The sequence below is a fragment of the Mizuhopecten yessoensis genome, unplaced genomic scaffold, assembly GCF_002113885.1.
Source record: "Mizuhopecten yessoensis strain PY_sf001 unplaced genomic scaffold, ASM211388v2 scaffold9987, whole genome shotgun sequence".
Classification (NCBI taxonomy): Eukaryota; Metazoa; Mollusca; class Bivalvia; order Pectinida; family Pectinidae; genus Mizuhopecten; species Mizuhopecten yessoensis.
This window is the reverse complement of record NW_018408322.1, coordinates 994,226-1,138,404: the sequence shown is the minus strand read 5'-3', so window position 1 is coordinate 1,138,404 and position 144,179 is coordinate 994,226. Positions and strand designations below refer to the sequence as shown.

The 144,179-nt window shown below is 35.5% G+C and overlaps 9 protein-coding genes across 10 annotated transcripts in view; 3 read left to right on the top strand and 6 right to left on the bottom strand.

Annotated features, from left to right (window-relative positions):
- Nucleotides 1–9,074, bottom strand: part of LOC110459226 (disrupted in renal carcinoma protein 2-like) — a 12,781-nt gene extending 3,707 nt beyond the window's left edge. Inside the window, exons 1-6 of one of the 2 annotated variants that reach the window (XM_021511383.1) lie at nt 8,990–9,074; nt 6,313–6,757; nt 5,775–6,029; nt 3,588–3,615; nt 3,107–3,171; nt 763–825 (exon numbers count right to left, since the gene is read on the bottom strand). In XM_021511383.1, the coding sequence (XP_021367058.1) occupies nt 763–825; nt 3,107–3,171; nt 3,588–3,615; nt 5,775–6,029; nt 6,313–6,739 (838 nt within the window). In that variant the 5' untranslated portion in view covers nt 6,740–6,757; nt 8,990–9,074. The remainder of the gene's footprint in view (nt 1–762; nt 826–3,106; nt 3,172–3,587; nt 3,616–5,774; nt 6,030–6,312; nt 6,758–8,989) is intronic. The other variant, XM_021511384.1, reaches the window with a different exon arrangement.
- Nucleotides 9,075–11,201: 2,127 nt separating this feature from the next.
- On the bottom strand, nt 11,202–19,984 carry LOC110459262 (disrupted in renal carcinoma protein 2 homolog). The gene is made up of 12 exons (XM_021511437.1): nt 19,420–19,984; nt 19,012–19,102; nt 17,794–17,957; nt 17,348–17,402; nt 17,062–17,114; nt 16,545–16,598; nt 15,618–15,747; nt 15,033–15,141; nt 14,152–14,219; nt 13,491–13,609; nt 12,267–12,449; nt 11,202–11,566 (listed from the first exon to the last, which is right to left on the bottom strand). The coding sequence occupies exons 1-12, from the start codon at nt 19,838–19,840 to the stop codon at nt 11,367–11,369; spliced, it is 1,647 nt and encodes a 548-aa protein (XP_021367112.1). The 5' UTR covers nt 19,841–19,984; the 3' UTR covers nt 11,202–11,366.
- Nucleotides 19,985–21,293: 1,309 nt separating this feature from the next.
- Nucleotides 21,294–34,268, bottom strand: LOC110459271 (disrupted in renal carcinoma protein 2 homolog). The gene is made up of 13 exons (XM_021511452.1): nt 34,151–34,268; nt 31,457–31,938; nt 31,031–31,121; nt 29,657–29,820; nt 29,001–29,043; nt 28,308–28,372; nt 26,916–26,972; nt 26,331–26,460; nt 25,231–25,339; nt 23,661–23,728; nt 23,116–23,234; nt 22,415–22,597; nt 21,294–21,583 (listed from the first exon to the last, which is right to left on the bottom strand). Exons 2-13 carry the CDS (start codon nt 31,926–31,928, stop codon nt 21,441–21,443), a joined length of 1,644 nt encoding a protein of 547 aa, XP_021367127.1. The 5' UTR covers nt 31,929–31,938; nt 34,151–34,268; the 3' UTR covers nt 21,294–21,440.
- A 7,730-nt stretch (nt 34,269–41,998) lies between these two features.
- On the bottom strand, nt 41,999–62,642 carry LOC110459263 (protein SDA1 homolog). Its single transcript, XM_021511438.1, has 21 exons — nt 62,513–62,642; nt 60,324–60,428; nt 59,609–59,707; nt 58,232–58,414; nt 56,707–56,772; nt 55,794–55,886; nt 55,179–55,262; nt 53,919–54,029; nt 53,622–53,691; nt 53,189–53,292; nt 52,536–52,593; nt 52,056–52,114; nt 50,978–51,054; nt 50,384–50,481; nt 49,867–49,943; nt 49,280–49,433; nt 48,279–48,364; nt 47,488–47,678; nt 44,648–44,729; nt 43,179–43,337; nt 41,999–42,174 (listed from the first exon to the last, which is right to left on the bottom strand). The coding sequence occupies exons 1-21, from the start codon at nt 62,600–62,602 to the stop codon at nt 42,130–42,132; spliced, it is 2,091 nt and encodes a 696-aa protein (XP_021367113.1). The 5' UTR covers nt 62,603–62,642; the 3' UTR covers nt 41,999–42,129.
- Nucleotides 62,643–62,865: 223 nt separating this feature from the next.
- On the top strand, nt 62,866–69,427 carry LOC110459254 (anaphase-promoting complex subunit 15B-like). Its single transcript, XM_021511423.1, has 4 exons — nt 62,866–63,056; nt 65,550–65,609; nt 66,569–66,692; nt 68,036–69,427. The coding sequence occupies exons 1-4, from the start codon at nt 62,937–62,939 to the stop codon at nt 68,038–68,040; spliced, it is 309 nt and encodes a 102-aa protein (XP_021367098.1). The 5' UTR covers nt 62,866–62,936; the 3' UTR covers nt 68,041–69,427.
- Nucleotides 69,428–69,445: 18 nt separating this feature from the next.
- Nucleotides 69,446–76,650, bottom strand: LOC110459253 (dehydrogenase/reductase SDR family member on chromosome X-like). Its single transcript, XM_021511422.1, has 7 exons — nt 76,498–76,650; nt 74,473–74,580; nt 74,154–74,222; nt 73,270–73,371; nt 72,053–72,260; nt 70,987–71,206; nt 69,446–69,679 (listed from the first exon to the last, which is right to left on the bottom strand). The coding sequence occupies exons 1-7, from the start codon at nt 76,622–76,624 to the stop codon at nt 69,473–69,475; spliced, it is 1,041 nt and encodes a 346-aa protein (XP_021367097.1). The 5' UTR covers nt 76,625–76,650; the 3' UTR covers nt 69,446–69,472.
- Nucleotides 76,651–85,307: 8,657 nt separating this feature from the next.
- On the bottom strand, nt 85,308–86,635 carry LOC110459274. The gene has a single exon (XM_021511455.1). It carries the CDS (start codon nt 86,622–86,624, stop codon nt 85,368–85,370), a length of 1,257 nt encoding a protein of 418 aa, XP_021367130.1. The 5' UTR covers nt 86,625–86,635; the 3' UTR covers nt 85,308–85,367.
- Nucleotides 86,636–111,664: 25,029 nt separating this feature from the next.
- On the top strand, nt 111,665–119,209 carry LOC110459223 (fucose-1-phosphate guanylyltransferase-like). The gene is made up of 3 exons (XM_021511379.1): nt 111,665–111,835; nt 114,528–114,701; nt 116,706–119,209. The coding sequence occupies exons 1-3, from the start codon at nt 111,760–111,762 to the stop codon at nt 118,346–118,348; spliced, it is 1,893 nt and encodes a 630-aa protein (XP_021367054.1). The 5' UTR covers nt 111,665–111,759; the 3' UTR covers nt 118,349–119,209.
- A 21,981-nt stretch (nt 119,210–141,190) lies between these two features.
- Nucleotides 141,191–144,179, top strand: part of LOC110459224 (growth hormone secretagogue receptor type 1-like) — a 6,738-nt gene continuing 3,749 nt past the window's right edge. The window contains exon 1 of the mRNA XM_021511380.1: nt 141,191–141,530. The gene's annotated coding sequence lies outside the window, so the exon portion shown is untranslated. The remainder of the gene's footprint in view (nt 141,531–144,179) is intronic.

Sequence of the window (144,179 nt, the reverse complement as noted above, 5' to 3'; positions counted from 1 at the left end):
AAAATTGTTGCATATTTTATGTATTATACATGTATTTACATATAAAAAAATGAAAGAATAAAGATGACAATCACTAAAAAAATATATATATTGCGCTAGTTTGTCCACCAATCTTGTGTAAATTGTGGCGTCACGTTACTTTTGTAGTGTGATAGCATGGCATGTAATTGTGACGTCACGTTACTTTTGTAGTGTGATAGCATGGCATGTAATTGTGACGTCACGTTACTTTTGTAGTGTGATAGCATGGCATGTAATTGTGACGTCACGTTACTTTTGTAGTGTGATAGCATGGCATGTAATTGTGACGTCACGTTACTTTTGTAGTGTGATAGCATGGCATGTAATTGTGACGTCACGTTACTTTTGTAGTGTGATAGCATGGCATGTAATTGTGACGTCACGTTACTTTTGTAGTGTGATAGCATGGCATGTAATTGTGACGTCACGTTACTTTTGTAGTGTGATAGCATGGCATGTAATTGTGACGTCACGTTACTTTTGTAGTGTGATAGCATGGCATGTAATTGTGACGTCACGATGAGGCCTGAGAATGGTGGAAACAGCTTGTGTTTCTAGTCGGTTATTAGATCTTATTTTGTACATAAATAAATATGTATAAATTAAACAGAGAGTAAAGAATGTGTATACTGTAAAATATAGGTGTAATTATACAGTATAAATGTATCAAATTGTTTGTAAATAAATATCAAATTGCATTTTACATAAAAATAGTACTTTTATTAAGAAGGATCAACGTACCTATATATAAAAGGTTCATTATTTGATTTCGCTTTTTCAGAACTGTTTCATCAGGAAAACTAGCTGAAATGAAACAAAAACGCTTATTAGGTCACTCCGTTTTATATCCATTCATCATTCAAACCAGTTCTGTTGTAAAGCAGGTTTTGCCCCTTGATTGGAATTCCCACTTATCTCTTGTTCCATGAAAACGTAACTATCCATATTGTTCATTATTATTTGAAGAAGAAGAAAACCATTTTATCCGCATATGTGTTAAGGATCTCTGTACCTCTGCCAAAAACTGTAACTATGTGTTTAGGATCTCCGTACCTCTGGCAAAAACTGTAACTATGTGTTAAGGATCTCCGTCCCTCTGGCAAAGACTGTAACTATGTGTTAAGGATCTCTGTACCTCTGCCAAAAACTGTAACTATGTGTTAAGGATCTCCGTACCTCTGGCACAAACGGTAAGTATGTGTTAAGGATCTCAGTACCTCTGGCAAAAACGGTAAGTATGTGTTAAGAATCTCCGTACCTCTGCCAAAATCGGTACCTATGTGTTAAGGATCTCCGTCCCTCTGGCAAAGACTGTAACTATGTGTTAAGGATCTCTGTACCTCTACCAAAAACTGTAACTATGTGTTTAGGATCTCCGTACCTCTGGCAAAAACGGTAACTATGTGTTAAGGATCTCCGTACCTCTGCCAAAAACTATAACTATGTGTTAAGGATCTCCGTACCTCTGGCAAAAACGGTAAGTATGTGTTAAGGATCTCCGTACCTCTGCCAAAAACGGTAACTATGCGTTCAGGATCTCCGTACCTCTGCCAAAAACGGTAACTATGTGTTAAGGAACTCCGTACCTCTGCCAAAAACGGAAACTATGCGTTCAGGATCTCCGTACCTCTGCCAAAAACGGTAACCATGTGTTAAGGATCTCCGTACCTCTGCCAAAAAGTATAACTATGTGTTAAGGATCTCCGTACCTCTGCAAAAAACGGTAACTATGTGTTAAGGATCTCCGTACCTTTGCCAAAAACGGTAACTATGTGTTAAGGATCACCGTACCTCTGCCAAAAACGGTAACTATGTGTTAAGGATCTCCGTACCTCTGCCAAAAACGGTAACTATGTGTTGAGGATCTCCGTACCTCTGCCAAAAACGGTAACTATGCAATGGGAAATTTCCCGATATCACTTTTACGTTGATAAATCATTTCTGAAAAGAAAGCCATATCTTGCAGGACTTTTATGAAAAACAAGTATATGAAATAAACAAAATATTATCAACAACAGTGTTCTAAGTGTAAAACTTGAACGGGGCTGGACCCGGATCCAGATTGTTACACTGTTGCTCTAACCACCTGGACTACCAGATATCGAAAACGAAATAAAGGAGAGGTCACTGTATACTTGTTTATAAACAAGAGGCGCAATTGGCCTGAATCGCTCAACTGGTATTAATCTCACATTTAAAAGTGGACTGAAATACAGCTACAGGGAAAATATCAGTGTTTGATTCAAAAGAATCTATTAAAAGATTGAAACATATATGACTCCTGTGAATTTGAAAGTCCAACAAGGACATTACGTTGAACATACTTTATAACCTTTCATTCCAGCATGCTTCTGGCCAGATACCATTACCCTGGACCTTTTGGTTATTCAAAGGGTTACTGAAAGATTTTAACACTTCTGACCCATGTGACTTTCAAAATGAGTGAAATTCATTCATTTGAACAAACTTGGTAGCCTTTCATCCCAGCATATTACAGGCCAAATAGCATCACCCCAGGCTTGTTTACTATTCAGAAGAAGTCATTTAAATATTTTAACATATTTGATCTCTGAGACCTTGAATATATGCAAAGGTAAATCATTTTAACAAACTTGGCAGCCCTTCCTCCCAGCATGCTACTGACCAAATATCATCCACCTATGCCTTGTGATTAATGAGAAGAAGTTGTTTTAAGTAAAAAGTTGACGACGGACGGACGGACGATGGACCACGGCATAAAAATAACAGAGACATTTTCTAGTGTTTTGCTTGCTGTGCTACAGGGATCATAAAAAAACCTTTAGATACACTGTGTACGGTCTTTATCCTATATTGTTATTGCATAGCATTTCTATTACTATCAACATTTAATTACTATTAGTGTAACCCAACATGTCGCCTGTGCGTTCTTAAATGACCTGAGCTGTTAACAGGACGCTTGGTTCGTTAATCGACGACAGACCGATATGAAAAAAGTTGATAAAACGTCAGAATAATTCGGACTAGGTACTAACGAACAATCCTAACGTTGCTTTCCAACTCATTGTAACATTTAAGATAATGAAGGTGATGTTGGAATACTCACATGCGTTTCCTAAGTTGGCTTCTGTTGTCGTGTTGAAGGTGTAATGTCCTGTATAACCTGTTGAACTATTTGAAATTGAAAAAAGAAATAATAAAGACCAAAAAGAATCTTTTGTCATAAAATATCTGCGTGAACAAATGCTTATAGGATCATCTGATTTGAATTGATAACTTACTATACCCTGCGATAAAGTTCTTTTTAAAATGTATTGAAATGATTATTTGCGACAATTGTCGATTGATTACAAAAACTTATATGATTAAAATGTAAATAACAAAATAGCGTGATTATATTGCTCTCCGTCTTTATAAATATACAAAGAACAAGGTCGTTTTCACAATTTGATTAAGATATGAAAGTAAAACTTCATTTTGTTATCGACACGGATATAAAACGATCTATTCCATTAAGCAAATCATATCATTAAAATCTGTTCTTATTTTGAAGTGTGAGGTTACACCATAGACTAGAGGAAACTTACTTTTTTTCGTCTGGTACCATGAATGGACCTAGGAATTAACAACATGATTATTGTAACAGTACATACTTTTGAAGGAAATACTTGAATAGTGGCCACCTATGGAACAATATGGACAAATCTCAACCCAAATGTACGAATGATAAATTCTTTAATTGCACAATTCGAGATGTGCCAATGGCTGACAACCCTCACAAGAGTGATCCTTAACCCGGGGGGTCGCTATTTTCCCATCCTGTGCCAAGGAGTGAAGGGTTCTTCTCTATAAAATCTCATATAAACTTTCCGTAAAACAATACTGCATACTAAGCGCACAACATGTGACATCATCTAATTATGAATGTTGATGTCATTGAACTGTTTTTAATGTGACGTCACAGAACAAAAGCTATGGTGTCTCATCTTAGACTGGAACATTCATTCCTCACTGCAAACAATGATAAATACAACTGTCCAGCGTAAAAGTAAATCTATTGATTATTGGAAATGTTTTCGGCGAAATGCTTGACAATACAAAATAGGGTCAAATATATGCACCACTTTACATCAATCAGACATTTTCTACACATTTCGGACGTAGTATCATCGATATTTACACTTTTCTTCTGTATTGCAAATATTCATTTAATAATGATTTATTTCTAGATTTATTTATTTATTTATTTATTTTGCCTTCTTGATCATCCTACGCTATAGGATCTTTTCATGGAATGTTCATATCGGGCTGTTATAGTTCAGTGTATCGAGTGTATTAAACACAAATGTTTAACATGTAACTTGGGAAGTCACTTTCACAGAACGATACATTTCCCTACTCTGCCTATATAGATATTGCCTTGTCTGTAATCACTATAGTATCAGTGGTCAACACGACAGGTCATTTGTGGTCCGACTATGTTCATGGTTGATTAAGAGAATGACATTCATTTAACTACTGTACTTCATTTTCTTTCAAATGATTCTTTACAAAATTGTTTGTATTAACGTATGGACGAACCATCCTACTTTTTTGCTATCTATTAACAACAGTTTTAACATAGACCTAGTATGATAAAACAACAAATTACTTTGTTATTTTTATCATCCCTGTTAACAAATTGTCAATAAAATGCACGATAATAGTTTGCTTTATCAAAATGTTTGTTTTTGTTTTCTGTGTCATTCATACACCAGAAGGTCAAGATAATATAAGCGACAGTTCAATAATTTGTATATGATAAAGCAATACTTTTAAGATATACTTGGATCGATATAAAGTATGAAATATTAATGTCAATTTCATTAATAATAATTTGGATCGATATTAAAATAAGAAATGTTTATGTTAATTTCACTTAAGCTCGTAAGTCTTGTGTTTAGATACGACACGCAGCAACAATGCATTGCATGTAAATCTACTTTACATATACAATGTGAAGCAAGAATAGAAAACAAATTAAATCATTAAACGATCAACAAAAGATGAACTTAAGATAGATGTGAACACATGTTTTATTCAGACTTCTGAAAATGTAAAAGATAAGTGGGTTTTACGTTCTCTCAAATGAAAATGCTATTTGAAAAATATGTTTACAGCTGATAAAGCCGCTCGCAAGCCACTTCAAAGTGTCATATCACTGGCATATCGTTACCTAGATACAGTGTTATAACACTCAACCAGTCACAACAAATAATGGGTTAACCAGAGGTGTCTCTATGTTTATTATCAAAATAAAGTAGTAGCAAAAGTGTAAAATATAACAATAAGGTCGCAAGTCTTGCAATGGGTGCAGCATATAAAAACTGCGGTAGCTCACATTCATGAATTGCTCAGAACACCCATCACAAACTGCCTCCCCCATCCCCTCCAACCCCATCACAAACTGCCTCCCCCATTCCTTCCAACCCCATCACAAATTGCCTCCCCCATCCCCTCCAACCCCATTGAAAAATTTAGGCCTCTTACACACTTGTGGATTGAGAATAAAAAAATGGGTTAAGATTGGTAGATACAATTTAGAGATAATAATAAGGATATCAGTGGAGAAATTGAATTTAAACGAAATAATACAAATAACATTGACATAAGCAGGTGGACGACCTGTTCAATTGATTTAGAAATACACACTATTCATTCGATTGCTTATTACATACCTGATATACAGAATTCTTTAATGTACCTGTCCTCAGTAATAACATAATGTTTCTCACCTATTACAAAAGATAAACCAACTCCCGCTAGGTTGGCAACCGTTGCTATGGCTGTTGAAATCGTCCTCTGATTTGCTGGAAACCACGCGGCAGACAAAACAGGCGGCACTCCCATGCTGACTGGTGTACCGATGCCGTTCAGAAACTGGCCTATACCTGCCGTTACCTTCACATACGGTGGCTGGTCCGTTATACATCTTAACCCAGCTCCAAGCATCATGACGAATGCGGTCAGCACACATGCCCATCGCAACCCTGTATTCATATTAACCATTAATGGTAACGTTTATGTTTTTTCTTTGGAAAATAATTCCACACCAATTATCCGAATCAGATATCACATAAGAAACATACACAAAATGAATGTACATCATTCTGGTAAATCTTTACCTGAACGTTTAGATTATGCTATTGTCAATTGACACAGACAATGTCATGATGCTTATTTTGTCAGACATTCTACAGTGGGGAAAATCAGACTATCCTATATAATCCATATTATTTTTATTTATTCTTCAGATTAGTGAAAGCAATTTACCTTTTTCATCGACGATCCACGAGAATAAAAACACAACCAATAGAAATGCTATAGGTCCGAAGTCCGTAAGGAGTGCAGTATCTCCATCATCCCATCCGAACGCCTCATGACTGGAATCAGCTATTGGTCCCCACGTATTCCAGAGCATTGCCTGGGTCAAGGTCAGCAGGCAATATACAAACAAGATGTACCATCTTCTCTTATACACATGAGTTTCCTCACATTTCTTGTCATGCAGGCTTTTCTCGTTTGTGATTTGTCCATTTTCTTTTTTAGATATTTTAAGAGAATCTTTGTCGGTACAGAAACCATTGTTGAAGTATCCGTTGTAATTTACGTGAGACTTCAGGCTTATTTGAGGGGATTCGTTGTTCTTTAAAGTAGAAACTGTAACTACGTAGGACCTGTGTGCTGATTCCATCGTCATTTTAAAGAAACTCTTCAACTGGTATTAACGATGAGTAATAATGAAATAAACAGAAAAATAATAATAACCCATGAAATATGCAGACATACACAAGATAAATTGACTTGGGAGGACACCAATAAATTATCAAAGGAAGCGGAACCTAGTTATATAGAAAAACATACGTAGATACACTCGTTCTTGACTATACACAGTTGATAATATTCACGACATTGCAAATGTCAAGTATCTAATCTATCATGATATCAAACAGCTTAAGGATAGATTAAAGAATAGGTTTGACCTCGTCCTGGTTTGTAGTGTGGGGTCATGATCACATTTCAGGATGCTGTTTATTGTAATCTTTATTACGGTTAAGTCTGGACTTGTTTGTCAACAATGAGGAAGGTGTATATGACTACTTTGTCGTTCGTACTCTGTGTCCCTTCCCTGACAGAATACAACATATCATATAATATCTTTTACATGTACACTAAACATCGTCGACGAAGTTGACAAAATAAAGTCAGTCTTTCGGAGCAGCCCGCTCCTTTTTCAAGGCATGAGAACAACAAAGAAGGGCTGACTACATTACGTAGCGATAGGATTAAACTCCAAACAGCGAAGCAACTATATAGCCATTAATATATATAATACGCATCGGGAAATTTTGTCTACAGTTTAATTTTTGACTTTTAAGGTAGACAAATTTCATTACAGCGAATATTTTAACGACATTATAAACACATAATTATTTAATGTGAAGGGCGAATTTAACGTACCGGTGAATGTCGAAAGTTTGACTGCGGCATATTCACCATGCAGTGTTTATATATATAAATACCCCATTGTCTACGGTTCTACTATATTTGTCAGCTGATAACACCGCCTTTGTTCTACATATCCTATCGGATAACTTGAGGTTAATGTAAAGTGTATCTGACATCTTCCAATTGTTTTATCATTATTTTGTTTACATTTATTGATTAAAGAGCTTTTAGACGTCTTGCTGCAAATCTGCTGATGTTGAACTACAAAATCCTGGTTTATAGCTAGAGGCAGACAAGGTGACTCTATTCCCCGATCTTCGTTGTGATTTCCTCGAACTTTTACATATGTTCATTTAAGTAAATTTTACACAGTAAATTGTATGTAATTACCATGCAATGTATATAAACTATAATAAGATGTGATTATATACAATGTAGCAAGGATATGTCTACAATTAACCCGATTACATTTCGCAAATAAGCAACCTTTTTAAAGGGACTGTACATGTCATACCAACGCTGTTCAATGATCATGGTTACCAGTTCTGGGAGCATTTTCACGTCAAACACATTAATTATTCAGCATATACAACGTAGTTCAAAGTTCAAGTGTTTGTATCGTACATGCTTGTTTAATTATGAGACCAGCAACTGTACATGAAGAGTCAGTGGTATCTAACGGTTCAATTATGACGTCATAATAATGATGACATCAATGCGTGGAATTTCCAGTCTTTATCAAATCCGAACTTGGCAGGGTTATAAAGGGTGCATGACCATAGAGTGATACAATGTTGGTACTGTTTATGTACATAATTATGCACTTGTTTTCAAAAACTCGATAACGCAAATATTCTAAAACATATTTTTACTTCAGTTTGAAAAATACTACAGTAGTTATTTTTCAGTTTGGCAATTGCATTGAGCACATTCATATTATATAGAACGTTTTGGTCATCACGATCCAATTTCCAACTTCGTAAGTTAAGTGTTTAATATGACAAATAACATGTTTACTATATAATTCATACATAGTTTTGACAGGATACATCTTCACGGAGCAAAATTGGTGCGTGCAAGTTTTGTTCTTTTCGATTATCTGTTTTCGACACAGGATTTTCCTGTCAATCTCATAATGTTTTGGCATCTTATCAAAACATGTTATTGTGTTATTAAGACTTTGAATTCTTATTTTGTCCTTGTATGTATAAACTATGTATGGTATTTGTTCATACTCTATCTTTGATATTTTTCTTTTCTACTTTGGCAATGAATGTGTTCAATGACAAGTTTTGTCTGTCCTGGTAATCAGGGTTAACCATAGAGTTCTTGTTTAAATAGAATACTATTTTCTTGCTTACATCACCGTACAATTGGAAACAAAATATCTTTAATACAAAGCAAGATATCACGTTTTGATATTTTCATATTGTTTTACGATGTAATCAATATATATATATATATAATAATAAATGGCATACACTATTAACTATATACGTACCTGTTTGATTATCAAACGTGTTGTCCAACCATCCGAAATAGAATTTAGCAACGCATATCTCTTTTAGTTTCACTGAACCTTGTTGAATGTAATTTGTGGAAGTCATACATTTGATTGAATGGCGTGATCCGTGTCACAAATACAGGTGAAAAGAGGCCAGGAACCGAAATAGAAAAAGGTAAATGCTTTAGTGTCCTAGGTGTAAGAAGACAATGTGCTAGAATCGCCAACAGCTCTCTGTGTATCCTGCCTTAGATTATAAAACTATCCGGATAAGGCCAGCGTCACCTGGTCTTGAACCTCCAATCTGACTTTGTTTGACATGCTATCTAAATCCACTTAATGTTATGATAGGACATTACTACTTTGTGATCAAAGTCTGTGGCCTTGAGCAAGTATGCATATGCTTACGCTGTAAAATACTTATATAAGGGAGAAACATGTCTGGTTTGGTTTGATTTGTTTGCTCTTTACGTCATATAAACAGATATGGTCATTTCAGGACGAGCTAGAGTCTGGTGATGGAGGAAACAAGGACTACCCAGAGAAAAGCAACCCACCTGCAACTAGTTCCTGCCCAACGTACATAGGTTTTGAACCCGCGATCCAGTGGTGAAGGGCTAGTGATTGTAGACGGTCAGATGCATTGACCACTCCGCCATCACGGCCTACACAGCATTTCTTTTAAGAATATATTTGAGGAACATATCAGAACTAGGATATTTTCTTATGTAACGCACTTAACACGATTGGAAACACTTTATTCCCTTTAATTCGGACTTGCTTATAATTCATAGTTCTGAAATTGTTTTATGTGGATGCTAGCATGCTACGCCATCAATATGAACGATATATGAACATATAAGAGTATTCAATTTCCATGGCACATATAAACGGGATACTCAATATGTATTGATTATAAGCGGGAAACTCGGTTATAACGACATATCAGCGTGGTACTTGATATTTAGGACATTTGCAGAATACTCGCTAAAACACTGTATTTTATTAAAGAAGTTCGATTGTATTTGACAGAGCAACAATAAAACATTCGGTATTATTTCAAAGAATAACAGAAAACTATCCGTCAATTATTATTGATTTAATACAATACGCTGAAGCAGACGTTGCATTTCATATATCACGCAGCTGTTTGTCGCTTTGTTATCTGTGTGTCGCCTTCTTATGGTATTATCTGTGTGTCGCCTTGTTAATGTGTTATCTGTTCGTCGCCTTGTTATGGTAGTATCTGTTTTCGCCTCGTAATTGTGTTATCTGTTTGACCTTGGTAATTGTATCATCTGTTTGTCGCCATGTTATTGTATTATCTGTTTGTCGCCTTGTTGTGGTATTGTCTGTGTGTCGCCATGTTATGCTATTATCTGTGTGTCGCCTTGTTATGCTATTTTCTGTGTGTCGCCTTGCTATGGTATTATCTGTGTGTCGCCTTGTTAATGTGTTATTTGTTCGTCGCCTTGTTATGGTAGTATCTGTTTTTGCCTCGTAATTGTGTTATCTGTTTGACCTTGATAATTGAATTATCTGTTTGACGCCTTGTTATGGTATTATCTGTCTGTCCCCTTGTAATGGTGTTATCTGTCTGTCCCCTTGTTATGGTATTATCTGTCTGTCCCCTTGTTATGGTATTATCTGTCTGTCCCCTTGTTATGGTATTATTTGTCTGTCCCCTTGTTATGGTGATATCTGTTGTTCGCCTTGTTATTGTATTATCTGTTCGTCGCCTTGTTATGGTATTATCTGTCTGTTCTCTTGTTATGGTGTTATCTGTTAGTCGCCTTGTTATTGTATTATCTGTTCGTCTCCATGTTATGGTGTTATCTGTCTGTCCCCTTGTTATGGTGTTATCTGTTTGTCGCCTTGTTATGGTGTTATCTGTTCGTCTCCTTGTTATGGTGTTATCTGTTCGTCGCCTTGTTATTGTATTATCTGTTTGTCGCCTTGTTATGGTGTTATCTGTCTGTCCCCTTGTTATGGTGTTATCTGTTCGTCGCCTTGTTATGGTGTTATCTGTTTGTCCCCTTGTTATTGTGTTATCTGTTTGTCGCCTTAATATGGTGTTATCTGTTTTTCGCCTTGTTCTTTTGTTATCTGTTCGTCGTTTTGTTATCTGTTTGTTCTCTTGTTACGGTGTTATCTGTGTGTCCTTGATAATTGAATTATCTGTTTGACGCCTTGTTATGGTATTATCTGTTTGTCCCCTTGTTATTGTGTTATCTGTTTGTCGCCTTAATATGGTGTTATCTGTTTTTCGCCTTGTTCTTTTGTTATCTGTTCGTCGTTTTGTTATCTGTTTGTTCTCTTGTTACGGTGTTATCTGTGTGTCCTCTTTTTATGGTGTTTTCCGTTTGTCGTCTTGTTATGGTGTTATCTGTTCGTCGTCTTGTGATGTTGTTATCTTTTTGTCCTCTTGCTCTTGTTGTATCTGTTTACCGCCATGGTCATCATTTCGACTTCCTTCGTCCATGTTGAGACGATTGTAGGTGTCGTGCATGGACAGTAATACAGGAATTGACACTACAATTGAGCCGAGAAGAACCCAGTTTTCCCATATCGTACCTGTAATATAACATGTAATTATTTTTTTTCAACAATCATTACTTAACTTTTCCTGGACTGTCCTTTGATTTAAGGTGTTCAAGAAGGCTTGTAATCTATTGCGCTATTCTAAATGCCGTTCGACTCCTGCTGAACAGAGGCGAAACTAAGTATACTGTACTCATGAATGAGTTCCCAGACCACATCTAACTGACTCTTGTCAAATCTGCTATTTCAGTCACCATTTAATTTAATAAATACTTGTTAAAAATGACGTTAGTGACTTCTAACATAAGATAACTAACAAAAATGCTATACTCAATGCAAGGCTCTGCCTGATGAGGTCTCTTTTCTACCGCATTAAATACTTTTCATATTGTCATTTCAAAAATCAGGAATAGTTTTAACGAAAAATATTGTTTCATTAATTTATGCTGAAAATAAGTATATAGACTAAGACTTATATAAATGCAAGGAGGATATCAGCCTGTTCATGTCACACATAACAAAACGGAACCCCCACCCCACCCACCCACCCTCATGGTATAAGATTACACCTGCAAGTTAATTACTGATATGTTAAATACAAGTATTATTACAATATTTGCATGTCTGTGTATATATGAAATATACTTTAAAGTTACTAAAATGCAACATTCAAACTGTAATATAAATTCGAATGTTTCCTTATTTCAGGTATTCGTTCACATCAATATCTTACCTATGTTAGGTACCATCTGAATGGCGAGAAATATCAGGCCCGCGATGTTGAAGAGTAAGGTGAGTGCAAAGTTGGTGATGCCCTCGGCGACTGGATAGGCATTTTCACATGCCATCTCAAAGAACAATGGCGGAGAGGCGTTCACACACAGAGTGCCAATGATGATGGAAGCGTAAATCTGGACTGAAGAAATGAAATCGAGGTTAGAGTGCATAAAGGCTATGACACGTTTTAGCCACCCAAGGTCCTGCCCCTTTTCTATTGTATAAATGACTTGAAACGTTATTTTCCAGTTTATTTATTTTGGTTATTTTCTAGATATACAGGTTAACAAAGGCAACTAAAGTTTGACTGACTTTTTCAAGGATCAGTACATTTGAAAATTACTTCCAGCAATGTTGCAAAAATACATTAACAGAACAATATAATCTTTTTGCTGGAGACACAAAAACCAACAACAGAATACCGAAGTGTTAACAAATCACAGCTCGAACTCACAATCGATAAAACGAGGGCAAGGCATAAACAGATTTACAATTACATTAACTTTAAAAAGTACATAGAGAAAACGATCAGGTGTTCCGAAGGGTAAGCGTTTGCTGTTTCATCGATGGCACTCGTCATTTTAATCTAAGTCGAATCTAAGTAATGTCACGTCCTCACATTCGGCCAGTGACAACAAAACCGCAAGGCACTCTAATGAGCATAATAAAAACAATGACCTTTACATCACACAGATAAATAGCATATTCTCTTCGAGATCCTGAAGGCGACTATAAAACCATACAAAACAGAGCATTTGGACGCCCTACATTCATAGTGCAATATCAGGTCTTTGAAATCAGATAAATAATTAATTATTATAGAATGATAGATATTCATTTGTGTCAGCAAGGTAACATGTTAAGAGACTGCAGCTTGTTTTGTTGTTCATGTTAACTACTACACACAAAAGAAAACAGAAAATAGAATTGTTGTTAAATGGTCATTTATTAATTACAGTACGTACAACATTGTGACACTACAAGTTCACAATGTGCATTATTAAATACTTGTTATGATAATACATAGATCAGAAGTACATTTACTTCTGGGTATATGTAACAACAAAGGTGGGGTACAAAAGATAGACACCTATGAGGAGCGCAAGATACATACATGGATAAATTCATGATATGTAGAAAGATGCACCTCATCTTAATTTTGTAATGTAAATTTACTTACCTAGAGAATTATCTATAATCCCATTCAGTATGAGATTCAACCAAAGGAAGGCCGCTGTTGCTACGATATACAGTCCTATAAGAAACAGCCTCATATGTTTGGAAAAGACGTCAGCAAATCTGTCAAGTATATAAGAAACAGTTCTTTCTGTTTTAGATTTAGAAAGTTAACACCAAACTGCCAGTAACTGAAACTGCTTTGATTTATCATGTCAACGTCTAAAGGAAAACTGATATATTCTTGTTCATATGAAATAAAACTGACATATCCTAGTTAATAACTTGGTCAAGATATTTGTTAAAGTTCTGTATATATGGCTTTTTACGACATTCTTTTATTTTCGTGGTAATAAATATCCGCAACGTAAAGACGACAGAATGCATTTTTATTCACGTGACACTGCAGACTTAACAATATCAAATCAGAAAATCACTACTATGCAAGTTTTTTTTTTTCTCATAAACAAGAAAAAAAATACCGCCATTGATTAGAGTTGTATCCAGCACTTCTGAACTGATTTTACTACTGTCTTTCTCCTATCTCAACCATACTAGGAAATCAAAAAAAAAAATCATACTAATTCAATATTATTATTAGCCAAGATATCCTATATCGATCATACTTATCAAACAAACACAACTACTTAAGCAACAATACCTACTTGCCAAATGCTATTGCTCCAATATTACCGGCGATTATGGAATAGAATCCTATCCAGCCTGCTTCAGTCTAGGAACATATCAAATGAATTTTTGTTTAATTATCATAAGCAAATTCATGTTGCTATGTTTTATTGATATCAATAATGTTGAATTTATTATGTACAAAAAGGTATAATATCAGTTTATGATTACAAAGCAGGCTTTCATTGAGTGTATCTTTTTGACTCCCATAAATTAGCTTTAACTCTTCGGTTTGTAAGAAAATGTCTATTTGACATATGTTTGATTTTCCAAATTCAAGAAAAAAGTTTTTCACTTCTGAAATTGCTGAATGCCAGGAATAAGCTAAAAGCCCTGCAAAGAATACCTTCACGATATTCAGATAGAATTACCAGTTACAGTACATTGCATTGAAACGACAAGTAACGAATAAATTAAAAGCAATTTCATGTATTGTTAATAATGAAGCAAATTTACACACAAACATACATGTAAACTCCTTCATTTTGATAGCTATGCTTTGGTAATGGTAATCTATAATGTCTTGCAAATTGATTAACCCATAACTAGCGATTGAGGGTTATTCATCAGCGATGAATAACTTTCAACCTCGACAATATTTATACGGGGTTTGCTCTCAAATGTCGAGTTATAACATATTTTTTAAAACCTTAACTAGCTCAAGTACACGTAGGTAATCGCAAATATTTAATTGGCTTTTTTTAGATGACATTTGCATTATATATAAAGAGCATAACAACATTGTCTAGATATAAGAAATTAAAACGTGAAATTATATAGTTTTATATCAACATTGTGTTTAAAAAAGTGTTAAGTATGATAATTAGACTTAAAAAACTAAGTCGTTATGAAGTCTTACCTGTGATACTCCATGGGGTTTTAGGTTGACGTCCAGCACTCCTTCCCACATACCAAGCACACCTGTGGATACTCCGTACGTCAATCCTACCATCCAGAACATCTTGTTCCTAAAATAAACATTATGAGATATGCACAGAACACACAGAACAAGTACCCGAACGAGGAAATGAATATGCTGATTACCGGAAAATTTTCGCCCAATCAAATTTACACTCCTCGATGATAAAGTTTCATTTTCGCCCGAAATGAAATTCGACCTTCATATTTAATTACGATGTATATTAAATTGTTTACAAGTGTTGGCTGTTTTAATAAATTCGCCCTCATTACGGAGTCCGATAAAAAAGCGAAAAGGGCGAAAATTAAACTAAAGTGAACATTTCCCCGTATACAGCAATTACGTACAGTTAGAACCATTTTAAATATGAACGATAAATTCTGCAAAAGCATTTCTTGTCTTTATATCGTCAAACCGGATAAGAATGACATTAACGTTGCATTTGTGAGAGGTTCCTTATAATCAAACAGTAATCCATAATTTTGATAAAAGCGAGTTATTTTATATCGTTACAAAAATATTTACCTTATTAACTTTCGAAATCCTGACTTGAAGTCAAGGCGCTCTACCGATGCCGATATGCTAGGTGGTAATTTGGGTTTTGCAGGAAAATACAAAAGTACCAACAGGAAAACGAAAACACACCAGCTGCACTCTAAGGATGTAAAATGTCCATCACATTATGTAATATACGCACCTGGCACACATTTAAGTCTAGGGACGGTACAAGAATATATATACTGTATGTTATATATAAAAATCAAGCTCAGTCTGCATTACATGAGTGAATATGTTACAAAACAACTGGCGTACTGTAGGAACGAACATGAATAAACGTTATTTAAAGGTACATGATTTCAAAATATATAGAAAGTTTGAACTGCATATATCAAATAAACTTAATGGTGTAAACATCAAAGCGATTATAATCAGGAAAAGATCAATTTCATTCTTTTTTATTGATATTTCATTTATTATATCAAGTTTTCTCCTATTCCCGTTCATATACTACAAAACTGTTCAAGGCAAGGAAGAAGTGTAAGGCATTTCTATCTTGCACCTAATTTTACTCAGTTTTACTCGCAACGGACAGCAATGAAGTGACTCACAAACTCAGAAACATTCCAATTCCTCGTTGTAGAAATTGCGACAAAATTTTAGCAGTATCTGAGTTAATTGTGGTAATTTGAATGAGAGAAAATACTCCATAATGCCCAGGTAAGTACGAAAGGGAAGTTTCATACTCATGATTTTCATACTGGATTGAAGTCTCTACCCTACGCCTCTGGGAATGAAATAGAATCATTTTTAAGATGACAATTCTTTTTAACTGTTAACAGAAATAGTCACGATTTTAGCGTGGATATTTAAGCTTGAAAAGAAAGACGTCTCTGTCAGTATAATATGTATATACATCACCGACATGTCTTGTAATGGAGAACTAGAACTCACCGATATACATCAATATCATTATGTCGTGTCTGATTCTGTGGAGTTCAGCATCATCTAAAGAACAGGTTTAATAAACAGTGTTTTTTTTATTAGATTTAGAGTCCACTACACAATACTATATGCCGGGAAATTTTCCCCAGTTTAACTTTCGCCTTTTTCGCCCTACCAGCGTAAATAAGAAATATTGGTCTATCATTACAAATTTCACGTAAAGCACCATCATAAAACATCAAACATATGTTATATGGATTGTATATTGGATTGCGCTGTAGCATTTTCAACATCACCCTTAAGAAAGTTCTTCTTTTTTTAAAAACAACAAAAATTATCAATCAGATATAAGTAATTCTTATTCTACAATTACTCTACATTCATTAATACAAATGCGACTTGTAATTCCATAATAATTTTCTATGATTAACAAATTCTTAATATTCATGTAATTGCTTTTCGTATATGTATACATATATACCTAAATTATTATTATTGACCCTTTTAAGCCCAAGTATTTATTTACCATTGCCATCAATGCTTGTGAGGTTTTCTAGCATTCCTGTCACATTGTTTTCCCTGTTGAAACAACAGTTGAACAAAAACATTTGAAAATCTTGCGAAATATATGCCGTTGTATCGAAGTGGAAATAATATCATCAACAAGCAATATCCAAGTCTAGAATTGTTATTTTGTTCTGACATTTTTTCTTTTCATTTTTGAGATATTGGTTTCATTATTCCCAATGGTTAATAAGGCTTCTTATTAATAAACTGTTTGATTCCATACTGAACATTGCTCGGTCATATACCGTGTTTGGTTGTGAAGCGTGGAACCCTCCTGTGATTCTGGTACCATATAAGGCCCTACAAATAAGACCGCAATAATCAAACATGATGGCAGACTATTTTATGTTCAATAAGTGCAAAGAGAAGCCCAAGTACTCTCACTCTATTTTTTACGGCCCGCGTCGTCTGTCAAAGTATCACTGTATTGACAGAGACAACAATGGGAGACAACTGATACACCACCGTCAAATAGTGAATGTATTTTCACTTGAAAAGAATCTAGTTATAATTGTTTGGTTCATATTACGGCCTTTCTGCCTTTCAGCAGACAAGAATTGTTTTGTCCTTCATTTGGTTTCATGTCTTGTATAAATTTGAGTTCTTCTTTCGCCCTATAGTGATCAAGCTATATATAAATAATCATTATTTGGATATTACTCGGTATTTCCACCTGTCATGTTTTACTTACCTAAAAGGTAGGATACTGCCACACCTAGGTAATTAAAGGCGGTTGCTGTGGCTGTTGCTGTTGTCCTTTGATGCGGTGGAAACCAAGCCACTGATAACACAGGCGCTATCCCCATGGCAACTGGTCCGCCCAATCCGTTAAAGAATTGACCAATATTGACTGTCCTATAAGCATCAATATAACTTTATTTAATTTTTCTCTGAAACTTGAAACATAGTTTTTTTGTCGTAATTTAATATATTCTTGAGTGTTTGTCAGATTTTGAACCTTTGTGTGCACTTGTTAACATTAAAAGCAATTTGTGTTAGACACTCAAGCGGAAACGTGAAATAATATATCATTATTGCTTACCTTGAGTCAGTAAAATCATCCTTGTATCAGTATCATGTTATATAGGAAATATACATTTGGAAGTCATCTCTGGCATATGGAAAGTTCTTTCTTGGCATCAAAAAGGTAAATTTTCTTTGATAAAATGATGAACAAGTATTATAAGACAGACAATTTGTTCTTTACGAGAAATGAAGTGATCGGTTTACAAGCTGTATCATCTGCAAAATGAAAAATCTAATACCGTTCAAACTAGGTTACAACAACATTACTGACAGGTCAGCGAGGTGGGCACCGTCGCGTGCCTCAATGTTCATCCCCCATTATCATTTAGCAGAGGCTACAGTGATTATCTAGGATTTTGAAGCTTAGATAAAATATTGAAGCAAGAACCATTAACTACGAAACATGAACAAAATCGTACCGATAGAACATACAGTAATTTATGCCACAGCCATTCAGAAGTGACGGACTGTGACCGTATTAGGTTTCGCGGGTCTGGGTACTATGTCGTCATAATGTATCATAACATATATAAGACATCCATATAATGCAACCAAACCAAAATGAGCACTGGTTGTCAGAAGCAATATAATGTATTTTGATAGCTTATCCCTTTCGTCATATTGATAGTAATTAAGTGCCCTTAACTTTCGCAGCCTCTTAGACCCATCTTATGTAGCTATTATAATAGTGTTTCACTATGTGATAATCCCCGATAATTAGGACAAACAGACAGACGGGAGGATAAAATTACTAACATGTAGCCGCATTTCAGATGCTGGTCTTAAATAATGAATGTCCTCATTTTTATTGGTGATATATAACGATATTTGAAGACTTGATAATGATATACTATTGTCTTCCAAACGAATGTAAAAAACTTACCAAGTGACATATGGCGGCTCTGATGTGATGCACCTGACCCCTGACCCAACAGCTATCAAAGCAGCTGCTATTAAACACGCCCATCTGATACCTATAAACAGAATGCATTCATTTACAATCGGGATCTGAACGAAAACCTTACAAAATCGGTAAAATGTGTTTGATTTCGCGAGATAAATGTTGCAGCGTTGATAGGCATAGATTATTGATCACGAATTAACATATTTCATAGACAATGTTGTCATAAACATCCAAACTAAAGATAAGATCATCTTAATGATATATTTGCAAATTCAAATTCTGGCGAATGAGTTGTTAAAAAAAATCACCAGACAATTATTCGCATAAAAATAATGATATACATTAACTTTACATAAAATGGTAACGGGTCATAAAAATGTCATTTACCTTTCACATCAACAATCCAGGAGAAGACAAACGACGACAGGACGAAAGAGATCGGTAGCCAGTTCGGCAGGAGTGCCATAATGGAGACATCCCAGCCAAAGGCTTTCTCGCATGAGGATGCTATTGGTCCCCAAGTGTTCCATATTGTAGTCTCCGTGCATGTCAGCACACAGAACAACGCGAGCACATACCAACGCCGTTTATATACTTTACTTTCACCTTTTGGTTCGTTTTTATCTGTTTCGTTAAAATCTATGTCCGAATTCCGTTCGTATATTTTTTCTTTTTTTCCATCAATGTTCTCATCATCAGACACTATGTATGCCAAATTTCTTTCTCCAGAATCTTTATCGGTCATTTCCATTTTATCCAGCTTATGAAGAATCCTTACAGTATTAAAACATAATTGTTTCGCTGACATTCGTATACAATATTAATAATCCCAGACGTCATGTTAGAAAATAATTCAATATGGCTCTTAAGAATTTACTGTATTGACATATAGCAATATAACCGTTTAGAAGATAAAACTGTATCTGAATATTTTATCTGTCCACGACAAGGATGTCGTTAGTCGTCAGTTCAAATATATATGTACCTCCCAACAGGGATACGACACCCTGTCTTACGTACCAGTTATCCGGTTGTACTTGGAGCCATAAACACGCGCCAGACAAACCGAACAATCTACACGCAACACGAGGTCACATGGATAAATAAACATAATCTTGTTTCCAAAACCTATTTCAACAATTATGTATTGCTTTATATTATAATGTTAATGCAAAAGAAAAAAATGCAACATGTAAAACTGAAATATCAAATGTTTTCAGATATCATGTAATCCGCTCCCAGCTATAGCTGTGCTATGATTAATAATAGTTTTTTTATCAGTAATATGATAAAATCATACATATTTATAACACAATAATTCCACGGAAGTGGATGTGTCGTCTGCGCAGGAAGCTGGGAGATTACGAAGAAATAGATACACTTTTCAAGAAATAATGTTAAAAGTAAGCGATAATCATAGATTATGTTTTTGGATGGCATCATTTTGTTACATAATCTGTTATTCTGACTCTCAATTCTCATTGTCTCAATTCCAAGTTTAATTTGTATTTTGTCGGATGATTTCCCATAAATAAATGAATAAACTTTTGGATTATGATGTTAAACAGCTAATGTTGTCAATAACATTTGGAGTAAGACAGCATTTCAGAGGTATACACGGTGGGTCAAGTGGTAGATCGAAGCCGTCCAGTACACAGTTTTAGTGAAGTTTCTATTCATAGTAACAGTGACCTTGACCTTTGACCTTCGGACCTGAAAAGCAATCCAAAGCAAGTACTTTTGCTAAGGAAGCACTGCATGAAGTTTGAGTTTGACCGGCCAAAGGAAACTCAAGTTATCGCACGAAAACAGATTTTCTATTTATAGTAACAGTGACCGTGACCTTTGACCTTCGGACCTGAAAAGCAATCCCAAGCAAGCACTTTTAGTAAGGAAGCACTGCATGAAGTTTGAGTTTGATCGGCTCTAGGAAACTCAAGTTATCGCACGAAAACCTCTGTTCGGACGCCGCCGCCGCCGACATAACAATATCTATGTGTCACCAGCTTTTCGCAGTCGACACAAAAAAAGAGAGAAAAAACAACAAGCTGTGTACATTTTTAATTATGTTTTATTTAACCAATTTATTAAGTAATCGCAATTTCTTTTTCTCCTATGACATAAACAAATATATATATACATACAATGTACATGGACGTCTAGAATCGCCTTTAAATAATGTACATACTGTTCAAAATATTCGAACACGTATCAGTATTCGTCATACATATATATTACCAAATACTTCTTTGACCCATATATTAACAAATATATATAATTTCATATTTTTGATATAAAAAAAAACTTCCGGATATTCTTGTCCGTACTATATTCTAATTATCATTACAATCTGATTTCCGGTTTGAGTCACGGTTTGAATACATAAATATTTAATTATTAAAGATATTTTAATTCTTCAAAGTTAACTCAATTGTTTTGTCTGATACAGTTTCATCAATATTTAGTCTATTATAGCTGTCATTCATTAAAATCAACACTGGTATACACACAACAATTGAAGTCAGAACACCCCAGTTCTCCCACGCTGTCCCTGAAACATACATATAAGATACAATAAACATTTTCATTTGGAAAAAAATGCATTTTAATTGTTCAGGATTAACGGTTTTGCGGAAATCCCTGCCTGTGCGATATATATATTTGGCAAAGCGTGTCTTTATATTCACGCGTTCGAATTTACATTAGGGTCTTACACTACCTTCAGTTTAAATGTGTTGTATTTTTATTTTGACCATTAATTGCATATCAATGTGATTATTATGTAATTGCAATAAATAGCCAAAACAACTTATTCTACTAAAATACACACTTAAGCACATTATACATTGCAAACTATGCCATATATATGCTTATCTATAATTAGTAAACGCAAAATTTGGAACTTTCCCAAAAACCTAAATTTGTTACAGCATTTAACAAATTCAGATAGTAAAAAGGAACGCATAACTATGACTTCCAACACTACATGTCGACTGCTAAAAGACAAAGATGCAGATTGATGGAAACTATGTAAACGTTTTTAAGCCGCTATCATGATCTTATTGGGAAATATACCATTTATAAATATGAAAGTCGATGGTTTTGATTTTGTTCATAAGTGTGCTTTGTGATTTGTTTGTCACTATCTGAGTTCTTGATGTTGAAACGTGGCTTACTTTAATTTGACCTAGATTTACATGGTGGGTGTTGTCGTTAAAGCAGAAGACTATCACCCACTCGGTCTGATTCTCCTTGTCTCTTTTCCCTGGGTCCCCATGTAAATCTTTCCTTTGTTTATAATATTTTATTTCCCCCAACTTTATCATTTTGATATTTTCAAAACGCTTTTGATATTGAATATGATAACTTCAATATAACTAACCTATGTTTGGTATCATCTGTACACCAAGAAACAGTAGCCCCGAGACGTTTAGAGATGTCAGCATCATGATAGTGGTTATTCCTTCTGCTACAGGGTAGGTATTCTCACAGGCCATTTCAATCAACAAAGGCACACAGGCATTCACAAAGAAGGTCCCAGCTACGATAGAGATGTATATCTGGGCTGGCAAATATAGAGCTTTTCAAGTAAGTCAATAATATCTTTTTAAGATACAATCTCAAATAATGAATGAAGTATCTTCCAAATATTTATTCAGACGCCTTTGATAAAGAAATCTGCGAATGTCTTATTCTTTGTTTCAAATCCTTCCAAAACGCGAAAAAACAGCATGTACGTTTCATGAATTTTCTAAAATTTAGGATAACTTTCTTTTTGAACTATAGTAAACAAATATAATCCACAATGTATATACTTAGAATATTTACACAAGGTTGTCAGTATATGAATTCCAGGGAAGAAATTTATCATCTCAATCATATATTATATCAGTTACATTCCACATACACGCCTAGTCAACGGACTGATTTATACAATTATTCGGATTAACTGAAAGTTCGTTTTACACAGGTCATACTTTACTAACTACAAGCAATTCTAAACATATCATTATCTGCAGATAGTTTGCTTAAAAAAAAGACTTGTCTACTTGTTATGGTTCAGACAAAAATGTTTATATTTACCTATTGAACTAGGAATGACTCCAACCAAAGTTAGATTAAGCCACAGAAAACTCGCGAACGCCAAAGAATATAGAAATATTATCATCTGTCTGATGTGTTTGGAAAACCTATCCGAGATCCTGAAAAAACAAAAATACAAAATCTGCTGTTTCAGTATGTCCAGACAAATCGCTTGATGGACAAAGAAGCTACCTTTGATGAAATGTTTTAAAAGAGATGCATCTCCAACCCGTTTAAAAATGAAAACCACGTGAACGAAATATTTATACAACACAACGTTTTACAAATTGGAATGCGGACACTCAGATAATAGTTTACTGAAGAGGAAAATGTACAACTAATAGAAAACATTAATCACATATGAAACGAAAACATCATCAATGGTAAATCCTTGGTATCTTTTAAAAGTGTATCATTATACTTAATAATGCATTTTTGTATGTTGATAAATACTGTCAATATATTAAAAAGATAAATAGAAGTTAAAAAATATTAACGGAACTGTTGATCTTTTACAATAGAGTCACTATAACAGGTTTATCCACCTCGCTATAAGAAGAGAGCCTAAACATCCGGCAACGATGGAGTTAAAACCGATCCAACCAGCCTGTGCCTGTGAGAACAACATACAGGAAATAATGTATAAGTATTGAGCGATATAACGGGTGTCAAATTTGATATTCTGTATACCACTTTATTTTTGCAAGAGATGAGTTTGCCGTCATTTACGAGAAGGCTTAAATATTTATTTATCGTTCAACAGATAATTAAAGTAAATGTAGCAATTAATGACGATGAAGGATCTTCTTAATCATCATTCAAAGCTACGCAAATAAAACCTAAATTAAAATAGTAACGAAATGTTTTACTTTATAATTTAATAAGGAAATATGAACGTAGCACACACATGTGATGCATCTTTTACATTATGTAATACATACAGTGAATTAAAAAATAACTAAACTGCTTCATACAGCTGTAAGATAGATCGGTGTAACAGGCATTTTGATTTGACAAATGAAATAGTTGACAGCAAAATGACTCGCCTGTTGCATCTGGCGGTATAATTGTGAAAGGCGACTATTTTATCATTGTTACGCTAGGACTGATCTGTCATCCAGAATTATGCGATAAATAAAAAATCAAGGCAAAGTATTGCAAGGCAATTCATAGTTCACAATCGGTAATGACTTCTATATTTATCTACTGTTAGGAAAGTATCCTGATATATTCTTCTTGCACTCCTCCCTCCACAGATCTGTACACCACATCTGGTTACTCCAGGTGAAATAGTGTAGAAGATATACTCTGGACAAACTTTTTCAAAAGTAAAGGTCAAAGGTCAGGTCATAAGTCACAGTGACATTATTCTTGTACTTAGCACTCAGCCACTTAAACATGTCCTTGTACAGCAAATCTGGATACTCCAGGTGAAATAGTACAGAAGATTTGCCCCAGAACACTTTTTCAAAAGTTAAGGTCAAAGGTCAAGTCATAGGTCACAGTGACTTTATTCTTACATTCTGTCATCCCAAAATGTCCTTGTACACCAAATCTGGTTACTACTGGTGAAATAGTATAGAACATATAACCCCAGACAAACTTTTTCAAAAGTAAAGGTAAAATGTCTCAGTGACCTAATTCTTGTACTCTGTACTCCGCCATTAATAGTTGTCTTTCTACACCAAATTACGTTACTCCAGGTGAAACAATACAGAATATATGCCCCAGACAAACTTTTTCGAAAGTTAAGGTTAAAGGTTATAGTAACCGAATTCTTGTACTCTGCACTTTGACATCCCAAGATGTGCTTCTACACCAAATCTGGGTACTCCAGTTGAATCAGTACAAAAGATATGCCCCGTACAGTGTTTTTTAAAAGTTAAAGTCAGAGGTTAAGTCATAGGTCACAGTGACCTAATTCTTGTACTCTGCACTCCGTCATCAAAAGATGTCCTTCTACACCAAATCTGGTTACTGAAAAAGTACAGAAGATATGCCCCAGACAAACTTTTTTCAAAAACCGGAAACCGATGAGGGACTAATTAAGTTTGTAAACGCACACAATTTACATTCATAAGATGTACTGGAATAAAACAATCTTAACAGCATTACCTCTGACACGTCATATGACTTGAGATTTACGGTCAAGACACCGCCCCATAGTCCTACTATACCAACGGGTATTCCATACGCAAAACAAAGTTGTAGAAACATCTTGTTCCTGTAATATTTGAAAATATTCATATAAACAGTATTCATATATATTTATAAACGTTTGAAATATTTATTTTTAAAGCAATTTAATGTTTATTCATGGCAAAGATATCCCCTAAAAGCTATTTTTCCATATTCACCGGGACACTCGTATACACTATCTGACATGTATAGAATCTGGCCAATCGGGTTGTTCAAAATTATATAGCATATATGAAATCATAAATATAATTTACATCATTAAAACATATAACATATTCGAAATAAGCGAAATATAGGTATGTTTAAAACGCTGGTACAGAAAAAGTATATACAATGTAACATGTACAAGAAAAAAACAATAGAATAATAGAACAAAATATATAAAACATCACAACACACAAGACTCCAGCATCTGGCCATGGGAAGACACAAACAATACCATCACGATGCACTCAATCCTAGCCTGTACGCTACAGTTATTGAGACAACTCCATGAGAAAAATGTTCATATTTAATTTACTTAATACTGTAAATCGTGCAATTTTGCAACAGTTTCGTTTTTGCCTATTTAGCCCTCTGTAGTGAGGGTGAATTAATCATTACAATAAACATTGGTAAACAATATAATAACATAGAAAGTAAATGTGAAGGGCGAAACTTAAATGGGTCGATGAAGATTTTACCAGTGAAGGACGAAAGCTTGACTGGGCGAACATTATCTGGTATACAGTACTTACAGTTGCTTACAGTATGGAATAAACAATTATGTAAGAGTATTTGGAATGCTTCATTGTGGGTGATTGTGTGGTAAAATCATATAAGATTATGTGTAATGTTTTAATGTTTAGCTAAGTGCGATTTTATGGAATGTAAAATTATTTAAAATTGTGTGTAATATTAAATTAAAAAAGAATACGTAAAATAAAAACCTTTAGCGCAAAACAAAAACAACAAACAAAACAGTACGGTATACTGTATAACAAACAAATCAAATGTGTTGTCAATTCTAAACCTACCTCATCAGTTTCTTGAATCCAGATTTCATGTCCAAACGTTCCTGTGATGCCGTTTTACTTGGAGGCATCGGGGGTTTTGAGGGAAAGTACGCTAATATCAGTATTAATACCATTATACACCAACCGCATTCTGTTAATATAAGTGTCAAATACGTCTATTGTTCATGTTCAGTGTGAATTATCTCAATTAAACATGTTCAGACAATGCGCCTGTTCTGTTTCGTAATTCGAATCACTTTTTACACGTAGCATAATGATTTTGTGTATTTTAAAAGATCTTTGATAAAAATGCTCAAGAAAACAATTTTGAACAACGGTCATTCCATTTAACTGCTATTACATGATACAATCTTTAAACGGCTGTAATTTCTTTTAGTTGCCTTTAACGATGATAGATAAAAAAAAATCATCACTGTACACAATTACCTTAAACTGTTTCAGCATGAAGTGAAAATAGAATAAAACTATCCAACAGTGTCTATACACAGACAAAAGCCGAACTAAAAATCGACACGAAAAGACAATAAAAATAATAACGAGAAAGGTCACCTTAAATAAAGTATAGGCAACATGAGAAAAACTTACCGGCGTACATAACTACCATAATCTTATTTCGTATCCGGTCGATGTCTGCTGCTTCTTCTGTAAAACAAGAGCACTGTGATTCAAAACACAATAGCTGAATTGTTTTAAGCAAAAGGATCAAGCATGGTTTATATTTATTTATTTATTTTATTCATAATTAATTAAGATAAGTTGTAACATCTTATTGAGACATCATATGAAATAGATCAAGTACATATACGTTTAAAATACCAACAAAACAAGCATGACTTGAAATATAAACACTGAAATTGCTCGGTTAAATTGATATATAATACCTTTCCAAAAATTGACTGGAAAGAGATCGTTTCGTTTCAAATATATAAATATATGTAAGGGAATTAGAACGTTGATTTTGTTTCCAGTCTGATACACACAATCAAATACCAATGCAAAATTTGTATTTGTCACAGATTTAACAAAAATATAATGTACTTAGAAGCCTACACAAGCGATTTCAGATTTACGGTTTCTATAAAGAACGAGTGCGGGAGGATAATTGATTTGTCGCAATCTTCATGGTTCGGAAGTTAACTGTTAAAAGAAAACTGTATACCGGAAAATTTTCGTTGCAGTTGATTTTTTATTTTGTGATTGCAGCAAATAATAGTTAATAACATAATATGCATGATATTTAAATGTGATGTGAAAGGGCGACATCAACGCTGATCGAATATGAATCATTCAGGCGAAGGGCAAAAGTTTGACTGGGCAACCCGGTAGGCAATGATTAAACTATATAAAAAGACAGCTTTATATCTGAAGTTTCGACTAACATAATGGACGGTAGGTTCTTTGTTTACTGTTCTGTCCGATCTTTAACCAAGTTGATATTTACTTATCTATGTATCTTCATTTATCTAAATGTAGTCGTTGACATGCAGAATTCAGTATGAAGTGTTTTACCGTCAGAATATCATATTAATCCCATGTGTGCTGTTTGTATCTTTACAGACTGTCCGGTGTTTGTTGTTTGTATATATCTGTACTGCAGAAAATCATATAAATCCGGTGTATGTAGTTTGTATCTAAATAGACAGGATATCATATAAATCCGGTGTATGTAATTTGTATCTCTACAGTCAGAATATCATATTAATTCGATGTATGTTTTTATTTTATCTATACAGACAGGTTATATAAATCTGGTGTATGTTGTTTGTATCTATACAGACAGGATATCATAAAAATCCGGTGTGTGTTGCTTGTATCTACACAGTCAGAATATCATATTTAGTCCGGTGTGTGTTGCTGGTACCTTTACAGTCAGATATCAAATTTATCTGGTGTATATGTTTGTATCTTGCTCCAAACAATAGTAATCACCCGTCAGTGAAACATACTAGACTTGCATAGCAATGTGTCCCTACTAACCTTGATTGTACATCAAACTGGAATTGGTTGTCATCGAAACGCTCTCATTTTGCAATAAGGATCCGCTAGAATGACATATTCAGACGATACTACACACTTGATTTAAGAATGACAATTACACGCACAATAACGGAACGAGTATCAAGTGGATAAGACCAAACACTGTCATATAGGTTAGGTAAAACCTCGATATAAGGTCCCTCGTTACATTTTTCATTCCACTTATCAATAATATAAATTTGAAGGTGTCCTGAAGCTTTTTCACTACATTCTTATAAGCTTTCCTAAAATTGCCACAAAACCCTTATAAAAGGCCAAACTTTACGTCATTATCATATTTACTACAAACTTACTTATTATGAAATAAACTAAGAATAAATATAAGTACGATTCCGATTATTAGGCATAACAAAGAACTTCTGACATCGCCTAGACGAGGTGAGGACAAATTGATCATATATTTACTAGTTTGTTTTATATTCATTTTTATTTGTTTTAATTTTTCATAATATTTCTGTTTCTACTATTATATATTGTTTCTTTTGTATGTCTTCTTTGGTTCGAATAATCGACTCTACTATAGAAGATAATGGGACAAATATAAACAAAACTATTGTCTATTTGTTAAAATGTTATTTTAATTTTACAATTTAAACATTTAAGTAAAATCATTGTTGCATGTTAAATACTCACGTATACGTCGTGTTCGCTTTGTCATTGTTTTCAAATAAGGGTCCTAAAACATAAAAGATATATGTAGTTTATATTGATAGTTCGATGTCGTTGATTTAAAAAAGAGTATTGGATTTAAACACAGAGGAACAGTTTACGGAATAATTGAAATTGATGTCGAAAATCAAATATTCTACCAAACGCTTGTCGTTGATTTAAAAAAAAAACCTCGATTTTGTTTCTAATATTCAGCTTCAATTCATACCTACAGAGAATGGATATTTTGTGTGTGCATCATCTGGGAATTCTAACACGGCATACGTTCTTTATTGGTTATATTTACATTAAAGGAACTCCTTTAAAACATAAATAGTCATATACAAGTTACATTTTGATACTCATTTCAAACGATATCTATAAACCGGCCGGCTTATTCAATCTATTTGGCATCGGCGAGTGTCATTATCAGCTTGTTGAAGCAATCGACGTCTGTTTATATCTACACGAAAAGCCTTGAAAAGTACATGGAAACTGAGACCCGATTACATAAAACAAAATACAAATATGTATACGATAGTAACACGATGGCTAATTTTGGAGTGTTCCTTCTTAATTACCCTGTACGTTATTCAATACAAACAAGGGATGTTGCCGAAGATAGCAAGTGTGACACGTACCAATGAGGAATGCAGCAGCCACCCCAGCGTAGTTAAAGAGCGTTGCTATGGCAGTAGATGTGGTCCGTTGATTTGGCGGGAACCACGCGGCGGACAAAACAGGTGGCACTCCCATTGCCACAGGGCCACCCAATCCGTTCAAGAAGGCCGATATGTTTGCCGTCCTGTAGAAAATATGACAACGTCTCCGGTTTCAAACTCACCATCATGTCAGTGTTAGAATATTACACGTTTGATATTTTAAAAAAGCTTGAAAAAACTGCCAATGTAGAATTGCTTTGAATAACCAGTATAAATACTAAGTAAGAAAACACTTCGTTGAAAAGTTATTCTGACAATGCAGAAAGGCAAAAAAAGGAAACATGTATTGCAACATATCGCCATTTGGTCCATTGAGGATTATCAGTGGTATTAAAAGTGAGAAGATAACAATTCCATGTAGAGGTTTTTGAAACATATGTAGAAAAATAAAAAACAAAAGCAAAAGTTCTTATCAAACCCTATATAATATTTACATTGACTTTAAAAAAGTATATTGATTATGTTTACCAATCTGAAAAAGCGTTGCGTTAGAATTTAAGTTTCATGCTCCATTTTTAAATGAAAGTTCCCAAAATGGATCACACAACTGTTTACTTACCCATTGCAAATTCAGAGGATGAATTATACTCATTTATGTTTATTGCAAATGAGGAATATCACTCGGTGTTCTAACAAACGACATTAGTAACAGCAAAATGTTAACAGCGTTCACAAATATTAAATTTATCAGTCTTCTGAAGCTAGTTGAACTCCTAAATGTATAAAATGGGGACAGAAGAAAAGTTTTATAGCTATAAACTCTAAGGCTGTATCAATAGAAAATATGTAATGTTGGCCCATTTAAACATAAAATTATTTTTGTGACGAGTGATCCGTTTGGTGCATTGATTCGGGCTATAGCTACTTACATCTATCGGATTTATCTTCGAAAATAATACTTCACATTTTTTTTGTGATACAATCAAGAGGGCATTGTTAGCAGATTTGCCATTAGTTACGGAAAAAAGAAAATACGGAAATATCCACAAAACGATAACTCGAACTAAAAATCAATAAATAAGGGCAAAATATAAACAAAGGAAACAATTGCATGAAAACCCTTGAAAAAGTACAAGCATGTTATGCCTAGGTGTTCCGGAAGGGTAAGCGTCTTCTGCTTGATCGACAAAACCCGCCATAGAAATCTAGGTCAAACCGAAGTAATGTCACGTCATCACACCGAGAACTCTGGGAGTAACAACAAAACAACAAGACACACTGATGAGCAAAAGCAAAATCATCGACCTTCGTATCACATAAAGAACTACTGGCCAACTTCATGGGTAAACGTACCACGTGATGTATGGAGGTTCTGACGTAATGCATCTTATAGCTGATGCAACAGCTGTCATCGCCGCAGTAACGACACAACACAAACGTATTCCTGGAAAGAGATTATAATCAAGCATTACCGTGAAGGTGAAAAGAAACATTTTTGTTTTTAATTACATGTACTAGACATTATTGAAACAACTGTCTTTCTCAATAAATGATTAAAAGTTTTGCTGTTGGTACATTATAATTAAAGATTTTGCTTTTATTACACTATGATTAAAAGTTTTGCTTTTGTTGCACTATGACTTGGTAAAATTCAATATACTTGCAACGTCATTAAATTCAAATTAATCAGTAAGCTATGATATTTTGTTGTTCATTTTTTTCTCAATTCTTGTATAATTTTCAGGAGACATCTGTATGATATTGTATGTGACGTCATACCATGTACGTCCATACTCCAGGAAAACATCCATTCGGACAACAGGAATCCTATTGGGCCCCAGTTAGGTAGGAGCGCCAGGATGGTGTCATTCCAGCCGAAGACCTTTTGACAGGACACCGCTATTGGGCCCCAAGTGTTCCACAGTGCGGCCTGGGTGAATGTGACGAGTGAATACACCGCCAAAATATACCAGCGTCGTCGGTATACTGCAATATCTGGCTCGGCTTCTTTCAGATCCACAGCGCTGTCTGCGTCTGTCTTATTATGAATGACTGATTTGGCATCGTTCAGATCTGCTTCGTCCTTTTTATGTGAACGTTTCTTGACATCTGTTTGTAGTTTGCCCTCACCAGACGCTACAGTGTCTCCAAAGAATGCTTTATTCGACTGTTGATTGAACTCACTCGCTGTTTGTCCGAGTTCCTCTGCCGATTTTGTATGAGGAGTTACTTTGTAACTTCGTTTCAACATATTTACCTGTCTGTAATTTATAAAAGAAACAAGATAATTTTGTTACTTAGCCTATCAAACAGTTTTGCAACCTAAGTCATGTTTCTACATTGTACATCGATTGGCTGAATGTCCTATATACACAGTTAATCTGCTATCTCTGAAATTCCTAAAAGATACCAAATATAAATGAGTACAAACAGCATTAAGAATACATACTAAATTATTAGGTCTACAAATGCATGTTACAGAAAGGGAATCCTTTTTACACGTTCTTAGATGTTTTCACAGACACAGAACACTGTCAACCCTACTGGAAGTTAAAGACCACCTCTATTAAGAAACCCTTTAAAGCCACAAGAGACCACATTTCCTGTTAACTGAACCTGTATGAAGGGACCACCTCTGTTAAGAGATAGCATTTCCTGTTAACTGAACCTGTATTAAGGGACCACCTCTGTTAAGAGATAGAAATTTCCTGTTAACTGAACCTGTATGAAGGGACCACCTCTGTTAAGAGATAGCATTTCCTATTAACTGAACCTGTATTATGGGACCACCTCCGTTAAGAAATAACATTTCCTGTTAACTGAACCTGTTTTAAGGGACCACTTCTGTTAAGAGATAGCATTTCCTAGGTACTTAACCTGTATTAAGGGACCACCTGTGCTAAGAGATCGCATTTCCTAGGTACTTAATCTGTATTAAGGGACCACCTGTGTAAAGAGACCACATTCCTATCAACTGAACCTGTACTAAGGGATCACCTTCAATAAAAGACCACGTTATAGACTTCCCAAAGATGATATCTGAATAAAGTCTGATTGTACATTTAATGAGAGATTATCTCGTTTGAGGAACGTTTGTGCCAATGCTTTGATACAAAATAATTTAAAAAAAATGTATTAGAATGAATATACATGTAATAAGATGAAAGATAGTGTTTATTCGTCAAAGAAAACTCTGAATTTTTTGTTTTTTCCATATACAAATTAATGTTCCATTTTTCGGTGAACAATATTTACCAGATTACACCCAGTCTTGTACAATGAGATGTTGATCAGACTGAAGACCTTTAAGAAAGTAATAGCTTAGCACTCAACTTCATCATTTGGCAAAACATGTCACATGTTATCAAACACAAAATTCATCATTTCTTTGACTTTGACATGCTATATTTTCCATATTAAAAATGTTGTTCATGCAATTTATGTATCTTATTGTTTTCTTAGTTGACATTATTTCTGTTAAATATTTCACGTTTGTATGCTATTTTAACATCAATGCTAAACAAACTGGCAACAGGTACACAACAAAGTAAGAAATATGTTTTATTAACAAAACCAAAATCAACTCAAAATTAGACGAACTTACACTAATCAAAGACAAGAAGTAATTGATTGTGTGCACTGGATCATAGTTGATTGAATCGATATGCACCTTGCTCTGAAACCATATCAGTCTTAAGCAAATAGAAGTCTACAAGAACTACAAAAATATAGACTCAAGCAGCAGTCACATTTGTTTCGATTAATAAAACCTTGTCAACGAGCCAACAGGGGAAGGTTGAAGCGCGTGAGATAAATCACTTTATACATGCTTATAAATTAATAGAAGGTACTAAGTACAGGGTGTTGACGGTTAATAGGGTACTCGCTGAATACAGAGTACTGACTATAGGTGCTGTTTATTACAGGGTACTGACCGATCCAGAACACAGGGTACTAACTGAATACATGGTACAGTCGTAATACAGGGTAATGAGTACAGAGTGCTGACGGAATACCTGTAGGTACTGACTTTTCATGAATAAAGGGTATTGACTGTATAGTATACATAACATGACCGTGTGGTATACTTTAGCATAACTTTAGTTGAATAGATATATATGTTGATAACAGGTCGTTACCGAGCAGATACTAGAACGAATGGGTGATAATATTCCTTAATATCAGGGGAATGTATCGGTAAAGAACTTTGATGTTTATATTTTATTATTATCTATATTTTTAGAAATTTGTCACGGGTAGTTCCTCATCTGCGACACTTAATTGAAATATATAAACGAATAATTTTCAGCTAAAAATTTATATAATAGAAGAAATGTATTTCGGGCTTCATTAGTAGCTAGTAATTAATTAATGCAGTAAGAAGATGGATTAATAGGTGATTATACTATTGAATTATTGAACTACTGTTTTAAATAAAGATTTTATTGTTTCGGAAAAAATTGAGACACTTACCTTTAAATGTTCCTCTGAAATCTTTTTCCCGAAAGCACCGGTAAAAAGTAGCCAGATGACTTGTGATTATTGTTTTCTCATTTGTAAAATATATGAACTATCCTGAAAAGGGGGATGTTTCAAAATCAAAAGATGCCGAGATAACATCCAGACCTTGTTCATATGGACACAAACCACGGCTAAGTAGATAACGAGTCATGTTAGCAACAAGAAGCGACAGCACACGTTGACCTATGTGACGGAGATATGTAGAGAGGATAAACATACAGTAAAACCTCAGTATAACGCCCCTCGTTTCATTTGCCACCTCGTTTACCGCCAACATATTTCAATGTCCCTTATTCTTTTTTCTTCGGAATTCCTTTATACATTTCCATCAACTAATCGCCAAACCCCTTAATAACGCTAAATATTCTCTAGACAAACAGAGGCAGTATAACGAGGTTTTACTGTAGATGCAAGTACATACAAATACATTAATATGCTGTGTGACGGGGCTATGTCAAACAGGGAAAGGGTGACAATACATATAAACTGTTTGGTATATATACAGATAAAGGGTGACAATACACATATATACTGTTTGGTATATATACAGGTAAAGGTGACAATACATATATACTGTTTGGTATATATACAGGTAAAGGGTGACAATACACATATATACTGTTTGGTATATATACAGGTAAAGGGTGACAATACACATATATACTGTTTGGTATATATACAGGTAAAGGGTGACAATACACATATATACTGTTTGGTATATATACAGGTAAAGGGTGACAATACACATATATACTGTTTGGTATATATACAGGTAAAGGGTGACAATACACATATATACTGTTTGGTATATATACAGGTAAAGGGTGACAATACACATATATACTGTTTGGTATATATACAGGTAAAGGGTGACAATACACATATATACTGTTTGGTATATATACAGGTAAAGGGTGACAATACACATATATACTGTTTGGTATATATACAGGTAAAGGGTGACAATACACATATATACTGTTTGGTATATATACAGGTAAAGGGTGACAATACACATATATACTGTTTGGTATATATACAGGTAAAGGGTGACAATACACATATATACTGTTTGGTATATATACAGGTAAAGGGTGACAATACACATATATACTGTTTGGTATATATACAGGTAAAGGGTGACAATACACATATATACTGTTTGGTATATATACAGGTAAAGGGTGACAATACACATATATACTGTTTGGTATATATACAGGTAAAGGGTGACAATACACATATATACTGTTTGGTATATATACAGGTAAAGGGTGACAATACACATATATACTGTTTGGTATATATACAGGTAAAGGGTGACAATACACATATATACTGTTTGGTATATATACAGGTAAAGGGTGACAATACACATATATACTGTTTGGTATATATACAGGTAAAGGGTGACAATACACATATATACTGTTTGGTATATATACAGGTAAAGGGTGACAATACACATATATACTGTTTGGTATATATACAGGTAAAGGGTGACAATACACATATATACTGTTTGGTATATATACAGGTAAAGGGTGACAATACACATATATACTGTTTGGTATATATACAGGTAAAGGGTGACAATACACATATATACTGTTTGGTATATATACAGGTAAAGGGTGACAATACACATATATACTGTTTGGTATATATACAGGTAAAGGGTGACAATACACATATATACTGTTTGGTATATATACAGGTAAAGGGTGACAATACACATATATACTGTTTGGTATATATACAGGTAAAGGGTGACAATACACATATATACTGTTTGGTATATATACAGGTAAAGGGTGACAATACACATATATACTGTTTGGTATATATACAGGTAAAGGGTGACAATACACATATATACTGTTTGGTATATATACAGGTAAAGGGTGACAATACACATATATACTGTTTGGTATATATACAGGTAAAGGGTGACAATACACATATATACTGTTTGGTATATATACAGGTAAAGGGTGACAATACACATATATACTGTTTGGTATATATACAGGTAAAGGGTGACAATACACATATATACTGTTTGGTATATATACAGGTAAAGGGTGACAATACACATATATACTGTTTGGTATATATACAGGTAAAGGGTGACAATACACATATATACTGTTTGGTATATATACAGGTAAAGGGTGACAATACACATATATACTGTTTGGTATATATACAGGTAAAGGGTGACAATACACATATATACTGTTTGGTATATATACAGGTAAAGGGTGACAATACACATATATACTGTTTGGTATATATACAGGTAAAGGGTGACAATACACATATATACTGTTTGGTATATATACAGGTAAAGGGTGACAATACACATATATACTGTTTGGTATATATACAGGTAAAGGGTGACAATACACATATATACTGTTTGGTATATATACAGGTAAAGGGTGACAATACACATATATACTGTTTGGTATATATACAGGTAAAGGGTGACAATACACATATATACTGTTTGGTATATATACAGGTAAAGGGTGACAATACACATATATACTGTTTGGTATATATACAGGTAAAGGGTGACAATACACATATATACTGTTTGGTATATATACAGGTAAAGGGTGACAATACACATATATACTGTTTGGTATATATACAGGTAAAGGGTGACAATACACATATATACTGTTTGGTATATATACAGGTAAAGGGTGACAATACACATATATACTGTTTGGTATATATACAGGTAAAGGGTGACAATACACATATATACTGTTTGGTATATATACAGGTAAAGGGTGACAATACACATATATACTGTTTGGTATATATACAGGTAAAGGGTGACAATACACATATATACTGTTTGGTATATATACAGGTAAAGGGTGACAATACACATATATACTGTTTGGTATATATACAGGTAAAGGGTGACAATACACATATATACTGTTTGGTATATATACAGGTAAAGGGTGACAATACACATATATACTGTTTGGTATATATACAGGTAAAGGGTGACAATACACATATATACTGTTTGGTATATATACAGGTAAAGGGTGACAATACACATATATACTGTTTGGTATATATACAGGTAAAGGGTGACAATACACATATATACTGTTTGGTATATATACAGGTAAAGGGTGACAATACACATATATACTGTTTGGTATATATACAGGTAAAGGGTGACAATACACATATATACTGTTTGGTATATATACAGGTAAAGGGTGACAATACACATATATACTGTTTGGTATATATACAGGTAAAGGGTGACAATACACATATATACTGTTTGGTATATATACAGGTAAAGGGTGACAATACACATATATACTGTTTGGTATATATACAGGTAAAGGGTGACAATACACATATATACTGTTTGGTATATATACAGGTAAAGGGTGACAATACACATATATACTGTTTGGTATATATACAGGTAAAGGGTGACAATACACATATATACTGTTTGGTATATATACAGGTAAAGGGTGACAATACACATATATACTGTTTGGTATATATACAGGTAAAGGGTGACAATACACATATATACTGTTTGGTATATATACAGGTAAAGGGTGACAATACACATATATACTGTTTGGTATATATACAGGTAAAGGGTGACAATACACATATATACTGTTTGGTATATATACAGGTAAAGGGTGACAATACACATATATACTGTTTGGTATATATACAGGTAAAGGGTGACAATACACATATATACTGTTTGGTATATATACAGGTAAAGGGTGACAATACACATATATACTGTTTGGTATATATACAGATAAAGGGTGACAATACACATATATACTGTTTGGTATATATACAGGTAAAGGGTGACAATACACATATATACTGTTTGCTATATATACAGTTAAAGGGTGACAATACACATATATTGTTTGGTACCTATAGTTTAAGAGTGACAATACCCATATATACTGTTTGAGTTAAAGTGACAATACGCATACATACTACTTGAGGTACATGTATATATAGAGAAAATATAAGTCTATATAAACGGTGATACGGAGAGATATATGTAAATATATGGAAAGGGTGACATGACCCATATATACTGTGTGAGGGAGATACGTAAAGGTATAGATATATGGGCAAAGAAGTAATTCCAACAGTGTGGACAAGTTGACCCAAGGTATATATAGATATAGGGAGAAAATGTCAGTACATACCTTTCTAAATACAGGCCAAGAATTAATTGGTGGATGTCGCGTGACAGAGGTCTGCACATCGACATTCAATATGAAGAGACAGGCAACATTGTTTTCTAGATTTGGCTGATAACATCATGAGGTGCACACATATGGTGCAGGAAATAATTATAGTTGCAGAATACATGGCTTCCCTTCAGCTTGTTTTGAGGTTCAAAATGTCTGACCTTTTGTTTTCCTATCGGTTCCTGATGTTGTCTTTTCGCTAGTCTGCTAGTTGCTCAGCCAAGCCATTATCCAAACTTCTGACTTCCTCTCTAAGAACCATTAAATCTGGGTTACAGTCGTATTTTGACACAGTATGTCCCAGGAGTGAAATTCATAGAAAGTGGGTTTTAATAATCTTCAACATTCTCTCCCAAAGTGTATCACAAATTTAGACCTTTTTTGCTCTCTTCACTACAATGCCTTACTCCAAACTGAATGATCGCATTCGTTCTCTTATTTTAAGACTTGTCGTTTTAAAGAAAGGCCAATGACAATAAAATTTCACATCTGTAACGATTGCGGAGCTTATTTTGTGGAAGGCCAAAATGAAATATACTTCGGATACAACAGTGAGAATGGCTGAGTTTCTGGTTGACAACATCTTTTGCAGATTTTTCCAGCATATCGTAGGCATTCTTATGGGCAACAAATGTGTTCTTCTTCTGACCGTCTTGTTTTGTTTTCAAACGAGACTGAATTTATTGAAGAGGTAACAACTACTGGTTACAAGGCATCGTAAATTTCTCCAATTTCACCATCAGATATATATCGACAATGTGCTTCTTTATAAAACAAGAAATCATTAACCACGTCGATCTTATAAATCCTCCTGAGCTCGAAATCAAAGATTCTCTTCAGACGTTTTCTTCCATCTTTAATTACATGACCAGCAATGACGGCTTACTAAAAAACTGTAGGGTAAACGAGACGATATCAACTTTCCTATCGTGAACTTTCTCTTTCTCTGGATAACGTCCCTGCTACCCTGACCTACGGGGTTTACATGTCACAGTTGATTCAGTATGCAAGAGCTTGCTCCGAATATGATTGCTGTGATAGATGTCGCCGGATTGTTGACGTACAAATTTATAACAAATGGTTTGCGAATTGGAGATGCAAGGTTGATGGAGATATATACTTGTTTTATGCTCGCCGTCATATCATTAAGAAAAAAACTATTTACTTCTTAATGTGATATGAAGGTCGAAGTTTTTATTATGCTAATCAGTGTGCCTTGTTTTTCGTTGTCACTGTCCCAATTCTCGCAAAGATGATATGACATTACTTGGACTTGACCTATATTTAGTTATAAGAAAAAGACTCTCGCCCTTACGAAACATCTGGTATTATTCTCCGTTTTAGTATTTTTTCCATATTTATAGTTTGCCCTCGTTTTATCAAATTTGAATTCGAACTACGGTTTTGTTAACACTTTGGTATTTCCTTCTTTCATCGACAAAGTTATGTAGGTCAACTTTCAGACTTCGACGACATTTGTTCACTTCTTGTTTATACCATTATCGAATTCGTGTTTCCCCAGTGTTGATTTTATATTACTAATATTACCTCACGCATCACAGAATATGTCTTAAATGCACAATCTGTAATTTGTTCTCGGGTCCTACATTATGGTTATTTCTCACGTACTGAACTATGGTAGAGGTTTTCAAGACCCGTTTAATATTTCCAAATCCGTCACGGTTCATCCTTCAAAAAAGTTGTATTTATTCTACTGAGACGAAGTGTTCCTTCAGCAAAAACAAAAATCAATTGCCATAACTGGTACGGTCCTTTTTTCTGAATGATGATGTTGAATTCCTTAGTAATATTTATGACCTTATAAGCTTCGGACTCCTCATAATCTGTTCTTGTTCTTCAAAGCTGAACCTGTGACAATTTTGATATTTGCTTTTGACAAATTAGCAGCAATTTACTTGCATAAGTGTGTTTTTTTCCCAGATTTCCATTTTAATCTGAAAATCTGACTGGAAACGTTCCCATCTCTTTTTTCTGCCTGATCTTCATGTTTCTTATAAGCTCCTCTTATGACCCGACATTATCGTTCTATAATGAGGGTATTCGGTAATGTTAATTAAACAGTCGGGTAGTTTGGTTTGGTTGTGATATTCTGTTCCCTATACGACATCATAAATAGCTGCCTCAGAATGCATGAAACTAGGCCCGAGTTTCCTCTGGCCCTAACACCAGACTTAGCTATTTTGACATATATATGTCTGGTTTCCTCTGGCCCTAACACCAGACTTAGACAGTTGGACAGAAAGATGTCTGGTCTCCTCTGGCCCTAACACCAGACTTAGACATTTTGACAGAAAGATGTCTGATCTCCTCTGGCCCTAACACCAGACTTAGACATTTTGACATACCAGACATCTATGTGTCAAAATGTCTAAGTCTGGTGTTAGGGCCAGAGGAAACTCAGACTAGCATAAAACCACAAGTGGGGTTTGGTTCACAAGGTTCATGGAATCTGGCATTCGAACGTGACAGTGTAGCAGTCACCAAGGAGAGTAGACGTTCTTTTATTTTCTCCGTTATAACAAAATATTGTGTTAGGATCTAAAAAAAAATGTTAAAGTGATCTAACAATCGTCTGTGATTTCCAAACAGATTTTGCAAAAACTTGTAGCGACTATACTAGTTTTGGTACTCAGGTTCACGTTAAGCAGGATATGATTGCTATATCTTAGATTCAGGTAAAGAATGGATTTTAGAATTACGAAGTTTATGTATTATATGTATGTACGGTCGTTTGTTCAAACATTTTGAAAAGAATCTATTTCTTCTTAACTGCATCCTTCTTCTATATGCCTCTTACCGGTACTTGACCTCTGCAGTCAATATAAGAAGAACAAGTATGCTGTAATCTTGCCCGATTAAAGTAAGTTATCGAGTTCTTAACAGTCCATCAACAAAGAAGAGGTTTTAAGGGCCAATAAAAGGAAGATCTGCAGTGGAAGAGGGGCTGGAGTGTGGAGGAGGTTCTTCAATGTTAATTTCTGGATAGTTCGGTGTTAAATGATTGCTATGAAATATAGTACAAACAGAGAGGGGACAGAAATGGTTGTTCTCTCCGAACAACCAACACCAAATTCTGTATACCAGGAAGTTTTCACCCTTATTTTAACTTTCGCCTTTTTCACCCTTCCCATTGAAAGCAAATTTATCACAACAGCGAATATTGGTACAGGACAAACGTTTTATATTGTATTTACATACGAAGGGCGAAATTAACACTAGGCTAAAATTGATTTACTTTAGCAATGGGCAAATATTTAACTGGGTCAAAAATTCTGATGTAACTTTTTCATTTTATATCTTAATGAGCCCCTTATCATGGGCAGACAATGAAACTTATTTTCAATACAAAATTGTCTGGATGACTTTGTGTTAGTTATAATGGCTATTATAAATGTATAGCTGATGTCAAAAAATCTATTATCAGGTGTTTAGATCTTATTTTGGAAATCAATAATCTATGCATACCTTTTAATTTAACGTAACAAGAAACATATTGTACATTTCCTTTTTTTTTATTCATATAATAATTTCTTGTTGTATGCCAGAATCTTTCTTTCACGATAAAGACAGCCTGTTGTGAAGATCATTCCGAGAATCAAAAATGTCCACAAGATATATAACTTCTCAGTTCTTTTTCTGCCTCCGTAACAATGCTTTGGTCAGGGCAACCTGGAAACACAAGCAAAAACGAACTTATATAAAAAAAAATATTATATTAATATTTATAGGAGTGAAGTTCCATCATGGAACACTTGCGCTGCGTAAAATTTCATTTTGTTACTACAAATTTAAAATAATTCCGGTCAATATTTCAATTATTAAAGATTAATATACTTTGATTATTTCAAAGACTCACACAACTAAATCAGCCAATCAGCAAGCATTTCAAACAATTGTAGTCCCTACCAAACATTTGCTCCAGTAAAAAAACAGTACCTCTGACTTATTGAAATGTGTAATTGTTGACAGATTTTTCATTGAATGAAATCTACAGATATTGAACTTTGGAACATTGTAGTTTTAGTTGATTTTAATAGGTGATGGTGGATTTATATGGGGTCAAATGTCAGGGGTGTTCCAGTCCAGCTTCATCTGTTGGGCTGGTAAACTTTCGGTTGTCAAAAGCAGATGCCTGTAGCACTCAAGCTCCTACATGCCGTTAATCATGCTTTTTGAAGCCTTTGTCAGATGTATCCTTGAATCTAGACAGTTGTCAGTAGTGTTGAACTTCAAATATTTAAGCTAATAGCACAGAAGCTATGTAATAACATATAGTCGTAAACGATTTAGTTATGCGAATCCTTCTAATGAAATAGATATTTGTTAATGGTCAAAGATGATTAATTTAGTATGTTCAATAAAAAAACATTCAATTTACAAGAATCTGTCAAATGTATGTGAATAATGAGAAAAGAGAATGTTGCAGGACCATTGAAGTCTTCAGGCTTCAGTCAATATTTTAAATATCAATAAAATAAATCTTTCTTGTGGAAATAACTCTTTTAATTAGGTGAAATACTCATGACATGCACATACATGTAAAATTAATTTCTGATACGGAACAATAATTAAATTCTGACTTAGTCATTCATTATATGCGCAACAAATATGGTCTCACAAAATGATTAAAAATCCGGACCAGACAAGGACACAGAAATCGGACCGACTCTCACCTGTTTGTCTCTGAAGGAGCGCCCGCCCTTCCTTTTTCCCAGCTTGTGTTTGACCATCATAAAGTTTTTCCCTCTGGCCTTCTCTTTATTGGTAGTACTTGCATTAGGATTCATTTTCTGTGGTCCATGTGCAAACTTCTCTCTTCCCACTCTCCCCGCCTGAACACAAAGTTTTTTCTTAGTTATCTAGAGTTGACTTCTTACATGGGGTTGAAATGATATCAGGTTCACACTTATTACTTAAAATCCCTACTGACTTGACCAATTTGAACACTGTTCTTTTATATACAAATGTGTCCAACCTGACAAATCAAATATCTCAAGTGTTTTTTATCAAAGTGAAGAAAACATCACAATTGATACTCAGCGTCACGAGAAGACAGTTATCTCCCTTCCACAGGTTACAATTTCAGATTATAATTTCCACTGTAGATATTAAGCTTCAAATGTTGATGGTGATATTGAAAAAGTCTTTATGATGACCCCTATTAGGCAAAATCTGTGTAAAATGCCAGGAGTGAAGCTGCTCTATTATTATTTTAATTATTCTCTTTATTTCCTCCTTTAAGAAGATTTTACAAACAGAATAATGTATAGTTACAATGATAAATAAGATAATAAATGCAAAATCAAATAGACGGTAAGGCAAAATTAGTGCACAAAATAATTAGTTCACACAATAGGAATAGGTTAATCATTTTGAGTACAGTTTACAAAAGAATACATAACTGATAATGTTAAGAATGGAAGTAGTATGCTTTCTTTTGGACATGACTGTGTTCCTCATTAAATGGTATACACACATAAGTATTGAATAATCATTTGAAGTATGCCTTAAGCATTTTTTGAATATGATTGACTGATGCCAGACGAAATTCTGTTAACTCTGATGTATTAAGTTCATACGTTATTTGCCACCAATCAGAAGGTGAAATAATTCAAAGTCTGAATGAGAGTGTAAATATACACTAAACATAAATTTACATGTATTAATGACTTGACACCATAACTGATCTCGTAAGTCTTCTGTACAATCACACTGTAAACTATTTGGGAATATATATCGTTTTGTCAATTTCATCATACTATGTATGGCTTCTTTGTTTTGTGGAAATTATAAAAAATATTAACAATTTCCACAACATGTGAGGAGCCAAATTATCATGAACCAATATAAATCTACAGAAAAGGAGAGTTCATATAAAGAGAGCTCACATCTATGTAAAAACAAAATGAGGTTGATAAATAACTGAATTTTAATCTTCAGCCAGAATAAGGAGATATTGCATGCATGAACAGCACATGGTATTTTAAATCTGTGCCAATTCTGTAACTTTTGAGTCATGAAAAATGCCATTTAACACAGGAGATTATTATGAAAAAAAAGACTATTTGAAAGAAAAAAACATGCGAAACAAAACCGCCGGATTTCTAACAATTGACAGCATAGAACGTGTGGGATATCTTACCATCACAGTGGCCAGACGGGATTCCTTGTCGTGGGCTCGCTTCTTGTGGACGTTTTCTATTGTGGACAGTGTCAATCGGTCACTGCAACATTTCATAAATTTTAGTTTAATAACACTTTTGACAAAAATAAAAGATATAACCATCTTTTTAATAAATAACCTGTTTTGCATCCAGCTGCTTTTTTTACGTATTTAGGGCTTCAGCTTCAGAGGTGTGTGTCCCTATTCTGTCATGAGTTGAAGCAAACAGTGCTTGTCCAAGCTTCAAGAGTTTTTGGGCCCTGTTATGTTATTAGTCCTAGTAAACAAGAATTGTTTAGGCCTCAAGAGTTATGTGATCCTGTTCTTTCATCAGTTGTAGTAAAAAAGGATTGTTTACACCTCAGAGAATTTTGTGGCCTTTTTATGTTATCTATCCTATCATTTAGGGATTGTTCTGGCTTCAAACCAGTTTGACAATGTTTGGTCCTCTGTAGTAGTAACAAGAGTCCTATGATACTCCAAGAGTTACCTTCACTTTCGCTCTCATAAGCCATAGCAAAATCGAAGGCTCAGTGTGCGCCACCTTGTGGATGAGACAAGAAGATTACTTTGATCCTTCAAAAGAACTCGTGGTCACATAGCAGCAAAATTGGCTGGCTTCGAAGTAGAGCGTCGCTACTCTGTAATCTTCAAGGACAGGTATAAGCCGCGATTGGTCCAGGTTTTTTTTACCCGAGACCAATCAAATAGCTAGCTGCGTGCCTTCAATTTTGCTATGACATTGTCTGGGGGTGCAGAGAGCAAAAGTGAACATAACCCCTCAAGTATCGAGGATGACAGGAGTCATGTGGCCCTGTTTTGACATGAGTTGTACTACCAGGTAAATACAAATTGTTATGATATAACGATTCATGTGTATTTGTGTTACAACTTACGGTAACATATTCTTACATAATAATTACCTTAGGTGTTAAGCAATTTAGAAACAAGAGGCCCAGAAGGCCTGTATCGCTCACCTAGATATGAAAGCAATCATGACAAACTATTCTCCAAATGAGATCCAAGGAAATATGCCAGACCCCAATGCTAATTCTTGTAGTATGTCTGTATTAGATTTTTCATGCCCAGCAATTTAATGTTTGGTTATGGGGTGGGGATCTTAACTGTTTCCAAGCTGTGACTCTGACTCAGAAACTAGATCCCTAGGGTTGTGGCCAGACCCCAGGATCAATTCTAATATCATGAATGCATTCGTCTATTTAAGGGTCTATTCTAATACCATGACTACTTTTGTCTCTTTATGCCAAGCATTTGTATATATAGTTCTGGGGTGGGGGATCTAAACCGTTTCAAGGTTATGACCCAGGGACTATATCTAAAAGGCTGGGGCCAGACCATAGGCCATCCTGGAAAAGCAAATGTGCATGCTTCTCTTTATACTCAACAATTGGTTATACCGTGGGGATCTCAACCATTTCCAAGTAATAAACTTTTTTTTGCCCCACCCCTTAGCACGGGGNAATATAGCAATATAGCCAAATTGCTCCCTTTTGGCCCCGCCCCTCAACCCCCTGGGGGGTCAGCCCAACCATTTGTACAATTTTGAATCCCCACCACCTAGGGATGCTTCCAGTCAAATATGGTTGATATCCAGTGCATAGTTCTACAGAAGAAGTTGTTTGTAGCATTATAGCCATATTGCCCCCTTTTGGCCCCGCCACTCAGCCCCCTGGGGGGTCAGCCCAACCTTTAGTACAATTTTGAATCTCCACTACTGAGGGATGCTTCCAGTCAAATATGGTTGGTATCCAGTGCATAGTTCTACAGAAGAAGTTGTTTTTACCATTATAGCCATATTGCCCCCTTTGGGCCCCGCCCCTCAGGTCCCTCGGGGGCCAGACCCACGGCTTATACCAAATTGGTTCCCCTTCCCCCAAGTATGCTTCAGACCAAATATGGAACAAATCCTTTCATTGCTACAGAAGAAGAAGGATTTTAAAGAATTTACTATGTGTTCCCTATTGGGCCCGGCCCCTCGGGGGCCAGACCCACGGTTTATACCAAATTGGTTCCCCTTCCCCCAAGGATGCTTCAGACCAAATATGGAACATATCCTTTCATTGCTACAGAAGAAGAAGGATTTTAAAGAATTTACTATGTGTTCCCTATTGGGCCCGGCCGCTCGGGGGCCAGACCCACGGTTTATACCAAATTGGTTCCCCTTCCCCCAAGGATGCTTCAGACCAAATATGGAACATATCCTTTCATTGCTACAGAAGAAGAAGGATTTTAAAGAATTTACTATGTGTTCCCTATTGGGCCCCGCCCCTCAGGCCTCTCGGGGGCCAGACCCACGGTTTATACAAAATTGGTTCCCCTTCCCCAGAGGATGCTTCAGACCAAATATGGAACAAATCCTTTCATTGCTACAGAAGAAGAAAGATTTTAAAGAATTTGCTATATTTCCCCTATTGGGTCCCGCCCCTCAGCCCACAGGGGGGCCAGACCCACCCAAAATTTGTTCCCATTCCCCTAAGGATGCTTCTGCCAAAATTTGGTCAATATCTGCTCAGTTGTTTATGACAAATAGCGATTTTTAGGAAAGTTGAAGGACGACGGATGCTGCGCCATAAGCTCACTTGCCCTTCGGGCAGGTGAGCTAAACATTGTAGGTACTGCAACACCACAATCCTCCAAAAATGGCCATAATAGACACTTTTTCATTTAAGTTGGTAATTTATGGTGAAGGGAACGGACTCTTGGGTCAGAAAACAGGACATGGAACACTTATAAAGGATGGGGCATTTATTAAGTCAAATACAACATTAATAATATGACCATCAAGTGTCTTTGTGTACCTGTTTTCGCTGTCTTCCACTTCCATTAACTTTCTTTTGCCTTTTCTCGTAGTGGTGCTCTCTGTAGTTTTACGGGCCTGATAGTGCTGAATCTGACGGAAATCTTCCTGTGTGAGGATGCGATTTGTGGAGACATCCTTTGCCTTTTTTCGTTTCTCATCGAGAGAAAGACCGGCCACAGGATCTTCTGTCTGTCAGAACAATATAAAATCCGAAAATTAAAAATAATATAACAGTTATCAAAAAATAATTCCATAATTATTCTTTAGAATCTAAAGAAACAACAGAAAGTTCTTTTGTTAAATTGATTTTAGAAATTTAATCGCAGGAGTGATATTAAGACGATTTTGTAAACATTTCTGCATAACTTTACAGTTATACTATGGATGTTAGGTCAAGATAAATTTGTAGCTTTTAAAAAGTTGTTAAAAGACATGCAAATATTGTACATACCGTGGTATGTATTTTTGATGAGTTAGGAAAACTGGAGATACTTGCTTATTACTGCTGGCATACAAACCTATGGAATGACTTAGCATATACAGGTAACAATCTGATCTGATCACTTTGTGATTCAAAATGTACTTTTGAATAATCTTTAAATCTTACACTGACACCTTAGCAAATGGTTGAATCTGTCAACAAATCTTTGCTCCATGCTAGAATCAATATAGAATAAAGAAACACATCACTAAACATCTCCCCAAAAGTGTTTGTTTTCTAGCACATCAGAAAGCAGGAGGTACGGAAATTGTATCCATGGTGATATATGATGTGAAAGAGGAACAAACCTGCTCTTCATCAGAGGAATGCTGCACATCTACCCATGCATCTTCATCATCATCATCTTCATCCTCACTGCAAGAGTCCCATCCTCCTTAAAAACATTAATTTCATAATAACATAACCACCAATAATCAAATATGCATTAGATTTCTTTGTCCATTTTTTATCATTTTTAAATTAAAATTTGAATATTTTGTTTTTCAATGTTTGCTTTTTCTTTAAACAAATTCAACTAAATAAAGGTTCTAAGCATTTTGATTTTTAACACCAATATTGTTTAAAAATTCTATAAAACAGTAAAACCTTGTTATACCGCCACCATTTTTCCAGAGAAATGTTGGTGTGATAAAGAGTTCTGGCAATTAGTCAAGGGAGATGAGGTAAGAGAGGTGACAATAAAAGGAGGGGCATTATACGCCATACTGTAAATCAGGATAGTTTTATTGCAGTTATATAAAAAATAAACGATGCTAGAAATAATCCTCAAATTATCTTAAATGTTGTACATGTGTCAGCATACCGGATGACCTGCAATGTGTTTACAAAAGCTGGCAAAGTCATAGGCTGCGGCTATAATCTAGGAAGTTCTGTTGTAGTGTAGGGTGTGGGTAGGCTAGTGTTGACCTGTAAGAATTGGCGAGTCCTGTTCACTAAAGAAGACTCTATTAGAATGGGGGAATATGAAAACCGCTGAGTCACACTAATATCTACAAATAGTCGTCACTGCACCCTTCTACTCTTTCTGAATTGCATACAATAGTTTAGTCCAATACTGGCGGAAAATGCAGTTTTGATGACCAGTACATTTTAAAACATTTATGTCAATATGTCAATTTTATTTTTACGATAGTCATATTTTTGTGCATTGGCCATGGTCTCAAATGCAAAAAAAAAGACCAGTAAAAATAAAACAATGGCTGTTCTCGAGAAATTCGCAAAAATTAACCTACATCAAAATATCTCGATTTAACATATTAAAACCTAAGATATGCGAGTAGTGCTGTACCTTTGGACTCTTTGTCTGCATCCCCAGCCTGCGCTTGATCTTCATCATCATCGAGCTCATCCATGAGAACCTCAGCTCCGGGGACGGCCTGCTGCGTGTTGAGATTGCCGTATTGTGGGTTTCTCTGTTCCACTGTAGCATCTGTTGGCTTCCCCTAACACAAGCACATAATAGAAAATTAACTCAGTGTTTACCTTAAATATTTAATTCTCATTGAAACAGAACCACTATGATCAGCTGAGATCGCCAAGAAGTTAAAGCCATATATCATTTATCATTCTATACAATTTTTCATTGTAAAGACAACTGTACATTAATGGCTTCTATTTGACAAAACAGAAGTGTAAAATGGTGCAGTTTAAGTTGTTAAAACCATGAAATCATTTACTTTGAGCAAAAGGCAAGTGGTAAAAGTCAAGTCAAAGTCAATAAGAATGATCTAGTTCCAAATATTAAAGAATAACCTTGAATTCAGTGTTAGGTCTTATGATTCAATTAATCTTTTCAAACTCGCTATAACATAGAAAATATCTACATGACAGTATTCAAATCAGACAGCTAGATGTATTTTGGTAAGAGTTACATACCCTGTCCCGCTTGTGCAGTAGTTCAGGGTTAACTCTCCGGTAAAGAGCTATTACAGCCCGCGACGCCATCATCACAGCTGCCACAAAGTCAGAAAAAATATCAAATTAAGGCACCACTCGCCAGTTATAATTGTGAAGAAGAGGCTCCACCGAGATTGTTTCGAAAGAATTCAGCAAACAAACCGAATTTTTCCAGTTAATATTTACTTCTAAATGTGATCATCTCCCATTTTTGATGCTGTGCATTGTAATTCCTTGGTAGCAACATTGGTAAAGTGTAAGATTATCATTGAACCCGAGTATGACCTCAGAAGTTTTTGTGTATGTCATGAGGTCACAACTACCTGTATTCAATTGTGCATTTTAAACATTATCGAATTAAAATAGTTAACAATTATTCATAAGTTAAAGATGTTTTTCAGCACTTATAGATAGGTAATCTTTTGGAAGAAAGAAGCTTGTTACAGCAAGGTAGCATATACCCTTAATGTGATTTCTTTTCACTGTGGTGTATTACCTTTGTCTCTATGAGTTTTATACTCCACGAAGTCTCGGAGGAGGTCTTCTGAGAGAGCTAGGGGACACCTGGCACATATCTCCCTTACAGCATTTAACCTGGACAATATCATTTAAACATGTATGAAACACCACAATATTAACAAGCTTCAATATTTAACCTTCATGTACAATATGAAAGTTTTTCATGTATCAAGCTTTTAAATAATTGCCTAGTTACAAACTTTCTGCAGAAGTCAGTAATCTACCTTGTCAAATAAGTAATTGGTAGAAATATTCATTTAAAAATATTGACACACATTTAAAATCTCTGTACAGTACACTATGCTGTTATGTGTGTATTCGATCCATTTTGTCAAATTCTAACAACTTCGTTAACTCATTCACCCCTTAAGACACATTTGAACCCTTCCGATTCAAAATTTGAACAATTCATTATGAAAATTCAGGGGTGAATGAGTTAATGATTTTTTCAGCCTATATAACGGTTTTGCCATGTCTATATAATTATTTCTGACCTAATCAGAACTTGTGAATAAGCTGTGGAAGTAAGTCTTCAGGACAGCGAGCCGCGATAAACTACTAACAAACTCACCCGACCGCCATCACTTCTCCTGAATTTCTGTCTGTGATGAAGTTATTGGCTATACACTTCACAGTACTCTCCAGCACCTAAAATGAGAAATATCTTAATGATGGAAGTTTCTGATGCATAGGAAGACCTACAATAGTACTTAGTACTGTGAAATCAGATGTTTTCGTGGAACCAAAATTTTGTGGTTTCCGGACAACACACCATATTGTGGGTACATGAATTTGTGAATAACAAGTACTCACTCAAATGGAGAATTGCTTTAAATCAAACATGTAATTACTTTGTTGACCTATGAATTTGTCAATACAGATTACCCACAAAATCAACGAAATTAAAAACCAAACAATAAGTAGTGATTTCAACGAAATTAAAAACCAAACAATAAGTAGTGATTTCACAGTAGATACAGACATAATTTCCTATGATGAGTTCTAAAAGAACTGGACATCTTTTATGTACCTGAAAAACTGTCCTCTCATACTGCAAACCAATGTGAGACATGAGTGTATTCTAAATAGGCATACAGTAAAAATAGTGAAAATTGGACTACAGTGTATTTCACCATCTTGTCCAATACGACGAAAACATGTATTAAATACTCCCATTTTTGATGCAAACTACCAAGTAAAACCTTATTTTTCAACATCCTGTCTAATCCGGCCAGTATGTTGAGCCAAAAGGTTGTCAGATTAAACAGGTTAATCTGACCAAAGTGTTGTGTCCTACAAGGTTGGGATTATACAGGTAAATCTGTTGGATTATACAGGTTAATCTGACCAATAAATTGAGTCCCACATTGTGTCAGATTATACAGGTTAAACTGACCAATAAATTGAGTCCCACAGGGTGTCGGATTATGCAGGCTAATCTGACCAATAAATTGTGTCTCACAGGGTGTCAGATTATACAGGTTAATCTGACCAATATGTTGTGTCCCATAAGGGGTTGGATTAGACAGGTTAATCTGACCAATATGTTATGTCCCAAAGGATGTCAGATTGGACAGGTTTCAATAATCTTGCAGCTATATTTTACAAGACAACTTGTCACATCATTGTTGATAAATAAACATACTTACATCAGGAGGAACCAAATCATGACTAGCCTGGGCAACATACAGCAGTAAACGAGTCACCTCTGTAAACCAAACCACAGTAAAACATGTATACCGTAGCAATCGTGTCACCTGGGTAACCAAAACACAGTAAAACATGTATACCATAGCAATCGTGTCACCTTGGTAACCAAAACACAGTAAAACATGTATACCGTAGCAATCGTGTCACCTTGGTAACCAAAACGCAATACATTTACTTAATGTTATGTACAGGAGGGGTCACCTCTATGATAGAATCAAAACACAATGTCTAAAGCGTAGGAATTTAGTTTTACCCTTCACATAATGTGATAATAACCACAAGAACAATACAACTGGCCCATTTATCTAAATATGCATTTGTGATTGGTCAAATGATATATATATACCTTGTAGATAGGGATTAGCTACATGTATAATATATATACAGAGACAGTGAGGCAAAGGAATGTTCATACTCACCTCTCTGATGTGGTTGGAGGAATCTTTGTACAAACGGATAAAAGTTGAGAAGGAAAAGCTGAAATCAGTAAAAGAAAGTGTGCAAACATTTTGTCCTTCAAGATCCCCTGATTAACTAAACCATCTAGAATATTGATAAAATAGGAAAAAAGGAATATTTGACCTCGAACACTTACATGTTGTAATGTGATTTTTGACCCCAAGTTATGTTTATAGAGAAAAGGTTTAGCCAAATGCAGTGACATTCTATATTGATATGCAAGCTTTCCAAAGATGAGAATTTTGAAATCTTACTAAGACCTTGATCATGTAGTTGCAGAACCAAAACCAATCTTTATACACCAATCAATAATATCGTAATATACATGTATTTATAATGTCTATTGTAAGTACTATTGCTGTGGTAAACTTACCCCACCGATACCAATGACCCATGATAAATATGTATTTATAATGTCTACAGTACCAAAGGTACTGTTGCCATGGTAATTACCCCACGGGTACCAATGAGTTTACCTATGTATAATGTCTATAGTAGGTACTGGTTGTTATGGTAACATATATATAATTACCCCATGGATACCAATGAGCCATGATGTGCATACATGTATATATAATCTACATAGAAGGTACTGGTTGTCATGGTAACTTACCCCATGGATACCAATGAGTCGTGATATAAGGTCTATCATCATGAGTTTCACCTCAAACCTCTCATTTGTCGCTTCTAACTGCTTCAATAACCTTTCGCTAAAATCTGAAATCAATGAAAATGATATTGCTGTTCTTCGACAAAAAAATAAACTGAAAGTCTTGAGGTTGTGATATAAACATCTATAAATGAACAATGTTTGGAACAGCCAGGAGAATTGTAGTACCCCTATTGGTTATCAACATTTAGTCAATAAGAGGTAAAAATGTGAAAATTGAGAGAGAGAAAAAACGAAGAATGAACAACAGAAAATAATGTTCAGGTAGATTTTTACTTTGAGAATCAAGTGTAATTCTACATAGGAAAGCCAGTAGATTTCTACCATGAGTATAGTATTTTGGCTTTTACCTCGAGATTTTATTTTCTATTCTTACCTTGAGGATCATGTAGAAGATGGAGAGCTGTTACATTAAACGATTCACTTTTATGCTTCTTCTTAAATTTCTGCAATGGAAAGTGATTCATTGTATAAACTACCCACCAAATTAGACAAACAACAGATGCATTTTCTACTTTTCTTCATAGAAACTTCTGCACTTTAATTGTAGTTAAGTATGGTAAAACCTGTCTAATCTGATGAGTATTGTCAAAATCCTGCCATATTTGGTAAAGCATTAAATTTTAATTCAAAAGTAAATTATATAGTACTTGAATTATAAATAAGTGCAAACCTTCATGGCTTGAAGTGCCCTCTCTAGTTTTTTCTGTCGTTTTTTAGTCTTTTTTGCCACTCTGTTCCCAAGTATCAGTTCCTTCGATGTCTTTCTTGCCTTCTCTTTTTTCTGAAACATTAAGAAGATATCTTTTTCAATTCTTATCTTTTGTATTATATAAAATTCATATAGCAGCAAATCTGACCTCAGAAAATTACTCCAGGGCACTTAACATGCAAAGGTATGCAAACATATTATCAATAACATATATACAACACAATGAAAAGGGTGGGAGTAGTTCTACTCAATATCAATGCATCAGTCGACATGATCTTCCTGGTTTATACATTTTTATATGTGTGAGGCTGTGTGTGGTGTGTGTGTGTTGGAAGTTGTATAAGTGTTCTGCTTGTTTTGGATCCATATGTCCAACAACTCATTTTCAGTGTCATACAACTCAAATACAGAAACTATATCCCTCATCACCGATACATGCTGGAAAAGCCTCTATTTGGTTTTTCATTTTTTCAAATCCAGACTGTGACTTAAACAGGTGAAGATGGCCTTTATATATTTGAAAGTACATTTGTAAAAAATAAAATCTATTTTGATCACAGATGTTTTTGTATCTTTTATGAAATTAAAGTGAGAGATTATCTCTATACAATTTAATATAGGTTGACACTACTTCTACGATGCATGAATCTGGGGCCAGAGTTGATGTACCTTTTTGTTATACAATCTCACATCTCTTAATCCTCCAAACAACAAGGGTATCCCACCCTGTTTCCTGGTGGATTTGGATTGGTTTATAGGGTTAAACATCCATCCTTTGAACACCTTAGGTCATTTAAGGAAGCTTCTATGTGTGCAATGTAATGGTGTATATTGGAGACAAAACCTTGGAGTGGAACAATACCATAATAAGTGTTTTGAGCCTATTCAAAATACTGTTAAGATAAACCATTTGAAATATAAGTAAAAGACAACATATATTTTTAAATACCACTCATCAAGATTAGCTATGAATTATACATTATAATCCTGTATATAATATCTGTTAGAACATGATAAACAATTAATGAATCCATCAGTGCTAATTTTTTTAGTAGATGAAAATAGCAGATTTACAAAACTAAGTGTTTATGTAAAAGCATTACACTGACCATGACATTTATACCATGACTAGCAATTTAACAGCCATTCCGTATTTTGTATAACCCAGCCATTCTGTATTTTGTATGACCCCAGCCATTCCTGTTTCAGTGTCAGATTTACCTTATCATACTCATCTTCACTGTCACTTTCAGCCTTCTCCCCCTCCTCGTTGCCAATGAAGAATTTCAGGGCTGTTACCAGTATCTGAAGTATTAAATGGTTGAAACATAAAACATAGTTATCTAAAGCTATAAACTCACCCATTATTTTGTTTCTTTTCCTACTACATGTATATGAGCAAAGCTTTAACGATGGTGATTAAAATTTTGCATTCTGCTTAAACATGCACATTACAATTTGAATCACTTAAATATTTGCATACACTTGTACATAGCAAGTTTTATATCCTGATTATAAAATGCCATCAGTATGTTGTACTACTAACATTGGTATGTAGATTTTGGAGAAACAGACTCACTGTATCCATTGAATTACAAATAACTTACACTTGTAGGTAACTAAGGAGAAACAGGCTGTAATTAATGAATTACAAACCTTGGTAGCTTTGGAGAAACAAGCTGTAACTAATGAATAACAAACCTTGGTAACTTTGGAGAAACAGGCTGTAACTAATAAATAACAAACCTTGGTAACTTTGGAAAAACAGGCTGTAACTAATAAATAACAAACCTAGGTAACTTTGGAGAAACAGGCTGTAACTAATAAATAACAAACCTTGGTAACTTTGGAGAAACAGGCTGTAGCTATAACATTGACTGTTTTGGTGTCATTCCAAATATTCCTTCTGTATAACTCTATCATAACACTCTGAAATGGAAAAGTAAACAACAAAGTAAATCAAATTGTGCCTTCTTCTGTAAATAGTCAATTCAGAGAGACTGAATAGGGTAAACAGCCGATAACAAGGTAGCCCAATGGATTAGAGTCTTTCTAAATTTTGGAGGTGTCTGGAGGTCCAAAGTCTAAATCCTGGTCTTGCGATACATTAATTCCTCTCCTGTTTTATCTATAATACCCAATATTTTTCATAACAAACATACGTGCCATCCCTCCCTATTTAGAAGGGAGACTCCCAATTTTGGACCCTTAAATGGAGTGTTTTCAACCAGTGAATTTGCTTAACTGTTTCTATATTCTTAGATATAATGACTTCTTCTGAAATAACAACTCAAAGTATGTCATTTTAAAGGGTTATTTTGTCTCTTTATTTAGGTTTTAAATTTGAGAGTGCAGGATATCACCCATGAACATCTCAAAAAGTATCTCAAGTATGAACAAAACACATTATTTTTTGTATTTCACACATGATCATGAATGCATATATCCAAATGGCTAAACCTAAAACAAACTTGAAATTATCACTTTCTTCAAGACGTGAAGACTTTTTATTGACACAAAAGAATGTGATACCAATTCAGTGTCAAGCACTAGTACAGGAGAAACAAAACTAATGCCCTTAATTATACAATTTTTTAGCGACTTATCTTATTTTTGGGCAGGAATAAATATAACTTGCCTGTGGTTAAATTGAACAGTCTCATCACTTACCAGTGACATCTTAGCGGCTAAATTAAATATCTTATTTTTGGGCAGCAATGTGGTTAAATTGGACAGTCTCAACACTTACCAGTGACATCTTAGCGGCTATAGCATTGTTATCTTTCAGCATTGTGTACATAAAGTTCTGCAATGTCTGGGATAGAAACAAAAACAATAAGGAGTTATATCTTTATACATCCTGAGAATGAATAAAAAGACTTTTGAACAGCTTGTGTGTAGGTTTTTTATAGCCATATTTCACTACGCATTGTTACTTAAAAATCTGTCAAACTCTAGTTTACTAACAGTCAACATTACTACTTTCTTAGCATGTCAAAAGGATATTCATAATGTTCAAAATATACAAGATTAAAAATATTCCTCATACAGCTGTAAAAGTACTTTTTCTTGTGTACTCAAATTTTAGCGTACAATCAAATTTTAACTGATTAACGCATTGATGAATTGGCACAATTAAAATACTAGAAACTATTAGCCAATAGACAAACTTCCTTATAAAAAATTATTAAGGGGCCATATCTCTTTATAAAATGGGGCACGAGACCCGAATTTAGAATGTGACACTCCTACTTTCTAAGATACATTAAAACTATAGCAAGTTTGGTCTATGAAGGTGAAATAACATGGAAGTTATATGCCGTGGACAAACTTCAGTTTTAAAAATAAACAAAGGGCCATAACTCTGTATATAATGGGGCACGAGACCCAGTTTCAGTGCACTGCACATCTTCTGTGGGTGTGTAGGTATACTTCAAGTTTGATTAAGATATCTTTAATGGTTTAGAAGTTATGCCATGGACAAACTTTGGTATTAAAAATAAACAAAGGGCCATAACTCTGTATATAGTGGGGCACACAACCTGATTTTAGTGCGAGAGATTCTGCCTTTCCAAGATACATATATATGGTAAGTTTGGTTGACGCAGGTGAAATAACATGGAACTTATGCTCTGGACAAACTAATGTTTATGGTATTAAAATTAAACAAAGGGCCATAACTCTGTGTATAGTGAAGCACAAGACCTAATTCCAGTGCAATGCACACCTTCTGTGGATGACACAGGTTTACTTCAAGTTTGATCAAGATATCTTTAACGATTTAAAATTTACGGACCGGACAAGAATTTACTGAAAATGTTGCACTTATTTGACCTTTGACCTTGAGGTGAAGGTCTACGTGACCTAATTCCAGTGCACTGCACACCTTCTGTGGGTGATGCATGCATACCTCAAGTTTCATCAAGATAGCTTTAATGGTTTAAAAGTTATGGTCTGGACAAATTACGATTAGAAGAACCAGAAAAAGAACCAATACTTATACAACATGTCTCCTTTCATTCGAAGGGGAGACATAAAAAATGCAATAGAAAACTGTGAAACCTCAATTTAGAATACAGTAACTCAATTATAATTTAGTACAAACTTTAAAGAGGAAAGTGCTAAAATTAGAACACTGTTAAAATATGTATGTTTACAGTAAGTGCTTTAAATAACATATGCATGTACCATAATTGACCGAGTTGGATTATAGAGTTACTAGTGACTGACAACTACAGTAGATATTATCAGATGACCGAGAAATATATACTCACTGTGTTTAGCTTGGCATTTTTGTGTTTAAAGTTGACGTTTTTTATGTCACTGACGATGTAGGAGTAGAGAGTCTTCCTCAGTAGCTTATCCTGACAGCGGAACAACTCAAAGAACAACTCCAGAACGCCGGTCGCAGGAATGAGGCTTTTGTTTCTCAGCAGGATCAACGCCTTACAGAAAGTCTGTATGAATATACACAGCAGGTACAAGTACATAGAAACCTCAGTTGATACAGGTAAATAAACACTCATTTAAATCAGCACATAGTAGCGTTACTCTATTTACATGTCTCATGCAATAACCTGTATCATGCAAAACGCCAAGGGGGCAACACTTAATCTGTGACTTGAAGTAGGTTTGGGGCTTATTATAGGACAAGAAATAATTCTATTGAATTGCTGCCAATATCTGTGGGTTTCGAATCAGGGATGGGCTTATTAGGGGATAAATATGATTTGAATGAAATAATTCTACTGAACTGCAGTGAATATCTGTGGGTTTCTAATCAGGGATGGGCTTGATACTGGATAAATATGGTACGTAGAAACAGAAGCATTACAAACATGCATTATTGTAAATACATCAGCCAGCAGCTAGAGCTGGTTTTTGAGAGGCTGAGCTGTAGACTCTATCACAAATGAAACATATGATAGTTTGCATTGTAATATGTTATTTAATATGAACTCCTAATAATAGCATGTTCTGTTGCCAGTTCCCTTTTTAATACGGGGGCTGGTTCTTTCACAGTATTGCAAATCTGATTTCTTTGATGAATTCGTGTTGGGTATCATGTTTATTTATCTCAAGTTAAGTTAATTAATTGTTATCTTATGAAGACACAAGGGAAACGGTGTTGTCCTGTTACAATTTGAAAATTACCTAACAAGAGTTATAGTTCAACATGATAACCAATCATCATGAATTTGGGAACTTTTTTCTCCCATATTATTTAGATTGTACCTAGAAACCATATTTCTCTACGAAAATACCTATTTCCCAACAACAACAAAAACAATTGGCATGAATTATGATGTCACACTGAAAGATGCTGACATGAATGAAGCATTGTTACCTGACATTATAATTAGAAGATTGACCAATGAAATAATGTCCAGGGTATGACCCACTAACGGGTAACCAAAAATGTTTAGCAACTCCTAGGGAGTTTATCCAATATGTCGGGTGTAAAGAAAATAATATAGTGGATGTGGTAGAAAAACTTGTTTATTCACTTAAATTTTAACTGTAAGCTAGTACTTAATTTTCACATAAGAATATTGCTTCTGTTAATATCACATTTCACTTTATATCATATTTTTCTCTGATAAATGACACATGAGACTGTACTTAAAATATATGATATTTCTTTTACGAACCATTCTCATGGTCTTGTCCAGGACTGTGGCATGTCGCCGAAGCAAATCTTGAAGATGTTGAGGAAAGTCTGACACTTCCTCTGCATAACATTGGGAAACCTAAAAAAAAGTAATACATGTATATATATGTATTCTTCTTTACCATGGTATATGATAGTTTATCATAAAATCTGTTTAGTATGAAAATTGGAATGTCCTGACATTATCAGCATCAAACAGTTTTGAAGGCAGAACCATACCAACGATTCCGGAGGCAGAGCTTCTTCCAGGATTCTTAACGGTCTTGAAAAAGGCTGTCTGTGTTCAATTTCACTTCCTATTTAAATTTTAAGCTGTATCTCCCCCTAATCAAAACAACTTTTACTTTCTATATACCGGTAGACCTATGATGTGTAAACTACTGCCTCAGGCTGTGAGTAGTATATATGTATACCATATAATATGCATTACAAATATGTTCAGTATCATATAATTGACAATCTTAAAACTATTGTAGAAAACTATCAAATGTATCATTATTGAAGTTTAAGGTTTGACACGGAGCTATGAAAAATCAGGTACCACATATAAATATGTACCTTGTACATGTGTAGGTACATGTTTAGGTACATGAACATCAAAATCTCCAATGATGAGACTGATTTGCTCAGAAATCATTCATACATGTAAATATATTAATACTGTTACAGTATGAAAGATATAGACAGAATTTTACCTGTGCAATGAAGAGCACCAGCTCATCTAAAGTCTTTGTGTAAGTTGATGGTTGGAGATGAAATATCTGTAGATTTGATTCATAATGTCTGTACTGCTGCATAAACTGTAATGATAGAAACACAAAAATTTAAAAATCACAAGACCAATTCTGAAGGCCTTTCACTGATATACAGCTTATCAGGAGAATCTGTGTTATAATAATATTTATAGATAAAAATAAGATCTAATAACCGACTAAAAAAAGCAAGATGTTAACTTCAAGAGCAATGTGAAGGGTAATTAAAAGCAGCTTGTTTTTTAGTTGGTTGTTAGATTTTTTTTATATACTTAATGATACTTACTACCTACTTCACATGGACATTTAATCTTCTTTATTATGGTTATATAAGTCACTTACTGTGCAGACGAATTTGCTATCAAATTGAAAGTTTGCAGGGTACTAGTCTATAGTAGATATAATATGTTTAAGGCATGCAATATCATTGATATTGATGACAAACTTAATAAAGCCTGGTAGGCCTTTATGTAAGTTCGTCAGCAATATAAATGTGTAATATAGGACCATCACAATATTTGCAAAAACATTCATTATTTATATTTATATTTTAATAGAGTAAGTGGATTGCTTTATTAAGTTATTTTGAACAGTCCTTTGAACAGCAAATTAAGTGTTGACAACAGTGATATTGATGATTTTACAAAAGAGATTGATGACGTTACTTAAAATAGGAAATGTTGTTAGTGTTGTGGCAGATTCAATTGTACATAGGATTAATTATGTAATAAGGTCGCCTTCTAGCTTCGAGCAAGATGGAATTTCCCTTTAGCTCAGTGGTAGAGCGTCCGACTAGGAACCTGGAGATCGAAGGTTTGATCCCCGGTGGAAGCTCACTATTTTCTTTCCTGTTAAAAATGGTGTCCGTGGCCCTCCCTTTAGTGACGGAGAGTTAGAACCAGCAGCAGGGTTGTGGTGTTCGAGGGCGAACACCTTTAAAAAGGGGGGAGTAGTGTGGCAGATTTAATTGTAGGTAGGATTAAGGTTGCCTTGTAGCTTCGAGCTAGAGAACCTGGAGATTGAGGGTTCAAACCTCGTTGGAAGCTCACTATTCTCTTTCCTGTTACAGTCTCATAACAATTGATTCCTGGTAACATTTCTACATGTATTCACATTCCAGTTAATACAAACTATTGGATACAGGATATTCCCTCAACTCTAGGGTTGATCCGGGATCCCCTGGTAAACTCTTTTTGAACAACAATTACATCAAATCCTGAAGCATAGCATCATGAACCTTTTCACCACTGTAGACTATGGTAGACTTATCCAGATCAATGCAAGGTAGGTGTTTTTAAAGTTTAATAACATAGGGGTGTAAGGGTTAATAAACTTGTATATATATATATGAGCATTAATTAAGCTATATTTTTCCAATTCATAAAGGAACAGCAGCCTGTTTTTTAAAAAAAGGTAATAAAAACACAGGTGCATATCACAGATATTTGTTTCTGTCAATAAAAATATTGACAAAAATCACACCTTACTCATAAAAAAATAGCAGGGTGTAATTGTCAAACCTATTTTTACTGACAGCCTGTGATGTACCATATATATGTGTTCTGTTTACAACAGGTCCAGTACACTCTGCCGATTGAGCTATATAGCTGTAAAGACCTATAATAGCTCTATTGACCTATCTGAAATAGGTCTTTTGAGCTATTTTCAAGTGATTTTCTTTTTTAAGGAAAACGGAACAAAGTCGCATTTAAAAGAAGATTGTATCATTAGGTTGATAACAAAAGACATTAAATATAAGTATTCTTTTTAAAAAANGAAATCTGAGAAAATATAGCTCAATACAGCTATAATTTATAGGTGTATATAGCTATATAGGTCTTTATAGCTATATAGCTCAATCGGCAGAGTGTACTGGACCTGTACAAATAACTTTACATATAAATTGGTGTGTTCTTTTGGGAATTTCTGTAAAGCATTTGTGTTTTAATTCCATTTTGTCCCTGTTAAGCATGGTATTGTCGTAAAAAACAAGAATACATTCTCAAACAAGAATCAGTCCCTCAAATATGGGATGATTCTAATCATAGACACCCCCCCCCACGAATATTTTAATATCTGAAAGATTTCCTTGTCTTATCTAAATTAATAACGACAGCGTTTTATATAAATACCTCATCTCTGTAAGATCCGGGATCACGCTTAATAAGATTCTGTAGTTGCGGTAGATTACTTGGTAACTTATTTCGATTTTTATCTGACATTTTGCTCTTGCACGTGTATGTTGATTTCTAAACCGGAAGTTTTGAAATGTCATAGTTAAGCTAGCATATATCATATTTGTTTTCGTATTCAGATACTGAAGATTGTAAATTAATAAATTAAGTACTTTAAAAATAATTTGCATTCAAATTCAAATTCTTAGAGTGTAAGTGATGAACTTCCAATAAGTAGATTATTTATAATACGTATTTAAATAATTTCGTACAAGTGTCTAACTCATTAAAACGTTTGCACGATGGATATTTTATCTGTGTCTTGTAAAGCTTGTCAGTGACATCGGCGTTGCAGATTTTTCAACTTTCGATTTTTCTTGAAATGGCGATAAGATTTCCATCTCTGCTCCCCGGTGCAGTTGATCCGCTGTGGTTTACAGTTGATAGACCATGTGACGATGAAAACGAATTGTCTGAACTGGAAGAGGAACACAATCTCTGGGTAAAGGAGAAATATCTTGAAAAGACAATGTACCAATATGTGGCTTTCCCATTCTTATCTGGAAATTATTAAGGAATTATATTGTATCCAATTTCCTAGCGATTCATATAAAATTCAAAAACCCGATGTGGCCTGATAACCTATCGATTCCTGTCCGTCTGTCTGCACTAATTAAGGTCAAGAACAGGTCCAGTACACTGCCGATTGAGCTATTTACATTGTAGCTGTTAACAGGTCCAGTACACTCTGCCGATTGAGCTATATAGCTATATACCCCTATAAATTATATAGCTGTATTGAGCTATATTTTCTAAGATTTCAATTTTCATTAAATTAAAAAAAAGTCGCATATAACAATAAGGTTTATGCTAATGTTGACTACAAAATGCATACAGTTAGATGTTTATTTTCATTTTTCATAAATGTAAAATTTCCGATTTTTTTACATCATTATTTTTTTTAAAGAATCCTTATATTTAATGTCTTTTGTTATCAACCTAATGAGACAGTCTTCTTTTAAAAGCGACTTTGTTTCGTTTTCCTTAAAAAAGAAAATCACTTGAAAATAGCTCCAAAGACCTATTTCAGATAGGTCAATAGAGCTATTATAGGTCTTTACAGCTATATAGCTCAATCGGCAGAGTGTACTGGACCTGGTTAAGACCTATAAAAGCTCGATTGACCTATCTGAAATAGGCCTAGGTCTTTTGAGCTATTTTCATGTGATTTTCTTTTTGAAAGAAAACGAAACAAAGTCGCTTTTAAAATAAGATTTTATCATTAGGTTGATAACAAAAGACATTAAATATAAGTATTCTTTTTTAAAAAGAATGATGTAAAAAAAATGGAAATTTTACATTTATGAACAAGAGTACCGCGGGGCGGAACAATATACGCCCGTCGAATGCCATAATATATATAGTGTTATATACTTTCTTACATTGAAAAAAGATCTGCATCATTCTAAAAGTGGTTAGCTGACATGCTATAAAATATGTAGGAGAAAATCTCCAGACAAAAAATCAAATACTGAAATGAACAAAGGGCAATAACTTTTGCAAAATTCTTTAAAATAAGACACAACTTCATATCATGATCATTTAGCCTACTAAGTTTCCAAGAAATCCGTCAAAAAATGTAGGAGGAGATTGCTGGACAAAAATCAAATACTGAAATAAACAAAGGGCAATAACATTGGCAAAAATTATTGAATCAAAATTCTTTTCAAGGAAACACAACAACATCATGATTATTTAGCCTTCTAAGTTTCAAAGTAATCCGTCAAAAATGAGGAGGAGATATCCGGACAAAAAAATAAAAAACTGAAATTAACAAAGGGCAATAACTTTTGGAAAAATTGTTGAATCAAAATTCTTTTAAGGGAGACGCAACTTCATATCATGATTATAATGTATACCAAGTTTCAAAGAGATCGGTCAAAAAATGTAGGAGGAGATTGGCGGACAAACAAAAGTTTACGCCGTATGGACGGACGAACGGACAAACCCATACCATAATACTCCCGACAAATTTGACGGGAGTATAAAAATGAAAATAAACATCTAAATGTATACTTTTTGTAGTCAACATTACCATAAACCTTATTGTTTTATTCGACTTTGCTGTGATTTAATGACAATTGAAATCGGAGAAATCAAAGCTCAATAAAGCTATAATTTATAGGTGAATATAGCTATTTAGGTCTTTATAGCTATATAGCTCAATTGGCAGAGTGTACTGGACCTGAAGAAGAATGGTTAAGCTCAGTTTCCAAGTTATTGATTATCCATCATCACAAAACTTGCATGACTTATGTATCTAAGGATACTTCACATGCTAAGATTCGGATGCTGCTTCTGACCTACATTTTCCGCTTGACTGAACATGTACAGGTTAAGAAGATTGGTTGAGGTCACTTACCAAGTAACTACTTGTCCCACATCAACTAAACTTGCATGGCTTATATATATCTAAGGATGCTTATAATCACATGTGATGCTTCAGATGCTGCTTTGGACCTACATTTTCCGCTTGACTGACCAGGTTAAGAAAGTTGGTTAAGGTCCCATCTGCACTATTATAGTATATATGGTTAAGAAGATTGGTTTAGGTCACTTACCAAGTAACTATATACTTGTTGTACATCAACTAGCTTGCATGGCTTATGTATACATATCTAAGGATGCTTATCACATGCGATGCTTCGGATGCTGGTTCTGACCTACATTTTCAACTTGAGTGACCAGGTTAAGAAGATTGGTTAAAGTCAGTTTCTAAGTGACTCCTTGTTCAATGTTGTACATCAACATGGCTTATGTGCATATGAATCTTAAAGGATGCTTATCTCATGTGATGCTTTACATGAAAATATACTGTAGTAATCTGGCCATATCGCCATAGGCGGTTTCTTGTTATAGATATTGCATTTCTCCTTGAAATGTTTGTCAATAAATACATGCATCCTATTCTTACTCATTCAATTTTCTTATTCAGCTGGAGAGTATAGCAAAGAAAGACAGCAACATCATACCCATCGGGAAAACTGCAGTCGAGGTAAAATGATAACTACCTCCTTAAACCTAATCATAAATATCATATGTGATCAAGTAGGATGTGGAATCTGACCTTTGATTATTGATGCATGAAACCAGTCTTTAAATAGAGGTGCAAATGTATATAGTACAGAATGTCAGGCTAAAACCAAGAGCCAGATCGATGTTAGTATTACCTTGCTTAACTCATTTACCCCTGAAATTTCATAATGAACTATTCCAACCTTTGAACTAGAAGATTTAAAATGTGTTTTTCTCCTGTCTTAGCCTATAAAATTGGCCCTTTTTCAATGAGATGAAGACATTTTTATTGCCAATAATGATCATCAAAACTTAAAGAATAAAATATTTTCATTTTGCTAAGCAGATTGCAAAATTGTATAGGCTAGTAAGACAGGAGAAAATACCTGGGTATCGTTACCTTTATAATTCATTATCAGGTTGAATCATAACGTTGCTTACAAAATCTTACCATAATGCTTTAATACAATGATGATTTGCAATCTTTTCTGCATTGCACAGTCTTTGATAAAATCCCTATTATTTTGTGCCAGATTTAAAGTCACTGGAAAGCTAATGCAGTGATCAGGGATTTTGTTTTCCTCCATATGGGGATATATGACCTCCTAAAATGGCTTTAGACCTTCAAAATGTTAGAGGTTTGTCATATAAAGGGGTCAGAATTTGTGATTTATGCCTGATTTTACCCCTAATTTTCATGCTTTGCAAAAACACTGATAATTATGTCTGGGTTTTTTTTTAAACCAAAAAGATAACAACCAGATCAAATTTAACACAAAAACTATCATAACAAAATGCATACAATGCATGTTACAGTAAAATTTTAGAACATGCCTTTCATGCCTTTTATTTTGATTACAATAACATACCAAAGATAGTCTGGTCTAATTTAAGTAGCTAACGTGATTGTGAACCTTAATTTCTCTTGCATTGTTCTAGAGTCTTGAAGACGAGGAGGAAGATGAAGAAGATGATGAAGGTGATGATGATGACGAAAGTGACACAAATGATGATGACCTTGACATAGACATGCTTGATGAAAGGGATTCAGGAGATGATGCAGGTATGACACTTTTCACAAGTCATGAGGTTCAGACATGACACATCATATCTATAACACTTCAGTGCTGGAATCTCTGAATATATATAATTTAGAGATTTATCAAGGTTGGATTGATGGGCTATCAGCATATAAAACTTAAATGTCTACCAAGGCTGGACTGGTTGGTTCTCTGCATATATAATTAAGAGATCAGTCAAGACCTGATCAATGTGGGCTCTCTGCATATTTGGTTAGGGCCGCTTAGCACAGATTAATATGTGCTAGCCTATTTACTTCAAGGTTGCAGGTTCCATTCTTGCTGATGGCGAGATTTGGCGGAATTCTTTGTCAAGACACTTTAACCATGTTGGGCAACTCCACCTGGGAGATATGTGCAGAACACCTCTACAACCTCTGGTTATTCATGTTCCTCCTCACACATATTGAGGTACTAAGGATAAGATGGGCTTCAGCAATAATGGACTTGATATGTTGAATATATAAATCTGTTATCACAAGATTGTTCATGCACTGGAGTAATTGCCTTGAGATTTGGTAGAGAGTTTACAAATGTACAATATCTAGGGACAAGCTTCAGAGATGCAGATGCCCGATAGTAATCACAGGGTTCATCTGTCAGTCTGTCTGTCCTTCCACACATATTTTTCCAGACATTATCTCAGAAATTTTGGGACCGGAATGAACAGGTTGTTTTTACATGGATTACTATGCCAACTTTTGTGAAATAAGGACGGTTATCGGAATGGACAGGGTCCGGTTTATACAGGGTTTAACTACTATGATTATAGAGAATATGCTGGGACCATAAATCATAGCCAGTTTAGACAGATATCTGGATTAGACAGGGGCCAGTTTAGACAGGTTATACTACATAAATGTAGATGTAAAGTAGCAGTATTACATGTAAAAGTTTCTAAGGTCAAGATCAGTGTTGCTAAAAATAGATCATGGGTGGTAGTCATGCAGGGTCTTTGATGACCTGTCTCCATGTTTTAGTACTGTATAATACAGATTTAAATTCTTAACTGCTTTATAAGCTCTCTATATATTACATGAACATATAGTACAAGACTTTACCGAGCTCTCTACACTATGAAATCTGCCTCATTGTACATAACAACCATGAAAAGTATACTTCTAATTATGGTATTGTCTATCAGAAGCCACCTGTCTATAAAGATCATCTCTCTATTAAAACCATTTCACTCTCTCCCTTGGCCAGTCCTTCTAGACAGGTACAGGTTTCACTGTATAACAACGAGACTAGAAGATGGGACATTACATGATTAATAGCGATGTTGTGATAATCATGTTTGTGTATAAGTGTCTCTTTTATTTTGCAGGGTAATGTCATCTACCACTACATAGAGATCAGTTTTCTGCCATGCAGAGGAATAAATAAATCAGTTCAAGTTATACTGCTTCCAGAATATTGCTAGTTGGATATACATTTAAGGAAATGATATTGTCACTTCGTGTTTGCCATCAAGAAGTGAGGACAGCATTACATATTGTTACCTGAAGCTGCAGTGCATGGATGTGTAAATTTCACCTCTGCTGATACCCCTGTAGTTTCAATTGTGGTACGTAATGTACATGTATACCTTTACATGTGCCGGGACCTTTCTCTACAGGCGGATTGAAGAAATCGACTAGATAAGCCAGTGTGCTGATTGAGCTAAAGACAAGGAAACTAGTCTTTTGGGAGGACATCAAATCATGCCAGATACAATAGGAAGTCTTTTAGTGGTTGAGGTGTTAGTAAAGAAGAGTTTCACTGTAGTATTAAAACTGTCTAATCAGACAATCTTAAGCTGTTTATTCCTTCACAGTAGTTAAGATAGGTTTCAAGGTACAACTATATAATGGATTCTGTTACGCTGATAATTTGATGTCGGATCATTTGGGTGGTCTGTTGGAGCAGTGAATAGTGCACTTGCCTTTCACCGAAACGCCCGGGGTTTGACTCCCCGATTGAACATGAAAAGGTGTTCGGTCACCTGGTTTTTCCCAGGTACACAGGTTTCCTCCCACATTAAAACCTCGGCTAACTTCCATCCAGGCCAATAAGAGTGATTAATATAAGCTGTGAATCTCTTTTTAGCTTTACCATTTGAAATGTTTCTTTGACCACTCAATGATAACATCTTTGAGAATTTCTGTTAACTCATTCACCCCTGAAGACACATTTGAACTCTTCCGATTCAAAGGTTGGCATAGTTCATTATGAAATTTCAGGGGTGAACGACTTAATAAGCAAATTAAACATTTACTGGACTACAGTACATTCCAAATTTTACAGAGAGATTGTGTATGTATGGTTTATGGAGTTAAAAGAGTGTGAATTTGTATGCATTGGATATGTTGCATAGTATTTCTTGTTCAGAGAGTGTGATTGTGTGTGTACCATAAGGCTGTTGCACAGATTCCAACCCCATGGTCCATGAACATGTACTGTATACCGTAATAAATATTAAATTTGCCCTTCACATTTAATTACAATGTGCCTCTGACATTACGGAGGGTGAAAAAGGCAAAATTAAACTGCAGCCAAAATTTCGTGATACACATATACTGTACATAACACATGTACAAATATTAATGTTCATATCCAAACCATTGGAAGAGAATTGATGTCATATCCCTAGGGTATGTACGGTATCTGAAGTTCACACAAAAATGATGCTGTATGAACAATATGAAGTATATAAACTGAAATAAATATTTTTAACATATATAACAAGCAATACGAGTTTTCTTTGGCCTTTTTTGTTTTATTTTCAATCTTGATTTCCATAAAGTGTTCGATTTACAATGACTTGTAAAATTTCTTCGGATTTCCTTAACAATCTTTCCTGTAAGTCTGTATTATATGATATTCCTTTTGAGGAAACTTTAGAACAATTGTCATAGTAACCACCACTATTTCCCTCTAAGCTGTCAGATAAAGCCAGGAAAAGGATCCCATCTGCACCCTGTACTGGTGTCTGAAAATATATTGCAAATAAATCATTAAGATACTTAGTTATCAATATTCGTAAAGGTACATGAACCATATAACCAAATAGACAGTACAATGTATCAAAGGGGAAAACCTACACAGTATGGTAGAAATATTATACATACAGTCAAACTTTGACATTTCGAACTTTGCGGGATGGTCGGGAAAAATATGAAACATTTTTCATGTTTTCAAGCTAGTCTTCAACTCACCCATGTTGAATTCCAATATCTTTCGAGATCCTGTATATACTGCATAAGACTGCATGTGATTGTTTAGATATTTTTCTAATTGCTTAAAATCCAATATATTTAAAAAGTCAAAATTATATTTCTTGACTTTTGTTCCATCACTTAATAAGTATTTATACACTGAAGTCTGCATATTTAGGTGTAAAAATGACACCAAGACATTTAAATGATCTCGCTCTGGCAATAGTTTTACCCTGATTTATTAGTTGTCATTTCAAATGTTTTCATAACAATTGGACCAATTAATTATAATTCAAAACAGTGAGAAGTTCTCTAGTCATAAAAGTTTGATTTATAAATGGAACATCAGTAGTGTTATATAAGGGAGGGGGGGGGGGGATCCTGACTTTGCTGCAAGATCTAGATCTACACATTGAGAAATTCAAATATTTAAAGTTGGATCAATGGAAGTTTGACTGAATGTATACAAACTTGAAATAGCAGTGTATTGTATAAATGTACTGACAGGTGTACATCTGTATCTGCTACAGAATAAATTAAAAAGAGTATGCACGCACTCTAAATTACTAATATACTTTACAATATGTACTATATTTTTGTGCTGATTCAACAGACCTGTCCAATGCAAATTCAAATACAATCTGATTAAAATAAAATATCCTCTCTACTATCTGTATTTTAATCAGATTACTTCCAATACATTCTATAAATGACACAGATTCAAACACATTTAACTCAATCCCCACTTACATTTCATAATGAACTATTCCACCCTTTGAACTGGGAGAGTTCAAGTGTGTCTTCAGGGGTGAAAGAGTTAAACAAGCAGTAAGAAACAGGACCCAAGGATGCCCTGATCTGTTTTTTGTGGCTTTACTGGCCCCTATTATGTCAAATGTTTTGCAACTCAAGACATATCAGCTGGAATTGCTGGCACTACAGGAAGATGTCACACTCTAGAAATGTTGCCTTGGAACAAAATATTTATTTTAGGAAGGAAGGGAGGAAGTATAAATTCATTTAAAGCACAAAAACGAGTATCCACAAAAAGTAATTCACAGTGAGTATAAATACATATTACCTTGTATGTTAATCTGGCTACAAAGTCTAGTAACCACTTTATCCCCCAGTGAACATGTCTGTACAGGGGGGTGTTGACTATACCCGGGTGGACTGCATTTATAGACACTTTAGAGGTATCTCTCCTTAGCTTAGTATCTAGAGAATATGTAGCTATGACAATAGCCAACTTCGAGTCTGCATATGCCGCATGTGGCGAATATTGGGACCAGTGGATACACCTGTTGGAAAGAAAAAATGGAAATAAATGGATGTTGAAAAACACCAGAGCATTACGAGAACATGAAAGTGAATGGCTGTCATGTTGATTAAGCTGTTGAAGATATAACATAAAATTTAAGTTTTCCTGTAATTAATGTCACACTACACTTCAGTTGGGAGCAAATTGAACTTGGTAGCCTAGCTAGTGCACTGGAGTTAACAGAAAAGTGAACTCCAGTACACGAGCATGTGAACTTCGCTGCAAATGCTTATTTTTGCTTGTGCACTGCATGAGTTCACATGCTTATGCATTGGTGTTGAGTGGAGTGCACAATACTCTATATCATAATACTTGTTTTCACCAGTTAGTACATATTGTGAATTTCTCTCTGCCCCTCCACTTTAAAAAAAATTGTGAAAAAAATAATACAATACATGATATATTCTCATACTTAAAATTATCAAAGCGGTTTCCTTAAAACATGGATTTGTATACTAATTTAATTTTCCCTGCTTTAATTTGTAGTTGTGACCTAAGCTTAAATTCATCTTGAAATGGTCTGAATAGTTTGTGACAAAAACTGGACCCTAGCATATTGTATTTTTCAGGAAGCAATCACAAAAGGTTGACAGATTGACAAAGCACATATTACAAAACAAGTATAGTGAAAGTTGACCTGTCACTCACGGACATCCTAAGACATGAGTGTATAGCCCCTTAACACTGATTTTATCGACAGACTCTTATCTGATCAAAGGGTTTAAGTCCCTATCATTGATTCAAGATAGATTTCACTTAATATCTTAAAGATTTCCAGCAGTGAAGTTGAACACTATAGCACTAATGCTGATTCTTTCTGACTTACGTTTCTCCTAGTCTTTCAATATCAATGCATCCCACACACTGTACAATAGAGGACACATTTATAATCCTGGAGTACGAGTTATCTGCCCCTGATTCACACAATTTCCATAGCAACAGTTTTGTAAGATATAAATGTCCCAAGTAGTTCACTTGGAAGTGATATTCCATCTGGTCCTCAGTCTCTTGGTAGGGCTTAAACATCACGCCAGCTTTAAAAGAAAAAACAACAATCAACAGAGGATTAAATGACAGTATTTTCTGTTTTACCGGTACCTATATAATAGTTGAGGAATAAGTATTAAGTGTTCTACACATAATCTAACTCTCTGACTTTAAGTAAGGGGTGGGCTTATTACAGGACAATGAAATAGCTTTGTGTGCATTTTTACTGAACAGATATGGTTGGGCTTGTTGTTGGGTAAATCTGGTATACATTCTAACGTAACAGTCAATTTAATCATAATAATAATGATTATTTGATGTCCTTATATACAGCTTTATTACAACCTAGACCGTAGGTCATCTCAGAGCAGTTCACAAATTATTATCCGTGGTTATAGGGCCTTTGCAACAAGCCAATATCTTTCTCAACTCCCTGGGAAGCATACAGCTGGTGCTGCCATTTCGGTGCTCACAGCTAGCATTCAACAATTCTAGCACTGCCAACCACGTGTTCATTTACAGCTGAGTAGACTGGAACAAGTGGAGTAATAAAGTATCTTGCTCAAAGATACAACACAGTGCCGTGCTGTGACTCGAACCTGCAACCCTTCGGTCACAAGCCCGCCGTCCTACCACTAGACTACCGTGCCTCCAACTAACAACTAGAAGAAGACTAACAACAATGATATGTTCATCATTTTTCAGGAATATTTTCAGAATTTCAACTTTTCTGAAGTCGGTGGCAAATTTATCTGTTTACAGAACTGAGTCAATATCTTGTCTGAAAAGGACATCAATTGATTGCTTCATCACAACATAAACCCCCATCACTATGTAAATTTAGTTTCAGTGTTTGATATTTGACGGGACACGACGCGACACATGTGCAACACTATATGCCACCCTCCACTCCCCTATTTTATGGCGGGAGCATAAAGAAATGAAATAAAACTGAAAGTCTAGTTTCATATCTTAATCTCAAATTTACCAGCCTTTTCAAAATAATCCAGTCAGAAATAATCCAGAAATTGATAAAATGTTTATCAGTGTACCTACCATTGTTAATCAGAATATGCAGCGGGAGCCCTCTAGCAAGGAAGTTGTCGACAAACGTATTGACCGACACTAATGATGACAAATCCAGTTCCAAGAAATCAACTGCAAATTCAATAAAACTGTTGATACACCAAAAGTTCTGTTTATTGTTTTGTATTTATATTAACACTGAAACAAAACATTAACAGGTTTAATGATTAAAGCTGCTTATTCAATTCTGTGAATTAAATTACCCAATTAATAATAATTATCTTAAAACACTAATACTGTGGGTCCAATAAAGGAAAAATAGACAATTTCAACTTCAATGCCTACTCCTCCAAAACGACTTTACAAATCGCTATCATACCTTAGTCTGAATCATTATTTGGGTAACACAATCATATTATGCATTAATAATGATTGTACATATCCTGGGGCCAGAGTGCCTGAATTTGTTAACTTTTGGCATTTTGATTCAAACTGCTACTCCTCCTGAACAACTACATAGATTTTAACCATATGATAGATTCTTACCTTCAGCATCACGAATATTTATCCCTATAATCTTTTGGTAAGCTAGTGAAAAGGATCAGATTTGTTTTCTCAAAAGTTTTGAAAAGCCATACCTAAGTTAGTATTTAGGAAATTCTTCACTGATCCTGTGGAAAACTTTATTGGTATTTATGTACCTTCACTTTCCTTCCAATTTCTCTGATCAAGTATATGGCTACATACCTTTATCATTTGGAAAAGTTTCCCCGATATTGTAGATGTTTTGTCAGCTCGTGAATTTTCAAACATTCACTATGAAAATATAATATTGCTAGTACATGTACAATTGTTTTCAAAATTGATCTGCAGGCTGGTACTCATATTACGAAATTGCAACCCATTGTAAGTACCTTTAGCATTTGGAAATTCCTCTCTGATCTTGTCAATAGCCATCCTTCCTTCAGCAACACATTTGCATGCTGGAAAACACATTGAAATATAAGCTGTTGATATCACAATGTTTCTAACAGTTTTAAATGGATAACACTGTATCAATCTTAGGTTTATTCTAAGAAACCTGCAGTGGACAATTCAAAAAATATTGGGTGAGAATAAAACGAAAATTGATTATATACATTCATCTACATACAACCCAATCACAATCTCTAAACTGAAATCAAATGAAGCGCTGGGATGGAGTGTTTAATGGAAAGTTAATACACAGCTTACCTATGAAGACGTGGACATTCTTGGCCACCAAACCCTTGGACACCTCAAACCCAATGCCGCCAGAGCCTCCCGTCACGATGGCTACCTTGCCTGTGTGAAGGCGTAAATCTGTTGGAAAATTAAAACATACTGTATGTGTATCATTATAATTTGATAAAACATGGTTGTTTAAATTCTTGTTTTATAAAACAAAATGCAAACACAAACCTCTTGTGATGTCAAAATTGCTGCAATATTGTTATCAAAATTGCTGCAATATTGTTTTGTTAATCAGCCCATGGAGGATGGACAAGGGAATTTAACCCCAAAGGGGAGATTCTTAACACATTCACCCATGAAATTCCATAATTAAGTATTCCAACCTTTCATTTGGAAGAGTTCAAATGTGTCTTCGGGGTTGAATGAGCTAGGCCACCAAACATTTGAAGCAAGCCTCATGTTTGGCAAATTCAGTATCTTCCCTACTTAAAAGTGCCCTGTTGTTGAGATACACCATCTCACCCCCATTTTATATAATGCTGATGTTATGTCAATGTATTGTTGATGTGATGTCAAACAATTGTTATGACTGGAGAATCCCCTCGTCTCATCCCTAGGGCGAGACTTAAAATAGAAACTTTCAACCCTTTGGGATAAAATAGGAAAATCTCCATCCAAGGGGAAAGATCCTTATAAGTTGCCAATCACAATGCTAGCGAACAGTTTTGGCAACTTACGTACTAATTTTCCCCCTTATATTATTTTAGGATGTATGATTCTTTTTCTCTTATCCTGTTGACTATCATTTATTATGAGATGTTGGTGTTTAACAGGCTAAAAAAATCCATTGTTGGCATTACATCAATGCATTGTTGACATGATGTCATTGTATTGTTGACATGATGTCATTGTATTGTTGACATGATGTCATTGTATTGTTGACATGATGTCATTGTATTGTTGACATGATGTCATTGTATTGTTGACATGATGTCATTGTATTGTTGACATGATGTCATTGTATTGTTGACATGATGTCATTGTATTGTTGACATGATGTCATTGTATTGTTGACATGATGTCATTGTATTGTTGACATGATGTCATACAATTGTGGACTGGGGATTCCTCTGGTCCAAACCCTAGGGTATATTGTAAGACCACAAGCTATAGCTACCTATCACACCAAGAAAAATGTGGATGTAGGTTACCTGGTCAGGGGAAGAGAAATGCCTGTCTGCAGGTGGACAAGAAAATGAAATAATGGAAAGTTGTGGTTAGTTTATTAAATGTCTTGGTGTAGCGGAAATGGACTGTGACGATTGTTGCAACCAGGTACATGAATCGAGTTTGGAGGGTCCCGGGTGCGAATCCTGTAGTGGTTGTGCATTTTCTTGTGACCATCCGATGATCTGTTGTTTCAAGCATTACTGTAGTAGGTGTAAGCTTATGCTCGGCAAGGGGATACCCAAACCTGGGTTGTAAATTGAGATGTCTTAAGGGGAGAAGACTAAGAAAAAGGAGGGAGGAATAATGTAGCAGTCGATCGCCCATCCAGAGTTTGAAGGGTCCCAGGTTTGAATCATGGTCTGGCATTTTTTCCCTACTAAAATACACTGACAAGACAATTCCTATGTAAATATTGAATCTAAGTAATTAGCAAACTTTAATGATACATAGTCGGTTCATCTGAAGTTGCAAAAGAGTAAGACTAACTTAATTACTAATACATTGTATGGAAATTATATACTGAATAAACAGGGCTTATAAGCAGATCACTTTGTATAGTTTAGCCTACGTACATGTACATATATCATATATAATATGGGTCAAAGAAGTAATATAGACGGTAAAATCCCTTATAACACTGGATCCTAGTGGAGGTATGTCCGTAGGATACGAATTACTTTAAATATTATATGGGGCAAAGAAGTATATATATTCCTTGATCTACCGAAAAAAACTTGTTTTGGTAAGTGTGGCGTAATCGATATTTATAAGTAAATGTAGTTTGGTTTCCATGAGTCGTTGGGAAATAAAACAAACCTTTGGCAGGTTTATGTCTCTGCAAAATTTGTCTCACAAGGGCCAGTGTGCCGACGGCATACATCTTCAGTAAAGCCCAAAGTATATACAGCGTGCCTGTGAAGCACTGTAACCGCGAAACAGCCATCTTTGTTTGGGAGTTTGTTTCGATAAGGCGAAGGTCACGTTTATTTATAGACGCACACTGCAAATGGGGATTCCCCTAAAGGGAGAGCGTTGTCTAACTGAAGAGCTCTGTTAACAGCTTAGTCAGATATATATTCTCATACTTGCCAACTCTCCCTATTTGATAAGAATTTAATAGGAAAGGTGATAGACGCAGACATTGGGTGCCTCTATCCATATCTTATAACAATACTTCCTTGCGTCACATTTTATGTAATTGTAACGACAGCCAAATAACTGTATTTATAAGCTCTAGGTTTTTCCAATGTTTGTCTAAATTGATTTAGGAGGGAAACTCTCGATTTTGGATCCTTAAATTTAGTATTTTCAACCAATGAATTTGCTAAATTATTCTTATATTCTAAGATCTACAATAATAATTTCATCTGAAAGAACATCTCAAAATATGTAATTTTAAAGGGTTATTCTACCAGGTATAAAACACACATTCTATTTATGTTTTGATTTTGAGCTTGCAAAATCTCCCAATTGCAAATTTCAAAAAGTTTTAATCTTGAATAAATATGGAAACGTTACTTCTACTTCTACCACTGATTTATGACCAACTTTAACAGACAAACAGACATTCGTTATTTCCTCCTTTAGGAGATTTCATATGCCAAAACAGTTTTACAAAATATATCTTGATATATATATAAACATATAAACATAGTCCACACCCTACAGTCTCCAGCATAACAGTACACCAGGCTGGGGTTGAGAAACTGCTTCATCAACTGAACCCTCACAAAGCAACCGGCCCTGAGGAGGTCTCATCCAAACTATTTAAGGAAACATCACATCATATAGCACCAGCCATGGCATCGCTCTTCCAGGTCCCCTTATAAGATCAAGGCAAAGTCCCAAGTGAATGGAAGTCGGCCAAAATCACGCCTCTTTTCAAGAAGGGAGAATGAAGTTCCCCAGTCAACTACCGGCCAGTGTCACTCACCTCTGTATGCAGTTATATGGTCATGGAAAATGTAGTCCACAGTCATATCATCAGCCAATTGGACAGCCATGGACTGCTGACAGATAGCCAACATGGTTTCATGAAGCGACGCTCCACTGAGACTCAACTTATCCTGTCAGTCCATGATCTTGCACATAGTCTAGACATCGGAGAGCAGGTAGACTTCATACTTCTGGATTTCTCCAAGGCTTCGACAAGGTCACACACAATCGACTGCTGCTGAAACTATACCACTTATGGCAGCAGGGGCCACACCCATAATTGTATAGCGAGCTTCTTATAGGCCGTACACATCACCCGCCACCACCGGTTCATCCGGAGTTCCCCAGGGAACTGTTTTAGGCCCACTGCTCTTCTTGATCTTCATCAACGATTTGTTATTGTCAGTCTCATCAACTACACGACTTTTCGTAGATGACTGTCTGATGTACAAGAGGATCAAGTTGCTAGAGGACCAGGCTATCCTACATATCGAGAGACCTCGACAAGCTTCAACATCGGGAGGACCAATTGCTAATGTAGTTCAACCCGGATAACTGTACATGCGAAGTGCTGCGGGATACAAACATGAGGTCCCCATTGCTTGCCGACTACGCGATCAATAGCCAGGTACTGAACACGGTCGACTATGAAAAATACCTCGGCTTGACATTTCACAAGAGTCTCAGCTGGAACACACACATAGACAAGATCACCAAGAAGGCTAACTCCACCTTGGCTTTCCTAGTCAGAAACATCAGCCGATGCCCAACCAACATCAAGGCGCAGTGCTACTCCACTCAAGTGCGACCCACCATCGAATACGTCTCTAGCGTGTTCAGCCCAGCTAAGAAGGAGAACATCACCAAAATCGAGGCCGTGCAGCATATATAGGGCAGCTAGATTCGCTACTGGAGATTGCCAGCGCACAGTGTAACATCTATACTATGCTACAGCAACTCCAGTGGCTGTCACTCCAGACCCGCCGGGAAACAACCCAAGTCGTCATGCTATACAGGATAGTCTATAACCTTGTGGTATATAGCTACCTACAGAAGACATCACTGCGGACCAGAGGCCACACCCTGCGTTTCCATGTGCCACACACTACAACAGTGTACATGACCTCCTTCCTCCCCACAGCCACCAGGCTATGGAACAGATTGCCAGAAGGAGCGGTGGAGGCCGAGAGCCTGGACAGCTTTAGACCCAGCTGTCCAGGGCCGCCGAACAGTAGACGACTCTGTGTTTTTAACATTTTATCCATTTTATCCATTTTAGCGTGCACTGTACAAAGACGCTTACCTCCTCACGCAAAGTGCGAAAATACTTAAGTGGTGTTGTACTGAACCAGAAGAAGAAGAAGAAGTTTTGAGAAGTATGTATTAGATAAAGACGCATATGACATTCAAATAACTGCATTGTACAATTCATAATACAAAAGGTTCACTACAATATTTTTCCTCATACTACTTTTTCATATATACGTTTACATTTATATATTCATCAATAGGTTAGTTATAGCAAACTCGCCATCTCACACACCATTCTATTAGTGTTTCCCACTCTATATCAGTCAAATATACATGTGACTGATCACCAAGTAAAACGCTACATTGGTCTTTAATGCTTAATTCTGAAAACTGTACATATGACAAAACTTCTATAGCATTTACAACACCATCCATAATTTTATCACGGCTCTAAGTATAAACCTGGATATTCCAATATAAAATGCAACACAATATCTTTACTTGTTTTCTTACATTTCTTACATATTACGACTTCATTCTCAAAGGGTATTGAGTATTTTAACAATTCTACTAGATCCAATACATGTTGTCGAGAAATTTGTTAAGTACTTGATTGCAATATTGGATTTATTCCCGGATCACTATGGATAGCAGCATATCTCCTAAGTTCATCGCATGTATTAAGTTTATCTTTCCACCTTATGTAATACAAATCTTATAAAATGATATTAATGAAACGTTTCCAGCATAACATCGGTGGTACGAATATATTAAGAACATAGTCAGTGATAAATGACTCTAGAATCTATCTTAAATTTAACCATTGTGTTATATATACCAGACAGGAAACCTATTTGAATAGTTGATGAACTACCATACATAAATTGGCATAGTCTAATAATAAAAAGTGTTTTCCATAAAAACTTAGCACCACCTAAACACAATTTTTTCCAAAACAATAGCTTCCGTCTTTCCACTTCGCTCCACATATCAAATGACCCTAAACACGGAGTAGTCACTGCTGAGGGGGAAGTTTTAGGAAGACCAATAGAACGTCTCCCTGCATATCTTTGTGTACGTTTCAACTCTTCTACAGCTTTCTTAGTATATCATTTACAAAGCTCACACCAATACAACATACTTGAATATACAACACTTTTAATAATATTTTAACTTATTACAGGGTTCAGCCCATGTGGGTGAATACCAATACTTAAAAGTGAATTAAGGTTAGTCCTTCCTTTCATAAAAGCATAACAAATACTACTGCTTGATTGTAGGTTATTGGTAAACGTTATCCCAGCGAACGTTTTCTGTGATGTCATTGGAATTATGTTAGAACCAATTTTACATTGTATAGGGCCCCATTCTTCTAACATCACACGTCGACGTGGAGATTGAAATAATACTAGAGAGCTCTCTGCAGAATTATAGTTGAGACGCCAACGAGTAGAGTATGTGTATACTATATCTATTTCCGTTTGAAGTAGCCCTATAGAGGCTGGCATTACTAATGTGTCGTCAGCTAATAACACGCTTACCACGTGTGTACCCTTTATCGTAAGTCAAAGACCTCGATTGTCTAACTCACTTGCAAGGTCGTCAATCATAACAAGGAAACACCAAGCAGAGAGAACTCGACCTTGACCTACAGTACCCTATAGTGTATGTCTGACTTCGCTTGCCTTCGAAAAGCACTGATGCTTTAATATCAATAAACGAGTCATATACAATTCTCCAAAATTTGCTATTGAACCCAATTTATACACTTTATACATTAATCCCTTGATCCATATAGTGTGGAACACTTTTTGATTGTCAAGAAAAGCCCGAGTTTCCTCTGGCCCTGACACCAGACTTAGACATTTTTACAGATAAATGTTCCGCACCAGACAAAAGTCTGGTGTCAGGGCCAGAGGAAACTTTGGCTAGGTCAAGAAAAGCTGCATATACTTTCGATTTCCTCTCAATATAAGAGATAGATTCTTCCACAATGAAAGCAGCCGAATGCTACCGCATTGTTCTTTAAACCCCTGTTGCAATTGTGAGGGAAATTAATTTCATTGCATTACTTTATTATTGAAGGCTCGGTGTGCGCCACCCTGTGGATGAGACAAGAAGACTAGTTCGATCATTTGATGTACATCAAAAGAATCTCGCCGTCACGTAACTGTGAAAATTGACAGGCTTTTCAGTAGGGCGTCTCTCCTTTGTAATCTTCAAAGGACAGGTATTAGTCTAGCGATTGGTCAGGTTTTTTTTGTATATGAGACCAATCAAACAGCTATCTTCGTGCCTTCAATGTTGCTATGACATATTCCAGGGGTGTAGAGAGCGAACGTGAGCGTAACCCCTGGATATCGAGGATGGTAGATATGGTGTTACACCTGTACATGTACCTGAAATGATGACTGAAATGAGTGGAAGGTGAGGTGCTCAGTCTGGTACCCAGTCGATTTTCCCCAACATGGACAGGAGATGCTGGGTGAACAGAGTGAACCTGGAGGATAGAATGATACACGTGGAGTATAATTATTTGTTTTGTGTAAATGTTTGAAATATGAGCACAACGTCATCTTTAATGTACGCACCAAACAGTACAAGCTACCTTAATTATTTCTTCCGTGTCTAAAACCAAATTCGATTTTTGTAAAACAACCCAATCTAGCAAAAGTAGAAGTAGTCTGCAGTGTATGAGTCAAATTTGAGTCGGCTTTGCCAAAATAATAACTTGCATCCTACGATATTCTTTCGACAGCTTTGTAGCAAAATTGATCTAGGACATGTGTTGGCGTACCTGAAACCTGGTCAGCATATTTTATTGTTAAACAAGAGGACGTGATTTGCTTTGGTCCTATTGTGTGGTCAAGAGGGCTAATTGACTATTTAATTAAGTTTTAGCTATTTAGAACAATAACCTTTTTTCAACACTTTTGAATTAATTCATTTCACATTCGCATTGATTATTGTTTTATTGAAATTCATCTTTAGGATTTGTTGTATATCTATTATAAAAGTGAAATTTTATGAATTGTCAGAAATGTCCTTTTTGTGTCTTTCTTCACGCTATTTCAAGTTAACTGGAAAATCATTTTTGATTGAATTTATTTCCCCATCCCCACAATTGCTCTGAAAGAATTAACATAACACGACTCACTACCATACAGAGAAGCAAACAATCCATTTTTTCATGTCTTGGTGTGAAGTTTTGATCAATGACATTGAAGCTTTGCAGGCACTAGTGCATTATATTTTGTTTGCTTACAAAGCTGTGTCATTCATTTAGACCGTAAATGCCATAGACACAGTTCAATACTTATGTTTACCATTTTTTGAGGATTTAAATATCATCAAAATTAAAATCTGCTTAATAAAATTCAGCACATAGTTCAAATGAGTGTATTTATCGTGTATGTTTGCTAAATAAAAAGAACAGCCACCTTCCAAGGTAAGTTTCTCTGAAATATATGCGGAGGTTGGAATACCAGACGTGTTGATTGAAGGCCGAAATGTAAACATACTGTTTAGAATCTAAAGTGGTAAACGAATGTTAGGGTCGATCAATAGTGGCCGACGCTAAGCTCGATCGATGTTAAAACTGCGTTTGTTTCGCTGTGTGTTGACCATTAATCAAATATTTCAATCGCCGTCTTGTGATATACCACATATTTAGATGCCCTTGTCTACAAATATTGTGGAATAACAGAGAACATGGATTTATTTTATACTAACATTGTTCCCGGCTTTCTTTTACAATCAAAGGAACCAAAAAGCTTGCGGCTACTACCGCTAATGAAAGCCTTGGCCACCAATTCTGACTAATGACAATTTCTGTTACACTCTGATTGCTATCAAAGTATATTTAGTCAACGTAACTGATATTAATGTTGCCACTGGTTAGTGAGACTCGGAACAAATATCGGAGTATTTAAGATATATATGTATATTATATTACATTTATCCTACAATAACTGTGAACCAAGAATTCCAACTTAAATTTATTTCAATTGTTTGCCAGAAAGGGAGTTTCATAAAACCTTAAATTATATGAATTTTACAAATTAGTTAATTGATTAATTTCAAGTTAATAATAAGTAATATTTGTATATTCCATATTGTGATTTTTTTCTTCTATCAGCGGAGGTTGATATAACATTCATATTTGTTTAGGTATTGTAGATCTGTTCTCCTGGCACTTAGACCAGTGACTCATGATATTAGTACACATCTTTTGGAGGATTATCAGAAATCAGAATCGGAAAAAAACGTGACGTGGGACACGGGCGGGAAAGGGTGCTGTTAGGCAAATACCAAGTGTTTTCGGTGTTAAATAAAACGGAACCAGTGTTTGTATCCACTCGGGCCTGAACACTGATAACCTCATCTATTTGGTCACTACAGATGGTCTGTCCGCCTCGCACACTTTCTTGCAAGGCCACACTGGACTTACAAAAGTATCAGGCATCAACGCTATTGTGCATTCTCGTTACGATACTTCCCCACGGATTCTGACATCGTCAGTATCATACGAGAATCTACATGTTGTCAAGCCAACAACAGCTGTCACTGTAAGTCAGTTATTCCTCGGAATTTCGTGTCTTTAAACTGTCGCTCAGTGAAGAATAAGTCATTGTCCATCGGATATCTTGTAACATCTCAGGACATTGACATTCTTGCATTGACAGAAACCTGGTTAGGTTCAGATATCGATAACGAGGTACTAGATGAGCTAATACCAACAGGCTATGGATTCCTCCACAGTGCTAGACTCGGCAAACGTGGTGGTGGGGTGGCTGTTCTGTTTAGGAAAGACCAAAGTGTGAGACCAATCTCTTCCAGCCAAGATGATGGATACACACACTTTGAGCACATAACTGTTCCGTCATTGCTGATGATAAACAATTAAGATTGTCTTGGAAAAGGTTGTGACCCGGCATTTAGAGGTTCATTTCCATGCATACAGTCTCCATGACAACCTGCAATCGGCCTACCGCATGGGACACTCTACTGAGACGGCCCTCCTACGTGTACGTTATGACTGATACCGCACATGCTGGATACAGTTTTATCTGAGTGAACGACGGCAGTTTGTTGCCATCGGATTTACCACCTCACATGACAAAGTACTAGATCTCGGGGTTCCTCAAGGGTCGGTATTAGGACCCCGAAAATATTGCCTGTACTTTAAACCGATCGGAGAGATTTGTTGTCGCCATAGCATTCGCTATCATTGCTATGTTCATGACAAACAAATTTGCATGGTCATCAAACCACAGGACAGTTGGGATACAATTTCAGAAAAATCTTGAAGCTTGTCTGACAAATATCAGTACCTGGATGAACGCCAAAATGCTAAAGCTTAATCGTCTTTTTCCTAAATTGTCAGCAAACAATGGCTCTCTAACTCAAGGTCGGTGCCAGAACTAATGAGACTGTCTCAGCTGTTAAAAACCTAGGGGTATACTTTGATAGTTTACTGAACAAGGAGAAAGAAGTGAACGCTTTTGTCAAACCCTGTTACTACCAGATCAGGAACATCAGCTGTATCCGGCAGTTTATAACTGCAGATGCATGCAATATTTTGGTGCATTCACTTCTTACCTCTCGATTAGATTATGGTAATGCTCTGCTCTGTAGTATATTTAAAAACCAACGTCTGCAGAGGGTCCAGAACACTGCAGCACGGCTGTTTGCTCGTACTCGAAAGAAAGAGCACATCACAACTGTGCTATATTCTTTGCACTGGTTACCTGTACGATACAGGTCGCAGTACAAAACTCTGGTGTTCACATAAAAGATGAATAGGGCAGTTCCTCAGTATTTACAGGAGCTTTTTACCTTGTATCAGCCGTCACGATCACTGCGGTCGGAGTCAGAATCATCGAAAATCTCGTACTGTGACTTATGGAAATCGGTGTTTTGGGAGGGTTTGGCCACGTTATAGAATAGCTTACCATCTGCTATCAAAAAGTCAAATACCCTGGCAAAATTAAAAAAAGGACATCAAAACTCACCTCTTCACGTCTGCATTTCAGGCTCTTTGCAAAGACGTTATGGAAATACCACCCTTTATTTATATATTTATGTGCACATTGCGATGACTATCTGCTTGCTTTATGTATAAAGGTGATTGTAAGTTCTTTTTGTTTCACAATTATAACTAATACTATTACAGTATCCATATGTTGTAAAGCGCTTTAGAGTTATTTTACAAATTATATAGGGCGCTATATAAATATTGTATATTATTATTATTATTTTATTGTGAAGCGTGCCACTACTCAAGCGTGGTCAATGTGGCCGTTTCCTTGACAACATATTTATGGGTCTAATAAATCTACCAGCAGAGTCGACCACTTTGTGTCTTGAAAGACTGACGTAAGGCACACACTTGTGTAGAAATAAGAAACAATAACAGTTGTAATTGTTAAGATGTTTATCAAATTTTAATAGCTACGAAGCAAAATATTTAATCAAATGTATAATTAAGAATAACGTCATTAGTCAAAGTCCTCACTACCATTTACCAGTTTTTCAATGGATCCATTATCCTTTAAAATCACATAATTCTTATTCTTTATTTTACGGTATATTTTTCGAAAGGCATATACAAACAGTATACAAACCAGTACTACGACAAAAGGAAGTGGGATTACCCACAAAAGTTTCTGATACGTTGTTTTCTTGTATGGCCAGCATCCTAATCCGTCGAATGTTTTAATGTCCGATAGTTTTGTTGGATACCTCATCCACTCCAGCATCTGTTTAATATTTACAATATAAACATCGTCGTACTGGTTGATATCCCTTAAAGCTTTCTCCATGGCATCTCTCAAATACACTGTCTCAAACCAAGAAGCATGCATGTTGAATCCAAATGGAGACTTGTTTCCTCTGTAATGGCTGTAGAAATTATCCATAATGAATTTGTAAGCCTCATCCTCATTGTTTGGTTTATTGTAGCACCCGTCAACAAAAGTACAAGAGCCCTCGTGCTTATAATCTATCATAGCATTAACAGGAACTTGCCAGAAACCTTTGTGGTTCTGTTTCGGGCACCTATTGTTTAGACACTCGAAGGGCCACCCGTAATCCATTGTAAAGGGCCAAAGGTCATCATCGTCCATTTTGGCTCTCTGATATATCAATGAAATATCGTACTGTAAACCGAGTTGCTTCAGAGCGTCTATTTGTTGATCGCCTGCTGTTATCAGAAAGGGACTCCGCCATCCTATAATGTCCTCTTTTGACACACCAGCTTGTCTGATTAAGTAATTTCTCTGGTCTTCAGCTTCTTTTCGAACTTTATCGCCTGTGTTTACCTTCGAATGTGTTACACTGTGAACACCAAGTTCAAATCCAAGTTGGTGATACTTTTTCAACATTGAGTAATTGGTGTACTTGTCGGAAACAAACAACGTTATACTGATAGGACATCCGTTCGGATTCGTGAAGTTATTCTTCAAAAACAAATAATCATAATGCTTTGAGACATCCACATGCACCACGTCATCGAATGCAAAATATACCATCTGTGGGATTTCGCTGCGGTTCATTGGGTGATTGAATTTACTACAAAAACACTGTGGCAGAAAGCAGTTAACGTCTTGCTGACAGGCGTCCTGTGACGTTGATGCACTCAAGCAGGCGATAAACACACTACCGAATATAACATGTATAAAGAATAAATTGTAATTGGCAAGTCGTATTCCAGCCATTCTGTCGTGGATTTGATTTTTGCTCAAATAAATGTACATCACGCTTTATGTACTTTTCCACCAGTGATAGATGATATATGTTTACTTACGTGTACTTGCTAAATTATGAATATGGCTAGAAGCCACTCGTAAATTGTTATATTATCAATGACGTTTGTTTACTTAATGGCTGATTGATATCAGAAACATTATACAACCCGTCCAAATAGATATTGCAGTGCAAGCTAAACTTTCTTTCCCGTTGGCAAGAAATAGTTTCCGATGCAGAAAACCTATTTATCAAAACCAATTGATCCATAACGCCCCAATTCCTTTTACGACACAGTGGCCAGTGACATCACCGTTGTTTTCATTGTACATAATAAAGTAGAATGTACAATGAAGTCATGTAGCTGTGCATTATTAAGCCGTAGCTGTCGTTTATTATTATAGTTAATTGTCAGTTACAGGTAAACAAAATTATTATTTTTGCAAATTTGAGATGACAATCCACAATTTATTTACAACATAAGGCTTTACTATATTCGCACATTGAAATGTAATAAACTTTAACAATAAAATAAAATCCATTGAAACACCACAAATATTTAAATGTGATCCGGAAAGAATCCCAATATCACTGTTGAATATTATTGAGGAGGAAAGAGTTTGGGAATAAATTAATCCAACAGAATGCTGTAAACCTTCTTGAAGAGGGAATACAGTAATCAAATAATTATTTTGTAATATGAATATTTATGGAATAGAAATACACAAATATCGATTCAGGAAAAGTCCAAAAGATCTTCACACATAATGATCCATACTTGGAGGTAGAATTAATCCAGTAGACCTTTCCTGAGATAACTTAACTGCCACTAGTGTTGGTTTAGATGTTATTTGAGGTTTGAAATGATTAACCCTCTGCTTCAGGGATGATTTTGTTTTTATTCATGGTGCAAACAATTAAGTGCCATTTTAGAAAACTTTCAATTTTGTTCTCAGTTCAATGTGTAGTAAAAATCAACATGTTGAATACACACAAATGCCTGGTCATTGTTAACTTCATTGCCTGTACACTGTTCAGTAGCTGTCTGTTCTTAACACAAAAAGGTGTCCACTTTTACAACAGATGGGTACTGTGCTTTAAATAGGAGAAAAGCCTGAGAATGGACATATTTCGGCCTTTCTTCTTTACGTAAGACATGTCAACCAATGCACAATGCGGGACGTCGACGTGAAACAGCGCCACGTCAGGATCGTTAGATCCCCTTAATCGATGAATAGCGTCGAAACAAAACGTTGTCCAGGAGAAAACGCTCAGTGTCAGAAGTTCATAACGGACACACAAGATATTGACAAGATATTGACGTTACAAGTGTATTTTAACTGTTGTGACGTCAAAATCAGGTCGTTTTTTGGTAGTTGACGGCAGTCATGCTTTTGTATAAAATGTGTCTCCAATAATTCAATTCTACATTTACGATTCATTATCGACTTTATCATGATGAAATGAAATTATTTGATGATTTTTATAAAGTTGTGAAACGAAGAAATATAGACATTACATGACAAATAAGTTTAAGTAATACGATTATTTAGGTCATCTTACTTCACAGGAAAAAGGACGCTGGTAGAGATATTACATTTTACTTGGTAGAGTGAATTTAATTGTATATTGTGGAATATATAACTCGGGATTCGAAAATCATGAATTAACAAAAATAGCATAACTGTCAGGTGGGATCAAAATATTTGACAGGCCTGCCATTCAAAACATTACACGGATCTATAGACCTTAAGTATGTGGGTCCGTGCAGTGAAAATGGTTGATTAATTATTGACATTAAAAATGTACAAGTCTGAAGACAAAATGGTAAATTATTAATTACTTCTGTTTTTACTTCACTGGGTAGTGCCGTACATTTCACGATGTGTGCAGTGTGTGTATGTACTGTCAAGCGTTGATTTCATGTTTTGACGAACGATGACGATAGCGTGCCAATGTAATGTATGGTTAGTTATTGGTTACCAAGGTCAGGTGATGTCGAGCATTCGCCTACAGTGTACATACCGTGTGTGAAGAATAATGTTGCAAAAAGAAGCGTCGGTCTGAACAGTGGCTGCAAAACACAGCTGTCCGGTGAAGTCGGTGACGGTGGAGGTCGCGTCATGGTCAGCCGGTCAGCGACTTTCCATCACGTCATGGCAACCAACTAAATATGCCAACTCATGTCAGGCCTATCGTATGATGTTGTATCACTGGCACTTCCAAGAAACCCCGCTTGATATCGGTACGATGATGATGGTTTTAGCAGTTAACGCAATCCGGGAATCCCAACCCTACGCACTGAAAAATGTTGGCGCGACATTAATCAAGTTTAAACGAGGCAACACGATTACGTGATAAATCTTGCACGCGTAAAAGAACAGCGTCTAATTTGCATATCGAGTTATCTAGGTCATGTCGCCTTATGAGACAGCAAAACTTTACAATTAGTTACATTTGACGTGATAGAATAAAAATAATCAACTTATGTGCGTGCATTATGTTGATTATTTCTTAATTATTCAAAGGGGGGCTTCAAATGACTCTTTAATCAAGAAGATGGTTGATATTTTATCTAAAGATACATTGTCAAAAGAAATCTTTGTGAACATTTTGACAAAAGGTATGTTATTTTATGTAGATCATATTTTGTCCCTTCTCTGTCTCAGATGATGACGTTTTTACCAAATCGTTGACATTTAAACGTGCAATTAAAAATGTACATTTGCGAGCTGTGGGACAATTATTGAGTGAAAATAGTGCAAAATGTGAGGACATTGGACGTGAACAGAATGTTCTGAACAACAGAATTATTGCCATCAACAATTAATATACATTCGCTGTAATCATAATTCAATAAATTCAAGTATGCAGGATCCGTTGCCTCCATCCTGGTTGTTGGACTATCAGTAAGTCATTTCCTTAAAATTTAGTGTCCGGCAGCTTTGCTGCATTTTCATGTTATGATTTATATGCACTGTCCGTATCAATCATTAAAAAAAGGAAAGAATAAAAACAAATCATGCAAATTTTAGTCTTTATTATTATTAAATAGTGTTGTCTATACACATCCAGAGACTTAATATATACGTCTCTAGTCTGATTAGTAACAAATAAAACCCGACCTTTTATATGATTATTATCAAATTAAGTACTTCAAACAGTAGTTTTTGATTTACATATAAATCTCCGATGTTATTCGATGTGTCAGAGACGGCTCATTCCCCAAATACCAACTCTGGAAAATTCAAAGGTGTTTATATAGGAAATCCTTTGAAGTTTAGTTATAGCCTGTTTCAACTAAGAATGTCAACTCATTTTGTAGATATGATACTAAAGTCAATGATAAAATGGATAGAAAGTTTTTATTCATACATAAATAACTGTAATACACATTTAATACAGCAAATAATAGAAAATAATCATTAAATATTGATATTTACATTATATGAAAAAAATAGCATTACATTATATGAAAAATTAAATTCCTTAATACAAGCCACATTGATACTAATGTCAGCAATAAAATAAAGTTTCTATTCATACATATAACAGTAATACACATTTAATACAGCACTAAAGGATAATGATTTAACATGAATATAAACAGTAAACCACTAAATGAAGCCGAGGTTTCTAGAACAAATCACATTCTCTATATATATATCACTTAAGTCTCTAGCACAAAACATTCTATCCCAGATGCAGAAGCTGTGATGCTGAATCGGCGTAGGTCATCAGGTCGATAGTTCCAGTCTGATAACGGTCTTTCAGGGTGTCCAGGCGTCTGTCGATGTTGGCGTATCTCTTTAAAGCACACAATAACAGATAAAGTCACACAAGTTCACACAAATTTGAAAATAAGTACGAGTTTTATATGACAATAATTATAAGAGAAATCACACAAGTCTGAAAGTACAAGTTCAACTAAAACGAAGAAAAATTCTGAATACAAAATTCACATTCACTGAGTTAAGAAGTTGATGTTTCCAAGTACAGAGCGAAATATGATAATTCTCCAAAGTGTGCTACTGTTATATACATTACCCACTTAACTAGTGATTATCTGATTAGTTATCAGAAGAACAGCTTGGGATGGGAACTCTAAATATTACTTATTATTTTGCAATTATTAGCAGCTATTGATTATCTGATTAGTTATCAGAAGTTGCTTTACCTGTGCAATTTACCTGTACACTTTACTGCAATAGACTATAACTCACTATCATCACAACTGACCACCTTTGTAAACATGTGATTTTAAGCAAAGTTGGTATTCGGGGAAGACCCCGTCAGAGACGTATATATTGCCAGAGTCTCTGATACGAGATTGCCTTTAGGGCGTAGTGGTATTCTTTATTCTCTCCAGCTGGTATATGCGCTAGCGGCTCATTCCCCGAACACCAACTCTGGAGAATTGAAAGGAATGTGTTTATATAGAAATCCTTTGAAGTTTAGTTATAGCCTGTTAATCAACTAAGAATGTCAACTCATTTTGTGGATATGATACTAGAGTCAATAATAAAATGAATAAACAGTTTTTATTTCCTACATATAACTGTAATTCACATTTAATACAGCACTAAGTAATAGAAAATAATCATTAAATATTAATTTTTACATTATATGAAAAAGAAAAATAACACTACATTATATGGAAAACAAACCTCCTTAATTTAAGCCACAATGATACTAATGTCAGCAATAAAAAAAACAGTTTCTATTCCTACATATAACAGTAATACACATTTAATACAGTACTAAGTAATAGAAAATAATCGTTAAATATTAATTTTTACATTATATGAAAAAGAAAAATAACATAACATTATAAGGAAAACAAAATTAAGTCCATATATAAAGTTTTCTAAATCAATCATTTTGAGTCCACCCTCACTATAGTCTTGAACAATTGTTGAGCGTTTTATTCTATCAATTGGTGATTGCCAGACAAAATTGTATATTTTTTTTTGTTCAATGATTGAATTATGACTTTACTTGGAGTAGGGAGAGATATAAACAGGTGATTTATTTTTGCAATGATAAGAGATTTAAGAACAGTTATTCACCCTATAGGTATTAAAAGTCTTCTTGACCACTGATGTAACTTACCATCTATAATACTAATAATTTTGTTGAAATTTACATTACCCATGTCTTCTAAATTGACAGAGATATCAATTCCAAGTAAGGTAAATTTGGTTGTTCCCCATTTTAGTTTCCACCTTCGATGGTATACATCAGTTTTTGCTACCTATCCAAATAACATTTATTTTTTTCAGAATTTACTTTTAACCCTGATATTTTAGCATATTTATCATATACAGATTTTGTGCCATTTAAAATAAAGGATGTGTCATCAGCGAACTGAGAGAGCCTGTGCTCTTTGTTATTTATGTTTACGCCCTGAAAGTTTTTATATTTTTTTTTACCGTGATAGCTAATATTTCAGCTACCTAAAGAAATAAGTAAGATGATACCGGATCCCCATGTCTACAGCCCCATTTTATGTCTACAAAGTTGGATAAAAAAAAACATTCTGTATTAAAACATAACAGATAATAATATCAAACTTAATTTATAGAAATCTGAAAATAAATACAAGTACTGTATAACATATATATGACAATAATTATAAGAGAATTCACACAAATCTGAAAATTAAGTATAACTAATATATCATAATAAATATATGACTGATTCTGAAAACTGTTCTAAATATTGATTATTATTTTGCAATTATAAGCATTTATTGATTATCTGATTACTTCTCAGAAGTTGATTTACCTGTGCAATTTACCTGTACACACTTTCTGCAATAGACTATATCTCACTATCATCACAACTTGCCACCTACGTAAACATGTGATGTTAGGCTCTAGGAGTGTTGTCGCAGACGGTCACTTTTCCTTTGAAATAGCTATGATATAACCAACTAATTGGTGTTGGCTAAGCTCCTCCCCTTTACAGATTACAATACATTTTTCCATTCTCATTGGTCTGCCAATGAAAATGGAACGTGCCCAATTTGTGAACCTCATTGAACCTGTTAACAGGAAATGACACCGTGGGAAATAACAATAAATAAAAATACAAATAAAGAAAGAACTATTTTTTTATTATTCAGCAAAATTGTTATAAATTAAACGGACAGAATTCATCTCTACAGAGTGGGCGAACGAGCCTTTTGTTTTCATTTTGTGACAAGTCCGTGTTGTGATAGAAAGATACGTTACAATAGAACCTTAATTGTCGGTAGGGATATACCGTTACATCTGTAGGTTTAATATAAGTTTTAATATCATTTTCAAATGTAACAACCGCGTTTTCTTTACCATTTCTCCTTCAGGTTCTGTGCTTTTTTAGTCCTGGCTTCCAACGGGGTCTTAAAAACGACTGATAACGGGCATTTCCTGGTCTTCAACTGACATATTGCTCGGTACCTATGATATAATTCAAGTTTCAAGTTTTATTCGAACTTTAGGCCATTGGCCCATCAGTATACAATACATGTTATACACAAATCATGGACAATGTACAGATAATGAAGACAATCATATTCCATTATAATACCCTTAATTTGTTTGCCTCATAGATGAATTTTCCTAGTATACACAATTCTTTAATATCATGGACACTCAATAACTGAACGGCTTTAATCACAGATGTTTTTTTCCAATAATAGCTTTTGATAAAACGTGATCTGAGATTTTGGAATTTAGAACGGACTAATATATAATGAAAGTCGTCCTCTACTTCAGAGGGGGAGTTACACTGTTTACAATATCTACGTTCTCTAGGTATATTATTATACCTTCCAACTTCTACAGCAAAAGAATGTGTAGATGTACGGATTCGAGTTTAACAAATGCGACATTTCATTTGTATATATTTTGTGAGGTAAAATTTTAATGATTCTCCGAAATCAATGATATTTTTATACAATAAACATTTTGGAGAGTTTTCCATTGAGGCCCTAAGGGATTGTATGCCTTGATCAAAAATTCTTTGTTTTATCGATGGTAAAAACACATTTTGCTGAGAAATACATGGATTTAACCAAACATCAATTAAGACCAAGATTATTCAATTCATCTCTTACTGCTTTAGCCCAGTTGAAATCGTTTTTACTACAACATTTTAATAAAAATCTATAGGCAGTGGAAATGATACAATTTTAAGATTTTAAGATCTTAAATCAATATTTTATCATTCTATTTTTTCTCATACAAACTAGAGGTAATCGTCCCAATTCAAGATATACCATGTTGTTATTGGCCGATATAACACATACTTAGTCGCGCTGAGGCTCTAGGGATGCTTTAAACTCCTCGACACTTCGACAATTTCATTTAATTTATTTGCGTACGTTCACTTTGTTGTGTATGTCCGTGTGTCACTGACTCTGAAACTTTCGTTTTGTGGCCTTCAAATGCTTTTAAAAATCAGCCGGTTTCAGCCGCCTGACAAGTTGTTAGTACCATTCGTCATGGCGATACATGTGGTGTGATTGGATTGTGCGATTCCAAATGTGCAGCCATTTTTTCCTGAAGAACAATGTGTAAAGTCCCTTCAAACAATCAGTCAGAAACGATCTTATTTACAGTAAACAAAACACATCTATGTCATTTTTCTAATGCTTGCATTTAACATTGACTGCAGGACATTGTGTTAAAATTACAATATTACAAAATGAAAATATATTGTTCCTTATAAATATAAAACAATCGATGTGATAAAATGTTTGCTATCAGTGACTAGGACGTATGGTCGTACGAGTTGCTTCCCTTGCCTAAACTGGTATGGTATACGTATGTATATATATAAATAGTGCTAAAAAGGTTTAGTGTGGTCGGGTGGTGCAGTGGAAAGCGCGCTCCCGTTTATCAAAGGTGGCCGGGTTCAATTCCCCGATCGGACGTTAAAAGATATGTGGTCACCTCCTCGATCACGTGGGGTTTCTCCGGGTACTCCGGTTTCCTCCCACATTAAAACCCTCCACGCGCTAACATCCGGGCAAACAAGTGTTATTAACACAAGTTGAAATAATTTGTTTCCTGGTTGTTGTAAAATAAATAAAGTTTAGATAAAAGAAATAAGTTCGGTCAAATCCTAATTTAAAAAAGTGTGTAAATGAAAAAAGTGAATGGGCTTATTTTTGGTATACCAAATTTACAATAAGAAATACATATAAAAAAAAGACTGAAAAAAATGGAACATTGATAAAATGCACCTCCGCATTAAAGCCATTTTGGTCTCTGTGTAGTATAACATATAGATAGACAAAAAAGTAAAGAGTATGAAAAACTTAAACATATAGCACAATATATTTATAACAAAATTATCTGAAGATGGAAATAAAGTTATAAATTTACATTTGCATGGCATTGTCACTATATAGCCTCTTTGAAAGCCGTGTCGTTGATGGGACTTTAATTACCATGCAGCCCGAGACACAATTCTTAGCGTATTAATACAACACTGACCGGAACTACAATATCCAATGTAAATAAACATGACGGCTGCTGAAATATCGCTGGGCATTGTGAGACTTGACAATGTCATTACAAATTTATGTGCAAAAGAAAAAAGTAAATAAAAAATACTTTTATTACAACAAAAACAAGACCAAGGTCTGCAATATCGTACAAAATGCACATCGGTTGAAATCGCCAATGGAAACAATTTTAACACTCGTGCAATTATCAGAAATATCGTCTGTTACACTGATCAACAGGGGTTCGTTACACATGTCTGAAATTCACATATTCTATAGACCAACTGACACATATGTTACAGACCTACTGATATGAGTCACAGCACACATAACCGTCAGACATTTGTAACGAACCCCTGTGCTCCGTCGCAAGATCACTCACTTCAAACGATATCAGTTTCATGCGTCTCGCAGCCACGGTTTCCCCAGTTTCTGATCAAGACATGTCAAATAACGAGGCCGTTATATAATCTACCGACTGTAGTCAGATTCCCATACAATCAACAAATAAATTCAAGTCTGGATTCTTCACAATTTAACTTCCAAGAATAACTCCCTCGAGGAGGTCAAGGTCGGATTCACGGTGTTCACTGTATTTATCCAGGCGCGAAATCTGTTCCGGGGAAAAATCGGAACAATTTAAAATCTAACATTCAGCTCAGATTTCTATTGATAAACTTAAATCACCCTATAGACATATCATACGCAATTGTATTGATACTGAATTGTGGAATAAAATTGAAGTGTTTGCTAAAATTTCAAAGTACTACTTTGTTTGCCAATCAGTACGCGACAATACGCTGTTCAAATTATTGAACCAAATAGTGTGGACTGTCGATAAGGCGGGCATTTTTAATTTTAAATATAAATTATAAGTTCAAAAAGAACATAAGAGGAAGAGAAAACGTAAATATACGCTGTTCAAATTATTGAATGAAATTGTGTGGATTGACGATAAGGCGGGCATTTTTAATTTTAAATATAAATCATAAGTTAAAAAAGAACATAAGAGGAAGAGAAAACGTAAATTTAAGTATTGAACTGTTTTTGTATGATATTTATGATCTATTTGAATGGCACAGCTTTGCAAGCAAACAACTTATAATGCGCGCTAAGCTCAATGCGTAATTATTTCGCAAAAACATGATCGATATCTTGTCCGATTCCGGCCACATACAGGCGTTATTAAATTAGGGATTTCTTATTTTTATTTATCTTTCCTTTCCCAACGAGTAAATTATTATACAATGTAAGTTTATATAATTTCGATTCCAACCTTTTGGCCTTTAGCATAACCGATGAGTCTTAGTGTAACGAAACAGCTGAATGGTGCAGTATCACTGTGTGTTAACGACACCGGATATTGTTATCAAGCAGGCGGTGATCACATAAAGTGGGCTTCTGTTGCAGATGAGTTTTTTTTTACATCTCCCTAAACCGTACACCGCTGTCATTTCGTAGTTATGACAGTATCAACACATTGTTCCTGCATGTACACGTATATCACTTCGGTAAAGTGGATATTTCGGGTTTGCTGTTAAATTGCAAAACATATAGTAACTCTTGACTGCCTATACAGATTTAATTAATAGAGGTAAAACACAAGTCATGCTGAACACATATTCCTATGGTTGCTTATATATGACATTTCGTCTTTTCGCTTTGTCGCCCGCAAAATAAAGTCAAGCGAAAAAAACGAAATAACGAAAAGACGAAAACTCACTAAAGCGAAATAACGAAATAACGCTAAACCGCGGTAAAAGTAACGTAAAAGCGTGGAAATGAAATGGCGTTATTTTCTCCCTTCCTTTGGCCTTATTTCGTTATTTCGCCTTTGCGCGTTTTAGTCTTTTTGTTATTTGTTATTTCGGGGGAGGGAGGGGNGAAATGTCATTTATGCCAACATACACCATATAACCATTCCACCATAAAATTGCAAGATTAGTACCATGTATGTACATGCATTCGGTGATTCCTTGTCTGAAAATGGTTAATGTATAGGCTCACAGTGTTAGAGTATCAGATAAAATAGTAGGAGATAAAAACAGGCACGATCACTTAGCCTGTCCAAAGATAATTAAAATTAATATACTGTAGATTAGTTGTCTATTCTTGGAAAATGTCGGTGGTCGGCTGTCATGAAAATGTCACCTGCGTGCTATCAGCAATACAAAATGGTGCTAATTTAAAACGCCAGAAGTAAAAACCTCAATAAAATCAACCACGCAATTATATGATCTCTCTCAGTTTGGATTGATTAAATTGGTAAGTCACGTTGTCATTCAAATCTATTCAGTTCATAAATCTCATAAATTTAACAAAACAGTGTCTTTTACAGTTTTCAATAAGATTCACCAGTTCTGAAATATGTGATATCAAAGTTTGTCTTTCTACACAAACAATGTACGTATTAAACGTATCGCAACGTTTCAATATCGACTTGTTCCTTTGTGAAGCTATGACTGTCATTTGGTCTTGAAATTAAACTCGCAAAGAAAACACAATTCCTTAAGATTTTCCACAATGCTAAATGAACTTGCAGAAAGAGCTGTGCATTAACGTTTATTTATATTTATAAATCTGTTGCATTTCATGATAACCTAGAACTTCTTGGTTAACAATTTCATTTTGTATATTGTTTTTCTCTTCCCTTTTATTGATTTACTTATGTGTTTACAATCATCACCCTTTCATGAATGATCATTGCTTTCGTCGGGAATCTGTCTTCCTCTCTTCTTACTCTTATGTCTCTCGTATCTTTGTCTTTCAATCAGTTTCTGCTTTTAAACCAAACTATCCCCCAGTCTCCTTTTCAACTACTTTCAGTCAGTTTATTTTAGATTGGTTTTTTAGGTGTATGCTATGCAAGTTACATTTGTAAACCAAATTTTTCATTAATGATAAACTTGTTATAAAAGAAACAAATTGGTGAGTCATCTAGCCTTCTTGCAGAACAGAGGTGCACAGAATATTGATGAAACTTGAATGTGTCCTGAACGTATGCCTAGTTAAGAGAGTGTTGATGTAAAGGAACGTAGCTGATGTATTCCATCCTCAGACGGTTCCTCATGTATATGATAGTCTGGAATTAATTAAAAAAAAAAAGACTAGTTATTCACAACTCTGCTTACTTTGTAACTTGTGATACCCTAATATCGACCTAAGGATTAACAGGGGAAACACATTATAAGAAAAGTAACACGAAAGCAGTTTGCAAAACATACTGAAAGCGAAAAATATCATGCACGCATTATTGAATGTCAAAATTGAACTGTTTGAAGCCTTTCCTTCTGGCATGCGTCTGCACAAACATCATGGTAATCGAGAAATCGTTTAAAATACTCCGACATATTTGGCCTCGTTGACATTGAAAGTAAGTCAATATAATTAACATATTTAAAAGTCCTTTATCACTGTAATAAATAGGCTAAATAGCATAGCCCTATGCCGTTAGAACACAGAAAGAGAGTTTTGAAAATGTTAAAAAAAACACTATTGAATTTGACCCATACAACATAAACAAAATGTTGCCATTTGACCTTAAAATGGCTCCTGAGAAGAAACGATCCTTAAATGAAACATATACGGCTATGGATCAATGAAAGATGAACAAAGGTGAACTACGTATGAAATTTTGGGGGAAAATATCAAGCACTTCTTGAGAAATAGCGATTACAAACTTGAACTGGCAAAGTCCAAGATGGCTGCCAAGGCAGCCATTTTGTCGTTCCGATCAACATGCACAAACATTGACCAAGGGAAATGTTCGTATGAAACTCGAGATATATTCAATGAGAACCTTTTGAGAGTTAAAGATGGTGGAAGGGTTGAAGGACGGACGGTTTGTTTGTTTTGTTTGTTTGTTTTTGCTTTACGTCCTATTAACATTTTGGTTGATGTATAAACAGGGTTATTTTCGTTACAGTGCATCTATGAATACTTTATGTAAATGGTACTGTTACGGTCGAAATTCGCCGTTTCTGCTAAACCAACAGATAACCACGACAAAATCAAACAGTTAACGTATTTACTATATACCAAAGCTATATACAGTAGTTATTAACATATTTACATAGTAAGTCAAACAACCCAAAATTGCCGGACTATAACGTAGAAAACGAAACACGTAATATTTCTACAACTCCCATTACATCTTTGGAACTAATAACATATAAACACTACTTTTAACTACCCTATATAACAGTACCACTCCATCAGTTATAGTATGGAAGGAGAGTTCCAGTTTTAGCTTTTTTATTAATTATGTTCTAGTTTTTACGTTGAGTATTCTCCCCTATGAAAAAAAATAACAAACAGACAAATCACGCTCAAGAGGATACTTATGAACTTGGGTGATGATGCTTATTGAACAAGCATTTCATGAAAATATATTACAGTAAGATATTGAATTGTTGCTTTTTATATTCATTATTCGAAAGAAAACGGGTAATTCTTTTATAAAGAGAAAACTAAATCCCCCGAAAGTATGACTTTTTAAACAGTATACAGATGAAACAATCAAAACGGTTTTTTTTATTAGAAAACTTCCCATTTCAATATTCGATGTTTTATTCCTAAAGACTTTTGAGGCTGTGTATCTTTAATTCCTTTATATCACCATTTGTAGAGTGAAGGATTAGCAGTGTGAAATACCTCACTTCGTTCCCTGCATTTTTAGACTCTCAAATTTCTAGCGACTCTAGCTTTGTCTGTGTTTGCGTTCATATTTAAATATGCAAGATACACGACTCTGCTGGAGGGTTACTTGGTACTCTAGGTTTAACGTAACGGTGATGGCCTCACAATTGTGTTGAGTAGTGGCAGGGTTACATTGTACAACATACACCATTATTTATTTGTTATCAACTTGTTATCCTCTAATTTTGTGGCATTCATGTGATCAAGGGGTTCAATTAACCTCCCTTTCTGATTCAACTGTAGTTAAGACCAGTTAGGATTTTCACCTTTTTGGCCTCTGGCCATCCTCGACATCCAGGGGTTACGCTCACTTTCGCTCTCTACACCCCTGGAATATGTCATAGCAAAATGAAAGGATCAGTGTGCGCCACCTTGTTGATGAGACAAGAAGACTAGTTCGATCTTTTGATATAAATCTCGCGGTCACGTAACGGTAAAAATTGACAGGCTTTGAAGTCGGGTGTCTCTCCTTTGTAATCTTCAAAGGACATGTATCAGCCTAGCGATTGGTCAGTTTTTTTACCCGAGACCAATCAAACAGCTACCCTCGTGCCTTCAAGTTTGTTATGACATATTACAGGGGTGCAGAGAGCGAAAGTGAGCATAACCCCTGGATGTCGAGGATGGCCCCTGGCATTACCGATGAATCTAAGAAGAACAAAACAGCTGTATATTGCAGTGTACTTCATATTTGGCAATCTGTATCTACTACCTAATTGTATTGGTAAAACACCATGTGGAAGTCTTCCGTTCATCAACATACACAAATGCACGCATACACAAATTACATGGAGGCACGTCCTTAAATGACATTATCTGTTAATAGGACGTTAATTAAAATAAAACCAAACCTGCACAACGCGTCGCAACAGGTTATGTTTATGAAATATTTCTGCAGAAAATGACTTGAATATGATCCATTATAATGACGGTTGTGATAATACATTTTAACTTTATGGTACCTTTACCTAAATATGAACATTTTGAAGCAATTCTATGCACCTGTTACAGAATCAATACACTCATTAAGAATAATTCAAAACAAAGAAAAAATATATTCTTGCTATAAAATTAAGGAAATCTAGATTAATGCCGATAACAAAGCACTAAGATGACATCAAAGTAAACGTATAAAGGTGAAATATATCAGATATTACCTTAACGTCTGTTTAGGAACACACAACGAATGCAACTCAAGTTTTGTATAACATGTTCCCGGTAGAGAGGCATGCGATACAAAAATATAATCGGGTTGATAGCTGAGTTTGCCGAAATAACGAAGTCACTCAGGAGAATTAAAGAGTCCGGTACAGAATGGTACATAAGAAACCAGGTAACCCTGACAATATAAGGACACAAACACAGCACGGCCAACATGTTCATGACAACAAGTGTTACATAGGGACGCCAGTAAGCCACTTTGACTTTCCTATTTGAGGAATGCTTCGCTGACCTTATAGTAATTCGTGTTGTCTCATCCTCGGAACGAGGTCGTAGGCGTATATTTTGAGTTATACACGGTGTTGCTACTATTTCTACTTTGGACTTGTCACCGTTGGTAAGTTCGTTGCTGTTTCTTCTTGGCCTGTAGCTCGCTGATCCAGTTTTAGCGATGTCATTAAGTCGGTCCGTGCATTGTGTATTACAATGTATATTCACATGTGTCGCGTCTACGTCGTGATTAGACGGTACTTTGCTGTCTTTACTCGACGATATTTCTTTTCTGCTCAAACGTGGCTGATTTAAATAAGTGACTTTTGACAAGTCTTTCTCGTGTTTAATGTCTGCATTTAAAGTTCGATTTGTAATACTATCAGGAGGTACACCAATGAGTCTTGCTTTCTTCTTCAAAGTGAGAATACTTATCCAGTTGAAAATCGTTGTACCTATCAAGGTAATAGCCAAGAAGGCTACATTTGCTATCCCGAGTACTTCGTAATTTGACACGAAGAGCTTAATATCAATACACACTTCGATTGGTCCGTTGTTTTCGTACAAAAATCCAAACACTGAGCTGTTGAATATTATAATTAACCCAGGAACTACACAAGACGTAATCACAGCGAATCTTATCCCCATCATATTTTTATACTTGATGGGATGGGCTATGGCCACGAGCGATATCCACAAAAGCATGGCCAATGATGTTGCAACAGAGATGAACCCAAGAAGGGCCTGGAAGAAGCAGGATGTGTAAGATTGGTTGCCGATCACCTCTGCTATACCGCGCCAAACAGCAGCAAAGCCCAGTAACAAATCTGAGATATTTATCGGTAACAGATAAACTATAAATTTCTTACGAAATGTTTTCTTTTTCACAGTTATCAATGCAAAGTAACCATTAAACACAATTACACTTAGGCATATCAAACAGCTTGACGTTATAAACACAACTAATTGCCATGATGCGCTGTTGTGATTTAACGTCACGTTACTGATATCTGAGATGTTTGATTTCTTCATCATGTTTTCCATTTTTATGATAAATACTTACATCACACCGCATAAACTTCATGGATTAATGATCACTGTTCCACTGCAAGTCCGATGTTCCTACAACGGTAACCTCCCTTTAACTACAGCACATCTACGCTCATACATGTACCTAGCTCAATCATTCCCAGAGATGGTATAACAATCTGAGGTCCAGGGTTCCAATCCCGGTCTGGCCCGACAAAACATTTTTACACTCAGAACATGTTTGTTGAATATTTCTTGTTTATTTCATAACCATTTTGTTTTCATAAATGTCCCGTAAATAATACTTTTCATTTCAAAAATGATTTATAAAATGCACAGTTTTCTTTTTTTGGCAGTGGTACGGGGATCCATAAGTCCAGCCACTTTTTATGAATTAAGAGAAAACAACAATTGTCATATATCACCGACATAAAAGTGTACAAAAGTTTTAGACTCGTTTCATAATTCGCTTTGTATCGGCAAACAGAAATACAGCCTTCGTCTGCAAACAGTGATCAAAATGGACAATGTATCGGCTCACTGGATTCTGTAGGCGTGGCTTTCGCTGAACCGTTTGTATGACATATTCAGTTTATACTAGTATTTATATAGTAGACTGTGTATTGATCGTCAAATATTACGAGTATGTCTGTGCCAAGTCTGTATATACATATCTAGCATGTTTTGTCTTGATGATATGAATTTATATAAATGCAGCAGTGCTGTTCTTTAATACACATATTTTACTCTTACCTGTATTTTTCGCGGTTTTTTAGGGGGGGGGGGGTATATTTAATTTGACGGAAAGTCTATGACCAAACTGATGATTTCTATTTCTGTCGTATTCATCAAATTTTACTTAAAAAAGAGCCTGGAAAAAAAAAATTGCAAAAAGATAAGGACAATATAATATGGGTTACGCTGCTGATTTGGTTAGGTTTTATTTTGTTTAACGTCCTTTCAACAGTTAAGGTCGTTTAAGGACATGCCTCCATGTGTGTTATGTATCCGTGCATATGTGTATGTGTGCTGGAGACACGGTATGTTGATGTACGTGCCTACATGTGAGTTCTGTACCCGTGCATGTGGGTATGTGTACTGGAGACAGGGTATGTTGGTGTACGTGCCTACATGTGTGTTATGTACCCGTGCATGTGTGTATATGTGCTGGGGACACGGTTTGTTGGTGAACGTGCCTCCATGTGTGTTATGTATCCGTGCATGTGTGTATGTGTGCTGGAGACACGGTATGTTGGTGAACGTGCCTCCATGTGTGTTATGTATCCGTGCATGTGTGTATGTGTGCTGGAGACAGGGTATGTTGGTGTACGTGCCTACATGTGTTTTATGTATCCGTGCATGTGTGTAATTGTGCTGGATGCACGGTTTGTTGATGTACGTGCCTCCATGTGTGTTATGTATCCGTGCATGTGTGTTAGTGTGCTGGACACAGGGTATGTTGGTGTACGTGCAAACATGTGTGTAATGTATCCGTGCATGTGTGTTATTGAGCTGGAGACACGGTATGTTGGTGAACGTGCCTCCATGTGTGTTATGTATCCGTGCATGTGTGTAATTGTGCTGGAGACACGGTATGTTGGTGAACGTGCCTCCATGTGTGTAATGTATCCGTGCATGTGTGTAATTGAGCTGGAGACACGGTATGTTGGTGAACGTGCCTCCATGTGTGGTATGTATCCGTGCATGTGTGTATGTGTGCTGGAGACACGGTATGTTGGTGAACGTACCTCCATGTGTGTGATGTATCCGTGCATGTGTGTATGTGTACTCCTACATGTGTGTTATGTACCCGTGCATGTGTGTATATGTGCTGGGGACACGGTATGTTGGTGAACGTGCCTCCATGTGTGGTATGTATCCGTGCATGTGTGTATGTGTGCTGGAGTCAGGGTATGTTTGTGTACGTGCCTACATGTATATTATGTATCCGTGTACGTGTGTATGTGTGCCGGAGACAGGGTATGTTGGTTTACGTGCCTACATATGTGTTATGTATCCGTACATGTGTGTAATTGTGCTGGAGACAGGGTATGTTGGTGTACGTGCCTACATGTGTGTTATGTACCCGTGCATGTGTGTATATGTGCTGGGGACACGGTTTGTTGGTGAACGTGCCTCCATGTGTGTTATGTATCCATGCATGTGTGTAATTGTGCTGGAGACACGGTATGTTGGTGAACGTGCCTCCATGTGTGGTATGTATCCGTGCATGTGTGTATGTGTGCTGGAGACACGGTATGTTGGTGAACGTGCCTCCATGTGTGGTATGTATCCGTGCATGTGTGTATGTGTGCTGGAGACAGGGTATGTTTGTGTACGTGCCTACATGTATATTATGTATCCGTGTACGTGTGTATGTGTGCCGGAGACAGGGTATGTTGGTGTACGTGCCTACATATGTGTTATGTCTCCGTACATGTGTGTAATTGTGCTGGATACACGGTATGTTGGTGTACGTGCCTACATGTGTGTTATGTATCCGTTCATGTGTGTAATTGTGCTGGAGACGGTGTATGTTGGTGTACGCGCCAACATGTGTGTGATGTATCCGTGCATGTGTGTAATTGTGCTGGATGCACGGTTTGTTGATGTACATGCCTCCATGTGTGTTATGTATCCGTGCATATGTGTATGTGTGCTGGAGACACGGTATGTTGGTGAACGTGCCTCCTTGTGTGTTATGTATCCGTGCATGTGTTTATGTGTGCTGTAGACACGGTATGTTGGTGAACGTACCTCCATGTGTGTGATGTATCCGTGCATATGTGTATGTGTGCTGGAGACACGGTATGTTGGTGAACGTACCTCCATGTGTGTAATGTATCCGTGCATGTGTGTATGTGTGCTGGAGACAGGGTATGTTTGTGTACGTGCCTACATGTATATTATGTATCCGTGTATGTGTGTATGTGTGCCGGAGACAGGGTATGTTGGTGTACGTGCCTACATATGTGTTATGTATCCGTACATGTGTGTAATTGTGCTGGATACACGGTATGTTGGTGTACGTGCCTACATGTGTGTTATGTATCCGTTCATGTGTGTAATTGTGCTGGAGACGGTGTATGTTGGTGTACGCGCCAACATGTGTGTGATGTATCCGTGCATGTGTGTAATTGTGCTGGATACACGATATGTTGGTGTACGTGCCGAAATGTGTGTTATGTATCCGTGCATGTGTGTTAGTGTGCTGGAGACACGGTATGGTGGTGTACGTGCTTACATGTGTGTGATGTATCCGTGCATGTGTGTATGTGTACTGGAGACAGGGTATGTTGGTGTACGTGCCTACATGTGTGTTATGTATCCGTGCATGTGTGTAATTTTGCTGGAGACAGGGTATGTTGGTGTACGTGCCTACATGTATATTATGTATCCGTGTATGTGTGTATGTGTGCTGGATACACGGTATGTTGGTGTACGTGTCTACATGTGTGTTATGTATCCGTGTATGTGTGTATGTGAGCCGGAAACAGGGTATGTTGGTGTACGTGCCTACATATGTGTTATGTATCCGTGTATGTGTGTTAGTGTGCTGGAGATACGGTATGTTGGTGTACGTGCCTACATGTGTGTGATGTATCCGTGCATGTGTGTATGTGTACTGGAGACAGGGTATGTTCGTGTACGTGCCTACATGTGTGTTATGTATCCCGTGCATGTGTGTATGTGTACTAGAGACATGGTATGTTGAAGTTCATGGTTCTAATCTCGGTTTAGCGCCGCTGAATGTTTGTTCATTCAGGACACTATTGTTTATTATATTCTTAACTCCATTGCATCAGGGTATTATGTTTAGTACATATACTATTTCACTGGTGTCCTTTTTTCTTGTTATTAGAGGTCACAAGGTAGGTAGTTTTAGTTTGCCCCCGCCTGTACTTGTATCTTTGTAAGTATCTACACTGACTGATTGGTATGTTTAGTTTGGTTTATTTTGTTAAACGTTATATTAGCAGCTAATGTCAATTAAGGACGTGTTTCCATGTGTGTTGTGTAAGCGTACATGTGTGTATGTGTGCTGGAGACGCGATATGTTGGTGTAATTGCCTCCTTATTATAATGCGATCTCGCTGAAACACCATAGCACCGTGCACAGCATACCGCCCGGTCACATAATACTGATAACGGATGAACTAGTTGTTATTATTTCTCTAAATGCTAAAAGTTAAGCAGGACTGGAACGCCCTAAGAAGTATGGTACATAGTTACAGTTATCCAATGTCAAATTATATAGACACTTTTAGGTATGTTAGGAAGGCCATGGGTTCTGTCCCAGGCCAGGACATACCGAAGTCCCTAAAATGGTAGTTGTTATTCCCTGCTTAGCGTTCAGCACTTAGAGTAATGGCAACAACTGGGTCACCCGTTGTCAGTATAATGTAACCGGGAGGAATGCTGTGCTGAGTGCCTTCGGCATGGTATTCAGTGAGATTGTAGCACTATAAAGTCGGCATCAGTACACCGACATACCCGATAGGAGGGCAGCGGGGACTACACTAAGGACGTCATTCCGTCGACCACAGCCGCTACGACAGCCTATCCGCATCTGAGGAGCCGTCCTACCCTGGAGCGTGGCCCGGGTGGGCCTAGGACATTTGAATCGCCGAGGGCGTGGTAAGCGCAAACTCATCCCCATCACGTCGACCGAACACCGACTTCGTCAGTGAAGTGCAGACGGAAAATACGTCAACCAACCAACCGACATATCATGTCTCCAGTAAACATACAGAAATGCAGGCATACACACCACACATAAAGGCACGTCCTCAAATGACTAAAGCTAACGTCTGGAGCATCCATAGGCATACCTTAATACCGGAAATTTCATTCAGTTCGCACAGTAACTAGACTTTGTTCACAAGTAGATAGAAGCTTTAACTCAGCAGACTCTTGTTTGTCCGGCCTGAAAATAGCGTTGTTAAATTATTTTTGATAAGAAAACCATACCTTGCATGACTTTTATTGGGAAAAATGGAGATGAAATTAACAGTAAAGTGTTTACAAAATAGGTACGTCATCATTTTCTATATAAGATAACACATAGATTATGCATGCAATTTAGGGTAAAAAACATATCTCGATTTTTTTCAGCGTTCTTATGGGTCAGAACCGTCTCGAACTTCAATGCAAAATTATTTAGAAACTTTAATTAAGACTTTTTACATGTTATTTCATGGTATGATTGTGAACAGTGCCTAAAGTGTGATACAACTGGTCACTCATTCTTCGAAAACATCGGTATGTTCAATAGGTCAAGCTCAAAATATACTCATGTTAATTACCAGCAGGAAAATATCACTTGTTATACAAACTCTTACTAATTAACAACGCCTTAGTTGCAAAAACAATTTAATCAGCACATGACAAATATCAGTATGATCAAAAGGTCAAGCTCGGATTGGAACCTCAGATGTTTTTATTTGGTATCAGCTCGTGCAACAGGTCAGATTTTCTTGCTGGTCATTGATATATATTATAACACAGTGGTCTGTACGCATATATCAAAATGGTTGGGGAGGGAGTAGATAAGGGGCATGCTTTGGGCTTCAAGCCCTATGAGACTGTGGTTGACTGATGCATGAACTAAATATAAGCAGAAAGAAAACGATAGAAAATATTGGAATTTTAAAAAAAATGTTTATGTAATCGTTATTAAAGAGTTGCGATCATGGGCGACGTTTCTGATTGGGCTACTGTTACTGCTGGTTTACCACAGGGTTCTATTCTTGGTCCTTTACTTTTCCTTGTTTTCATTAATGATATCATCAATGACATTTCTGCTATAATCAAATTATTTCCGGATGACACGTCGTTATATTTAATTGTTGACGTACCTAATACCACTGTTGATATGGTAAATAAATATCTTGATATAGTCCATAAGTGGTCAGAAATATGGCTCGTTATATTTAACCCTTCAAAAACTGAAACTTTGACATTCAGTAAAAATAAACACACAAACCAACTCACCCTCCCTTACGTATGACCGATATTATCTTCAAGGAAGTTGACATTCACAAACACTATGGTACTAATATCTCTGGGGACGAGAGATGAGCACCTAAATCATGTCGTTATCAAAGTATCCGGAAAACTAAGCACACTGCGTAAATGAACATTTGAAATTGACAGATTATCACTCTAAAAAATGAACAATGTGTGTCACAAGGCCATTTTTATGAATATCGGGATTAAGTTTGGGACAACATAACAGTTGCTTAGTCTTAAATGCTAGAAAGTTTACAACCAGAAATCGCACCTTAGAGATGGGACCAAATTCAAAAGTATTCTTAATTTATACAGGTCAAATAGAAACGTTCTCAATATATATGTATAGATATAAAGTACATGCGTGTACCCACTAGCGCGTGGATCGCTTAATCTGAAATTTAAATATGAAGACTCTCCACACTGTATATACAAACAAACGATCCACGCCCCTGTTGTGTTCGTGTGTCCTCATTCGACAAATTTCGCAGCTTTCTTTCCTGTTTGGTAGAGCGTTATACAAAGTATACAAGAATTTTTATTTAGAGTCGTGTTTGTAACAATGCAACTTTAGCTCAGAAGAGCTATTCTTACGCCTATTAAGCGTTGCACGTGCATGGTCTGCTGGAAAATAATGCAAATACAATCAAAAGTGTCGTTAAATCGGCGATGTGGTAGAATTTGGAATATTTTTGCTCGACTGATAGTCTTTGATAAATCATCAAACAGAATGCCGGCACAACAAACTTGTTTCATGAGGTCAAACTTCTGGAATATTTTGGATTTTGGTTTCGCGTACAGATTGCAAGGTTTTGCACTTCAGGTGTTTTTAATTAGCGACAGTTTGTAATACTGATATGTACAGGTGAGATGTTTATGCCCTAATTACAGGTAACACTATTGTCTGACCTTTTCCTATTGAACATGATCGATATGTTCTAAAAATAGAGGACTGTTTATATCACCCCTTGGGGTATTGTTTACCATAATAATTATACTAGACTTTATTTAAATTCGATAACATTTGCTCGACATATAATATACCATATTTACAATATGAGTAAGAAATATGATACAAAGCACACGTACACACATTAAATACATAAGCTTATGGTAGTAGCATAATTGTCACAGATAAGTTTATCACATGATAGGTTTGGAAGGTCAAGGAAATGTCACATGTGTAATTATCAAATTAGTGAGTTGATTATAGGTCCAAAGCATAACTTTTCAAGTTGCATTTTAGAAATTAAGAAACACATATTGTGTCTAATATACATATATCACCAATAAGGCAAGTTGTAAAATTGACCGAATAAAAATGTATAAGCTAAATATACACTGTAGCATCAGCTAAAACCAAACAAAATATCGCAGAACATAAAATTTAATAATTAAGAGTATAATCAAACATGAAATATGTTTTTACAGATGTGACATAGGTGTCACAGCATAAAATCCTAGTAGACATACTATTCCCATCACATTTCTGTTTGTATATATTGTTAAAGTATGTTCTGCATTCTGATTTGAAACTAATCAATGTCCGACTTTCAGTGTTAGATGCTGACAGGCTGTTCAAAATTAGATTATATTTTTTTTTCTCGCACCTCAGACAGAGATATCCCACGTCATACTCCATGTTAGATTAATAAATTCTCGCACCTCAGACAGAGATATCCCACGTCATACACCATGCTAGACTAATAAATTCTCGCACCTCATACAGAGATATCCCACGTCATACCCCATGCTAGATTAATAAATTCTCGCACCTCAGACAGAGATACCCCACGTCATACTCCATGTTAGATTAATAAATTATCGCACCTCAGACAGAGATATCCCACGTCATACCCCATGTTAGATTAATGAATTATCGCACCTCAGACAGGGATATCCCACGTCATACTCCATGCTAGATTAATAAATTCTCGCACCTCATACAGATGTATCCCACGTCATACCCCATGTTAGATTAATGAATTATCGCACCTCAGACAGAGATATCCCACGTCATACCCCATGCTAGATTAATAAATTCTCGAAACCTCGGACAGGGATATCCCACGTCATACTCCATGCTAGATTTTTCTATCTCGTCCGATCTGTGTTGCACCTTAACGATCGAAAGTGAGCGTAATCCTTTGATATCGAGGATGGGAGTATCGAGGATGACACTGCTTATAAGAGTGTTGCAATTTAGATAGTTTAGACAGAAGTTGGTTATCGCTTTAGCATTAAAACATATTCATAATTTTCTACTATTTGGGTAAAAGACAACCATATGCCATTATGAACCCATATACTAAACCATCTAATTTCATGTAAAAGATTTAATCAAATTTTCAATATTCTTTAAAAGAGTTTGGTATATAGTTCCAATTCATACAAAAACTGTAATTAAATCAGGATATATTTATCTTCTACTTTTGATAATTGTTTTTTTAATATTTTTAAAGGGTATAAACTTGGTCACATCAGCGCTTTCAGGTAATGGTGTACAAATTACAAATTGCGTCACAGCTACGTCGACGTCACAGCGTAGTGGATACATTTGTGTCGTTAGTATATGTTAGCCAATGAAGGAAAGGCTTCTGGAGGTGAAATGGAAATTCGGTATGGTGAAATGCTGATTAATGAACTAAAAATGGTGCAGGGTACCCATCGCTCTCTTCTTTCATTCATAGTTATTGTTATGTTGGCATTTTCATTTGTTTACATTGTTACTATTCATACTTATGAAATCACGCGTACGTTTCATTATTATTATTCTCTTTATTTCCTCCAATTTGAAGATTACATTTAAACAGAATAATTAGCACATATTTACATTACAAAAAAATAATATTGAATACACATAAGCACCAAATAACATACATGACATATACAGACTTAACTACATTGAAGTCATACATTCAATAAATATCATTAATAAGTGTATATATGATGAGGTAATACATACATATCATATTCGACATTCATTTTTTTTCATTTTTTTAATTTGATTTATGTTAATCTTTATCAGGATGTGAGATTATATCTACACACTACCGGTAGTATAACTTGTACATCTTTTCGACAGCTGCTACTGATTTCAATCTAAATTCGGTATGGTGAAATGCTGATTAATGTACTAAAAATGGTGCAGGGTACGTACCCATCGCTCTTCTTTCATTTATATTTATTGTTACGTTGGCATTTTCATTTGTTTACATTGTTACTATTCATTATTATGAAATCACGTTTCATGTCATAATTAATCCGTCACGTCACGCTATCTGTCGGTTGTTGCTGTTCTATATGACTGTGGCGCTTTTTTGTACACGGAAGAGAAGCAAATAGTCGCTTACTGGACGTATTTACCAGACTGTGACGCTATTAGTTATCTGAAGGTTTATAAACCTGAAGGTACGTACCTACATCACATAAGGTGTAGCAGTACATTTGCACGCACTATAAATCTTTGCCGAGCCGACATGGACGGGACGGAGTCTAAGAATGGCATTAAAGCGAATATGTCGATCATCATGAAACAATATGAGTCGATGAGAGGTTAGTAGAATCGATCATACATCATGACATATATTGTACTCGATAAGACCACGGACATAGATAAATCTAATTCCGTGATAAGACTAACAGTGTGTGTGCTAACTTTAGCCCGAGTTTCCTCTTGCCCTGACACCAGACTTACTTAGACATTTTGACGGATAACGTAGGAAGTGTAAAAGAAGTGCATTGATCATGATTATGGGGTCAGCTGTAGGGAATTTCCCTTAAGCTCTGCGGTAGAGCACCGGGCTAGAGAGCCAAGGGTCGCGGGTTCGAGCCCCAGCGACGATACTATCTTAAAGTATCTTTATCACGATACTTCGTCCTACTACAATCTGGTGCCATTGACTCTCCCCGTTCAAGGAAGGAGAACCCTTGGCGGGGAGTCAACTAACCTGGGTTGGTGATTGAAAAAGGGGGGAATAGTGTAACAGAAGTGCGCTGACACATGCATTTTCATAGGGATCTTGATATTTTACAAAATATTATTTTCACAGAGTAATTAGACTGCATCTGTAAAAACAATTTAATCAACAGAGCGAAACTCCCTTGACAGCAAAATCGTAACGACTTCGAGCTTTTGAACTCGAGTGAGCATGTGATACGCACATGTGAGGCCGGTACACAAATCACATCAGTCTGCATTCCATTCGTTTCATACATGACCTTCTTGAAGTCATCTGGTCTCATGTCAGTGTCTTCCCGTGAGTCAGTTAATATGTCTTTGTATTGGAAGCTTTATTTTAGTACGTGATTATACATCTCCCAGTAAAATCTCGATATTGGGTGTTGACATATCTGGCGTCACGTACGTGCACACATGTACTTGTTTGTTAGGTGTTACTCTAATTTGTACTACGGTAGCAACATACAGTAGAAATGGCCCGACTCTGAAAAACAAGGCACATGTCGAGGAAATGTAAACACAGCGGATTTACCCTACACAACACATATATACATGTATATATATTTGTAAACTGCATTACATTTACAATACATATAAAGTACTGAGAAGTGTATAAACCTCTTTTTTCTATGTATGTCACTTGTGTGAAAACCATGGTTACCACATCAAAAATCACCAAAAAATGCTATTTTTGACCTAAAATTTGACCCCCGCAACTAGTAATTTTTTTCCTCAATTCTGTCTGAAATTAAAGATTACCTACTTGGTTGCAGAATTATCTTGGTCCCAGTAAAATTGTGAAACTTGATTTTTTGCAATTATCCGTCGTGTGCTGTTGTCAAAATTTTACCTCCTGTAAAGCTAGCTTTGCATGTGTAGGCACCCTTTCAGATTATGGCCAAAATTTTGGTCTCGAACCAAATTTTTAATTTTTTTATTTTACAAATGTGAAGCTCACATAGCCCACTTCATCATGCTTATACCAATTTTAGTACAGTTTTATTTTTATATTTTTTTTCATATCATTATACAGGGGTTAGCCATTTAACAAAAATATCACCCATGGCCACAACCCTCTACTGTACACTGCTACCTACGATAGTGAAATGCCCGATACTCAATACAAAAATGACGACACAGTATACATGCACATTTCGATCGGAATAATTGAGTCCAAGCTGTACTTTTTCCGGAGGTAATATGTCACGAAAATGGACACTGTTGACGATGTGTGGAGCAACCTTAAGTAACATGGAGTGTCATATTGTGAAAATTGTAAATATCAAAAACACTTAATCTTGGATATCATGTCAATACTTATAGGCTGCTTTCCCACCAGTGTCCTGTTTTGGATACACTGACGTTATCTGTACATAATAAGGCCAAATAAAACAAATCTTGTGTTTCCGCTAATCATATCTTATGAGTCGCTGAAGATAGCTAAATGAAATTTTAGGGACAGATATTATGAATGGAGAGTCATTGTTTCACATATCCTTTTCAGGTCTGTATGCTTAAGGTTAAAGGTCACATTGAACTCAAAGGTCTTGTAAACTCTTGTTACAGATATATAAACATATGTAGGATGGCAAAGGTGGTGTGTTGCACACTTAATTCAAGTTATGTTGACCCTTTACTGGCAGCGTTTCATGATTTTCTTATTGTTTCATTTAATATACAATTATATAACAGTGAATTCGATGCAGACAATCCATACCAATGGCTACCCAAAGAAATATCTCCAGTATTTTAAGCCCCCTCTGTAGAAGTCTGACACATTAAAGTTGCCTGCGATATCAAGAGTTGAACCTACACATACTATCACGCTCAAATTCAACCACTGCTAAGCAGCCTGGAACTGATATTACAGCCTAGCTGTCATGTGGATAATTTTGTCATGAATGCAAAGAAAAAGTCACAAGACCATAAATGATCAAAAAGCAGATCTACCGGACCGCCCCATGGAACATGAATTGTTCTTCCCACATGGGACTTCACTACCCCTCCACCCCACCCCCACATAATAATCACTGAAGCGTAAACTCTGGCTCGATGTTCATCATCCACTGGTCACCAACTTTTCCAACTTATCGGGCTTTGAACGTTCCTGGGTGAAGAGAATTGAGGGTTGTATAGGCAAATGGCACGGCCCTGCTGGAGATGGAGGGTGGGTCGAAAGAAAGGGCATGCACAAATATATTAAGGAAATACTAACATTCACTGATCATGAGAGATTTTTTTTCCATTTGTTGTACAGTTTTGCATTTTTGTATATATCTATAACAGGAAGGAAACGTGCTGACCACTGCCAGCAGTTCTGGGATGTCGTGGTCATAACTGCCGGCGATGACGCCCAGAAGGAGGCATTTGAGGCGCAGTTAGACAGCAAGTTTTCACGAAAGGAGCTTCCCCTGGACTGTCCGATACATGTAGTTGCCGACCCTCCTGGGCCAAAGTTAGGTAAGTCATATTTCCAGTTTTTAAATGTCCGATCCTTCCGGTTGGGTAAATCATAATTTCATACATGAGATGGAAACCCTCCTGGACCAAAGTTAGGTAAGCCATAATCCTATCTTTGAGATTGCAAACCTCTAGGACCAAATGAAAATACAAATGATGAGCAACAACACCACTGAATCCGGTACAAAATGTAATATTTGATTTACATCCTAAGTGCTGACATGTTTTGGCCTAAGGGAGGCTGTCTTTAGAGCACAGTTGCATGATGTTTGCAACTATGGTACAATGACAATAAAGGTCATGTGACTAGAACAATAAAATGTAACTGTGACGTCATCAAGTTGCTAAGAGTTACAGTCTGGTAGGGTGAAAAGGTTTAGCCATTTTTGATTGGTGCATAATAAAATAAGTGCTAAATAATTTCAGTATGATTATAGATTATATAAAAGTACCATACACAATGTAGTAAATGTGAATGAATGAATTGTAGTATTACAATATTTCCAATGCAAGAAATGATTAAAGGAACAGAAATAAGGGATAGTAAACATGAAGTTAAATGTATCAAAAGTGCTCAAACAAGTAAAACTCTTAAGGTTGTTGTTAGCTCACCTAGCCCGAAGGGCCAAGTGAGCTTATGCCTTGGTGCGGCGTCTGTCTGTCCGGCGTCAATATTTTACTTTAAACAACTTCTTCTGAATAACCGAGTGGCCCAAGCTGATGATATTTGGCCAGTAGCATGCTGGAATAAAGGGCTATCAAGTTTGTTAAAATGAATGACCTTGACCTGCTTTCAAGGTCACAGGGGTCAAATGTCTAAAAATCTTCAAACAACTTCTTCTCAATAACCAAAATGCCCAGGGTACTGATATTGGGCCTGTAGCATGCTGGGATGACCAAGTTTGTTCAAATGAATGACCTTGACCCAAGTTCAAGGTCACCAGGGTCAAATATGTTAAAATATTCAAACGGCTTTTTCTCAATAACCAATAGGCCCAGGGTACTGCTATTGGGCCTGTAGCATGCTGGGGTGAAGGACTAACAAGTTTGTTTATATGAATTACCTTGACCCACTTTCAAGGTGACAGGGGTCAAATGTCTTAAAATCTTCAAACCACTTCTCAATAACCAAAATACCCAAGGTACTGATATTGGGCCTGTAGTATGCTGGGATGAAGGACTACCAAGTTTGTTCAAATAAATAACCTTGACCCACTTTCAACCTAATGTCCTTGTTCGACATTCAAGGTCACAGGCATCATATGTTTAAATCGTTTAATAGGTTCTTATGAATCAAACACTGATATTCTGCCTGTAGCTGTATTTTAGTCCACTTTTAAGATTACAAGTGTGAGATTAATACCATGTGAGCGATGCATTCCCGCCCATTGGGCCTCTTGTTCTGTCTCTTAAGGAATTTGTAATAGAAAGAATATTAAGCATGATTAAATTGTCAGAACTGTTGTAAATAGAGCATAAGTCAATAAGCGTGTGAGAAGTTCTAGAGTGTTCGATTAGGATAAGCCCCGAAGAAGAAAAGGTCCTCGCATTGATCAGGGAGTTCTGTAGGGTAATCCTGTGGCATCAGCGATAAGAACATCAAGTTGTATAGAGGGTTGGTACATGTACAGTCTGTGTAAGTTGTGTTCTGAGGCTGGCAACAATATGTTGTGTAGCGTCCTTACTACAAAGTGTTGAATGCATTCTCAAGGTTTATAATCATTAGTCTGTGAGGTTCACATCTGCTGAAACTTCTATTACGGGTAATGTTGTTCTGTTCAAATGTATTGTGCATACAATAGTGTTGTTATGGGACCAAAGTTAGGTAAATCATATTCCTATGTTTGAGATGGCCAAAGATTGAGATTTGGAAATGAAGAAATATGGAATACTTATTTACATTTGTCGAATTTGAAGTGAATACAATAACAAACATTTCATTAAAAGAAATAACACTCGCTCTCTATCAACACAATATACAATGACAATGATATACACTTTCAGGAAATGGAGGGTCGACCTTCAGCAGTATGGATTTCCTCGAGAAAGAGTACAAGGAGGATTTGTGTGAAAAGCATGTGATGTTGATCCATGCCGGAGGACAGAGTCGACGAATGCCAAGCACTAGTGTCTTGGGGAAAATATTTGCACCCATTCCGAGTGGCAATCCCTTGTATCAGATGTTAGATGTTAAATTGGCCACCTACCTCCCGCTTATACCCAGAATGCCTCCCGGTGTGCTCATTTGCTGTGCGGATGACTTTCTCGTGTACAACCTCGGTAAAGAAGGTTCTGATGAGAGCTGGGGGTTCGTGGAGTCCGGTTTCACAGCTCTGGCACATCCATCTACTCTTACTATAGGAACGAAACATGGTGTATATGTTGTTAAGTCTCTTGACGAAGTTGACACTTCCCTTCATATACAACAGTCCGACTGTTTGGAAGTCCTGCAAAAACCTTCACTGCAGATGATGGATTCACGTGGAGCTGTTCTTAGCTCTAAACATCTTCAGTTTCCTGATGGAATCGAAATAAAAGGTTCTGCAGCTTATACTGATAGTGCATATTTCTTTACGATGGATGTAGCAGCAAAATTTCTCAAGTTCCTCAAAACAAATGGATCCATTACCTGTGAAATTGATGCTTATGGAGACTTTTTGCAGGCTTTGGGACCTAAAGCAACCATTGACTACACCAATCATACCTCCAATGTGACTAATCCAACTCCCAGTCTTATTCCAACTCGCAAGAAAGTTTATCACATGCTGAAAGATTCAAACATCCAGTTGCTCCTGATGAACTCATCAAAATTCATCCATATTGGTACCACAAAAGAGTATATCAGTCATTTTTGTTTTCATTCACAATTTCAGGAGGAAATGAGTCTCAGGAAAGATGTGTTTAACAAGTGGACTGAAGAAGAAGATGACGATGAGGATGAAGAACCCGTAGCAAAGAAAAAGGCCAAACTGTCTGATGTGAGCACTGGATGTGTGATGCATTGCATGCTACCCTTGAAATCATTTGTGCCGCAGAACTCTATAGTGGAGTACTGTCGCTTTGAAGTTCCAGTCCATGTAGGTCAAAATGTTATAGTCAGCAACTGTAGCTTTCGGAAGTCAACAGCAGATGAAAGGTCAAATGGCAACAAGAGTACACACGTCAAACTGCCTCTAAAAATTCCACACAATATCTTTCTGCACACGGTCTCCGTCCGTCAATGTGACAAGACTCAATATGTCACTGTCCTCTTCAGTATTGATGATGATCTCAAAAAGACAGTACCGGGAAGTAAAGCAAAGCAGTTACCATTACTGGGGGCAACCATAGAGGACTTTTGTAAAAGCTGTGGTATCGACATTGAGAGAACCTTGACCAGTTGTCTTGACAAAAAAGGTCAAGGAGCGGAGACGGAGCCTGTATCTTTATGGACGTTACGTTTGCATCCAGTTGTAGACTCCATGACAGAATCTCTGAGTTTAGCATTGCAGATTCACACAGCAGTCACCAAGAGAGAAAAAGTTGTGTCGCTCAAGGGAAGGAAACTTGTGTCCATGGATGATATACTGCAGGATAAAGATGTCAAAGACATGCTGAAATACAGAAATGGTCTGTACCAGGAAATCAAACCATCCGTGACAGCATAATCACATACATAAACCTGATCTCCTGCAGGAGCACAAACACGTCTTTAGAACTATAGGGTTGTCTTTGTTTTGGCCAGTATAAGAAGATACATCTTACGACCATCTACCTATTAACCTGTATCACAATACCTCTTTTGAAAGACTATCTTTTGTTATACAAATGTACTGGCAGTATGGTGTATAGGACCTGTTGATATATTGTTATGACTATCAATTACAGAGTTATTTCCCTTTGTATGATTGGAGCTTTTCAGATCTGTCCAAAAAGCTAGTCACTCCAATTACTTATTTCATTGACCCCTTCATTTTTAAAATGGACTTGCCTAATCTTTGATTTGGTAAGGTTCAAATGTGACGTTAGGGGTGAATGGGTTAAACTGCTAGGGTTTCCTGCCATCTAAGAACTCTCTTTGGTTGTGACAAATATGCAAGGATATGTATATTTTTTTAGGTCAGTTAAGTAAAATTTCTTTTTAAATCCCCACTTTTTTCACCAAGCCAATGATTCCTACATGTCAAACATCACATATATATATATACTTACAGAATTCAAAATCTGTCCTGAAAGCTGGTCTATTTCCTTAACTCATTCACCCTTGAATACACATATGAACTCTTCCAATTCAAAGGTTGGAATAGTTCATTATAAAATTTCAGGGGTGAATGTGTTAAACATGGTAGAATATCTTGCCATCAAAGACTTCGCCTTGTTAAGATAAATACACAAGGATATGTCTCTTATTTTTAACTGTAAAGTGAAATTTTCTTCAGACACTCTCTCTTTCAAAACCAGGTAAATAAATCATGTATCAACATTGCAACCTATAATGCCATATATATATTTAACCCTTTCAACACTGTAGACCATAATGGACTCGTCCATATCCATGCATGGTAGAGTCTACTAAAGTTAGATAGGGGTGAAAGGATTAAATGTTTTTCTTACGCAGCCATACTCTGTCTTTACTGTTCCTGTCTCTGATAATGCCATCACGTACCCACAGTAACAAGAGAAAATATATATTCAATTATTGTAATTATTTATGAAGCTGAAGAATTCTTTTTTAAATGACAATCATGGTTGTCTTTGTTTTTTTCTAATGAAGAGAAAATGCAAGCTACAAAAATTATAGTGGTCTTGTCATGCATCATTTTTGCATCATGTTATTTTCATGGGCTTTTCTTTTTGCGATTTTCACAGGACAAAGATTCCATAAATTAACCACTGTGCAAACTTGTTTTTTCTCTCGTTTTTCACAAAACAAAAACACCATATTAGGTATTAAATTGTATAGTCTATAGATATTGACATATTTACACTTAGATATTGAAAGAAGGAGATTATATTTATTAGCTCACCTGGCACAAAGTGCCAGGTGAGCTTATGCCGTGGTGCGGCGTCCGGCGTCCGGCGTCAATATTTTACTTTAAACGACTTCTTCTTAATAACCGAAAGGCCTAGGGTGATGATATTTGGCCAGCAGCAAACTGGGATGAAGGGCTACCAAGTTTGTTCAAATAAATGACCTTCATCTATTTTCAAGGTCACAGGGGTCAAATATGTTGAAAACTTGAAACAACTTCTTCTCAATAACCAAGCTGCCCAGGGAGATGATATTTGGTCAGTAGCATGCTAGGGTGAAGGGCTACCAAGTTTGTTCAAATGAATGACCTTCAATTATATTCAAGGTCACAGGGGTCAATTGTCTTAAAAAACCTTTAAATAACTTCTTCTGAATAACCAAAATGCCCAGGGTGATGATATTTGGCCAGTAGCATGCTGAGATGAAGGGCTACAAAGTTTGTTCAAATGAATGACCTTCACCCATATTCAAGGTCACAGGGGTCAAATATGTTAAAAACTTTAAACAACTTCTTCTCAATAACCAAAATGCCCAGGGTAATGATATTTGGCCAGTAGCATGCTGAGATAAAGGGCTACAAAGTTTGTTCAAATAAATGACCTTCACCCATATTCAAGGTCACAGGGGTCAAATATGTTAAAAACTTTAAACAACTTCTTCTGAATAACCAAAATGCCCTGGGTGATGATATTTAGTCAGTAGCATACTAGGATCAAGGGCTACCAAGTTTGTTTAAATGTATGACCTTGAATCATATTCAAGGTCACAAGGAGCAAATATGTTTAAAATATTTCAACAACTTGTTCTGAATAACCAAAAGGCTCAGGATGTTGATATTTAGTTAGTAGCATATGCTGGGATCAAGGACTACTATGTTTGTTAAAGTGAATGACTTTGACTTATATTCAAGGTCACAGGGGTCAAATTTGTTTAAAATCTTTAAACAACCTCTTATGAATAACCATGGGTCCCAGGATGTTTATACTTTGCAAGTTGCATCCTGAGATGAAAGCCTATATAATGTGTTCAACATAATGACTTTGTTCGACTTTCAATCATAGGGGTGAAATGTTTAAAAAAAAAATGACCGGGTCTTTTGAACGAATTTTAATCATAAATACTGATATTTTGCCTGTAGCTTTATTTTAGATCACTTTTAAGGTTACAAGCGTGAGTTTTATACCAGGTGAGCGATGCAGGCCCATTTGGCCTCTTGTTTTAGTACAGCAATAATAATTTATTGTTTATATACAATGTACTATAATCTGATAATTTTGTGCACTTTCCTGTCTAAAACACAATTATAGAAGTATTTCTGTTGAACATACAGGCCATTTTTGTGTTGAAATTTGAAATGTTTCCCTTTTTATCGTCCTCCAATTCCTTTCTGTGCCAGAGACATCTATATATATATATATACACCTTATGCAGACACTTCTCCGTGATGTATTTATGTTATTTATTGGTCAACAGGCTAGGACATGTTTATCCAAATAGCCCAATACTAATATTAAATTCATGTTCCTACAAATTAAAAACGATAATGCACAACACAAACAAGCAAAAATAATATTAAAATAAAATACTGATATTAAATTCATGTTCCCACAATTTTAAAATTTTAAAGCACAACAATCAAGCAAAAAGAATATAAAAATTAAAATGCTAATATTAAATTCATGTTTCCTCAAATTAGACATTTTAAATGCACACAACAATCAAACGAAAAGATTATAAAAATATTTATATGTTTATTGATGCGTAAACCTTTTACAACACAGATCTCTGTTTATCATTCGGTTGTATCCTTTTAGAGGAACTTCTCTGTCTGAATTTACTGTGTATATGTATATGATACATAATTGTTACTTTTTGTTATATAATTTATTAAACAGAAATTTAAATCTATCGGTTAAATAGAATTAGATTATTTGCAAATCCTAATGCATGCTGTCCTTCAGTGATGTTGACGCCCATACACTGTAGTGAAACAGGTGCTGTACTGTTGAGATCAGTGCCTAATTAAATCATTTTTGACATAAACTATTCATTTTGTATGTCTAATGGCAACGCATGTGTTATCTTCTGCATTTTTATTATAATTGCTAGGCTAGTATCGCTGCTGAATGTATAGGTCCCTGTGAGAACCATCAACTACCCTGTTGTAGCGAAACTGGAATGGGTCGATCATCAAAGACCGGTCCTGCTGATGGTATAGGTCCCTGTGAGAACCATCAACCACCCTGTTATAGCCGAACTGGACATGGTCGATCATCAATGACTGGTCCATCTGATGGTAGAGGTCCCTGTGAGGACCATCAACCACCCTGTTGTAGGGAAACTGGGCTGGGTCATTCATCAGCGACCGGCTCAGCTGATGGTATAGGTCCCTACGAGGACCATCAACCACCCTGTTGTAGGGAAACTGGCTCAGCTGATGGTATAGGTCCCTGTGAGGAACATCAACCACCCTGTTGTAGGGAAACTGGGCTGGGTCATTCATCAGCGACCGGCTCAGCTGATGGTATAGGTCCCTACTATGACCATCAACCACCCTGTTGTAGGGAAATTGGGCTGGGTCATTCATCAGCGACCGGCTCAGGTGATGGTATAGGTCCATGTGAGGACCATCAACCACCCTGTTGTAGGGAAACTGGACTGGGTCATTCATCAGCGACTGGCTCAGCTGATGGTATAGGTCCCTGTGAGGAACATCAACCACCCTGTTGTAGGGAAACTGGGCTGGGTCATTCATCAGCGACCGGCTCAGCTGATGGCATAGGTCCCTACGAGGACCATCAACCACCCTGTTGTAGCCGAGCTGGACTGATTGATCATCAGCGACCATTTCAGTTCACTACATTCTTCACACCTTATTCCAAGTCTTTACCCCTAAAGACATTGCTACTTACGCTACTTACAACCCAAGTTTGGGTATCCCTGTGCAAAGAATTTGCCCAGTATTTGAAACAAGGGATGGTCAGAAACACAACTGTAACAAAAAAGGAAAACATGCATGACTTGGCTTGGATTTAAACTGGGGACAATTGTCAGTAACCAGGAGCTCAATTGGTAGAGTGTCTGTCTAAAGTTTGAGACTCCTGGGTTCAAATCCCAGTCTCGCTGTGTATTTTTCCTCTAACAATTTAATTTAACAATATTATACATAGAAATTCCATTTCACAGATTATACGTATACTGAAGTTCTAAATTATGTTATTTTAAGGGCTCAGCAGTGATCTCTATCTTATTTTTGTAATTTGTTTAAGGTAATTCATGTAGTTAGTGGTTTTCTACCACTAATTTGTTCCTGTCTGTAATATTGCTTAGTACCTGGTAACAAAACCTGCATATAAGGTGCCCTGAATTATTATTGTTTATGTTTATTTATACTTGATCTAAAAAGGGGTGCTGTGCTTTGTTATTTGTAAATTATATCAATATGGAATCCAAGATTTTGTTACTTGTTTTTGTGTATATGTGCATAGTGGAGTTTTATTTGAGTTTGTATAATGTTATTTATATATGCATGAGGGGATAACGCTGGTATATTGGTTTATGTATATGGGTATATTTCTTAAATATCATTAATGGACTTGGTGATTGTTATTTATAAGTGTGTGAGGGGAATACCATCTATTTTGGTGATCGTTATTTATAAGTGTGTGAGGGGAATACCATATATTTTATGTCCATTTATTTAATATTCATTTGTTGAATTTCATTAATTTTGGGATATGTTATTTATACAGATGTAAGTGGGAAAGCATATATTTTCAGGTCACCTGTGACCTATTGCGATCGCCTTTTGTCCTTCGTCGTGCATCCGTAAACAATTTACATTTTCGACTTCTTCTCCAAACCCCCTGAACCAATTTCAATGAAATTTTGCAGAACCTTCCATGGCCAAATGTCAACCAAAATGTGAATTATATGGTCCCCAGCCCCCAGGGGCCTGAGGGGCGGGGCAAAAAAGGGTCAAATTGACTATAATTTCAAAAATCTTCTTCTCAAGATCCAGATATGGTAGAATCAAATACTCTTCATAGATGAAAGGGTCTTAAGGTGCTTTACCAAAATAGTGAATTTCATGACTCTGGGGTCTCATGTTTCCCCCTGGGGAGGGGGTAAACTTTACTATAGTTTATATAGGGAAATCACATTTTGGACCAACATTTTAATTTCCATTGTAATTAATTCAAACTTGGTTAGAATTATCAGTATTGGATAGCAGTTTGATGGTATGCACATATCAGCCCTGACTGACCCCCAGGGGCTGATGGGTGGGGCCAAAAAGGGTTTAATTGACTGAAATTTCAAAAATCTTCTTCTCAAGACCAAGATATGGTAGAATCAAATACTCTTCATAGATGGAAGGGTCTTAAGGTGCTTAACCAAAATTGTGAATTTCATGGCCTGCGGTCTCATGTTTCCCCCTGGGGAGGGGATAAACTTTACTATAGTTTAATTGTGAATGATATGGTCCCCGGCCCCCAGGAGCCTGAGGGGGGGGGGGGGGGCCAAAAAGGGTCAAATTGACTAAAATTTCTTCTCAAGATCCAGATATGATAGATTCAAATACTCTTCATAGATGGAAGGGTCTTAAGGTGCTTTACCAAAATTGTGAATATCATGACCCTGGGGTCCCACATTTCCCCCTGGGGAGGAGGTAAACTTTACTATAGTTTATATAGGGAAATCAGTAAATCACATTTTGGTGTTTTACCATAGTTCAGCTGACTGACAGAACCACTATTTATTTGTACATATATTTCTTTTTCATTTGGCAACATCGATAACATCAGTTTTTCCATAACTCAGGTGACCGTTAAGGCCCATGGGACTCTTGTTTGGTTTAACAGCTCACCTGACAGAGAGGCCTAGGGTGATGATAATTGGCCAGTAACATGCTGGGATGAAGGGCTACCAAGATTGTTCAAATAAATGACCTTGATTTATATTCAAGGTCAAAGGGGTCAACTATGTTTAAAACATTAAAACAACATCTTCTGAATAACCAAGAGGCCTAGGGTGATGATAGTTTGGCCAGTAGCATGCTAGGATGAAGGGCTACCAAGTTTGTTCAAATCATGAAATAAATGACCTTCCCTTATATTCAAGGTCACAGGGGTCAAATATGTTGAAATCTTTAAATAACTTCTACTGAATAACCAGAAGGCCAGGATGATGATATTTGGCCAGTAGCATGCTGAGATGAAGGGCTACCAAGTTTGTTCAAATGAATGACCTTCCTTATATTCAAAGTCACAGGAGTCAATTGTCTTAAAAACCTTTAAACGACTTCTATTATAAAATCAAAAGGTCCAGGATGATGATATTTGGCCAGAAAGATATTAGCAAGAAGGGCTACCAAGCTTGTTCAAATGAATGACTTTCGCCCATATTCAAGGTCACAGGGGTTATTTGTCTAAAAAACACTAAAATAAACTACTTCCTCTGAATAATTAAAGTGTCCAGGGTGATTGCTTGTTCATGTGAATGACCTTGACACACTTTCAAGGTCGTATCTGGTCCACAGTGCATAAATCTTAAAAGTCATCTTCTCAGTAAACAAAAGGTATAGGGCCATTAGGGTGGTGATATTTGATAAGTTGCATTCTGGGATGAAGGGCTATACAGTTTGTTAAATTTAATGTCAGTGTTTGACTTTCAATGTCATAGGGCCAGGTCAAATGTGTTAAACTTAAGCCAAGACACTAATATTTTGCCTGTAGCAATGCAGCCCCATAGGGCCTCTTGTATTAATTATATTTTTATTTGTATTATTGCTTGTCTGTTTAAACTAGCAAATAGTTAAGTAGTGTATTTATTAATTAGAAAGCAAACTAGGAATATTTGGTTTTCTTAACTAAAAAAAGAAATAAATAACTTTCCAAAATTAAAATAATAAACAAGAGACTGGTATCTTACTTAATTTAGTACACATGGGTTGTCTGATATGTAATAGCTCAATGATCATTATTGTGAAAACGGACATCCCTAAAATATAATAAAGTTTATTATTTAAAATTTCATAATTATCTAACTGTGTTGTTTGTGAAAACAAACCTTATAAGTATAACTGGTAAACATTATTATATTAAATCAAAATCCACATGAACTTTGTCTTTTGTTTGTTTATGAGAATATGGATTGCGTGGATAATGTTGGTAAAATTGACTCCAGTGTGATTAAAACGAGTGTCACCCTCATTCTTATGTCGTGAAGAATAATAACATGGAACAGAGACCAAAGACTTCGACGGATTATAGGAATAAAATGCTTAAACGGACTTGATTTAAAGTCTACTAAAACTGCCAAAAAAAAGATTCGTAGATATTTACTTACGTTGGTTTGTGGTATTCTTGGGGCAGAGTGATTCAGTTTTATATAAAGGAAGATTTAAAGCAAAATACTAAAACTGAAAAAACAAATTCGTAGATTTTTGGGGCAGAGTGATTCAGTTTTATATAAAGGAAGATTTGAAGCAAAAAAAGAGTGTTCTGTAGTGATATGAATACTAATACGGAAGACAGATCATAAATTAATTTGAAAAACCACAGTCGTGTAACCTGGTACTCTGTAACAGGTTTACATTTTTTTTAAAAAGACATCCTGCAGAACTGCTTAACATTTTCTAACATAAATAAGGATACATGTTTTGCATGGTACTCCGGAGTTGCTGCAAGGGTACATATTTTAGCGGTATTCTTATTTAAGCTCGTTCCACGCTTTCAATATTGCGATAATTTATGATTCGCTAATACTTGGAGTTACTGTTTATTTCAATTTACACATATATAACCAGTGAGTGTGCTAACTCACCAATGTTCTAATCTCTTAAAATTCGATAATACTCCGAAATCTGTGTCCGTTTAATAAAGTACTTTACAGTACGCAACGAGTCGGCGCCAGCTACATGTACATCCTCAATACTACAGGGCGTAACCCGAGCTGGAGTATCGAGGATGGGCACACTGGCTATAAACTTTCACGAAACTGAAGCATGGTTAAAACGGCCGTCATCCGACTTGCCTTACCTCTATTTTGTACCTTGTGTGTAGCCATGCGTCCAACATCCTCGATACTCCACGGCCTACGCACATATACATACCAGTGAAATATCGCATTTGTTTAACTCGAATCCGTACATCTACACATTCTTTGTCTGTATGAGGCAAACTCATCAAGGGTATTCTAATGGAATATGATTGTCTTCATTCTCTGTACATTGTCCATGATTTGTGTATAATATGTATTGTATACTGATGGGCCAATGGCCTTAGGTTCGAATAAAACTTGAAACACACACTTGCACCCATGACAAAATCGAAGGCACAAGGTTAGCTATTGGATGGTGTTTGGCTGATATATGCACTTTAAAGATTTCAACGGAGCGACACTCGGCTTTTGTCTCGACATAGTCCAGGGGTACGGGGACCTGGGAATTTGTTACAGCTATATTTGGACCTAAACTAAGGTGTTCAGAGTAATTTTACATGTTTTAGGGGTTTTGATTGACTTTCGGTACAAAAAAAAATCATCCCAATGATTATATATACGAGCATTTTTACCGAAAGTCAATCTAAACCCCTAAAACATGTAAGATTACCCTTCACACCGTAGTTTAGGTCCAAGTATAGCTGTAGCAAATTCTCAGGTCCCTGTGTCCAGGGGTGCGGAGAGCGTTAGTGAGAGGAACCCATGGAGTTTCGAGGATGCGAGTCCAAACGTTCCCTTTTCCGTCTTTTGCGTATTGCAGAGTTATCTTCTCGTGTGAGCAGGTATTGATTGTTACGTCATTGGTTTGTGTGAGAAAATTACGTCGTTTTCTCAAAAATTGATGACATAACTCTCACAAACAAATGACGTAACAATCAATACCTGCTCACAAGAGATGATAACTCTGCAATACGCAAATCGGGAATATTGAAAGAGATGTTAGTATACTACATAACGACAACTTCTTATTAATCTTTTCGAAATTTGAATCCCTCACCAATACTCTAACACCAGAGAAACTTGGATATTTTTTCTAACAAAAAGAGTTACCTCGCCTTAGTTAACACACCATAGATTTTCACAAATTGTTCAATGACGAGTTACTTCGCCTGGTGCAACGAATATTTCAAATGCAGTGTAAAGAGTATTGGTTTTCAGAATTTGTACATGTATTGTTTATCAATCCTTTTCATCAATCATCATTATCTGAGATTTTCAATAAGATGCATCAGTTCGGAAATATGTAATATCGAAGTTTTACTTTATATACAATCAATGTACGTATTAAACGTGAAAGCTGGACAAAGGGACCAGTCAATCTTGTAACGTTGCGACACGTTTAATACGTACATTGTTTGTGTGTAAAGTAAATCTCTTTGAAATCATTATCTGAGGTTTGAAGAAATCATTGAAACCTTCCGTTCGTATGAGGTTCCCGACAATTAGCTATAGATGAGTAAGGTTAGCACGCGACTACCGTAGAGTCATTGATATGCTTAATTTATAGGTGAATTGTGTTCACCTTTCAATAAATACATGTAAATCTGAATGCTAATTGTCTTTTTACTTAATTATAAAATAACAACGTTATTATGGTAGGGTTTTAAACTCTTATAATAATCGACACAGCCAGAGCCTGAGCAGCTGGCTCAAGTTAAGTCAACTGAGCATTTTCTGCTTGCTTGTATATTGTTACAGAAGTTTTAATAAAGGGAAATCATTTTCCATGGGTATTTAAATTCGCGCAATATTTGATGACAGCGAATACAGCGAAAATTAATCGCCCGCAAATTATTACTGCATCTATACATGCAGGCAGTATTGGAACTCATCGTGGTAAGTCATTCTAAGAGATTTATATAACGGGAGCTACTGCCTTTGTATTCCTGTTTCTTTATTTGTTAGATTTGTGAATCATATAGCTACAAGTCCAGGGCTGGTTTAAAAAGGGAAAATGATAATAGCTAGTTAGTTGACAAATCTATTAAATTCTAATGTAATCCTGTCATCTCTAAATTGTGTTCGTCATGCCATACATGATGCATAATGACGTAACACATTATTAAACACTTCCCACAATGACGTGACTCTTTGTCAAAATGACTATATATACGTTCGACCACGTGACGTAGCACTAACGATCGACTATTAACTGTGACTCAACAGTGACATAAGATATCTATAAACGAATCTGCGTTATGTGATCTTATAGAAACATTAAAATTTCCACGAAATGCGTCCCGCTGATTAACAAATTTTGTATTCCTATTTTAATTTTTTTAGAATTCAATAATAAATATTATGAAGGTTTTACGAGTACAACGTCAGATGCTTTCCCGCTAGAGTGTTTTAAAAATATATAAGCTTTGTAATACTTTCTTCATTATTTGATTTGAAAAAGAACAATCACACTTAGTAATTATGAATTATGAAGTCGTTTGATCTTGTTTTGTTTCGGTTTTTTAACGTGGACAATTTGAACTGCTTGCCCAATTAATCGTTGTTTGCATTTGAGGTTTAATTTGTTTTTAGAGCTTATCAGGACATGTAACAAAGACTGTGTCGAGTCTTTCAGTTCAGTTTCAGATTTATATTGATATTTGTCTTGACAAATGAAAATTGATTTGTCCACGTGGATCGTGTAAACATCCTGAATTGTAAATCAAGAATACTTCAGATTCTTCTGCACCAATCGTTTACCTTGATTTTTACTTACAACATGACTAACAGTGAAGTGTTTCTACTAAACTGAATGACAGAAGTGATTATTTCGATTTTTTGATCGTAACATTTTTTTTCTTGATAAAAACACCCCTGCTCCCCTTGCCTACATTGTTTTTATGTCCCAGTTGATTCGGTATTCTACATTCAGTGCGTTTCTTCAAATATCGCGATTTCCGTAATAGATGTCGACTGCTGACGGACAAACATATTCTATGAGCAGGTTTTATAGTCGCCATCATAATCTTATTGGAAAATATTTGGTTTTCTTGGTTGATAAAATTATCGACCTTTTACAAAAACACTACATGACGTGTTTAACCGGGTTCTTGCTGATCTGACCTAATTAGCCTGGCGGGTGCCGTCGATGAACCAGCAGACACCTACACTTCCGCAACACCTGTGATTGTTCAAGGGTCTCCGTGTTCATGTTTAGGGGTCTCCGTGTTCATGTTTAGGGGTCTCCGTGTTCATGTTAAGGGGTCTCCTTGTTCATGTTTAGGGGTTTCCGTGTTCATGTTTAGGGGTCTCCGTGTTCATGTTTAGGGGTCTCCGTGTTCATGTTTAGGGGTTTTCGCGTTCATGTTCAGGGGTCTCCGTGTCATGTTCGGGGGTTTTCGCGTTCATGTTCAAAGGTCTCTGTGTTCATGTTTAGGGGTCTCCGTGTTCATGTTTAGGGGTCTCCGTGTTCATGTTCAAGGGTCTCCGTGTTCATGTTTAGGGGTCTCCGTGTTCATGTTCAAGGGTCTCCGTGTTCATGTTCAAGCGTCTCTATGTTCATGTTCTCCGTGTTCATAATTTGCCCTTACGGTTTCGTTTACACTTTGGTATTATTTAGTCTTTTTAAGACCCGTCATTTTATTTAATATAAAACTGTGTTATAAATGTTTAATTTTTTAAACGGCTATATTTCTGTCATTTTCACATGCGTGAAAATCTCCCTTCAATCTTATAATCTTCAAACTAGTATGATACCGGTAAATTACATAATATGTATATACTTTAAAAAACCATTCAATGTTCCTAGCCAATCATTGTGTTTAGATATTTGACAAGGGCTTCGTTTTATGATCAATTACGAAATCTGCTTCACAACGGGAAGTACATTAAGAATTTAGCCATGTCACTTTCAGTAGTGTGTATCACATGATCAAATGCACGCCCTGTGTTATTTAATCATTTCACTATTTCAATCTGTACAGAGAAATTGACATGTTGACCGTACGTGTATGGAAATCGGGCAATACCCTATACAATATTGTTAATGCAATATGTCTAGAATTCGGACGATAAAGCTCAAGGGCCGGTGTTTCAATCCTCAAGATTAAGAATTACTCAATTTCCAAAGTAATAAATATACAAATATGACTCCTTTATATTTACATTTGCATGGCATTGTCACTATATAGCCTCTTTGAAAGCTGTGTCGTTGATGGGACTTTAACTACCATGCATCACGAGACACAATTCTAAAGCGTATTAATACAACACTGACCGGAACTACAATATCCAATATAAATAAACATGACGGCTGCTGAAATATCGCTGGGCATTGTGAGATTTGACAATGCCATTGTAAATTTATGTGCAAAATAAAATAAAAAAAACACTTTTATTACAACGAAAACAAGACCAAAGTCTGCCATATCATACAAAATGCACATCGGTTGAAATCACCAATGGCGGCAATGGAAACAATTTTAACGTTCATGCAATTAAGCAGAAATATCGTCTGTTACACTGCACTGATCAACAGGGGTTCGTTACAAATGCCTGAAATACATATATTATATTGACCTACTGACACATATGTTACAGACCTACTAATATGAGTCACAGCACACATAAACATTTCAGACATTTGTACCGAACCTGTTCTCCGTCGCAAGATCACTCACTTCAAACGCTATCAGTTTCACGCGTCTCGTATCCACCATTCCTCAGTTTCTGACGACATGTCAAATAACGAGGATTTTATAGAATCTACCGACTGTTGTCAGGTTCCCATACAATAAATACCTGCCTGACCACATGGGTTTTCTCCGGGTACTCCGGTTTCCTCCCGCACTAAGACCCCCTTCGCGCTAACATCCGGGCCAACAAGATTGAATAATATAAGTTGAAATATCTTGTTTCATAACTGTTGTAAAATAAATAAAGTTTATATTATATATAAATGATAATTAAGTCATTACCGAATTACACAATAAATAAGAATAACGGTCTAGATTGCAAAGTCAGATCACACTAACCATTACCCGGATATCCGGGTTAGACATAAATGCAGTCGGTACATTTACATAGATATCTGAATAAGATTTGATAAGACTAAAGCTACTCATAAATCCGTCTGAAAGACGCTATGATGACGTACTTATATCCTTATGTGGTTCGCAAGTATCCTTGTTTTAATGACAATGATGAGAAAGTGATATTCATATATCTAAACAGATCATTTAGGCGTTAAATGGTCGTAATAAGACGATGAGACGAGTTTATGTCATAGTAGTATCCGAACGAGATATCAGGAAGTGCCGATATCAAAGGTTTGGTTTGGTTTTGCTGGTGTTGTACGTCCTTTTAACAGCTATGGTAATTTAAGGACGTGCCAGGTTTTTGTGGTGGAGGAAAGGCGGAGTTCGCGGAGAAAAACTACCGACCTACGGCCAGTGCCTGGCGACTGCCCCACGTAGGTCTCGAACCTGCGACCCAGTGGTGGAGGGCTAGTGGTAGCAGATTGTCAGACGCCTTAACTACTTGGCCCCCGCGGCCCCTAGATATCAAAGATCGACTTACAAAGGACAAAATGACATATATATCATATGATACGTGCTCGCAACAGCCATGGTCATATGAGATCTGGTGCCTAGGGAGACACCGCCAGATGCAGAACGCAGATAGGAAAGAAAGAAGACAGAAAAGACAGGAAACGAAAAAGATTTTAAGTGTTGAAATTGGGGCAGCAGATCAATTTTGGTCTCTTCCATGTCCCCTTCTTAGGAGACACTGAAAAATACCCCGAATCTGCAGGGGCCTTATATTAGTCGCCTTTTACGATGCACATGCAAATAGACACATGCAGATACTGCATGATTCCCGCGGGTAAAAGAACACCATTTCGTTGGTACATGAATTTGTGGAGTACGAGTTCCAACTTAAACGGAGACTAGCTTTAAGTCACTACGTCGTGGATATATGAATAAGTTGACGAATACTTCCCACGAAATCAACGAAATTAAGAAAATCCCACGAAAATTAGTGGTGAAACAACATACAGGTATCCAAACACGTTAAACTGAATATCCTAGTTAGGCGTATAGACAAACTAAAGGCAGATATTTGAATAAATCTTGCAGATGGCAAGAGTGTATGCCGTTAACAATAAACTGATATCTGAATAATAAGGATACAAATGTTTGTACATACACTGATACTTTGAGGTGAAATTCTGGACTAATAGGAAGTCACGACATGTAGATATGAGATGTATATATAACTGTGTAAACATGCCATAACTCTAATCTATATAGTCGAGTGGCCACATACTGTAGCATTACCTTGTTTAGTAAATAGTACAGGCCAGGATGAAATGATGACGAGTTCAGCTAGTGTTAAAGCTGAGACAAGAAGTAGAAAAACAAGATTCATAACTACCAGGTGTTTAACGAATCTAGTTAATGAGACGGAAATTTGTTTGAACATGTTTTTCAGAGGTATTAGAGACGTATGTTAAACTAAGAATAACAAAAACTGAATAACAGCAAAAACACATTTCTCATTAACTGATATTGTAGAATATTACCATTCATTGTACTCGTGGTGATTGGGAAGTCTGTTTTGTGTTTTAATTAGATGTCAGAACAAATTAAGCTGCCTAAATGTTCAGCCAGATAGTCTTTTTAGCGAATAACTAAAAACGTTTAAGACAGAAATGAAACAAATTAGTGTTTAAATTCATTACACTTAGTCTGTTTGTATATGTTACGTATCTTGTATGTATTGTTTGAACATTTTACATTTGGTCTGTTACATTGCAATATGTAATTTATTGTGAACTGTCACGTGTTATCAACATATTACTTGAGCCTTATTGCCTGTTGGATTGAAATAAATAAATACATGTCACGTAATTTTTTTTATCTGTTTGCTGCAGTTATCATAAAAATATATTAATTTGGTAAATATACCCAAAACATATAAATTAAAGATGCCTAGCAGCTAATCCATTAAGCCTTTAATATTCCCACGTTTTTTCATAAAACGAAATAAACTACACTTGTATTTCCTCTTCAGTTTGAGTTCTGTCTTAATTATTTCCCTTTTCATTCTTAAAACGAAACAAACTACAGCTGTATTCTTGTTCTGTCTTCATTTTCCCCCACGCTTTTTTTCTGAAAATGAATAAATAGTAGTTGTATTTTCTATTTAATGTACATTTTAATTTGAGATTATGTAAATAATGATTATGTATATGATGTATATTATGTATGTATATCTATCTGTATGTAAATGGTTTCCTCCACCACCAAAACCAGGCACGTCCTTAAATGACCATAACTATTAAACGTGTGAATATGGTACACATTGATATACTAAGACGGAAGTTCAACTAGGAAACATATCGTTATCTAAAGGACGTAGCGTGTTTATCTCTCCTAGCCATGGCGAACTTGACTAAAACTGAGTTTGTGAGTAACACACCATGCGTCTAACACTCACAAGCCTATGATAAGTTTGAAACAAACTAACTCACTTTCTAATCTAACTAGGCGTTCGCTTACCTAATAAAGTGGTATCATACAAATCTATTTTTCTTCAATGTCAATATGTTTTTCCAGACTGAGTGTTCTTTTACAGTTCTTAGATATTCTTGGGTTTGGTTTCTCGTTAATAACGACATTTAATCCTGTATCGTATCTAAATGTGGTGTAGGTGATAATACATCATAAGATTAGTAAATTTGCATTGTCCTTCTAACCCTTCCTACCTAACAGTTACCTAGGTACATAATTTTCAGATTATATTGCACAGTGTCAATACGAATACTGTCTCGGTATCATTGCGATATGAATTTGTTTTTAAGGTATGGGGAATGGGAGTTGGGTTTCAGGAAACAAATGTTTTATGGAAAGGTGGGGTAAGCTCCGGTAACATAAGATGGTTGGAAATTTGAAACCACTTGTTAGGCGCCAGACTGAAAAATCCATAGGTATTTTTTGTTATCCTGTTTTCAATATAACATCGCTTTAAGGTGATATAGTTTTGTCCACTATCAACTTCAGTCAGTGAAGTATCTGTCAGACGGAAGTCAGCACTTATAAAATCGTTTGGTATTTAACAACCATAAGAGCAGCCATTTTGTTTAAATTGTAATTGTATAAATGAAAACGCAATTTAAAGAACATCAAGGAAGAAACGTCTGGTGTGTAATGGAGTTAATAGCAATGATATTATTGTGTCCTAGTTTATATCTGATATTTTGTTTATAGTAGATTTCATCCCTGTATAGTATCAGAGCGTAAATCATATCTAGAAAGATATCGTATTACATAAGCTACGGATTTAAAGAAGCCAAATATCAAATAATGTATTCTTATGCAATTTTTAACAATATTATCTGGCATGTTTCGATTGACAATAGGAAAACAAGTCACGCTGTGGTACATGATATTGACACGTAAGATGAAAGGCCCTCCACTCATGACCCGCTGTGATACGGGTTAAACTGATATAATGTCAGCTCTTTAAATCTCAAGCGCATCCATCACGTGACCAACTTCAAATTCGACGCGCATGTTATGAAGCTGAGTATGGAACACTGTACTTGTCATTGTCCGTTTAATTTAAAACACCATTTCAATGCCGTAAAGTTAAATATTTTTTAAGGTAATGATTAAATGTACTGTAGTTCCTACTATCTTTGTTAATCCTAATGTCATACTGATCCTGCACTGATATTAATCCTTATGTCATACTGATACTACAGTGATATTAATCCGTAAGTCATAGTTATCCTACAGTGATGTTAATCCTTACGTCATACTTATCCTACGGTGATATTAATCCGTAAGTCATAGTTATCCTACAGTGATGTTAATCCTTACGTCATACTTATCCTACAGTGATATTAATCCTAATGTCATACTGATCCTACAGTGATATTAATCCTTACGTCATACTAATACTACACTGATATTTATCCTAATTTCATACTGATCCTGCACTGATATTAATCCGTAAGTCATACTTATCCTACAGTGATATTAATCCATTTGTCATACTGATCCTACAGTGATATTAATCCTTATGTCATACTAATACTACACTGATATTAATCCTAATTTCATACTGATCCTGCACTGATATTAATCCGTAAGTCATACTTATCCTACAGTGATATTAATCCTTACGTCATACTTATCCTACGGTGATATTAATCCGTAAGTCATACTGATCCTGCACTGATATTAATCCTAATGTCATACTAATACTACACTGATATTAATCCTTACGTCATACTTATCCTACAGTGATATTAATCCTAATGTCATACTGATCCTACATTGATATTAATCCTAATGTCATACTAATACTACACTGATATTAATCATTACGTCATACTTATCCTACAGTGATATTAATCCATTTGTCATACTGATCCTACAGTGATATTAATCCTAATGTCATACTAATGCTACACTGATATTAATCCTAATGTCATACTGATTCTACAGTGATATTAATCCTTATGTCATACTGATCCTACAGTGTTATTAATCCTAATGTCATACTTATCCTGCAGTGATATTAATCCTAAGGTCATACTGATCCTGCAGTGATATTAATCCTAAGGTCATACTGATCCTGCAGTGATATTAATCCTAAGGTCATACTGATCCTGCAGTGATATTAATCCTAATGACATACTAATGCTACACTGATATTAATCCTAAGGTCATACTGATCCTGCAGTGGTATTAATCCTAATGTCATACTTATCCTGCAGTGATATTAATCCTAATGACATACTAATACTACACTGATATAAATCCTAATTTCATACTGATCCTGCACTGATATTAATCCTAATGTCATGCTGTTCCTACACTGATATTAATCTTTATGTCATACTGATACTACTGTGATATTAATCCTAATGTCTTACTGATACTACACTGATATAAATCCTAATTTCATACCGATCCTGCACTGATATTAATCCGTAAGTCATACTGATCCTGCACTGATATCAATCCGTAAGTCATACTTATCCTACATTGATGTTAATACTAATGTCATACTAATACTAAACTGATATTAATCCTTATGTCGTACTGATCCTGCACTGATATCAATCCGTAAGTCATACTTACCCTACATTGATATTAATACTAATGTCATGCTAATACTATACTGATATTAATCCTTACGGCATTCTTATCCTACAGTGATATTAATCCTAATTTTTGATATTAATCCTAGTGTCATACTAATACTACACTGATATAAATCCTAATTTCATACCGATCCTGCACTGATATTAATACGTAAGTCATACTTATCCTACAGTGATATAAATCATTATGTCATACTGAGCCTACAGTGATATTAATCCCAATTTCATACTGATCCTGCACTGATATCAATCCGTAAGTCATACTTACCCTACATTGATATTAATACTAATATCATACTAATACTATACTGATATCAATCCTTACGTCATACTTACCCACAGTGATATTAATCCATTTGTCATTCTGATCCTACAGTGATATTAATGCATTTGTCATACTGATCCTGCACTGATATCAATCCGTAAGTCATACTTACCCTACATTGATATTAATACTAATGTCATGCTAATACTATACTGATATTAATCCTTACGGCATTCTTATCCTACAGTGATATTAATGCATTTGTCATACTGATCCTACAGTATGACATAAGGATTAATATTACTTAAAGATAAGTATGACATAAGGATTAATATTACTTAAAGATAAGTATGACATAAGGATTAATATCCGAGAAGGATCAGTATGACATTAGGAGTAGGATAAGTATGACGTAAGGATTGATATCAGTATAGTATTAGTATGATATTAATACTAATGTCATGCTAATACTATACTGATATTAATCCTTACGGCATTCTTATCCTACAGTGATATTAAACCTTATGTCATACTGATCCTACAGCGATATTAATCCTAATGTCATCCTAATGCTACACTGATATTAATCCTAAGGTCATACTGATCCTGCAGTGGTATTAATCCTAATGTCATATTGATCCTGCACTGATATTAATACGTAAGTCATACTTATCCTACATTGATGTTAATACTAATGTCATACTAATACTAAACTGATATTAATCCTTATGTCGTACTGATCCTGCACTGATATTAATACGTAAGTCATACTTATCCTACATTGATATTAATACTAATATCATACTAATACTATACTGATATCAATCCTTACGTCATACTTACCCACAGTGATATTAATCCATTTGTCAGACTTATCCTACAGTGATATTAATTCTAATGTCATACTAATGCTACACTGATATTAATTCTAATGTCATACTGATTCTACAGTGATATTAATCCTTGTGTCATACTGATCCTACAGTGTTATTAAGCCATTTGTCATACTGATCCTGCACTGATATCAATCCGTAAGTCATACTTACCCTACATTGATATTAATACTAATATCATACTAATACTATACTGATATTAATCCTTACGTAATACTTATCCTACAGTGATATAAATCCGTAAGTCATACTTACCCTACATTGATATTAATACTAATGTCATGCTAATACTATACTGATATTAATCCTTACGTAATACTTATCCTACAGTGATATTAATCCTAATGTCATGCTGTTCCTACACTGATATTAATCCGTATGTCATACTGATACTACACTGATATAAATCCTTATGTCATACTGATCATACTGATCCTGCACTGATATTAATCCGTAAGTCATACTTATCCTACATTGATATTAATACTAATGTCATACTAATACTATACTGATATTAATCCTTACGTCATACTTATCCTACAGTGATATTAATCCGTAAGTCATACTTATCCTACATTGATATTAATCCTAATGTCATACTGATCCTACAGTGATATTAATCCTCATACTGATCCTGCACTGATATTAATCCTAATCTAATGTCATACTGATTCTACAGTGATATGAATCCTTATGTCATACTGATCCTACAGTGATATTAATCCTAATTTCATACTGATCCTGCACTGATATTAATCCTAATGTCATACTGATCCTACAGTGTTATTAATCCATTTGTCATACTGATCCTACATTGATATTAATCCTAATGTCATACTGATTCTACAGTGATATTAATCCTAATGTCATACTGATCCTACAGTGATATAAATCATTATGTCATACTGATCCTACAGTGATATTAATCCTAATTTCATACTGATCCTGCACTGATATTAATCCGTAAGTCATACTTATCCTACATTGATATTAATCCTAATGTCATACTAATACTACACTGATATTAATCCTTATGTCATACTGGTACTACTGTGATATTAATCCTAATGTCATACTGATCCTACAGTGTTATTAATCCATTTGTCATACTGATCCTGCACTGATATTAATCCGTAAGTCATACTTATCCTACAGTGATATTAATCCTTATGTCATACTGATCCTACAGTGATATTAATCCTAATGTCATACTGATCCTACAGTGTTATTAATCCATTTGTCATACTGATCCTGCACTGATATTAATCCGTAAGTCATACTTATCCTACAGTGATATTAATCCTTATGTCATACTGATCCTACAGTGATATTAATCCTAATGTCATACTGATCCTACAGTGTTATTAATCCATTTGTCATACTGATCCTGCACTGATATTAATCCGTAAGTCATACTTATCCTACAGTGATATTAATCCTTATGTCATACTGATCCTACAGTGATATTAATCCTAATGTCATACTGATCCTACAGTGTTATTAATCCATTTGTCATACTGATCCTGCACTGATATTAATCCGTAAGTCATACTTATCCTACAGTGATATTAATCCTTATGTCATACTGATCCTACAGTGATATTAATCCTAATGTCATACTGATCCTACAGTGTTATTAATCCATTTGTCATACTGATCCTGCACTGATATTAATCCGTAAGTCATACTTATCCTACAGTGATATTAATCCTTATGTCATACTTATCTTTAAGTAATATTAATCCTTATGTCATACTGATCCTACATTGATATTAATCCATTTGTCACACTGATCCTACAGTGATATTAATCCTAATGTCATACTGATCCTACAGTGTTATTAATCCATTTGTCATACTGATCCTACATTGATATTAATCCTAATGTCATACTGATCCTACAGTGATATTAATCCTTATGTCATACTTATCTTTAAGTAATATTAATCCTTATGTCATACTGATCCTACATTGATATTAATCCTAATGTCATACTGATCCTACAGTGTTATTAACCCATTTGTCATACTTATCTTACATTGATATTAATCTTAATGTCATACTGATCTTTAAGTAATATAAATCCTTATGTCATACTGATCCTACAGTGATATTAATCATAATGTCATACTTATCCTACAGTGATATTAATCCTTATGTCATACTGATCCTACATTGATATTAATCCTAATGTCATACTGATCCTACAGTGTTATTAATCCATTTGTCATGCTTATCTTACATTGATATTAATCCTAATGTCATACTGATCTTTAAGTAATATAAATCCTTATGTCATACTGATCCTACAGTGATATTAATCATAATGTCATACTGATCCTACAGTGTTATTAATCCATTTGTCATACTTATCCTACATTGATATTAATCCTAATGTCATATTGATCTTTAAGTAATATAAATCCTTATGTCATACTGATACTTCACTGATATTAATCCTTATATCACACCAAAAATGCATATACAGTATTTATTATTTACATTTTAATCACACCTGTTACATATTGTCCAGTGAACGCAAATGAATTTGGCATACGGTTTTGTGACGTCATCAAGTTTATGACGTCTGTTCACTCATTAAGACAGTTGATTGGAATCCAAATGTCTCGCAAAAATGTATTGAAACATACTAAAACACCATTCATGTTTGTCGTTACTAGGATTTTGGAGTACAACCATCACATAACTACGGTATACCAGGAAATGTTTGCTTCAGTTTTACTTTAAGGACGGCGAATATTTATTAAACACCGTTTCTTCTTTCTTTACTGTGTAGGGTTAAATTAACAGCACAGCTCATATAAGTACATGTACACGGCGTATTATACAAAGATCGAAAAGAGCATGCATCACTAATAAGTGGTGAATATTTAACCGGCGAGATTTATTCCTGTTAACAGTTTTCGCGAAAATTCATCAGCAATTATCTTCGTTGAAACTGCATGGTTGTTCTTATTCACTGTGTGTTTGCTGTCGATGTGTAAGTTCTCGGTGATTAACAAAATAGTTGAACAAGAAGTAAAAACATCGATTAAATCAATGAAATGATCTTAACAATAAACAAATAATGGAAAATTTAATACCAAGACCCCAATTTTGACCCGATGAAATTTAATCAAGCCTGTCGTGTTTGATAAAAATGCGAAATCACGTGTGGCCTCGACAGCCATCCATAGTCGTAGAGCTTTATTTTTTATACTATTTATGGTTTGTATGTATAGTACATTTAACGTCATTGGTTCATACTTCCAGGTACATCTGACGGTCTGATATGTACAACTTTCCGAGTATTCGACTACTACAGCTGTTAAAAGTTTCTCAGAGCTGTTTGAATTAACACGGATTACGAATACTTGCATAGCTAGTGACTCAACAATGATGTCTGTCAAATGTACAAATACATGTTAGTGTTAGTGTGTGACGCCACACTGATAGCAAAGCGTATCAGTACCTGGTTTATGTAGTATGTGTACCTGGGGCACTTTGTGATACACATTTACCTGCTGCATGTAATAATTAGCGTAAGTATTGTACTTTTCTATAACTTCTGTGACTATAATATATCTAAACCGGAATTTGCATTGACGTATTGTTAGTTATGATGTATTTATGTTTATGTGTTAATGATTATTGTATGCGAAAGTTGTAGAATAACAATAGCTTGATATAATTATAATTGTTTCTTGACAACATAAACCATTTTGAAAGAAACTGAAAATCATATTTCTTAACGTTAATAATATATCTAAAACAGCTGTCAAATATTACGTAAGTAATAAGTGTAAACATACATAACCTAATCAGTTAGCATAGCTATAGATAAAGGATCTTATATGAGTTTCCATTTCATATGAGATTTATGAAACGAGTCTAAGAATATTTTTCAATTTAGCGAGCCTCTGGCTCATTTTTTATATTAAATGAAAACGAGTGTAAGATCATTTTTATCACATAATCAAGATTTGTGGCATTTATTCGTGTAAAACGACAACTTTCATGTAACCATGCAATGTAAAAGGCAACCATATGTGACGTCATGTACTTGTCCTAGGCGTGACATCGAAATTGAAACAATTGAAACTTACAACCAACCAAAGGGCTGATAGGTCATATTATGTGATAAATAGGATATACTAACAGTTATTTGTAATAGACTTTATACCATATATTTATATGATATCAGAGAGTCAGTATTCCCAACGTCTATATGTTTATCTATATTTCTTTATATATTTCTATAAAGTCATTAGTGGATTTACTACCTATTTACATATTTATATCATTTAAATAAGTAGCAGATATGATTAACATATGTACTGTAAAACACGTGTAAGATATAGCTACATGTACAACGCAGCTAGAACTTAAACCATAGATACGTTTAAATTATCAAAATCACTTTTTTAATGTTTGTCTTTGAGAAAAGGAAAGATTCCCTCGAAAATTTGACAAATTAAATTGTCCACACTGTCCCTATAACGTTTTTGCATGTAATGGACATCAAATAATCAATCGTTTCTTCGAATTAAGTCCCGATATTGAACTATGTGTCGCTATTGCTCATAGAAACTGTACAAATGAATATAGATATAGTTATATATGTTACATTAGCAAGTAGATTTTAATTATGGACTTTATTTTAGGTGAATATGTGGTTGTATGAACCTGAAAATGATATAATGACCGACACGAAGTCGATGTTAATATAACTTTTCATGTCCATTTAACCACATAGAATGTATTAATCTTATATCTATTTAATTGATATGAAATTATTCAATTTTTATTATTTAACAAGGTGGAATGTTAAATAATCGACAACATTAAGACTAGGAAGTATTTAACGGTCGTCATAGTAACTACCATGTAAAAGGGTCCACCATTAATTAAGTGTTTGTTGTCGCTGAGTTCGATGTTTCCTTTATGCATTTATAATGTGGTACATTTTTTATATATAGTCCCATATCGTCAATGACTAGCAAGCTTTTCTGGATTTTACAGCCAACGGGAACATAACTATGTTTTCCACAGCTATTGAAGGAAATCTTGAGCCGTTTGTACCACCTGCTTGAGTTTCTAATATTGCCCTGTTTAGCTGTTTTGATGTTATGGTGTCTCGTTCATCCTTGTTGTTGTATGTTATATTTTATATGTTAAATTAAGATTGTGTTTTATCGTGTTAACGCTACAGGTCACTCTATGGTCTTTTAATTATTATTTAATATTCAAATATGTCGTATCAGCTCAAATCAGTGACTGCCTCTGTTCGGCAATATTCCATAGAACCATTGATATGACTATTCTTCTCTTATACTACTGGAATTCTTACAATTGCCAGCAAAGACATACATGTGTATATTAGTGTCATAGAAAATCCGCGATCCTCGAGGTACATTTTCAAAATATTTCACAAAAGGACTGTTACATAGCAATAACGTATTGTTTTGATTTTATGATTATTACAACGTAAACCGCGTCATACCACCAGCATGCTACACGAATAGAAAAAAATTAGAGGATTATTCTTTTTTACTTTATTTCTTACCAGCTGAATGACATCTCGAGAGCTAAACGTTTTTAAATGTATTTTGTTTTATTTGCACTGCCTGCTAGGATACGATTGTCGGTAAAGCGTCAGGGGGAGAAAATAACACTCATTTGGTACACATTCGTCACTAAATCAAGAGCTTTCAAGATGCTTAATAGCACTTTACCGTTTTCACAAAACAATCAATAGCTAGGGTGCCACTATTGATCACAGAAAGACATTTTTTGGTAGTTTATAACGGTTAACTGACAGTTTACGGCGTATTGCATATCCTTGTTAAACCCCCGTTGGTGAATATCCTGGTTCATTTAGGTAAGTCTGAAACAAATATCAAAGGTTAACATATAATCCATGTCCATGCATTAACCGTCTTGTTTTATAATGTAATATTTGAATACAAAAATTGTCTATCATTTTACTTTCGCTTTTACTTTCTTTCGCGATATGTCCTTGTAGGTATTTTAGGCATGTATTTTCGATTACTTCTGAGATTAATTTCAGTTGAACGATACAGGTCCTTTGGGCCTCTTGTTACACTGGACTATGCTAATTATATGCTATCTAAGTATTTATTATCTATAAAATCCACACTTGCTGAATATTTGAATTGATCTTCTCGAGA

Excerpts from the sequence above, each read along its gene's own strand:
- LOC110459223 (XM_021511379.1), top strand. The coding sequence starts at position 111,760 with ATGGACGGGACGGAGTCTAAGAATGGCATTAAAGCGAATATGTCGATC. Across the intron at positions 111,836-114,527 it reads ACAATATGAGTCGATGAGAG|GAAGGAAACGTGCTGACCAC; the intron begins GTTAGTAGAATC and ends TATCTATAACAG. Across the intron at positions 114,702-116,705 it reads CCCTCCTGGGCCAAAGTTAG|GAAATGGAGGGTCGACCTTC; the intron begins GTAAGTCATATT and ends ATACACTTTCAG.
- LOC110459263 (XM_021511438.1), bottom strand. The coding sequence starts at position 62,602 with ATGTCAGATAAAAATCGAAATAAGTTACCAAGTAATCTACCGCAACTA. Across the intron at positions 60,429-62,512 it reads CCGGATCTTACAGAGATGAG|TTTATGCAGCAGTACAGACA; the intron begins GTATTTATATAA and ends CTATCATTACAG. Across the intron at positions 55,263-55,793 it reads GTTTCTCCAAAGTTACCAAG|ATACTGGTAACAGCCCTGAA; the intron begins GTTTGTTATTTA and ends TTAATACTTCAG.
- LOC110459262 (XM_021511437.1), bottom strand. The coding sequence starts at position 19,840 with ATGTCAGCGAAACAATTATGTTTTAATACTGTAAGGATTCTTCATAAG. Across the intron at positions 14,220-15,032 it reads AACCCCATGGAGTATCACAG|ACTGAAGCAGGCTGGATAGG; the intron begins GTAAGACTTCAT and ends ATATGTTCCTAG. Across the intron at positions 12,450-13,490 it reads GATTATAGATAATTCTCTAG|TCCAGATTTACGCTTCCATC; the intron begins GTAAGTAAATTT and ends TCATTTCTTCAG.
- LOC110459271 (XM_021511452.1), bottom strand. The coding sequence starts at position 31,928 with ATGTTGAAACGAAGTTACAAAGTAACTCCTCATACAAAATCGGCAGAG. Across the intron at positions 31,122-31,456 it reads CTGGAGTATGGACGTACATG|GAATACGTTTGTGTTGTGTC; the intron begins GTATGACGTCAC and ends ATCTCTTTCCAG. Across the intron at positions 25,340-26,330 it reads GGATTCAAGAAACTGATGAG|GAACAAGATGTTTCTACAAC; the intron begins GTAGGTTTAGAA and ends CAAATATTACAG.
- LOC110459253 (XM_021511422.1), bottom strand. The coding sequence starts at position 76,624 with ATGGCTGTTTCGCGGTTACAGTGCTTCACAGGCACGCTGTATATACTT. Across the intron at positions 74,581-76,497 it reads GAGACATAAACCTGCCAAAG|ATTTACGCCTTCACACAGGC; the intron begins GTTTGTTTTATT and ends ATTTTCCAACAG. Across the intron at positions 71,207-72,052 it reads ATTGAAAGACTAGGAGAAAC|GTGTATCCACTGGTCCCAAT; the intron begins GTAAGTCAGAAA and ends TCTTTCCAACAG.
- LOC110459274 (XM_021511455.1), bottom strand. The coding sequence starts at position 86,624 with ATGTACATTTATTTGAGCAAAAATCAAATCCACGACAGAATGGCTGGA.
- LOC110459254 (XM_021511423.1), top strand. The coding sequence starts at position 62,937 with ATGGCGATAAGATTTCCATCTCTGCTCCCCGGTGCAGTTGATCCGCTG. Across the intron at positions 63,057-65,549 it reads AAGAGGAACACAATCTCTGG|CTGGAGAGTATAGCAAAGAA; the intron begins GTAAAGGAGAAA and ends TTTCTTATTCAG. Across the intron at positions 65,610-66,568 it reads TCGGGAAAACTGCAGTCGAG|AGTCTTGAAGACGAGGAGGA; the intron begins GTAAAATGATAA and ends GCATTGTTCTAG.